General features: G+C 51.3%; 7 protein-coding genes and 2 long non-coding RNA genes across 12 annotated transcripts in view; 4 read left to right on the forward strand and 5 right to left on the reverse strand.

Annotated features, from left to right (window-relative positions):
- Nucleotides 1–1,539: 1,539 nt before the first annotated feature.
- Nucleotides 1,540–7,641, reverse strand: RPS10 (ribosomal protein S10). The gene is made up of 6 exons (XM_061471944.1): nucleotides 7,511–7,641; nucleotides 6,547–6,696; nucleotides 5,927–6,098; nucleotides 2,602–2,679; nucleotides 2,156–2,211; nucleotides 1,540–1,628 (listed from the first exon to the last, which is right to left on the reverse strand). Exons 2-6 carry the CDS (start codon nucleotides 6,694–6,696, stop codon nucleotides 1,587–1,589), a joined length of 498 nt encoding a protein of 165 aa, XP_061327928.1. The 5' UTR covers nucleotides 7,511–7,641; the 3' UTR covers nucleotides 1,540–1,586.
- Nucleotides 7,642–8,314: 673 nt separating this feature from the next.
- On the forward strand, nucleotides 8,315–24,172 carry PACSIN1 (protein kinase C and casein kinase substrate in neurons 1). Of its 2 annotated transcripts, none has more exons than XM_061471940.1 (10): nucleotides 8,315–8,472; nucleotides 19,260–19,392; nucleotides 19,726–19,882; nucleotides 20,018–20,253; nucleotides 20,387–20,542; nucleotides 20,844–21,019; nucleotides 21,330–21,450; nucleotides 21,531–21,655; nucleotides 21,870–22,063; nucleotides 22,399–24,172. In XM_061471940.1, the coding sequence occupies exons 2-10, from the start codon at nucleotides 19,330–19,332 to the stop codon at nucleotides 22,506–22,508; spliced, it is 1,338 nt and encodes a 445-aa protein (XP_061327924.1). In that variant the 5' UTR covers nucleotides 8,315–8,472; nucleotides 19,260–19,329; the 3' UTR covers nucleotides 22,509–24,172. The 2 variants fall into 2 exon arrangements, with proteins under 2 accessions (XP_061327924.1, XP_061327925.1); XM_061471941.1 differs by lacking the exon at nucleotides 8,315–8,472 and adding an exon at nucleotides 13,389–13,499.
- Nucleotides 24,173–26,313: 2,141 nt separating this feature from the next.
- On the reverse strand, nucleotides 26,314–32,984 carry SPDEF (SAM pointed domain containing ETS transcription factor). Its single transcript, XM_061472010.1, has 6 exons — nucleotides 32,538–32,984; nucleotides 28,247–28,723; nucleotides 27,564–27,761; nucleotides 27,441–27,486; nucleotides 26,875–27,020; nucleotides 26,314–26,776 (listed from the first exon to the last, which is right to left on the reverse strand). Exons 2-6 carry the CDS (start codon nucleotides 28,692–28,694, stop codon nucleotides 26,598–26,600), a joined length of 1,017 nt encoding a protein of 338 aa, XP_061327994.1. The 5' UTR covers nucleotides 28,695–28,723; nucleotides 32,538–32,984; the 3' UTR covers nucleotides 26,314–26,597.
- Nucleotides 32,985–48,533: 15,549 nt separating this feature from the next.
- On the reverse strand, nucleotides 48,534–79,117 carry ILRUN (inflammation and lipid regulator with UBA-like and NBR1-like domains). The gene is made up of 5 exons (XM_061471927.1): nucleotides 78,836–79,117; nucleotides 64,648–64,802; nucleotides 61,015–61,212; nucleotides 57,400–57,728; nucleotides 48,534–48,964 (listed from the first exon to the last, which is right to left on the reverse strand). Exons 1-5 carry the CDS (start codon nucleotides 78,991–78,993, stop codon nucleotides 48,929–48,931), a joined length of 876 nt encoding a protein of 291 aa, XP_061327911.1. The 5' UTR covers nucleotides 78,994–79,117; the 3' UTR covers nucleotides 48,534–48,928.
- Nucleotides 51,991–55,833, reverse strand: LOC133278790 (uncharacterized). Its single transcript, XR_009746690.1, has 2 exons — nucleotides 54,851–55,833; nucleotides 51,991–54,804 (listed from the first exon to the last, which is right to left on the reverse strand). It is a non-coding gene; the product is annotated as an uncharacterized LOC133278790 (long non-coding RNA).
- Nucleotides 66,495–69,298, forward strand: LOC133278791 (uncharacterized). The gene is made up of 2 exons (XR_009746691.1): nucleotides 66,495–67,706; nucleotides 68,171–69,298. It is a non-coding gene; the product is annotated as an uncharacterized LOC133278791 (long non-coding RNA).
- A 666-nt stretch (nucleotides 79,118–79,783) lies between the features above and the next one.
- On the forward strand, nucleotides 79,784–84,177 carry SNRPC (small nuclear ribonucleoprotein polypeptide C). Its single transcript, XM_061471995.1, has 6 exons — nucleotides 79,784–79,791; nucleotides 80,092–80,134; nucleotides 80,550–80,658; nucleotides 81,996–82,085; nucleotides 82,651–82,755; nucleotides 83,800–84,177. The coding sequence occupies exons 1-6, from the start codon at nucleotides 79,784–79,786 to the stop codon at nucleotides 83,922–83,924; spliced, it is 480 nt and encodes a 159-aa protein (XP_061327979.1). The 3' UTR covers nucleotides 83,925–84,177.
- Nucleotides 84,178–85,739: 1,562 nt separating this feature from the next.
- BLTP3A (bridge-like lipid transfer protein family member 3A) lies at nucleotides 85,740–109,158 on the forward strand. 2 transcript variants are annotated; one of them, XM_061471938.1, is made up of 21 exons: nucleotides 85,740–85,875; nucleotides 91,866–92,028; nucleotides 93,862–93,999; nucleotides 94,449–94,540; nucleotides 94,745–94,934; nucleotides 95,370–95,510; nucleotides 95,792–95,962; nucleotides 96,766–96,943; nucleotides 97,978–98,064; nucleotides 98,885–99,049; nucleotides 99,518–99,660; nucleotides 100,010–100,151; nucleotides 100,685–100,878; nucleotides 101,569–103,109; nucleotides 103,347–103,543; nucleotides 104,068–104,219; nucleotides 104,328–104,475; nucleotides 104,982–105,253; nucleotides 106,074–106,182; nucleotides 106,711–106,826; nucleotides 108,200–109,158. In XM_061471938.1, exons 1-21 carry the CDS (start codon nucleotides 85,832–85,834, stop codon nucleotides 108,323–108,325), a joined length of 4,509 nt encoding a protein of 1,502 aa, XP_061327922.1. In that variant the 5' UTR covers nucleotides 85,740–85,831; the 3' UTR covers nucleotides 108,326–109,158. The 2 variants fall into 2 exon arrangements, with proteins under 2 accessions (XP_061327922.1, XP_061327923.1); XM_061471939.1 differs by having other exon boundaries at nucleotides 93,961–93,999.
- A 15,111-nt stretch (nucleotides 109,159–124,269) lies between these two features.
- The window catches only part of INKA2 (inka box actin regulator 2), an 11,130-nt gene continuing 1,692 nt past the window's right edge, over nucleotides 124,270–133,707 (reverse strand). Inside the window, exons 1-2 of one of the 2 annotated variants that reach the window (XM_061471928.1) lie at nucleotides 133,345–133,364; nucleotides 124,270–126,385 (exon numbers count right to left, since the gene is read on the reverse strand). In XM_061471928.1, coding sequence (XP_061327912.1) covers nucleotides 125,396–126,385; nucleotides 133,345–133,347 — 993 coding nt within the window. In that variant the 5' untranslated portion in view covers nucleotides 133,348–133,364 and the 3' untranslated portion in view covers nucleotides 124,270–125,395. Of the gene's footprint in view, nucleotides 126,386–133,344; nucleotides 133,365–133,707 lie in introns of those variants that run through there. The other variant, XM_061471931.1, reaches the window with a different exon arrangement.

The following is a 133,707-nucleotide window of genomic DNA, read 5'->3' on the forward strand; positions in this document are numbered from 1 at the left end:
GGAAGGGACGGGACACGGCGGGGCAGCCCCCGGGCTCCGCACCCCGCAGCCGCTCCTCTGCACCGAGCCTCATGGGGAGGGAGCTCACTCGCATGCCCCCCCAGCACCGCAGGCACTCCCAGGTCCCACGGCCGAGCAGCCAGAATCAGCATCGCCCCGCTGCAGACACCGCTCTCAGGGCTCAGCACCAGGCCGAGGGGTGCCACAGCCGCAGCTCCGTGTGCTCCCCCAGCAGGAAAACCCTGGCCAAGGAGAGCGTGTCCCTGAAGAGCATTTGCCCAGCGCTGATTTGGCTTCAGCATCCTCCACTGCACAACAGAGACAGACACGGAGGGTAGGGCTTGGAGCCTTTGTAATCTTCTGACTCGGTACAGGGTGGAACACAAAGGTCTGGATCCCACTGGAGGCTCCATCTGGAAAGGAGGTGCCATGGACCAGCCGTGCCCCTCGGCCCCATCAGCTCAGGCGGCTGAACACTTCACAAGCTTTGCGAGGATGAGGACAGGCTCCGCTCCCTACCCCACACCAGCAGGTTCAGAGACTGGTAGATTAAAGCTGTGGAGGTAATACTTTCCTTGTGGAATTCTATTTAGACTGGGGTTCTTCACCACAAAACAAAAGCCATTTTTACCTGCTTGTTTGGATCTTCCTTTTAATAAGTCAAATATTCTGTTAGAAAGTAGGTGGCATTTCATACCGACCACCACACACTGGAATACTCCAAGTAATGTGAAATAGTTGCCTACTTTTCCATGAGGCTAAACGTTTTGCTTAACACATCACTGCTTCCCAAACAGAATCACAACTCTAAATGAATACTAGCAAGTGTAAACGTTACTGCTATACAGGAGGATGAACTAGTAAGAAACAAACTCCCCCAGAAAGAAATAAATCCCATGCCCACCACTTCCCTCATCCCAAACCAGGGCTGGAACAAACTCTCTTCCCCCTGGGTTCACATCTGGGATATTATACCATTTACCAGGCTACAGAGACCCATTCCTAACTAGCATCAGCCCATCATTAGCCAGCGAGTGACACCTGCTGGTGGGCAGCGCACTGCAGGGCGCCTGCCCTGCGCCTCGCTGTCACCAACACCCACCTCTCTGGAGCCACAATGAATTAACGCAGCGATTCAGAAGTGGGATAAAGGCCGTGCTCGCCCGCCTGCGCTGCTTGCGTCCGATTCACAGGGGCTGACACAGCTGAACTTGATGAATTTTCTCTCTGAAAAACAGCGTTGTCTCAGCCCTGCTTTCCTGCATCACTGGAATTACTAGAAATGAGCATCCCCTCCAGGGCAGAGAACTGCCTGCAGTGCTGCCATGAACTAAGGCTCCTCACTCCCCCCCCCGTTACTAACACCTCCACACACCAGGAAAACCCTAAGGACCAAACCTACAAAGTTCCTTCTCTATAACCTGTTTTCTAATCACAAGTTATTTCACTGCTGTTGTTTCACATGCCAGAGGTTTGAGTCACTTCTCTGCTACACAAGCTCTAGATTTATGTGCTTAAGACACAGTGATGCAACCCAGGTGGCATTTTCACCTATTTTATTATACACAAAACATGAGCAGGAAGTTCTACTGAGGAGGCTGACCACGTCCACGACCAAATCCACCTCTCTGCAACAGAAAAAGAAGAGCATTAGAAGTCACTGTATTAAGCAAGTGACAGTGGCAAACACCCAGCAGCCAGAAGCACCAGTATCACAAACGAGCCGTCTTTCCTCCACTCTGCATTACTTTCTTAAGTACCCCCTGCTCCAAGCATAGCCTAACTCTGACCTGTTTGAAACTAGCTTCCTGACACAAGTTAACCAACCCATCCTAAACAGCTCGGCAGATCATGTCTAGAACTCTTCTATTTCTGAAGTCTGAATTCATGCATTTCCTCCAGAGAGCTCAGCCTGCTTCTTAAACGTGTCACTGGCTTCTTGTCACAGCAGTGTGACAGCCATCACATAGTTTCCCCAACAGGAATGTGATATGGGAGCTGGGCATAAAGGGTAGCACAGCTGCCAGCCTCCCTTAAACAATCAGAGCCAAACACCTGAGAAGCATCACACTGAATAACATGCAGGTATCACCTAGCCAGTTTCTCCTAATCAAAGCTTCAATAAAGGAAACAAACACTGACTGCAAATACTCACAAACTGGAATTCAGTTGCTGCTCCAGCACCGGCTTCAGCCTTCTTGTCTGCACCAGCTGAAGAGAAAGAAGAATGAGTTACTAACCAAAGAATCCCCTCCCCAAGTACAGTGTTCCTGCTTGCAATTTAACCTTTACCAAAAATGACTAAAACTAAGGCTAAACACAGCCAAGTAAAACTGCTGTTACTGAGACTGTTACGAGAGTTACTGAACCCACCGCAGAGAAAAGCCCATGGTGCAGGCTGACAAAATACAAGATCAGACTCCTATCTATGCGCAGATGCAGGTGAACTCTGTTGTGCAAGTGCCCCTGCTACACTAAGAGTCAGATTTTCCCATTTTTCTTGAACAGGGGCCAATACTGAAGGCAATTCTCCCAAAGAGATAAGTTGCACAAACAGCAGGGTCAGCCCCATGTTAACCCAGCAAGAGGATGGACACTCACGTGGAACAGCGCTGCGCCTGTACGTGTCCCTATCAGCCTCTCCCCGAGTCAGGCGTGCAGGACGTTCACCTTCCAGACCTGAAAGTTAAACCAGCGACATCAAATGTAGTTCTCATCTAGAACACAAACTCATTCCCTGGTGACCCTGCATCCCAAGGTGGGGAAAAAAGCCCTCCAGTTTTAACAGTTAATCATTAGATCTACCAGCAGAGCTGCAGCTGGGACAGCTCAGTGTATATAAACCTCAACAAGAAAAGTGATGTTGTAAGGAAAACTTCACTTTAAGGAGGAAATCTGCCAAAGTGCACCAGCTTGTGCTTGGGTTAAAGTCAAATAATGTGAAAAATGGATTTAGGGCATTATTTCAACAGTCTTCAAACAAGGGCCAAAAATTAATGATAAAATAAATCAGAGATACAGGGAATCTGTCACATCCAACAAGCTTGTTCCCAGCTCAGTCAAAACACATGACATTCTGATCCCAACCCACAATACAGCTGCAGTGTCGGTATCACAAATCCTCCACAATGGAAGAGATTAACAAAACTAAGAGGAGATGATCTATGTAACTTCAGATTAGTATCACAGAGAACACTTGTGGGAAAGAAACAGCCATGGTGGAACTGCCACCCCACTCTTCCAGAGCTCACCCTCAGCATCAGAGACCAAACAGGTCCCACAGCACCAGGCTGAGGTCTTCCCCTCAAGGGTAGAACACATTTAAAGTTGCTGCCAGCAGTGTCAAGCATACAGCAAGAAACACGACCCATGCACTTCTACAGGCTTCATTTATACTATAGGCACTAGCTTTCCCCCATAAAAACACAGTACTTATAATGGATGCTTTTATTACAAAGAGAAACACCACCCACTGATATGCAAACAGATTTAACTTATCCTACAAGTGCTTTTACATCCTTCCTGTCAGGTTAAAACATAAGAGCAAACCCCAGAGACAATGGATTTGGAGGGTTTTTTAAACTTCAAACTTGCTCATTCTTTATTTCTAACAATTCAATTACATCTGTAACAGAGAAACAGACTGCAAATCTTGAACACACAGGAGTCTGAAACCTGCTTTAGACTAACTGCTTCAGCTTCTGTACCAAGCCTTACTTGAGAAAGTCAGGAGCACTGCATGGAAGTAGAGGAAAGGCCCCAAAACCTCAAGAGGTCAAGCAAGACCCAGAAGTTCTGCACCACCATCCACACACGCTCTGCAACCTTTAGTCTGCAGGCAGGTGATCCACACAGAAACACAGCCAGTATGTGCAGCCCTACCAGCTAACCCTGCCAAGGTGTGGACCAGTTGAGGTCACTGGCGCTGCCGTGAGAAGGGCTGCAGTGCTGTACAGTGAAGCTGCCCCTCTGCAAAAACCCTGAGCAAGTTTTAGCCCCTCGCTCCCGCTAGAGACATAATTTCTTCAGCTTGCTGGATAAACACAGCATCCAAAGAATAAATTTGGCAACATCCAAAGCTTCTCAGAGATCAAAGAAACCAACACCTTCCTAATTCCAATGCAATGCTTTCCTTTGAAGCACATGATGCTACAGTTTTGTTAAGCTAAAGAACAAATTGCAGGCAATGGAGGTGAAGCGCAGCATCTAGCACCTTGCTAATGGGGTATGACACAGCTCAGAAGCAGGAAGACTGGACTGCTACCAAGAGCTCTGTCATGCAGGCCTCCCCTCTCACAGAGTAGGTCTTTATGGGCAGGGTGACATCCTACATTATTCTTGGTAAACACAAGAGGCAACTCCACACAAGGCAGACAAACCTACCATCACCTGCCTTGAAGGAGAAGATGCATTTCTTGCCCCTAGAGACCTTGCAACGCTGTCCTGCCAACCACAGCTGCAGTGATTCTCTCCCTCCTTTCCCTTAAGTTTCCAGAAGTTTTTATCTCCCCCAAGACCTTCTGGGCAATTTTACTGTCCATGTTCTGCACTGGGTTTTCTTCTCTACTGCTGGACAGAAGAAACCAGGAAAACCAAGCGTAAGGGTTTTTGCAGAGCATCTCTAAGCACATACAAGCAACATAATCATCCTTCCTACTCCGAATTACTAGCTTGGAACACAGTAACTTGTTTAGAACTGAACCAAGGGGCATGGTGGCTTCAGCACATCCACCTCAAGTTTATTTACACTGCACTGTTCTATGACTTTGCTCACCAGAAAGGATACCAAAATGGTTCACAAGTCATTCACAGGCCAATACCAAGCATACACAAGGAAAAAGCGTACCCTCTGCCTTGGGTGGCCTAGAGGGGCAGGTTTGCAACTCAGAATCTCATCATTTAATATTCCTATCTGCAACCAGAACACCTTCTGGAAACAGGTTTCAGCCATCTGCAGGTGGGTCTACAAGACATTTTGCAGGGAGGCACCCATGCAGAGGCAGCTGCAGGCAAGCGAGCACTCAGTATCAGCAGCACATCTGTTTGCATGACCACCATCTCCTTCACTTTGGGGTATGAAAACCCACCACGAAAACAAAACCAGCTACACACCCAACACATCATACGTGTTTGTTGTAAACCTTTAGAAAAGTGAAGAGAGCTTTAATAATGGGACTTGCCCAGAAACACACAGGATAAAACCAGAATTATGGATGTTTAACTTGCCCACCGGTACCAAGCTCTAACTCCCATGTGAAGCACATCCACCACCCAGGGTTTGGCTTTCACTCAGTCACCAAATCCTGCACCCCAAGTTTGTTCCCCATTTCACCCACCCCAGCCAAAGCCACTCAACTTTCACACACCAGCCTTCCAGGCAGTTCTTCTAAGTATAACTCAGCCAGAGACAAGGTTCCCTGCTCCTGCTGCACTAGGTGGGCAGCACACACACCATCCTCCTTCCCAAACAACAGAGAAGAATTGCAGCAAGCCCTTCCCAAATGACAAGAACCACTTCTGAAAAGCCCCAGAAAGCCAGAGACATCCCTTGTCCTAGACCTCAGCCATGTCTGGGAACCAACTGGTGCTTCAACCCAGAGCCTGCAGTTCCAACAGGCCTGCTCTTCCAGGCACGAGTGTCACCACAAGCCCAGTCTCTCACTCAAAGCGGCTCACCCAGTCAGCCTCACAGCTTTCTTTAGCCCCCTCTCAGTAGGCCAGTGGCCATCAGATGAGTGCCAAATACTGAAGCAGTAAAACCTACACGTCTCCTTGATTTGCTCACGTTCAGAAGTCCAAAAATCACAACAACTGACACTGCTCTGCTCCGGAAGCTGATGTCCAGCTGACTGCGCACTACACCTGCACCAGCGCACTCAACCTGTCCCCTTCTTCTCCTCCTGAGCACAGCCCCCTCTCAGCTCACCTTTGGGCCGTGGTCTGCCTGTCTCTGGGCGGCTCCGGCGCAGGGTTGCAGGGACAATCTCAGGGGGCAGGTGAAGGTAATCACGCAGGTACTGGATGCCCTCGTTGGTCAGGTACCAGTAGAAATGCCTCCACGCAAACTGCTCTTTCACATAACCACGGGATTTCAGAGACTAGAGAGAGAACTCTGCATTACTTCACGTCTGAGCCTGATCCTCATTCAACACCTCTGATCAATATCCTCACCAGATGGCTTTATGAACACAAGAGCTCATCGAGGGTGTGTGGGGGGCTCACAGGCACAGGTCTAAATTACAGCATCATTTCTACGCTGTGAAAAACACAAGGCTACCACACACACACACACAGGGGTCACAGCTTCAGAAAGGGAACTACAGATGCATCCACAAAAGAATAACCTGTGGTCTGGGGGGAACAATAAATCAAAGAGGAAATGGGAAAAATCAGGAAAAATGGGAAATAGCTGTAATAGGAAAGAAACAGCCCATGCAACTTCTGACTGTGTTTATCTGCTCATGGCTGATGATGCTTGCTGACAGGTAGGCAGCACCCTGGTGTGCCCAGGCTGCGCCTGGTGGCATCTGACCCTCGCCTCCATACCTGCATGGCTTTCATGACATGGAGGTTGGGCACGTTCTTGTCCACGAGCTCAGGGTGCTTCGGCATGTGGACATCTTTCTTGGCCACCATCACTCCCTCCTTAAAAAGGAGCTCATAGATGGCAATTCGGTTCTTCTTGGGCATCAACATCTAAATGAGATTAGAGGTAGACAGTAAATGCTGCCAATTTAAAGTAAACGCATTCAGGAGTCTACCAGAAGCAACTAAACAAAACCAGTGCTAGTTTGTAAGGATTTCAACACCTGGGCTGCTGGGCATCCCTTCCCATGGTTTTGCTGTGAAGGAAAACAGCAATCTGAACTTCTGAGCATTAACATTAAACCACATCACTGTGTTAAAGACTACGAACGATCTGCTCTCAGCCGAGACAAGGGCTGACACAAGTGGGGCAGAGATATAGCTCGGGGTGAGCCTTGTTTCGGCTCCACCGCCCCAGACCCGGGCTCAGTTGTGCCGCTCTCGTCAATCCACCGAAGTCCGGAGCCGAGGAAGCCGCTCACACTGCCCTCCCGGAGGGTCCGGAAGCGCACCCGAGCCCCATACCCGTGCACCAGAGCCACACCGCTGCCGCCGCACCCCGCGGGCCAACGCTTCCCGACACGCAGGGGCCGCCAACGGGAGGCTCTGCCTCGAGCAGCGGGAACCGGTGCCGGTGCTCAGGGCTGGGGACAGCCCGGTGCCACAACGGGGCTCCCGCCGCGGCCTGCCCCGGCAGCCGCCACAGCGCCAAAGCCTGGCTGCCCGGTAGCGGGCCCTCCCCGCGGCCTAGCGCCCCGCGGCCGCTCCCGCCCCGTCAGCTTCGGAGCTGGAGCCCCCCCACCGCGGCAATGCCCCCGCGGGGGCCCGGGCCGCGCCTCCCCGGCCCTGCCCCGCAGCGGCCCCGCGGCCCCGCCGAGCGATGGCGCCGATGCGAGGCCGATGCGGGCCCCGAGCGCGGCCTCACCGTGACTGCGGCGGCGGCCCCGAGAGCGGAAAGGAGGGGGCAGGCGCCGAGCGGCCGCTTCCGGCCTCCCGAAGGTCCCCTGTAGACGAGGGTGACGGCGGCGGTGCCTGAGCAGAGCGCGCAAATGGGGCGCGGGGTTGCCCTCCGCGGTGCCTGACGGGCGCGCACCCCCCCCTCCGCCGCGATCGCGTCCCTTCCTGAGCCCGACCAGCTCGGCTGCCCCCCGGCCGTGGGGCGCTGCCCGCTGCCACCCTGCGGGTACCGGGGAGAGGAGCCCCGCTTGGGCACCCCCGCAGCCCATCCCCGTGGCAGTGCCCTTTGGAGCCGGGCTGCGGCGCTCCCCGACGTGCTCCCTGCCCCGCTCACACCCAGGCAAAGGGCTCGGGGCTCGCTGGAGCCGCGCACAGTCCGCTTTGTGCCCCATAGCCGGGGGGGGAGATGCGGTGGCCCCAGGCAGGGGGATAAAGGGACCGGAGCTGTGTTCCTGTGTGCAGTGTCCCCCCCATAGAGCGCGGCTGCTTCTGCCCTGCCCGGAGGTCTGAGCACCCCTCGAACACCCCAGACCCATGGGAGCTTCACACAGGGCACCCCCCGACCTGTCCCTGGTTGGCAGGGTGCAAAGCAGGCTCGAAGGGCAAGGGAAGAACGGGAGGGGATGGATGAACACACACAGAGGAGCACGGGGAGGCTGGGGACCCCCAGCCACCACCGCCGCCAGCCTCGGGGCTCCGGGCTTATTCCCATCCATCCCCATCTCCATCTCCACGGTCGCGTTTTCACCTTGTGCGGCCAAGGAGTCGTTACACGGGGGCGGCGATTGGTTGGCTAAAAATGCTTCCCTAATCTCCATGCTGATCTTTACCCCCCTCCTCCCCATCTGCCGTGACCTTCCTGCCGATGTGCAGAGCCAGCCCCGGCGAGACGCAGCCAGCCCCGCTCTGCCGCGTTCCCCACGTCCAAAGGTACCCCCCACCCCATGCGGCTCCCGGCAGGTTTGGGGCCAGGAGGGAGGTTGGCATCAGTGGGTTGGCCGGGGCTTGGTGCAGCTCACACGGTGATGGAGGTGGCAATGTCCCCCCGATGGCGATGGGATGCCGGGGCTCGGTGCGCTGTGACCGTGCAGTCACCCTGAGTCTCTTCCTGGTTGGTGGTGGGGGGGGGGGTGAAATGGGCTCCAACCTGTGCCGATGGTCGCTTGTTGGTTGGGAAATGAACCCCACTTTAGCAGGGCAGCTCCCTGACTCGTTTAGGCACTTCCCAGCTCCTGCTGGGTTCTGTTGAGTGGGGATCACTGTCTGCCTCCAGTGTGTGCCCCCCCACCCCACCCCGGTTTCGGGTTTACCTGTTCCTCCCGGCTTGGTGGTGTCTCTGTCGGGTGGGAAGGCAGTTGTGGGTCCCACAGGTCCTGCCCGGCTGCTGTGCCTGCCAGAGCACCTACAGTCTGGTGCACACATAGCCCTGTTCTGCACGCTGTGCCCATCACCCCATAGCCCACTCATGGCACCCAGGGCTCCCGGGGGGGGGGGGTCCGGGCTGCAGCTCTGGCCCCACATACTGACTGTGGGGCCAGGGATGCCCCAGGGCTGTGCTCACCCTGCCAGGCTGGGGCTGGCACCACTGGTGGATCAGGTGCTCTCAGCCCTGGGTGTGGGGTCCCTTCTGCTCCCCGTGGATGCATAAAGGGCTGGGACCCCAGCGGGGACAGCCTGCGGCCAGGTCTGGGAGCTGGCATCCCCCTCTCACGTCCCTGGGACGCGTTTGACGTCGTCTTACCCGGTGCGAAGCCCAGGCTCCTGCTCCAAGCCCCGCAGCCGAAGGGGTTCAGCTGCACCAGCAGCTCCCGGATGCTGTGGGGCCAAGCTGACAGCAGGGCACCCCCCAGAGCTCCCCTAATCCCCTCAGCCGCAAGGCACGGCACCGGGGCAGCTGGCAGGAGCTGAGGCTCTGCAAGGCGGCTTAGGCTGAGCCTGGGTGCTGCCGGGGGGCTCTGCCTGCCCAGGGGCCGGTGCTCATCCCCCCAGCCCACGTTTGCCCCAGGATGTTTGCTGTGGAGGCACACGGGGCATTATGGCTGTGATTTTGGGATCGCTGCAGCGAGCAGTGGGGTCCCTGCAGGGTGCATGGGGCTGGAAGAGGCTCATTACTCCCTCCCCGGGGTGGTACCTGCATGGTTTGGGCTGCCCGTGCCTCCCTGGGGCAGGAGGGATGCAGCACGTCCAAGGCACTGGAGCAGCCGGGGCCATCCTGGGGCTTTGCCCCATTTTATATCACCCTCTCTGGGAGAGCAGGGATGGAGCCTCCTGCAGAGCAGCCCCTGGGATCCTGCAGCAACCCTTGGGAGGAAGGCATCTCCCGGCTCATCCCAGGGAGCGGGATTGCTGCCCTTGTCTGCCTGTCCTGCCGCACCGCCTGCCTCTGCCTGCATCTCCTCTGGCACATGCCTCGGGAATGGCAAAGCAAGCGCTTTGCTAAACGGATTAGAGCTTCCCCGGCAGCCTCTCGGGCTGCTCCTGCTTCCGTCAGCCCCGCGCCGCCTTCCCCAGGCAAACCCATCCCTAAGGCGTGCATTGGGAGCAAGGCCGTTGGCACAGCACAGCCAGGAGACCGCATCGCTGGCACCAAGGGGGACTCAGTGCCCAACTGCGGCTCCCATCGTGCCTGACCCCAAACCCCTGGGGGTCCTCCCCACCTCCTGGGGTTTGTGTTCCCTTTGCCGCTGTCTCAGCCGCTGCTGATGGTGCTGACCCTGCCCTGGGGTTTGCACTGATCCATGACCTGCCCCCTCCTCTCCACCTCTCCCTATGTGTGTGGCCACCAAAGGGGGTGCAGCAGAATGGGCGCTGGGTTTAACTGTAAAAGGACTGAGGAAGGAAAGCCTGGGCAGCTGGCGGGCATCAACTGGTGACGTGCACAAGGGCAGGGAAAGAAAGGGAACATGAGCACCGGCAATGTGCATCCATCCACACCAGGGCCATGTCCTGCAGCGAGCCAAAGCCTGGGTTTGGCTCTGTGTGGGATCCTGCTTCCCAGAAATCCTGTGCCCTCAACCTTGGTGATCCCCCTGGCCGTGCCAGGGCCGGGATGGAGCTGGGATGGAGCCGGGCTCTGCTGGCACAGGCAGCAGGAGGAGGAGGCCTCATCGAGCAGCTCTGCCCAGGGACAGACTTTGTCCCCGCAGGGTGGCCAGACCAGCTGGTGCTTGTGCAACACCTTGAAGACAAACAAGGGACCCTCCCGGGCTTCTGCAGATGAGTCTTGGGCAGGGAGAGGGCGCATTCAACTGGCAGCTTCCCGCAGGAGCCGAGCTGCCGTCGGCATGGCAAAGCATGGGGGGGGGGGGGGGGGGGGGGGAAGGAGGCAGCGAGGTCCCAGCACCATGCAGCATCCCAGGAAAAATAGAGCCTTTATATCCCATCCCCAGCCCCTTCCCCGGAAGGGCTCCGGGGGGATGCCCCCAGGGCCAGTCATGAGCACACAAGAAGGGGATTGTTTTGGTGGGAGTTGGGTGTCTGGCAGCACCTGCCCCGCGTTGGAGCCCTCCACAATGGCTGCCTTTCTGTGTGATGGCTGCAGAGCGGCCAATTATCCTCGCTGCTAATTAGAGATGCAGAATAGCTTCACTTGCGTTCTCTCAGCAAGCCCCAGAAGGCTCCTGGGACCGGCGGCACATCCGCGGTGGGGGCACATCCTGGGCATGGGGCAAGCGCAGGGGCCCTGGCCCCGTCTGGCCCCATAAGCCCTGAGGGCAGCCAGATGCCCTAATGTTCCTGTTTGCCCCTGGTATTGAGTGGGAAGGGGCAGGGAGAAGCCATGGATGAGCTCAGGATAAGCAGGATGCTGGGCCTCTTTGCTCCCAACCCCAAGCAGCCTTCCCATGGACTGGGGGCTCTCCCATTGCTCCCAGCCCCAGCTGGCTCAGCAGAAAGCACCAGAACAGGGGGCTCTGCTATGGTTTAGGAAATGCATTTTCCTTTCCTTGCTGGGATGAAGCCACTGTGGAACACCCCCCCCCCTTATTCATGTAAAAGCTGGCATTTGTGGCTGGGTGATGGGCAGGACGGCTGATAGCTGGTGGCATTTCTCTCCTCCCCTGCCCGCACCAGCTTGCTGCGCAGGCAGGCTGCTGGCAGCCGCAAGAGCACGGTGTGGGCTGATTTGCTGCTCTCAGCTTGCCATGGTGCTCACAGAGCCGTAATTTCAGAGTGGCGAGTGGCACGATAAATCAGGGCTTATTTCCTGCCAACGCTGGCTGCTGCTTCCCACAAGGAAACTTCTTTTACAGGGGGAAAATGACTTGTCGTGAGGAGTAGTAAGCAATGGGATAGCAAGAGCCAGGGGAAAGTTTGTGGTGAAGGAACCAGATGCCATTGCAAGAGCCTCATGCTGTGGAGGCAGGTTCCACTGAGCTGCTGGGGAAGGAGACTTGGGTCAGTCCTACCTGCATGGGCCACATCTGCCACAAACTGGTGGCAGTGGGGCTGTCAGCACTGGAAAGCCCTCCCAAGTCATTGAGTCCCCCCTATCACCCTCTTGCAGAGCAACATTTGCTCCTCTGCACTGCAGCAACCCTGTGCTGAGAACCGCTAGCTCCTTGCATGCAGGATGATGCCCAGTTAATCAGCACCCTCCAGTTCCTTGCTCTGAAATGCCAACGGGCAAAGATGCCCTGGCACCAGCAGGAACCGCAGCCCATGCCTGCTCACATGTTGGGATCGGGGAGCATCACATTGCTGGGGTCCCACATGCTGCAGCTGGGAATGCAACACTTTGGGGGCAGGAAGTCCATTCGTGAGGTGGGAAAACACCCTTGGATGGCACGAAGCTGGAAGGAGCAGGATGGGGCCCCATCGAGCTTCATTAAGCTGTGGAAGGCGCTTGTCAGGGGAAAGCTGAGCCGGCGTCGGAGCCTCCTGGGACCGGGTCACATTCTCTGGGCAACCCGATCCTGGCGGCAGCGGCCCCCGGCAGCCTCATTATTGTGGCTTCGGTTACTCGGCTGGAAGCTTTCCCCTCCTGCTGGCTCTTAATTTCCCTGACATCACCCGCGAGCTGGGGCAAGCGCAGACCCGGTGCACAGGGGCAGTTGAGAGGGGCAGAGCCTGTCTGCACCCCCCATCTGCGTCCCCCTGGCTCCGCAGCATCCCCAGCCGTGGGGCAGGACGGCTCCAGCCTTCTGCTCCACTCGGGGATGTGCATCCTGTGCCAAGCCCCACTGACCCCAGGCGCGAACCTCTGTGCTCAGGAGCAGGCAGATGGCAGTGGGGAAGGAGCTGCCTGGCTCCGTGGTCTCAAAGAAGCCTTAGGGGGGGTGCAGCCCCTGTCACCCCATCACCCCATTCCCTAGCCCTGCTGAGTGGGAAGGACAGCCTCTGCTTTTCCTGCCAGCCTTTCCCCGCTGGCACATTTGGCACGGAGGCAGCACCGTCTGCTCCTCTGGAGGCGTTTTTGGGGTGTTTATTCCTGCAGAAACTGCGTCTCAGCCCCAAATCCCTCCCTGCATCCCCTTCCCGGGGCCATGGAGGCGGCAGAGCGCCCAGGGGAGCAGAGGAGGGAGCGCTTTGCTCTGCCCTGTGCGGGAGGGACAGCGGCCGAAGACGAGGGTACCCCGGGGCATCCTCTCACAGCCCCCCAAGGAGCCTCTCGGCAGTGCAGCCTAAGGGGGGAAGGACCCCGCTCGTGGCCCTAACGGAGCCCGCAGCGACAGCGATGCTCCCGCAGCACCCCATGGGTGGGCGCTGAGGGTCTCTGCACCCCCCCCCCCCCCCCCCCCCAGGGTGCCGGCCATGGTCTGCGCGCAGCCCCCCCCCCCCCGCCTCCCCCGACGGCTCTTGCAGCCTTTGCGGGCAGCGGCTCCATCCCGGTTGCCGTGGCAACGGGCGGCTGCAGGCAGGGCGCGTGCCCGCGGCCGTGCGCGCCCCCGCGGCTGGTGCGGAGCGGAGCGGAGCGGCGCGACCGGCCCGTCCCGGCGCAGCCCCGGGCCCCGGCCCAGGTAAGAACCGGCCCCCGCGGGGCTTTGCCAGGGGAAGGGGCCGCTGGTGCCATGGGGTCCGCTGTGGGGATGGGGCTGCGGGTGGGGATGGGGCTGCGGCGCACCCGGGTCCCTTGCGGGGACGTGGGGAGGGCGAGGGGGATGCTGCGCAAGGGCCGGGGAGCGCTGTGTGGGTTTGGTACCCCCCTGCAGCCCCCCGGCAGGACACGGTGTCCCCCGAGCCCTTCTGCGAGGCAGGGAGGCCGGGGGGGGACATGACCTTCACCCCTCCTGTGTGCCTGGTGGGGTGCCGGGGTAGGGGACAGCCCCTCTGCAACGCTGCTGAGCTCCTGGGTTTGTGCCTCAGTTTCCCCAGCTGCAAATGATGGGGGGGGACACTTGTGCTTTCCGTGTCCTTGTGTCCCCTGCCCAAATGAGTCCCTCATCCCACCCCTGATGGCCCTCTTGTCACCTCAGCTTCCTTCCTTCTTCCTCTCCCCCTTCCAGCCCCACTGTCCTCCCCCCTGCTTTCCCATCGCTTCTTTAAGCCCCCTCCGGCTCCGTGTCTCCTCCTCCTACCACTACAGGCAGCTGTAATCCCACTGTCCCTCCACATCGCCCTGCTCCTGGCAGCCCCATTCACCTCCTGTCACTGCCAACCCTGGGTCTGAGCTGCCAAGGTACAGGGGATGGGACAGCCCATCCCGTGCCAGTGTGTGACACTCTGGGTCCCCCCCTCCCTGCTGCGGAAGCCAGGGGACAGCACCTCCGTGCACTCCACCACCATCGTTTGCTGCCTCTTGGTTTAATTGCAAACCTCATGTTTGGATTTCTGCCTAAACCCTGCCCCTTGGGACCACAAAAATCCCTGCTCGAGAGCCTGAGCATCCTTGTTTACAGCGGCAAGCTAAGGTGGCAGGCTGAGGAGCACTGCAGAGTTGGATGCCAAGTGGAAACCCTACAAGCCCCATCTCCCTTCCCCAGGCCTGAGCTTATGCATGGGGTTGGCAATCCTGCTTCCGCACCTTGCTATGGTGCCTGTCCACATTCCTGGCACATCCTCAGCTGTACCTGAGCTGGGCTGCAGCTTCCCTGGAGAGAAGCACTGGCATTACCTGCAAATGCCATGCATATCTCCAGAAATCTTTTCACAAGGCTTATAAAATCCTTGGGAAGACTCGGATGGGCGCCCTGTGCTCTGAGCAGGGGAGCTGTGGGGAGTGCAGGAGGAAAGGGGAGGTTTCTGCAGAGCACACATGGGATGCAAAGCTGTTTTCTTGGAGGAAACGCATCTCCCCACCTACTGCAACCCCGCAGCGTGGCCCCTACCCCGGACAGAGAGGTGGTGTCCTCCCGTCTGCATGCAGGACGTGTGGGTCCCCATAGTGTCCCTGGATCACTGACCCACCTCTGCAAACACTCTGGTTTTGGGGATCCTGCAATCCCTGAGCTGGCAAATCCCCTTCCCAATCCTCAGCTCCCCTCAGTCCATGCAGGCAGCCCCAGTGGGAGCAAGGCAGCTGCCCACTGGCACATCCAGCACGGGATTCGTTGGAAAAGTGGTTCCCAGATGTTTCCCACCATTCCCTACGTGCTACCCCCAGGGACCTGCTGCCCTCACAGCCACCTCGTGCACTGCTCCGGCAACCGAGTGCACCGGGTCCAGGCCAGCCCCACGGCACTGCCCTGGCCTAAATCCCACGGAAAAGCACCCATCGTGTGGGTGCCTCCCATCCTCTCCCATCTGGCCGTGGCTCTGGCTGCAGGATTTGGCTGTTTGCCCGCACCTCCAACCCCGTTTGTGTTGCAGCTGGAGGGGTTTTGCCACGGGCTGCAGGATGAGGCCCTGATTGCAGCCTGCTCGCAGGGAGCCGGCAGCTTGGGAAGGGCTCAGGCTCACCTCCCGCCTGGCCTTGGGCTCAGTTGGATAATGAGGGGGCAGGACTTGTGTTCTTCTGCTCACGACCCTCCAGGCTGTTCAACCAGAGCCCTGGTCCCCAGCTCCTGCCTCCTCACGCTCCTGCCTCCATGCCCAGTGCCAGAGTGAATCAGCAGCGCCCGCTTAACCGTTTCCTTGCAGGGTCCATATCGGCTCTGGAGCAGGGGACAACTCAGCCATGCCAGAGCCAACCCCTCTGCATCCACCCCTGCCATCCCTATGGGCTGCTTTCCCTTGCCCCAGCCCCATGGATTCATGCACCAGCCCTGTGCTGGTGGGAAACCCTCAGCACCCGGCCAGGTCTGGTCTGAGCAGCTCCTGCTGCTGCAAAGCCTCTTGCAGAGCACTTCGGTGTCACCAGCTTTACCTGAGGCCCTGCCATCGTGCCAGGGCATCTCACCCACCCGTATTCGGGCACAGAGGGAGCAGCACGTAGGCACCGGTGCCTGCAGTGGATGCAGCACTGAGGTCGGGTACCACCAGCAGCTGATGCAGCAGCAAGGCAGCCCCAGAGCTGCTGCGATGCAATGGGAGATGCTGCTGCCAGGCTGCCCTGGGCTTCCTTGGCTGTTTCTAGTCCGTTTGTCTTTCCCATGCTGGCCATAATGTGGCCATAGCACTGATGTGTTGCAGTGGCATTTGGTGCTGCACCCCCTGAGAGACACTAGACCAGCTCTGTGCCAACATAAGGGAGAGCAAATGACCTTCCCCATGGAATCCCCGCCTGGCTCCCTTCCCCATAACCCCTGCACTTACCTTATGTAGCTTTATGCTTACAAAAGGAGCCAAAATGCAGCAACTATTTCACATTGCAGCCCCATGGATGGTTTGATTTGACAGGCCAGGTCAGTCCCAGTGTTTAATTGCAAGAAAACCAGCTCAGACCATTGGGTCCTTTCCAATTGCTGAGCTTTGCCTTTTGTACTGGGAGGGCTCAGGTAACTACAAGGCAACAGCACATAGCAAATTACCTTCCCATCCCCGGCTCATGTGCTCCAGCCAGGGCCCTTGGTTGGGTTGCAGCTCCTGAAGGGCTCTGCACCAGAGGAGCATCATGCGTTGCACTGGTTTGTGCTGGGTTTGGTGTCGGGGAGCTCCTGCTTGCTGTGATTCCCACAGAGGGAGCAAAGCTCAGCGTGGCATCCCTCTCTCCTGGGTGCTTTCACCAGTGATTTCCCCCCTGACTCCCCTTCCACAGCACCCAGCCCTCTCCCATTCACTGCAAATGAGAACCTCCTGCCTTGGGACAGGATGGGGACAGGGATAGGAGCACAGGGTGCTCCTTGCAGCACATCCACCACCATCCTGTTTTGGCAAAGGGCTCTTTGCAGCAGGAGAAACTGTACCAGGAGGCTCTGCAGCTCTGGGTCCCCACCGTTTTCAGTCAATGTGCAGGCAGGCAGGATGGGAACACATTCAGGCAGCTGCCTGTTCCCTGTATCACATACCCGTCCCTTGCTTTTTGGCTGCAGCAGGGATGCTGGGGCCAGGGCAATGAGAAAACCTGGAGGCAGAGCAAGCTGCCTCCTGGCTGCAGCATCCCTGCAGCTGGGGCTGGTGCCTGGCACCTCACTTGAGGACCCCAGAGCCCAGGATGGGGCACCCCAGTCTGACAGCACACCCCAAGGCCATGGCACTGGGGGGTGCACATGTAATGGTGGTGCTACAGCAAAGGCAAAGGCAGAGAGAGCAGGGAGAGGCAGGGGTCCTGCTGCCCCCCCCCCAAGGGAGCCAGCTTGGCCCATTCACCCTTCCCAAGCAGTGCTTTGCCCAAAGCTCTGCAGCCCCGTTGCCGGGGGCAGGGACAGCAAAGCTGGGCTCTACGGGGACAGGGCACTGCCGTGTGCCTGCAGTGTCGGCAGCGCCAGCTCTCTGCATTGCAGCACCTCCTGCCTGCACAGGGTCAGCACCGTCCCTGGTCCCCATGGAGGGCACAGACCCCCCTGCAACGCCAGCAGGAGCTGTGTGAGATGAGCTGCGCCGGTGCTCAGCACCGAGCGGGCTGATGGGGACAGAGATGCAGGGGGGCGGCTGCTGCCGGAGCAACCCAAGGGCACGCAGGAGCTGGGGCAAACTTCACCATCCCTCGATGCCAAATGCTCTGTGGCTCCTCTCCAGCAGCCTCATGCAAACATGGGGCTGGGAGGGGGCACAGCAGAGCCCCCTTGGCTGAGGGTACCCGAGCAGCAGTGTGTGGCTGGGGCTGGCAGCTCGGCTTGGCTGCCGGCACCGGGCATCACAGCAGCAGCCCTGATGCGATGCGATGGGCTGCAGCAGCGGGCATGGGGCTGCGCCGTGGGGCAGCCCGGGGCCGGGGGCAGACGCATGTGGGGGTTTGCGTGGCAGCAGAGCAGCGACAAGGCAGCGGTGTTAGATGGGAGGTGATGCAGAGCCAAAAATAACCCCCAGGCTGTGGCTCTGACCGGGTGGCACCGAGGAGAAGGAGCAGGGAGAGGCTGGGGCTGGCTCACATGCCCATGGATCCCATAGCACTACACCCAGCTATGGACGAGCTCCCTCCCCAGGGTCCCTGTCCCAGCCCTGAGCAGCACTGGGGCTGTCGCCCCAAGGATGCCCTTGCCTCGCCGATGCAGCCTCTGCAGCAAAACGAAGATCCACAGACCAGAGACACAAACCAAGCCCCAGGTGCCAAGTGCAGCACCATGCTCGGGGCTTGCAGAAGGGGCAGCCCATGGGTGCTTTGCCACTGCTCAGGTGCACTGGGGCAGCCCACGGGTGTCCATGGAGGATGGCGGGTGCCAGACTGGCTCTGGGTGCACTGTGCATCGCTGTGGTCCCCCCTCCATCAGCATCGTGGCAGCTGAGTGAGGGACAGCCACGCGTTTATTTTTAACTGGCTGGGGAGGGCGGGCTTGGTGCCTCCTTGGTTATATCACTAAATCCCTGCCAGGCCCTGTTAGTTCCAGCACAGCAAGCCCTGTGCCGCGCTCCAGTAACTGTTTCGGCCCTCCATCCTCTTGGAGCCACGTCCTGCCCTGGACCGTGGGCTCCTTGGAGCCAGCTGTGTGCACAGCTGGAGAGCTTGGACCATCTGCTCCCCACGGGTGGGCATTGGGTCACTGGGACCCTGTTCCCCCCAGTCCTGGCCTCCCACCTCATTGCCCAGGCGCATGGTAGGAGAGATGGCCAGGTTTCCCACTGCCTGCTCCACCTCCCCAGGGGAAGGGATGGTACATGGAGGCCATGACCACATCTCCCACTCCCACAGCCCTTTTGGGGACAAAGCAGGAGGAAACGGGGTCAATTCATGGCTACTTTGTCCTCATGCCAGTGGCAGATGCTATTCAGGACAGGGCCAGCGCTTTCCTGTGGGAGCGCTGTCGGAAACCCGGGCAGGATGGGGATGCCAACGGTGCTTATGGCCACTGCAGCCCCCTCTCCATCCTCACAAGCTGCCATCGTCAGGCACAGCTTTAGGCAAAGCAGCAAAGGGTTAAGCCGTGCAGCGGGGCCACGTGACGCTCCAGGGATGCCGTTTTCCTGAAGATCAGGATGGATTAGGGTGGAATATCCAGACGAGCATTCCTTGTGTGGTACATCCCCCCCCCGCAATCCCCACCATGGCCCCTCATTGGTGACCCCGGCTGGTGAGCTCCTGCCACCATCCCCACCATGTCCCCTCCCAGCACCATGGCTCTGGGGCAGGTTTGGATGGCACCAAGTGGGTCCAGGCGCTGGAGGAGCCTGCAGTGCAGGGGCTGGAATGGGCACCATCCCCATGCCCATCCCCTGCAGACGGATGCTTGACCCATGGTGCTGAGGGCAGGAGCAATGGGGGTCCCCTGCTCAACCTCCACCATGACCCCTTCTTCTTCCCGCAGTGCATGAGGCTGGTGCCTGCCCAAGAGCCACCCAGTGCCCGCACGGACGCCGCAGGCAGCACCGGGAGCCATGTCGGGTTCCTATGATGAGTCGGCAGCGGCCGCGGAGGAAACGACCGACAGCTTCTGGGAGGTGAGTCCCAGCCATGCTCTGCTCCCGTGGGGCCCCCCACTGCTGTCACTGCACCCAGGGTGGCCCCATGTGGCAGGGGACAGTGCTGCCTGCACGCATCCCTGCCATGGTGGCTTGGGCATCCAAGCCAGCTCTCACCCTTGGCACTCGCCAAGGGGTGAAGAGCAATGGAAGGGACCAAACAGAGCTGGGTTTGAGCAGCCCCAAAGCAAAAGCTCCATCCCTGTAGCCCCAAAGAGCCTGGTGCCACCCCCATCCCCACCAAAGGCCAGCTGAGGTTTAGGGCTCTCTGGACGCAGCTCCCATGCCTGTCTGCCTGCATCCCCATCCCAGGTGGGGAATTACAAGCGCACAGTGAAGCGGATCGATGACGGGCATCGTCTCTGCAATGACCTCATGAACTGCGTGCACGAGCGGGCCAAGATCGAGAAGTCCTACGCGCAGCAGCTCACCGACTGGTCCAAGCGGTGGAGGCAGCTCATTGAGAAAGGTGCCATCGAGAAACGGCTCCCCCAGGACAGCCGGGTCCCGTGGGTACCCGTGCACCAGCACAGCTTCACCTGGTGGAGGTGAAGGGGTAAGGGCGGTGCGGTGATGCTCAGCTGTGCCCTCTGCCCCCCGCCAGGTCCCCAGTACGGCAGCCTGGAGAAGGCGTGGGGTGCCATCATGACGGAGGCGGACAAGGTGAGTGAGCTGCACCAGGACGTGAAGAACAGCCTGCTGAATGATGACTTCGAGAAGGTCAAGAACTGGCAGAAGGATGCCTACCACAAGCAGATCATGGGAGGCTTCAAGGAGGCCAAGGAGGCTGAGGATGGCTTCAGGAAAGCCCAGAAGCCCTGGGCCAAGAAGCTCAAGGAGGTGAGAGGAGAAGCGCTGCATGTCCTGGGCACCCCTGCCATCTCCCGGCTCCAGGTCTGAGTGGCAGCTCCCTGCAAGCAGAGGGATGGGCAGGGAGCTGTGACTGCTCCTCTGATGTGTCTTCTCTCCCCAGCTGGAGACAGCCAAGAAAGCCTACCACCTAGCATGCAAGGAGGAGAAGCTGGCCATGACCCGGGAAGCCAACAGCAAGGCCGACCAGTCCAACACCCCCGAGCAGCAGAAGAAGCTCCAGGACAAAGTAGAGAAGTGCAAGCAGGATGTGCAAAAGGTACGAGGCATCGGGTAGGGAAAAGCAGTGGGAATGACCACCGTGGCCCTTTTCCTCCCATTCATTCCCATTTTGCCATCCATACGCTCCTATAGAAGTGTGATGACTTGCAGACAGTGCTCAGGGGAGAGATTCACCCCTTTTATGGGGGCAAAATCTCTCCGGTAACACACTTGATTTCACCCACAGAGAATCTTCTCTCAGCCTGGGCTCCCCAGCATGGCAGCCCCCAAACCAGGCCCTCTCAGCACCCACAAAGGGGCTCTGAGGTGCTCGGGGTATAACCAAGGTGCCTTTGCAGACTCAGGAGAAGTACGAGAAGGTGCTGGACGAGCTGAACAAGTGCACCCCGCAGTACATCGAGAGCATGGAGCAAGTCTTCGAGCAGTGCCAGCAGTTTGAGGAGAAGAGGCTCAACTTCCTCAAGGAAGTGCTCCTGGACATCAAGAGGCACCTGAACCTGGCCGAGAGCAGCAGGTAGGTGCCTCCTGTGCCGACTGGGCAGAAAGTGCCCATGCAAAGTCTCCTTATGGTGCCTGGAAAGCAAATAAAGCCCTGGAGGGAGCGAGTGCTTCCAGACAGCCCATTGCCACTCCACTACATCCTGGTGACCATGGTGTTGGCCAGAACCAGGCATGAGCACGGCCATGGTCACTAAGATGCACTGGAATGGCAGGAGGCCTGTGCCTTGTTGTGCGTGACCCCACCTGGGCATGTTCCCATCTAACCCCATCCCCAGTGGGGTCCACCCTCCCTGCAGCACCCTGACCCCCACCTCTCCCTGCAGCTATGCCAACGTCTACCGGGAGCTGGAGCAAACCATCCGCCTCTCGGATGCGCAGGAGGACCTCCGGTGGTTCCGCAGCACCAGCGGCCCCGGGATGCCCATGAACTGGCCGCAGTTTGAGGTGAGGCTGAGCACCACGGCTGTGCTGGCAGCCCCACAGGGCAGCCGGGCGCTCAGGGGCTGCTTGCTCTGTGCCTGCAGGAGTGGAACCCGGACCTGACGCACACGATAACGCGGAAGGAGAAGCAGAAGAAAGGCGAGGGGGTGACCCTGACCAATACTGGCAGCACGGGCGAGAGCGGGGCGCCGGCGGGCGAGCGCGGGAGGTGAGGGCCGGCAGGGTGGGAAGATGCTATGGGAACACTGCGAGTGCTATGGGGACGCAGGATTATCCTGGTCCTCATGGGCTGGGGTCGTGCTGCAGCCACTGCTCCCCTGCAGCCTCAGGGAAACTGCAGCATCCTCCCAGCGGCACCCGGTGCCTGCCCCAGTCCTCCATCCCTTGCCCACTCCTACAGCCCCTCTTCCTCTTTGCTGCAGCGTGAGCAGCCACGACCGCGGGCAGACCTACAGCGCCGAGTGGTCCGATGATGAGGGCAGCAACTCCTTCAACACCAGCGAGGCCAATGGTGGCACCAACCCCTTCGACGAGGAGTCGGTGGGGAAGGGCGTGCGGGTGCGGGCTCTGTACGACTACGACGGGCAGGAGCAGGATGAGCTCAGCTTCAAAGCAGGTAGAGTCCATTGTCAGTGCCGGGTTTGCTGGAGCTGCAGGTGCCCCATGTTTTGGTGGGAAATCCCTCAAATAACTTCCGAGTTATCCCAGCCCTTCAGGAAGCTGAACTGGCAGCAAGGGGAAGGCACAAGCTGAGCCCAAACCCAGGTGGGACTGAAGAGGTGGTGGGATGAGGCCCATGAGGTCTCATGGGTCACCCCTTGCCTTTCTACCCTACAAATCAGCATGCTCAAGATCAGTCCTAACCCCCCCCCAAGCAGCTCCATCCAGCGGAGAAATAAGGGTGGTAGAAGAAGTTCCCAACAAACCTCTCCCCTTCCACCTTCCCCCCAGGTGATGAATTAACCAAACTTGGTGAAGAAGACGAGCAAGGATGGTGCAAAGGGCGCTTGGACAACGGGCAGCTAGGTCTCTACCCCGCCAACTACGTGGAGGCAATCTAAGTCTTGTGGTGTGCTCCTCGTCGCCGTCAGCAGCTCAATCCACCCTCCATTGCCTCCATCGCTCCACCAACCAGCCGTGGTGCTGTCTGGTCCTTCACTCCTCACAGTTAGAGATTCAGACATATTTTCCGACCAAGCTTTTATTTTTTTAAGAGTTGTCTCCGAAGAGTATTTTGCATAGCCGCTTTCTTCTTCTTCTTCTTCTTAAGATAACGTGAAGCGAAAGATGACGTCGTCTGTTCGTCTGCGTTAGTTGATCTTTTCTCTGAACAAAAAAGCCGATACCTCAAGATCTTAAATCCCAACCAGTGAGAGCTCCTGACCGGTTGGCTTTTAAAGATACTGAAATCATGAGCCGCCTTCTGATTGGCTGGAACTGTTCCGAAATGCACAGCGCTGAAGCTCCTGGGACTAATCAAATTCATCCCCAAAGCCCGAGGTGGATTGGAGTCTGACTCCATGCCTCCATGTTCTTCTCCCTGCTTCATCCTCCCTTCCCAAAGGAAGGGAATGAACACCCCCTCCGGCCCCGCAGCCACCCGGCCCCATCCACAGGCAGGGCCTTGCTCGTGGGCAGGGCTGGTGGCAGATCTGGGTGCCCAGGTGAGGTGGGACCAGCCCTGCCGTGGAGCTTGGTGGCATCTCCTCAGCTTCCTCTTCCTCCTCAGGGCTGGGCTGCTGAGCCGATGCCCCGTGTGTGCTGCAGGGAGCAGCATCGCCCTTCATGAGGGCAGTTATCCAGCTCCGGGTGGGATGGCCCTAAAATCCACCTCTGTTCCGAGAAGGACCCACCTGGAGGAGGACCCACTGCAGATCAACGCTGCTGGAAGCACCTTCGCACCCAGCCCGGGCTAGCGGCGACCGGCTTGGATGCTGCTGGGGACAGTCCCCATCCACCCCCTTCCTGGAGAGAGGCAGGAGCAGAGCAGGGATGAAGGATAAGCAACGTCCAGCCTTGCACAGTGCCAGCAGGAGCTGCAGCACCCAGAGGATGAGGAGGCTTGGTGCAGGCAGCAGACCCCAGTCCGGGCAGCAGAGCAGCTGCCTGGTGAAGATGGTTGGAAACAAGACATGCCAAAAGGGGAACGGATGCAAGCTTTGCCCTTTGCTTCTCCCCAGAGGGCTCTCACCCTCTGGCACTTGGGTTCTGCAACCGGCCGTGGCATGGATAGGAGCCCCTCAGCACCCAGGGGTGCTGCCACCCAGCACGGTCACCCCAACCCCTCTGCCCCAGGCATGTTTGCTATCCCGAGCAATTCCCTACCGATCATCTCTTTGTTTCCCCTCTTCCATCCAGCATCAGCGCCCTCATCTCCCCGCTCACTCCTCCCGCTCCTCTCCTGCCCTCTCTGTTGCTTGGTGAATTTCTTGGCCCCAGGGATCAAGTGTTCTCAGGAGGCAGGAGATGCTCCATGTGCTGGGCACGGCAGGCGAGAGCCGCGCTGCCCCTCGCCCCTGCCAGGTATGCAAGAAAGCAGAAACCACGCAAAACAGTCAGACAAAACCCAACCAACCTCCTGTCTCAGCAATGCACCCCAGTTTTTTGTACAGTGATGGTGTAATTTAAGAAGTATATATATAATATATATATCTCTCGTGATTGTAGTACCGTGGATACAACAACGAAAAGCAGCAAGCGAAAATAACTGAGCTCTGTCAGCATCCTTCGGGTCCGGGTCCTCGCGTGCCTCCCTGCGCCAGTCTTGCCCCCATGGAGGAGGATGTCAGGGTTATGGACCCCCCCCCCCATACCTCGGGGAACCACAGTCACAAGGACACCCCCACACTGAAGGTTTGGGGTGCAGTGGGAAGGGGGCTCGGATGTAATGCTGGGGGGCTGAGAAAGAGAGGAGCAGCCACTGCCTTTGGGGACTGCATGGGGTAAAACGTTATGAAAGCCATGGGGTAACTTGGGATAAAGCAGTTTCGGGGGCTGGTCCCAGCACCAGCCCCCAGCCCAGCAGAACCCAGGCAGTGGGAGACAGGGGAGCCCTGGCATAGTGAGTTGGTGCTGGCAGAGGTGACAGAGCCTCTTGGGCTCCTTATGAGTCCTGAAACCTTGGGAATAATGACCAGGACAGGGCTATGGACAAGGGGGACAGGGTGGTGAGACCGGGATTATGGGGGTGCTCGCTGGGCTGTTGATGGAGGGGGGGCAGAAAAAAGGGATTCATTTCCCCTTGGTCTGGTGAGAAACCCAGTCCTGCTGCAGAGGCTCTGCTGCATCAGGTCCCCACATCCCCGTGTTCACCCTCCCCATCTGGCCCCAGCTCTCCCCCTTCCTGCTCACCTTCCTCACAGTGACAAGCAGCTAGGGGACCTGTGACAGAGACCCGAGGTTTGGGGCACCAGCACCACCAGTGCATCCTCCCGGTGCTTCCCACACCGCTGCAGGAGCATCGGTCGCACGCAGGAAATCACAAGACACATCTTCTCCCTTTCCCTTATCTCCCCCTCCATTTTTCCAGAGGCCAAGGCAGTTTTCCTCCTTCCCCTGCTCCTTCAGTGCCCTCCATCCCTCCAGCTGGGATGCTTGCAGGGCTGGAGGAAGCGTGGCTGCTTCTCTGCCATATAAGCAGTACGAAACAGGCAGGGCAAACCCCAAAGGGCAGGAGCCATCACAGGCAGCTACGTTAAATTAAAACCAAAACACCAAGAACCAGGGTTTTTTTCTGCTTTTAAAGCTCCCACAGAGCATCTCGTGGTGCCCGGGGCCCATCACCCCCCATCATCTGAACCTAAACCACAACTTGCCAGCAGCCCAAACCAGAGAGCAAATAAACAAATAGAGATGTAATATAAAAGACCAACGTCGCCAGGTAACTCAGGCTGTTGGGAAATGTGCAGTTTAAGCAACCCCCGGGTTTCTGTCCCAGCCCAGGCTTGCGGGGCTGTGTTTCTGATTTACTGTCCAGAGGGAAGTGGCAAATGTGCCACCTCCCTTTTCCAGAACTCTGGAATCAGGCAGTCCAAAAAAACCAAATCCAAATCAAGGGAAGAGCTCTGTGCCAAGGCCAAGGACCCGGGGGCTTTGGGAGGCTCTGGGTGATGCCATGCCCAAGGATGCGGTCCCAACTCAGGGGACCACCCCACTACTGCAGGGTTGCCCATGGTGGACAGCCCTGCACCCACCTTCTAGAGCTGCTCCCTTTGCAAAATGCCCCAAATCCCTGCAGAGGGGCGAAGCGGAGCCGGGAAGCAAAGGGAGGATGTGCCCATCTGAGGGGATGCCTGTGGTCCCGGCATCCCTGGGTGCAGCTGGTGCCAGGCTGCTCCCGCATGGGCACAGCCAAGGGCGGCCGCAGGTGCCCTCGTCCCTTCAGATGCCATTGTCCCAGCTCATGCCTGCGCTTTGTCCTCCCCAAACAATGGCTGGGGCGATGCCACCCGCAGCCAGCCCCCGGGAGGGAGGGGAGGAGGGAGGGAGAAGCCTGGCCACTGTGAGCACAAAATGCAGGCAGCCCCTTTCCTTACAGCTGAGGTGCAGCAAAGGGCAGAACCCCCCCCCATCCTGAACGGAGCTGAGGGCCAGGAGATGCTCTGTTAGGGTCAATCCAGAGCAGCCCCACTGCACCGCACGGGATCACTCCTAATGGGCACCGAGGGCAGCAGGTCCCACAGCTGGGCTGGGGGTGAAATGGGGACAGGCTCTCATCCCCCTGATGCTCGTGGGGATCTTGAGGTGTCCAGCTTGGCCCCTGTGTCCTGGCAATGCCCTGGGGCTGTAGGGTAAAGGGACAATGTGGCAGGGCAAGAGACCTGAGGGCAGGACTCCTGTGTCCCCCAGCTCCTCTCCCACCGTCAATCCCTGGCAAAGAGCACCAAGGTTGTGGGGAGCCCCATGACAGGCACAGATTTAATCTGCCTTTATCTCCCCCCCATCAACCCCACACTGGTGCTTATCCCTTAGCCGGGGGCTTATCCCTCCTCTCCAAGGCTGGGTGCTGACAGGAGTCCCGCGGTCCATTGGCAGTGGGATGGAGCCCCTCAGCACCCCGGTCCTTGGCGCTGGCAGATGGTTTCTGTGGCTGGGAGGCAGGGGAAGGCAGCGAGGGTGCCCTGTCCCTGCCGGGGCGCGGGTGCCTCCCCTCAGACCGGGTGCACGAACTGGTAGACCAGGCGCTGGGAGATGTTTGGCTTCCGGATGATGCCTTTCTTGTAATACTGCCGGATGGAGCGGCTCAGTTTGTCGTAGTTCATGGCCGGGCGGTTCTTGCGGATGCCCCACAGGCGCGCCACTTGTGCCGAGTCCTCGATCTTGAAGATGCCTGGGAGAGAAACAGGGCCCGGGGGGGGTTACAGCCTTGTCTGCACCCCGCCACCCCGGACCCGCCAGCACCCACCGTGGGGCCACCGGCGCACCCACCCTTCTCCTTGTTGAGCCAGCGGATGAAGCGGCCGTAGTTGTGGGGTTTCAGCAGCAGCTCTTTGAGGAACTGCCAGAGGTGGATGGGTTGGCCAGTGCAGGATGAGTCCACCTCGCTGTCTGCCTGGGCAGCATCACCTCCTACAGTGGAGAGGGATGGGTGAGATGAGGGAGGAGAGGAACCGCGCTGCTCTGCACTGTCCTGGGGACCTGCAGGAGTCCTCATCTGGAAAACCCCAGCTCAACGCTCATCCATCTCCAGAGGCTGGGTCTGGAAGCATCACTTTGTCCTCCCCATCTTGGAGCTGGGAAAACAGCTCCTTCCTGCCCTGGCACAGCCCCACAGGGACTCACAGGGTGCAGGAGTCTTGTGGTCATTTCCCCTTGGTTGCACTTTGCAAGGGCTGCTGTGGGGCAGAGGGAGTGCAGCCACATGGATGCTGCAGGTGCAGCTGCTCCCACACACCAGATAATGGCAATTAAACAGGGAGCAACCTCCCAAACACCCCAGACCTGTCCGATGCAGCAGTGAGGCCGATGGAGCTGAGTCCGCACAGAACTCATCGCAGTATCTCCCATCTTCCGGGCTGGCTTTTTCCTTCATACAGGCAGCTGGAAGGCAGGAGCAGGCATCAGAGGAGCATCTCCCATTGCCAGGATCGCCCCCCCTCGCGGTCCCCAGCACCCACCGGACTTCCAGATGTCGAGGTGTGCATGCAGGATGTCCCCACAGGCAGGGGAGCGCTGGCAGAACTGCTCCTCGGACATGTCACACAGGTCCTTTCCCGACAGCTCCTCGAAGGACTTCCCCATCTGCGGCAGCCGGTACTGGTGCTCCGTCCATAGGATCCACTTCTGCACGTTGCCGGGGCTCCAGTCCACGGGGTCTGGAGGCAGTAACACCCCAAGGAGGATCTCGGTGATGCCCAATGGCAGCAGTACCCCAGGGGACTCGGACCTGGGCTGTCCTGCTCCCTTTGCACCCAATCCTACCCCTAGCTCAGTTAATGCCAGCTGCCTCCAGGCTGTCCCCAATCCCACACACTTCTCTGCCCATTCCTAATGTCCAGGGAAAATGGGATGGCGAAAAGGACAATCCAAGTCCTCACTACACGCGCATCCCCAAGATGCAGTTATGGAGGTGCCTCTCAGCCTCACATCAATGCCCTGGGAGGGGAAGGGACCCCCAGCTCCAGAGAAGGGAAGGGCTCACGAGGAAGTTGCCGTGTCCCTGCAGCTCCCTGGCTCTATGGCATGGTTCAGTCACGCTGTTGTTACCCCACACCCAGCACCGGACTCTGCACCCTGCACTTTAGCTCCTGCCCTGGCGCATCCCTCCCTGGTTGCCCCCCATGGCTGTGGGGACACTGACCTGCAGCGATGTTGAGCAGCTTGCAGGCCGTCTCGATGTCCTTCAGCACTTCGCCCACCACCATGCTCTGTACCTGCTCCAGTGAGTGCTCCTCCAGGGGCAGGCTGGCCTGCAGGTCCCCCTCGGCCCCCAGCCCCAAGCCCTGGCTGTCAATGATGGGACATTGCTCCGGTTCCTTCTGTGCCTCCCCTTGCCCACCTTGGGCACCGCTTTGGGATGGCTCCCCCAGGTCCTTGGTGGTCCAGGCAACGTCCTCGGTGGTCCAGGCAACGTCCTCGGAGTAAACCACGTCGAAGTAGTGCAGGCACACAGCGGGCAGGGGCTGTTGAGGGGCTGAGGGGGGGCTCGGGCAGCCCCAGCTCTGGTTATGGGGGTCCCGTGGGGCAGTGTCCAGCCAGGCGAGGCGGCCGGGGGGCAGAGCGCTCAGCGTGGGGCTGGCGCTGCCCATTGCTGAGCTCAGCACCGGCTCCGACCCTGCTGGAGAGGAGGAGAGGAAAGGAGATGCTCAGCCCGGCACCGGCTCCTGCCCTCTGCCCAGCAGCCAGGCACAAAGGGAGGAACTAAGCCTGTTAGAGGGGAAAACGCATCCAAAGAGACCCACGGCTCCCTGCAAGCGCCTGGATGAATGCAGGCTTGGGATCAGCCATGGGGCTGGGGGCTGCCCTGATCTGGGGAGGGCACTGCTGCAGCAGACAGGAGGGAGAAGCAGGTCCCAATCACCACGGGCTCTTAGGGTCTCCCTCTGAATTCCACACTGGGTTGGCAGCAGTTCAGTCCCAACCCCATGCCCTGTGCCTCGCAGGGGCTCTGAGGACCTGCTTGGGCATCCTGTGCGCAACGGAGGATGCCTAAACCGTACAGGCAGATATCTGCATATGGAAAGCACGACTTGCTGCTTTAACCTAAGGATGCCCCTGCACAACAGCGCTCAAATCCAGCTCCCCGAGGCTGGGGACAGCCCCAGATGAGACCTTTCCTTTCATTCTCTTGCAAGAAAAACTACCCAAAATCAGCCTGTCCCCATCTGTCTCCAGCACACGGGAGTCCCGGAGGCCACGGAGAAGAGGATGAGCCTGCCGAATTTCCATAGCAACACCAGGGAACAGCTCCATCCATGGAGAAACTGCCCCAAGAGACACCCCGAGGCGTTGGGAAGAGAAAGCGGGTGCCAGGGGAGAGGCTGGCCATGGGCACATGGGGTTGTGCACAGCACCCAGCTGCCCCCCGCCACCCAAACAGTTTCCCTGAGAGACGGCGCTGGCTTCCAAACCTCTCCTTGATTCGCTCTGGATTAAAGGAAGAGCTTTAGGAGATCAGCGCTAAATCCAGCCCCACGCTGCTCCCGGCACAAAAGGGAAGCGGTAACAGCTTGTGCAGCTCCAGCCCGATGTACAGCACCGGGGCTCTCTGGGGAGAGGACGGGGGTCTCGTCCCCAGTGTCTGCGGGATGCTCTGGGGTCCTGGCGCATCCTTTGCCATGGAGCAGCAGGGCACAGGGCAGGATGACGGCCCCGCTCCCATCCTCTCCCCATCCCGGCTGGGACCAGCAGGACCCGATCCCTGGGGCCGAGCAGCCACCGTGCAGCCGGCGCTGTACTCCCAGGGCGGGGGCCCGTGTTTGACTTTGCCCCGCTGCGCCCGCAGGCGGCCGGGCTGGGTGGGACCTGTTTGCTCTGAGAAGCCGCTTCCCTCCCCTCTCCCCGGGGTGCTGTTCCCTGGAAAAGCAGAGGCAGGAGGGGCAGCCCCGGGCGCAGGGGGATGCTCACAGGGAGCGCGGAGCCACATGGACCCCCAGAGCCCCTGCCCGAGCTCAACAAGGCTCCTTGGTCATTGCATCAGCCACCGCAAGCGCTTTCTGGCTCTCCCATGCGGCTGGCGGTGAGCACGGGCTCCGCACCAGAGCTTTCCTGCAGCAAAGCCGAACCGACGCAGCCTTGGGCTCATCCTGCCTCCGGGCAAGAGGGGAAGTGATAACAGAATTGGTTCTTGCAACGCTTGCACCCTGCCACGGGCAGGATCTGGCTCAGGGTAGCGGAGGAGCAGATCCCAAACCAGGATGGAGCCGTTGAGTACCCAAGAGGTTTCTCCATCCCCACAACAAAGCTCTGCCAACCAAGGGCACAGCCGGGAGGCTCCTGCCATTCCTGAGCCCCAAAGGGCACCGCAAGAACTCAGCCCAAACAGCTCCAACACGTTCCTTTCAAGCCAAAAGCGTGGGGCTGGGACAGGGCTCCTGCTCTCCCCAGGGGTTCAGGTCATGGCTCAGCTCCACGGGGCTGCAGGGACTCAGCCCCACTGCAGGGAATGCTGGGGGAAGCAGCGGATGCCGCAGCTGAGGGGTCTGAGGACGAGGACAATGATCTCCTGTGTCATCCCCAGCTCTCCTGGCAAACACAACCCATTGCTCGGGGCAGTGACCCGGCACCGGTGACGGAGCAGAGCTGGGATTAGCCCTTGGGAGCAAGAGGAATTAAATAAATAAGAAATGGGCCCAACTGCCACCCTCAAACAATGATCCCGTTAATGAGAATTAAATCCGCAGTTAAACAGGTTGTGCCACAGCCGAGATCGGGCAGGGCTGGCCCCCGGCACTCAGGAAGCCTCCCAAGTCTCCAAGTGCTTCCAAAGCCCTTCCCAAGCAGCCGCCGGGTGGTGGGATCGGACCAGGCTCTGGGGTCACCTCCAGCTCCCACACTGAGGATGGGGACAGGGATGAGCTTTGCTGTCCAGAGAGGAATTGGGGACATGGGGGATGCAGAGCTGCCCCGGACTGCTTGAAGCAGTGCCATGGACAGTGGGGTTTGTCTTTAACCCATCCCTTCAGCTCTGCCTGCCCCACATCCCTCAGCACTGCACGGCAGAGGCAGACAAGGACCCCATGGACCCAGGAATCCTCTCTTTGCCCAAAGAGGGGCTGTGATCTGGGTGCTTTGCCCCTGCTCTCTGGTCTGACTCGCACCTCCCTGGGCCCCAAGGAGGGCGATGCAAGCACCAAGGGGCACGGAGAGACAACGGAGCCCATTGCCTCTGCCAGACAACTGCTGGCCAGCACAAGACACGAGCTATGTCATGAGGCCCACATAAAGCAGGTGAAGGGACCTGGGGTCTCTGCATGAGCCAGGGCTGCACCAAGCACCTTGGTGCTGAGAAGCTGCTGACAGTTTGGGGTGCTGCCAGCGCATCCCATCCACCCACCATCCTCATGGTGCTTGGCCAGGTCCAAACCACACAGCCCCCTTTATCTCTGGGTAGAAGGAGGCCAAAATCTGCGCCTCAGCCAGGGCAAGGGCTTGGATCTGTCACTGGCAATGACAGGACTGGGGCCAGGGCAAGCCCAGGCTCACCCTGGAGGTACCGCAGGAGGGATGCAGCCCATCCCATGGACCCTGCAACCCCATCTCCTCACCCAGCCATCTCCAACACCACCAATGACCCCCCAGCTCCTCCTGCCGTTACCTGCATGGACGCTGGTGCGGGGACCAAGTGTCCCCACGGGTCCCCTCACCCTGGGTCAGGCTGCCCTCGCCATCGGTGCAGGGAGGAAAGCAGGAGCAGGGGGAGGAACGGGACAGGCCTGAGCGGAGCCCCGGTGCTCTGTGTTCCCCAAAGGGAGCAGCAGAGCTTGGTGTCCCCATGCAGGGCCAGAAAGCTCCTATTTATAGCAGCACCTTCCTCCCCGCCAAGCTCCTGCCCATGAGAAAGCCCATATTGTGGGGGATTTGGCACCTGAGCGGCGTTTGTGTTTCACTAACCAAGCAGAACCACAAAAATCAAACCTAGAGCCAATGTGCCTTTAGCACGGAGAAAAAAACCACCCAGCAGAGAAGCAACGCTGAGACCGTGCAGGTCTTGCAAAGGGGTTCAAAGCATAGAGACAACCCCTGGGCTGCCCAGAACCTGCGATGCTCTGTACAGAGCACAGGGCCCCAAAGCACGTTGTCCCCTGCTCCCTGCCGGGCAGAGGGGCTTGCGGGATGCTCAGTGTCCCTGTGGGTACCGGGTGAGCTGGCCACAGGGGCTCTGGCTTCATTGCACCATTGCTGCCTGAGCAGGAGGGGGTTCCGACTGGCAAATCCCATTTCATTCCAGGTGATGCCATGCCGGGAAGCACCAGGAACCTCGCGCTGGGGGACAACCTGTCCCTGTTCAGCCCTAATGGCACCTGGAGGTGCAAGGAGCTGCGGGCGGGGATGCTCACATGGGGTGGCACCACATCCACCCTAAAAGGGTGCCTAAAGGGCTGTAGGACCCCCGGGAAGGGGGAAAGGTCTCAGTACAGCGCAGGGCTTACCTTGAGGCTCAGAAACCGCAGAGGTCCCAGCGCAGGGGGGGAAGAGCCATCCCTGTGGTGCTCCGCACGCATGGCCCAAGGCAGGGTGCCCCAGCACCGGCAGGGAGGGCGGCCAGCAGCACCCGGCCCTGCTCAGTGCCGTCCCTGTAGCCCCACTGCAGGATGGGGACAGGGCATATGGATGAGGACAGGGCACCCCAGGCGGCTCTGAGGGTGGTGGGTGGGTGAAGCCAGCCAAAGCATGCGAGGGGAAGCCGGCAATGAATACAAGGTGCTCAGCTCAGGAAATGCCTCCTTTGCCCATTATATCCAATTCCTTCCTTATTTACCTGAACAAACAAGCTGGGTGCTGGTATTTGAATAGCCTAAGCCAGGGTTAACCCTTAACGAGTGCATCAAGGCACTGGGCTCAGACCCAAATGGGCCCAAGGAGGGGAGTGGGGTAAATCTGGGCATCATTAACCCCTTCCCATCCTCATTTGGGACACCAACCCAAGAGATGGGGACAAGACCCAAAGCTCCTCCTGCAGCCAGACCCTGCAGCACAGAGACCTATTGGATGCATTAGAGCCCCTGTCTGGACCCTGCCGCATGACACCGCTCCCCCAGCACATGCTGGACTAGCTCAGGGCCAGGAGCATCCCCTATGCAAGTGCAAGGGGCTTGCAATAGGGACTGCGAGTGAGGATGCTCAGGGCTGACAGGGACAGCAGGAGCCCCTCACCCCAACCCAACCACCCTGCACAGCAGGGATGGCCCCAAGGGTATCCAAAGGGTCCACGTTGCTGCTGCCTGGGAGCAGCACAAGGCACCAGGGCATGGCCAAAAGGTGCAGCGCTCCAGGCTTGGGTTGTCCCCACCGGAATAAGCAGGAAAAAGCTGTTTTGACCGAGACAGACACCCAGCTGGTATTTATTGTCCCTCTTTAACACATGAAGAGAGCAGAGCAGCTCAGCCAGGTCCCCCGCGCACGTAGCGCTGCTGAAACCAAACCCTCCCATGCCCTAAACCCCAACGTCAGACAAAACCCCGGCCGCAAACAGCCGTGGTGCAACCCAGGGTCAGACCCACGTCACCGTGGCCCTGCAGCCGTCACAGCCGGGCTCAGCACCACGCAGCCCATCGGCACCATGCACCGGGGTGGAAACAGCCCCGTCAGGATGCGACCCCGGTGTCACGGCTGCCCCGGGCATTGGCTTCACCGCGGTATCGCCAGGACCAGGGGATTCTGTCCCTTCTGAATCGCCTCAATGTTATCTTATCGGTGGGGAAAAAGTTGCCCCCGGATTCAGGCTCCTGCACCCGGGGGGGAGCTTTCCTGCCCTGTTTCGGTAAACACAGCCAGGCCCAGAACACGTGGCGGTGGTGGTGGGGATGTGGGTTGGGAGGACATGGGGGGCAGCAGCGGTGGGGAGGGAGCCCCAGGCTCTGCCATGGGGCAGGCACAGGAGATGGGGATGTGCCACAGCCAGGAGCGGGCCCAGCCGCCCGCTGACCTCTGCGCTGCTCCTCACAGCAGCCACAGCACAGTCCCCCCACACCCCCTGAGGGGCGATGCACCCCTCTGCTTCAGACCAGGTACCACGAGCACAATGCAGCTCTGCCTGCTCCTGCAGCCATTGCAAAGCTCCTGAGAGCTGCCAGGTCCCGGCCAGAGCCACTGCAGGAAGCTGGGGACAGTGGGCACCGTGCCCAATCCTGCTCCCGTGTCCCAGCTCAGCATCCCCACGTAGGATCCAGGGGCGGAAGCATCCCAACACAGCTCCAGAGATGAGGCTGTAGCCCTTCAAGCGCGGGTACCTTTATCATAGCATAGAAACGCAGGCATCTTGGCTGTGAAAACTTAAGGTACAGAGTGAAACCGTGTATGAACTGCACACAAGCCATGGTAGGAAATCACTGCGGCCATCCCACAGCAGCAGTTTGCTGAGCAGGTTACAGTTTGCACGGGTTGTGCGAGCTGGATTTGCACCTCCTGCTGTGACATCACCTCCAGCTCTCCCTTGTGTATTAGGTTGCATTACTATGCGTTACCGGAGCAAACACCAAAACAGTCACCCAAAGGAGCCAGCAATGAAGAAGTGATTGCAATCGGGGATGCTGGATACAAGCAGGAGGTCACCGAGCAAGAGGGGATGTGCTGGAAGTACCTGGTGCTGGGTCTCTGCTTTGGAGCATCCTGGACCCCGGTCATCCTGGTCCGTCGGGAAGCCAAACTGGGTCTGGAAAACCTTTCCCTGCTCCTCTTATCAGTAGCACCAGAGATCCCGATAAGGAAAAGAGATTAAAGGCAAACAACATTTGCTTTGCTGCGCTTGGGGAGAGCAGCAAAACCAGGCCCAAAAGTGAGAGCTCTGCCTTCCTCCCCAGAGCAGGTTTGGTGGCTGCAGCCGCCTGGCGTCACCGGCCCTGCGATGCTCTCACCGCCGCCTTTCGCAATCGGTGGCTCGGCACATGCTTGCCTATGCAAACCAGGCAAAGACAGGTTGCGACACCTGAGAAACAACAAAAGAGGGGAAATAAAGTCTGGATGTTCTGCCCCGTGTGCCCAGCTTTCAACGCTTTTCCCTTGTCCTCCCTGACAACCCAATTCCGGTGCCTTTTGCCATGGCTGAAACCTCAACTTGGGAACGCAGCCCAAGGGAAGGGATGGAGAAAGGACTCGTGAATCAGCCTGGAGGAATCTCTCTGCCCGCTTGCCTGCAGCTAATCTCTGGCTCCATCACAAGAATAATAGATCAGCAGCCATGTAATAGATAATAAAACTATTGAAGGCGCTTGATGTCACTGCAGAAACCACAGAGACGATTGAGCCCCGTTTGTGTCCGACCCGAGTGGTGTTTCCTGGTGCCCTGCAGCAGCAGTGTTTCCTCTGCTTTGGTTCCCACACAGCACCTGAAGACAGCAGTGGTCTCCATGCAAAGCAAAGCCGTAAGTCTGGGTCCCTCTGAGAGGCCTCGTCCTGCATCCCGCATCTGTGCTTTTGGGTGATGCTCACAAAGGAGGTGGATCCTGCTCCCAGGCTTTCCTGCAGCCCAATGAGAATGGAAATGGGGAAATAGATTGAATGCCTTTAATGCATCCCCCAGCTCAGTCCTGCTCTGCAGCTGTGAACCCATAGGAGCCAGATCTGCAGTGCTCAGCAGCATGATGAGGATGGATGCTCCCGTGCTGCCACTGGACCAAGCATCCTTTAGGTTTCCACCTCTCCAACACCGTCACCCCTGCCCTCATACCTGCGAGGGCTCTGGGGATGCTCCCTGCACTGGGCTGACACCAAGGCAGAAACCAGCCTACAAATGACCAGCTTCCCATTACTGGGAAAGCACCAGGACGCAGGGAATCCCTGCTAAGGGTGAAGGAAAGCCTGAGATCCACCACACAGGAGGAAGGTCCCAGTGGGAAGAGGTGGCTGCTCACTCCCCTCCTGCCACCCATAATCTTGATTGCTCCTCACTTGCTGTTTGCTGACAGCACTTTGCTTCCTCCCAGCTCACACCAAGAGGGTTCATCACCCTCATGCTGGTTCAAGCTAACGCACATACAGAGGGTCAGAGCCTGGAGCAGGCAGAGGCCTGGGAGGCAGCGGGTCTCAGACACCTCTCACCCACTGCCCTCAGGCTCCTCTTTCCCCATAAAGGGCAGGAGGTGGGAACCAGCCACATTTCCTATCCCAGCTCCCAGGTGCTTTGCTCAGAGCCCACCCTCCGAGAGGTCCCCTCTCTTCTGCCCAGCTCACCGGTCGATGCATGGCTCCTGCTCTCCAGGAAGCCCTGGGGAGGCTGGGTTTTGCAGGTGAGTTTTGGAGATGCTCTGGTGAGAGGTGTCGGTGCAGAGCAGCATCCTTCGGTCACAGTCCCACAGCTGGCGTGTCTGCAGTGACACCAAACTGGAGCGAACAGCAGGAAGCACAACACTGGCATCCACATGAGCTGCTCCTGCTCCCCTCGTGTCCCCCCAAACCCCTCCATATGGGGTGTGAGCAGGCACCACCATGGGGAAAGGGAGGGAGATGCTGCTTGGGCATCCTGGGACTGGGTACTTTGAGTGGGCATCAGCCAAGGCCTCCTCTACCCTTGGAGGGAACCTGGGAGGGGAAGAGGTCCCTGCAGCCCTGAAGGTAACCAATGGGCCAGAGAGTGCAAGGGAAGGAGCTCAGAGGCATGCACAGAGCAGCCAGCACCCTTTTTGTTTGTGCAGGTCCACCAGGATCATGCTTGGAGCTCTTGCATCACTAAGACCGCTCCAAAGCGGAGACAACTGAATCTCCTTAAACTCCTCCTCACCCCAAATACACCCGTTTCCCAAGCAGCCCCGGGGCCAAGCAGGGCCGCTCCTCTTTATTACCTCCCCTGGCCACCTTTGCTTGGCTTCACATCTTCCAGATGCTGCCATAAACCCCGTTTACAGGGGATGCTTGTATGCTTGACGCAAACAGCCACGATTATTGCAGCTGGCACCCGCCTGCAGGGCCCACCCTGATAAAGAGCTGGGCTCTGATGCTGCGCGAGGTGCTCCCGGCATTCCCAGCTGTGGCAGGGAGACCTGAGCAAGAAAACCCAACCAAACAGACTAAAGGAGAGTAAATGGTCCCATACCCAAGTGGTGTCACCTACATGACAGGGCAGCCCTCGAGGGTGCTTGCAGGCAGTGTTGGAGAACCCAGCCCCATCCTGGAGCACAGGGGCCAGTGTCTGCTCTGTGCTGGTGGTGCTGGAGGTCCCAGGGCCATCCCTCGGCTGAGCATGGAGGTGTCAGCACAAAGGCTCTTCACACCCTGCAGCAGCGGGAGGCTCTGAGGTTTGCCTCCGGGTTGCCACATCCTCACCCCTTCAGCCCAGCCATGGGGCAGGATGGGCAAGGAAAGACCAGCCGGTGGGTGATGAATACATCAGGCCGATGCCAGCAGCATCCTGGACCTCCAAACCACACCGCCCTTCCTGCCCCCAGCCCTTTCCATACCCACAGCACCGGTTCTCCCATGCTTCATCCCAAACGCAAACCCCGGGTGACGCAGGTGGGGAGGGCGCAGAGCACCCGGCCGGGCTGGGAGCAATGGGATCCACTGGAGGAAGAAAAGAGCAGGGCTTTGAGCAGGGAACAGCAAACACTCCAATCTCATTAAACTCCTGCTTTTGTCTCTTGGGATTAAAAGCCTAGAAGGGGCCGCTGGTTGGAGGAGATGGCTCAGGGTGGCATGGGTGCGCCAGCTCAGTGGCACGGTGAAGCCTGGCAGGAGGAGGAAAGATCTCCCCCCCCCCCCCCAGTCACCAGTAATTCGGGGTGCAGAAAGGGGAAACCTACACATGGGGATGCTCCCGATCCAAACCCCCTCCAGGCCAGGTACCAGCATCACTTACCCACCCCACCGGCGGCAAGGGGGCCAGCATCCCCTCCCTGTGCCGCGCTCGGGGTCGCCTGCGGTGGCTGTTCCCAGGCACACAGAGGCAGCCAGGTGAGACGGCCGGGCCCGCGGCCAGCAGACGCGATGTTGTCTTTTCACACAGCCCCGCTTGCGGGGCCCGGCTGCGTTTTTCCCACAGCGGCTGCCACCGAGAAATGCAAATTCCCCATTCTTCTGCCGCTGGGGTTTCTCCCCGCAGGAAAAACGATCCCCGGGGAAACGGCCCCATAGAGCGGCCACTGGGGAGCGTGGGAGCCGCCGGGGCAGGGTGGGAGCGCGCAGGACGAGCGGCTCCAATGGGCTCAGAGGCAAGGAGGGCAGCACGCAATGCCCCAGAGAGCAGGGTAGGCTCTTGGCTGCGGTTTCGCCTTCAGTCCATTGGATCCTGCCCCTCTGCTCTGCTCCTGCGAGACCTCACCTGGAGCATTGTGTGCAGTTCGGGTGTCCTCGGCGTAAAAAGGATGTGGAACTGTTGGAACGAGGCCAGAGGAGGCCACGAGGATGAGCAGGGACTGGAGCACCTCCTGTATGGAGACAGGCTGAGGAAGTTGGGGCTGTTCAGCCTGGAGAAGAGAAGCTGTGTGGAGACCTCAGAGCAGCTTCCAGTATCTGAAGGGGGCCTATAGGGATGCTGGGGAGGGACTCTTCATTAGGGACTGCAGTGACAGGACAAGGGGTAACGGGTTCAAACTTAAACAGGGGAAGTTTAGGTTGGAGATAAGGAGGAAATTCTTTCCTGTGAGGGTGCTGAGGCACTGGAATGGGTTGCCCAGGGAGGTTGTGAATGCTCCATCCCTGGCAGTGTTCAAGGCCAGGTTGGACAGAGCCTTGGGTGCCATGGTTTAGTGTGAGGTGTCCCTGCCCATGGCAGGGGGTTGGAACTGGATGATCTTAAGCTCCTTTCCAACCCGAACTGTTCTATGATCCTATGAATCCACCCCTGGGGAGCCTGCAGGAGGCTTTGCCACAGGGCAAATAACCCTAAATCCCGTGCTCACCTCTCCCTGTTGAGAGCCGAATGGAGAGGGGAAGGCAGCAGTGACCAGAGCCACTCTCCTCCCATCTTGGCACCAGAGAGGCCCAGCCCTGGGGATCCAGGCTTGCAGGGGTGCAGAAGGGGGATGGCTCCTCTGTACCCCACACAGGCAGAGGGCAGGGACCCCACAAGGGTTAAAGCTGCTCCACATCCCTCAGCATCGCATGGAGCTGTGGCCATGGTTAAAACCCATGGGGCTGGAAGAAAGCTGGGGACAGAGATGGCAGCGGGCAGAGAGAGCAATGCTTGGGTAAGGCACCCTTGTCCTGGGGGCAGTTTATGGGCATGGAATCACGGGATGGGTTGGGTTGGAAGGGACCTTAAAGCTCCTCCAGCTCCAACCCCTGCCATGGGCAGGGACCCCTTCCACTGGAGCAGCTTGCTCCAAGCCCCTGTGTCCAACCTGGCCTTGACTCCCCAGCCCCATTATCTCCTCAACACCTTGGTTCCCAGAGCCTGCCTTGGGGGGCAATGGAACTGTGACCAGCACTGGGGGCTCTGGCCAGACCCAGGCCTGCTTTCTCCTTGAAGGGCTGCCCCAGGGCCCAGCTCTCTCCATCCCCACACTGGCTCTGGGCACCGGCAGAGCGAGGACATCGCTTCTCTCCTCAGTGGTGGATTTTGAGGGCAGCAAAATGTTTGTTCTGTCAATACCTGCCTAATCCCCAGCGAAAAGCTGATGAAAAAGCCATGGAGGGGAGGAGGGAGGATGGGAATGAGCTGCCCTTTGAAACAAAGCCCCAGTGGTGACAGCCACAGCCCGGAGCAGGGGATGGCATCTCCAGGGCTGGTAGTGCTGGTGTGGCTGGGACTCGAGGGCAATGAGGATCCCCCAGCCTGCAGCGGAGCAGGGGAACGCTCTCCATCAGAGCAGGGATGGCTCCAGGGCAGGCACACATCAATGCCCCTGGTTAAACCTGAGCAGGACCACGCAGGAGGTGCGAGCAGCACATCCCTGCTCTGAAGTGACTGCACGAAGGGGCTCACCTGGGGACAGGCGTTTGCAGACGACCCATAAAGCCCTTTTCGTGGTGGGATGAAGCACACCTGGGCACGGCGAGGCTCATTTCCATGCTGCCTGGGGGTATCTTCCTCTGCAGGGGCCCGCTCCCAGCGCCCAATGGCATCGGCGCTGCGCCCTTCACCCGCAGGAAATAACAGCGAGTACATTTAAGCAGTTTCCATTTGTTTGCTCTTTAATCGTTTCCTTATCGCTATTTATTTAGATCCCTTTAAAATTCTGACAAACCTGATTCTCAGGCACCAGCACCCATTTCCTTCCAGCTTTCCCCCTCTGCTGCCTGCAGGCAAGGCGGAGCAGGCAGGCTTATCCCAGGACGGGGTCCCCTGCTTGGGGAGGGATGTGTGGAGCATCAAGCCCCTGCTTACCCCTTCCTTTCTGAGATGGACAAACCGGGATGCTCCAAAGCTGTGTCTGGGGGAGCTCATCCTCCTCTCCCCATCCCACCACGGGCCATGGCAGCACACACAGATGCTCTGGGGCTGCTGCGAAGTGCTGCCAAGCTCAGGGGAGCAGTGATGCCAGCGAGAGGGTTGGGGAGGAAAATGATGTTCCACACGTTTCCCACCATGGAAAGGCACCGGAGGCTTTGCTGGGGACCAGAGGGAGCAGGAACGAACCTGGTGCTGGCCAAGCCCTCTCCCCCCAGCTCTGCTTGCTGTGAAGCCATGTCCACAACTGCTCAACACACCCCTGTGCAGGGTCCAGTCAAGCGCTGTTCGAGTACCAACAGCACCAGTGAGACCAGCACCCAGCGCCAATGGGGGCAAGAGCGGGATGGGTTCAAGTGTCCCATGAGCATGGACAAGGGACATCCTATGGGTCTTTGGGGACAGAGAACCATCGCTGCTGTTGGACTCGTGTGGCTCCACAGGCCTCTCCTGCTGTCACCCACTCAGGAGGCTCGGCTGGGGGCGAGGGGTCCGTGCCCCAGTGCCTGCCCCACAGCACCCCGGGGGTTTGGGTTCCAGTGGTTGACGTCAGGGCCCAGCCTGCAGCTGTCAGAGCTGATTGAGGAAACCCGGCCACGGCAAACAAGGAGGAGGGAAGGCAGGGGCAGATTAGATAACCGGGAACGCCGGGCTCTCGCTGCGGTTCCCTCTGCTTGGCAAACCCTGCCTGGCTCAGGCTGCTCCCTGCCAGCAGCGTGAGGACCCCAAGGAACACTGAATCCCCCCTCCCACTGTCCTACATGGAGGTAGGCAGGGGTGAGGTGACCACAGGGTTGCTTTACCCTGGTGGAGAGGCAGGGCAGGGTCCTGGCCAGCAGAGCTCCGGTACCCACTGCACCCCAACAGGCACAGGGTCCCAACTAAGGGGAAGCTCTCACCCTTTCTCAGCTGGATCCAAGCAACGTTTGGCTGCAGCCTGCATTGCCCCCAGCAGCACAGCGCCCTCCCAACTGGAGCACAGCGTGGACCTGCTGCTGTTCAGACACCTTCCTCATCCCCACTGACGGGACAGCTCTGCCTTCAGGCATCTCAGCTCCGGGGGGGGGTCCAATGGAGGAGCAGCCTCAGCTCCCTCTGCTGGCTCCTGCTTCAGGAAAACCTGGTTATAAAGAACATTCCCAAGCAGCTTCCCGCACCTCTCGGCCTTGTGGGACACGGTGACACCCGCCCAGCCACAGCTGGGAGGATGCTGCAACCCAGCACACAGCCTGTGCAGGACACACAGCGCATCCATGCATCCATCCATCCATCCGCCCATCCATCCATCCATCCATCCATCCATCCGCCCTCCTCAGGGCAATCAGCCCTGGTGAAGAAGCTCAGCCGGGGCAGCAGGGATGAGCCACAGCCCTGTGGAGCAAAGACAAGGCACCCACCAGCACTTCCTGGCATTAGATGGGTCCTGTGGGGCAGTCCCAGGGGGTGGCTGGGGGGACCTGGGACCTCCAGCCTCAGCTTCTCCCACTTATAAATCACAGCAAGCGCTGACCTCGGTGGGAACATACCTGGGAGCGAAGCAACGTGATCTCCTGGCCAGGCACCTTCACCTGCAAGAGATCAGTGGCTCTGGAGCTTCGCAGTGCCTTAGGAGGAGCAGCAGCATCGCCCAGCTCAGTCCTGCTCTCTCAGGACACACCTGAAGCAGCACCTGGAGCCAGCCAAGCGAAGCAGCGCAGGGCTGAGCCCTGTGGCAAGTGGGAAAGCTCCTGCGAGGAGGTTTATCCTTGGTCGTGGAGATCCTTAATGAATTCCCATGAGCAGCCAATGCAGCCCCAGGCAGCCCCAGAGATGAAGAGCTGGCACCTGACTGCTGCAAGAAAACACATCACTTGGTGAAGGTCAGTACGTACAATCCCAGGCTTGTTCAAACATCCTTAGCTTGAATGGGAATACACCTCAGCTGGGAGAACAGCTCGGGCAGCCCATGGGAGCCTCTGGGAAGCTGGTTCTACAACTGGTTTTATGCAGGTGGTGCTCAAACACAGAGCCCTGACTGGCAGGAGCCCGGGGATGCTGCCTCCGGGAAGCTTGTGAACTGTAATGAGCCAAGCAATGAGCTCTTCCTCTAGAGGACACCCTGCTCAGGTCAACCCCAGCACCCAGGTCGCAGCATCCCCTTGTCCCAACACCAGCACCATGGCAGAAGATGGAGCCACGACTCTCCAGTGTCACCAACACAACCAAGCAGCCTCACAGGACACTGCACTGGTTACTTGGTTTGTGAATAGGTGTAAAACATCCCCCCCTTATGCCCTTTAAGTTGTTGGGAAGGTACCACTTCTGCCCATGGCATTCAATGGGACAAACAAGGCTGGTCCTTACCTGCGTGTGCCATCTGCTTCCTGGCTCCGTCTCTGCTGCATGCATTTACTACTCAGCTGTTTTATGATGGTGTAGGAAGCGTTTGAGATTAGGTTTCCTTAAGCAATCCCTGTTTAACCGGGTATTTTCCAACACACAGGTACAGCAGGTGAGCAGCAGAAGAGGCCAGAGCAAGCCTACACCACAAGTTATTCCCGAGCCTGTGCAGGCACATGCAGATCCTGTACCGCTTCCCCAGGGTCTCCCTCACATCATCCCCTTCACCACCATGGCCTTTCCCTCTTGACCTGTTAATATTTCACTGTGCATCCCCAAAGTACTTGCAGAGAAGCAAGAGCAAAGGGAAGAGGTGAAGCAAGCACAGACCCCTCCTCAGCACCTCCTGTGCACCGCAGGCTTCACTGCATGTGGCTGGTGTGGAGGGGATAAAGAACTCACAGCCCCTGCCCTTCCCTTCTCTGCTGCAGTCAGAGCTGCTGCCCTCGAGCCTGCAGGTACCAGGATGCTGTGGAGGCTCTGGAGCACCCTGCACCCCGAGGCACTGCAGAGGAGCACTGGAGCAGGGGACACTGCTGCTCGGTCCTGGGCACTACCCAGCGTGCTGAGCATGCCCCCCTCAGTGTAGCTCATCACACACAGTAGAAAAGCACCCTCCTGCCTCCCGCAGCATCGCTTCAGGAGCCAAGCAAAACCTGCTTAAAACCTGTGTTATTTTATAACATCCAACAGGCAACAACCTGGACCCCCTGAAACAATCAACAGGCAGAAAAAGCAAAGCCAGGCAGCTCACAGGTGACTGCAGGAGCCCTTGGGCTGCCCTGCCACCCTGCACCACCGCCAGCCCCCATGCAGGGACCACAGGGCCAGGATGACCTCCGTTACAGCCATCCCTGAGGGCACCCTGGCTGCTCAGGGGACAGTGCAAGAAGGCGCGATGCTGTTGCCCTGTACCGTCCTGTATTGCCCTGCGCTGGCATCGCCAGGTTGCAACCCTAAAGACAAACATATTCTATCAGCAAATAACTAGGAAATGACAAGATGGGCAGAGAGGCAACCCCAACCCACCCAGATTGGTTGCAAGGGCACCCATGAGCACCGAGAGCTCAAGGGTTGCGTTCTCTTCAAGGCACAAAACAAATACCCGTAGGCACAGGTAGCAGGATGTCTGCTCCCATTAAGGCTTTCAGTGAAGCTGAAACAGCAGCTGAAAGCTCCAGGCATTTATTTAAATGGTAAAAAGCAAACCCCGTGTGCACACATTGAGGCTCCTTGCGAGGATTAGTAACAAAATCACATGTAAGCAAAGAGAAAGGCTTCAGCTAAGCTGCTCCACAATATAGTTTATATAGGCAAATGCTTGGGCTGGGTGCCTCGAGTGTCCCTTGGGAAAGAAGAGCAGCCTGCAATGACCAGGGAAGGGCAAACCGAAGCAGAGGCTTTCACACATCCCCATCCTGGTATACAGGAACGCTGCTCCCTCAGAGACAGTAAGAAAAGCAAAAAACCCAAATCCCCACCATTCAGGGTTCCTTTCCTCCCTCACCAAGACACTCGCAGAACAGGAGGTCTGATCCATTGCCATTTATGTGAAGACTCATCACATAGCCCACCAGGGCTCCCAGTAAAGCGCTGGGATGTGAACACGCCACACAAGGGGCACCGAAGGATGCAGCCGTGCCTACGGCCTCACTTTGCGATGGTGATCCCCATGCGATCACTGAAGCCAGATTCCTCCTCACATCCACCCCTGCACCCCTCAGGCCCTCCCCAGCGCGGTGCTGAGCCGCTGCTCACCTTCACCACCCGGCTGCGGCTCTGGCACATCCCCTCGCACGCACTGACCAAGGGAGGGCTCACGGGGGCAGGAGGCACGGCTCTGCTCTGAAGGGACTTGTCCTGACAGCGAGGGACCTGCACTGCCGACAGCAGCGAGCAGGTAACTGCGCACCGCAGTGGTCTGTACCGGCACCGAGACCCTGGTGCGGCTCCGGTGGGAATCCTCCTTCCGAAACAGACGCTGTGCTGAGCCCGCTCCCTTCTTCACAGGCTCTGCTCCCCATCACCCCTCACAAATAACCCACATGGGTTTCCTGGCCATCCTTGTCTGGAGCGGAAAGGTTGCTTGGTAAATTCAATACGCACCAAATGTGGTTTGCTTCTTAAAGTGATTTGGGGTAAGGACAAGGGTTTAATGACACCGTGCCTGGAAGCACCCTGGAGACAGGAAGAAGCTGTGTACATTTACACCATGAGACTCGGCTGCTTTTGCAGCTTCAATAAAACTCTCAACAGCTACACAACATTTTTTTTTCTGTGTTAATTTAATCATACAAATATTCATTTATACATCAAGGAAAAAGCTTCCTTTATTCCCCCCCCCTCAATGTGCTATCATAGGACTTCTCCCAGACTCAATGAGGCAACACACCATCCTGTTCTACACATGCACTCTGCCCAGAGAGAACAGACAGGCTGCAGAACCCCCACGCACTCACACACCAAAAGAAATCGAGACACACAACAGAAACGGAGACACGGGACAGCGTGCACCTCCCTGACCACCCAGCATCGCCCTCTAAACCCCAGAGAGCTCCAACCCAACACTCCTGAGATGCGGGCAGCACATTCCAGCTCCCTCCATCCCCTCCTCACACAGCATCACCAGTTACGGGCTGGTCCTCTAGGGATACTGTGCTCCAGTTTGCCTAGGCTGAGACACTGTGCCTGGGGTGCCATTGTAAGGTTGTTCCAGCAATATGGTTCCACAACCTAAGCAGCTCCTGCTTGACACCAGGAGCCATTTGAGGCACTATCAGAGATGTTCTGTGTTACCTTTCCCCTTTGGAAGGGCTGGGGCAGTTCAGGAACATCCCCTCCCTCTTTCCTAGGGCTTCAAGACAGCTGGGTGTTAATGAGACGAGCCAGCTGCAGCCTCTGTCACTGCATCCTCCTGTAGCAGTGGGTACCAGCCTCACTGGGGCAACAGCCTCTTCACCAGTTCACCACTCTCAACCCGGTAAGGATTCCCTGCCATTTCTAACACGCCCGAGCTCTACGTGTGTAACTCACATGGATCAGGGTTATCCAAGCCCACGCTTCAGGCTCACCAAAACATCTGTCATTCAGCCCTTTGGGAAAACCAGGCCATTTAGTTCCTGGATTTGATGTTAAGACTCCACCAGTTTGAATGCATCAGCGTACAGAAACCAACACAATCCCCGTGCTCTGAAGTCATCGGGAAGAGCTTTGCTGAATACACCTCAAACCCCACCTATTTAAAAGCTGGAAACCTGACAGCTCGAGCAATTTCAGTGCTGCCTGCACCACTCCAAAGGACCACAAGGGATAAAACCACCTTTGCCCTCAGTTTTTACTCAAGTTAAAACCCAAGGGGTAGAGCAACCACTAATTGAAGCGTTCTTCCACTGTCACAGCCACAACCTAAACCCTCAAAGCAGCCAGAGCTCAGTGTGACTGCTTGCAGAGATCATCCCTGCACACAAGAGTGGTCACACTCGGTTACCTGGGGAGGAGCAGTGATGTGAGCAGCAAAAGGTTGCAGATTTTAGCAGCAACTTGGATCTGGCCCTGCCTTTCTTTACACCTTCCAGTAAGTGACCCCGGTCCTAGGGACACCATGGACTGGAAACACTCAAGAGAGAACTGGAGTCTGTGCAGGACGAGTGTGCCTTCTGAGTGGGAAAGCACACACTACTTGTGGTACATGCAAGGATTTCTTCAAGAAGAGGAAAATGCAGCCTAAGGAGGAGCACAGGAACATGAATGTGGCAGCCATGACCTAGGGGAGAAGCATACATGACTGGGAGCAGAAAGCCAGCATGGGAGCATCAAGAGTTCAAGGGTCTCCCAAATGCCTCAGCTGACACAAGGCAAAGGTTGCAGCACCAGGTACAACAGAACTTAATCCTCACACCACCCCCCTGGCTTCCACTACACACCTGATAAAAGGAGCTAGTAAAGATAAGGAATTGCCTTGTCACTTGGACAAACAGTCCCCAGGGGTTTAGACACCTCCAGAAGGGAAGTGGCAGCACTGCAGGAGGTGCGATGGTCAAGTCACTGTTGATGCCTTCAGAGCTTGCTGCACAAGCCAGCTGCTTGGAAAGGAAGGGATCACAGAAAGAATCCATTTACCCATTCGATGCTATAGTGATGGAAATAATTCCCTAAACTGAATGCTAAGAGATAACCAAAGGCAAAATGATGTTAGAGGACAAGAACCAAACACTACAGCTGCACTAGAGCAGTGCAGCACCACCTCCCACAGGTTCACAACCACCCAGCTCTAGCAAGGTGCCAAGACAGACCCAGGGGCTCCCCAGACTGCAAGTGCCAATGGCCAGCAGTCCAAATCCTGCAGTGCCTCTCTCAGGCAGGTGATTTCTCACACTGTGCTCGTTTCTCCCTTCAAGCACATTACTGATGGGAGATTTTGGGTAACAAGTGACCTTTAACAACTGAACCTCTGAAATACAAACCAGATATCACCCAATTCTTCCTCTGTTGGATACAAGGAAGGTTCCTCTGGAATGTCCTCCACAACACTCATTTGTAGACACAAAAGTAAGAGAGTCCTTGCTAGCTGCAATGAAAATGAATGCCCCATTCAAAGACAACTAAGGAAACACAACTGGTCAAGGGCAATCAGCATAAAGACACGCACCATGCAGCAAGCCCATGTTCTACTCCAACAAGAACAAGGGTCTTCACTGGAAAGATCTGGAAGAAGGTAGTGGGAGCTTTGCATATTACCGTTACCTTTGGCAGGCGGCTGTTGCAGCCGCGTTCATGTTTCTGAGTAAGACCTCATTCCCAATCCACAACTGGAAGAGATGACATCGGAGGAACAGCAGGACAACCCGAACCATCAGAGGAGCCATTCCTTCTCTAAAACCAAGCCCTGGAGATCCCATTTTGAAGGTAAGAACCTCAATGATGCTGTAAGCCAGGATGCTAAAGGCAAATGAATACAAGGCGACAGAGTGGAATCCAGCTGATGATACATTCAAAGCCACAAACCGTTCGCCTTTAAGCTAATATTTTATCACAGGAGAAATGAATGCAAACTTATACTCTATAAAAAGAGAGATGGGACATTCAAAATTAAAAGGACATGACTTTTGTAAAGCTTTGCAACTACCACCAAGTGAATTACAGCTACAGAGAGAGACTTCCCTCTTGGCATAAGACTTGATACGCTTGCTTGATTGCTCTAGGCCCAGCTACTGCACATCAAGAGCTAACAAAAAGGTATTTTAAAATGCTAACCACATAGGACAGCCCCGGATCTTTAGTAAATCTGTTTCTTATTAATATTGGTGGTATCTGTGTGTATTTCATGTACAAGGGAAGGGAAATGAGCTCTCCATGTTCTGCTGGAAGTCCCAGAGTCTCTAACTTTGACCCCAAGAGCTGCGGTTTCCAACGACACGCAGCACAACTTAACTAACAGCAACAACCAAACCAAAAGGAAATACAAGGAATTAAAAAGAGAGCAAAAAACAACCAAAAAAAAAAAGCTTGGTAACTAAACCCAGCAGATGATATTAAAAACCCAGAGCCGGGCGCAGGCCCAACCTGTCATTAAAAAAGCATCTGACATAAGGAAATCACTGCACGAACCCCAGAAGCCGCGAAGCAAATTCCATTCAGGAGCAAGTCAAACACGACGGTCCCATGCAAACGCACGCTGTCCCTTACTTAAAGAACAAGAAACAAACAGAAATTAAACATTTGCTCAAAACTACAACCGCTCTGTAGGCAAAATATTTTAAAGATGGCTTTTCCATAGTCATTTTTTTTTAAGCTCCCTAATTACGGGTGAGAAGGATTGCTAAAAAACCCAACCGGACCATGGTGTTGGGATAGTTTCTTTCTCATAGCATTGAACAACACTCCTGAAACTCAGCATTCACACATGCATACTTAGACTTTGTATTTTCCTCTGGAAACAACTAGTCTTAAGTTACTGAGTTTTAAGTTACTTAAGTCGTCTTCGTTATCCAGAACACGCAGGAGGAGAAGGGGGGTGTCCACGTTGTGTCTGTCTGCCACGTGAATTCCCCTCCCTCCCCCCAAAAGTCAGTTCTTTGTTAAATTCGCCTCTTGTCGATACCCGTTTTGTGTTTTTGTGGTTTAAGACTGTCCGAAGGGATAAGGACCGTGGAAACCCTGAAAGAAAGTTGGAGACATAATCAATTTCAATAGGCAAGAAATAAAACACTGACCATCCCATCCCAGTTACTCCCAAACCAAATGCAACCCTTTACCCACAACACGACCTCTGGTGTCCAGCTTTATGACACACTTGAAGCTGATCTCCAGAGATGTCAGATCCTATCCACTTACCTCTTCCAGTGTTACTGGGCCACAAAGTAACTTGTATTTTCTACACCAGAGCAAAATAATCCCTTATAGATGCTACAATACCTTTGAGGCCAAGAACGGCCGTTTCCCAAGTCTCTTCTAAAGATTACAACAAACAGTGAAGTAAGAGGCTGTAACTGGTGGGAAAGCCCCACAACGGCGCTTTTGCTCTCTCAAGGTAACAAAATACTTTTTCCTCAAGTGAAAAATCAACCACGTTGAACCAAAGAAATCAAAATGCTTACTACAGAACCCATTTTTACATCCTAGAGTGAGTCACCTAAACAACAGATTTAGTAACAGGTCTCAGATGAACAGGAACTCCTTCCTGCAATTCCTGTTGTTTGAATCAGCTCTCCAGGGTTTCATCAGGAAGCAAAAGAAAGTGACCAACAGGGAGGCAAGAGATTTCCTGAGTCACAGGGATATAAAGTTTGTCATAATGATGAAGGTACAAACCATGCATATAATCCTCCTGTAAGGTCCAGACACACACTCAGCTCAGAAATGAGATGAGTATCATTGTTTTTCATTGTCAAAGGTAGAAGATCATTATCCAAATGCTTTTTTAAACACAGTGCAGCTTCCTTCCAGCACGCTGATGAGTTAAGACAACCGAGATCCTGATTAGCACAAAGCCATTACTCGTCTTGAAGTGAAGCTCTAACCTCAAGCCTTCACCATTTTGCCTTTAACGTGGCAAATCTCAAAGGAAACAGCAATTCCTGTACATTCTTCTATGACTCTATGATAACCTCACTGCATAAGCCACAGAGCCACGAAGCAATGAGTCTTTAATATGACTTGTATAAAGCATCAGCTTCATTACTTTAAGCCCAAAAAAACCCCAAGTTCAAGACCTCTGTTGTGTACCTATGTTATAAAGGAAGGAAGTGCTCTAAGAAGCCTGTAATGTTGCTGCAGGTAAGAAAAAGTTAGCTCTTTAGGATACACCAGGTGGCAAAATACAAGACAATGGTGAAATGAAGCATCTATTGGCAGGTCTCAAAATTCAACCCAGAGACAGGAGGGCATCTCACAAACTGCATGGGAAGTGGAGAAGACTGGAAACTTGGAAATCACTGTTTGCTTACAAAAATACCTGGAAAACCAAACACACTTCTACCCTAGGAATAGGCTGGGTTTGTAAAGCAAGCTTTTCAAAAGGCAACTTCTAAGATTCCAACACAATAATCCACCTTGGAAAGGAGAAACTCCTGCCAAAACAGAGAGACTGAGATACCCAATCTGGAAAATACATCACTGAAACAGTGGGAAGGGGAGAAGAGAAACATTAAAGTAATGTGAAGAGGTGCACACCCCCCCCCCCCCCCCCCCCCAAAGGGCATAGAAGGAAAACAATGTTGTAAGCAAGATCCTACACAGTCGCACTCAGAGGTTAAGCTATTGTACTTAGTGCTCAACAGCAGAAAACCAGGGTTTGTGGTCCATTACCTGTACAGACACCCTCACCAGCATTTGCTTTATGTACGAGTTACCTGCACACCAGGCTCTGTCTGCAGGTACTGACAGGCAGGCGCTGCTCCAGCTGCTCCCTGTACCTCTTGGGCACTTCAGCTTAAGAGCAAGGCACCACCTTGCTCATTTAAGCTGGGCACACCTAAGCCAAGCCATCTGCATCGCCCCGTGACATAAAAGCAGTGACACAGCTCAGCAGTACACAGTACAGTCTTCACCTTAGTCACGGTTCACAAGTCTTGCAGTATGCAGACAGAGACCCTGCCATTAACCTCGTTTTCAAGGAAAACCCTTTGGATCTTCAGATACCGTTTTCTGTAGCATCCAATTTAAACCACCACAATTATGCTACCTGTGTTAATTAAAACCAGAATTCAGCTCACCTTCAGAGTCAAATGACCAAGTACATACAGCTCTGCACCACTGGCTACAGTGCACTTAACAGGCTGACATCTCCAGGGTGAGCTTCTCATAAGCAACTCCAGAACAGTCCCACAATCTGTGACCAAGGTCAGCATTTCCTCATACAATTAGTTTCACCAAGAAGAAAGAGCCCCAAATCTTTGCTCTTGGGACTGCTACTTCACTGCATTTCACTTACCCATCAGATTTATTAGTGTATATGAGAATGTACAAAATCAAGAAACACTTGTTTAAGATCAAGCCTACACTTGGTTTAACAGCAGACCCTGAGCAAGAAACTCTTACTCTCCTTTGGGAAATGAGAATACTCCTTCTTTCTCAGGAAGATACAAGCTGCCTGCAAAGCACTTGTTTCCCATTAAATTTATTGAACATGCTGTGCAATGTTGACACCTGAAAACTTCAGTTACTGCTGTAATGCAAATACCAAACTCCATTATATGACATTTTCAAGAATAATTATCCCTTGTAGGCAGTATTTTACATCACAAACATGCAAAGATAATTCTGCATAAATTGCAGTTTTTCCAAGTTATTTTATCTGAAGAATTATTCACACTATTTTTGGTGAATTCCCTTCTAGTCTCAAAATGAGATCATTGTCTTTATGAAAAGCTCAGCTGCAGCTTCGCAAATTTCCTTTCATGGCTTCCAGTATCTTCCACAGAAGTAATTGCTAACTTGCCGTGAGAGCACACTGGCTGTTCATACAAGTAAGCGTGTGAGAACAGAGGACCACATTTTCTTTCAAGTAAAGACTCTACATGAAAATTACTGGTATAAATTATCATTTGACTTCTGCATCTAGAAAAGAACGGAGTCGTTTTGGAAAGTTAAGGGCCTTTGTAAATACTGAGCTCTTTAAGTGAAGGCAACTGTGCTAGAAACAAAATGAAGTTAAATCTTTCATAAAGCAGCACAACACAGGCTTTCAAACAGCTATCTTTATTTCACCTTTGTGACCAAGTCAAGATCAAGAAAAGGTACACTTCCAGAGAGACAGGAGGCTCTGATGCACAGCTGCGAAGCGATACAGGAGGCTCCCAGTGCACACTGACAGTAGCATCAGACAACGCTACAAGTCCCCGTTTCCTCGGCACCTCCTGGGCTTGCTCCTAGTCAAGTGCTTCTCCAAACTACACAGTTCTCTTAGCCAGCTTGTGTGAACTGAACAGACAGGAGAACAGAGTCTTGAGCACTTTTCATTGTGTTTATTCCATGCACGCTGAGCACACATGGCATGGGCCACCAGGAAGGTTAAGAACTTTCTCACAGTGCAGCCACTGATAGGGCTGGTGTAGATGCAGAGCTGATGAAGTACATGAGGGCTCAAGTACATGATTAAGTTACCATGCAACAACTTAGCTCTTGTAACTCAATGGCGTGCTTTTAGTCTGCAGAGATAAAGTAACAGGGAAACTGTTGGCCTGCAATGGAGCAAAGTTAAGCTAAAACCAGATTATCTCACATTTCCACAGCCCAGATGCACAGGGACTGCCGGTGTCCATGGATGAGCTAACATGCAACATCCAAACACATTAGTCTTTCACCAGATAAGCAAACCAGCTCATGCAACATCAGTTTAGCCTACAGATGCTATGCAGCAGCGTGGCTGTCAGGGAGTAGCTACAGTAGGTTTGAGTCCAAGGCTCTCCTACTTTGTTCTAGATTAATTTAACCATGTGGTAACGACCCACTTTGAAGCCCAGATACCAGGATGGAAGGAACTTCTGATCTACATGGATTCAAACACTTCTGGGGCATCTTCTACCCACAAATACAGTTCAGTACCCAAATAGTTCTCAGTGAAAAGAATTCTGCCTAAAGTTTAGAGGTACTAAAAATACATACCAATTGGAGTGCCCTGGTTTGGAGGAAGCATGCATCTAGAAGCAGCAGCCACTTTTAAACTCAGAGGGAGGAAGCCAGTTGAAGGCTCTAAGTATAGAGAGATGGTTTTTCCCCTTACATATAGAAAGCTGTCGAGTATGGATCAGAGTTCAGCTCCACACAGAGTGAAAGGAAATGGGGAGCATAAACACAGCAGGAAAAAAGGGTGCTGAGATTTTAATTTTGTGAACTGCAAATGTGCTTGTACTTCACTGGGCTTTTAATAGTGTGAGTAATGAAGAGATTAACACCAGACAAGCAGCAGAACGCTCTTTGCTATGGCAGTGACTATACATGTTGTTCTCTATGGGCAAATCTTTGCAGAATCAGAACTTCTATGTGCAGTTTCCTGCATTACACAGAAAGCAGCGATTCCTCAATTCACATGGGCAACTTTTATATATATATATACGTAGATATTTAATATACATGTGACGCAGTACAATCCAAATGTCAGTATATGGCTATCCACCTCAGACCTTTGTAGGTATTTAAACCTGTACGTTTCTTTCTTTAGTTAAGAAATTTAACTCTAATTCCCCAGGCACTGTAAGCCTGCATCTTGCACTTTTAATGTAAAAGACTGTCACAAGAGAGCAGCAGTGACCTCAACAGTGTTGCTATGAGACAGGAGCGAGTAAATAGAAGCTATATTCGCCTCATCTCTCTCGAGAATACAGAGAGAAACTGATTGCCAAAAAGGAGAGTAAAATACCCATGCATGGGTATATCTGGACTCTAATACAGCTCATCCCTACCCTGAGATAAGCATCCTATCCTGCACTTAAGCACATCTTTAGTTCTAGGAACATGCAAAAACTCCACTGGGACTATATATGACAACATGCTCAAAGCAGTGCTGGGAACACAGAACCTGATCTACCACCTTACAGCAGTTGACTTAAGGTTAAGTGGAGCGGGCCCAGGGAAGGTGTGCACTACAGCAGGAATAAAGCTCACGCTCAGTTTGTTTCGACCAGACCACAGCTTTCATCTTATCTGCTTACAGGGAATTCAATCCTTCATTCATTTTTGTGTGGGTTTTTTTCTCCTAGGTGAGCACACAAGCCATGTGCTCTACACGCTGCTGGCTAACAGCATTTTGAATGCTTCCACGTGTGAAATGTTGATACACTTGTCTAATCCAGCAGCAGATGGCATGTCACTGTCACTAAGATCCTGACTCTGATGGGGAATTTGAGAGGACAAGTTACACCTGCTCAATTGCACCAGAGGGAGAACTGACACAGGCAAAGTCTGGCAACTTCTGGTATGCTTTATAGCTGCAGATGCCAGAAGCTGCAGTTTTAGCTCAAAGATCTCACGCAACTGCATGATTTGGGTGCTCCATGATCTCTCAGCAGGGAGAAGCCTCCACAGTGATCTGAGAAATATTTAAGCACTTATATTACTTCTAAATATGGGACATAGTCCCTTCTGAACACCTTAGCTAGACCTTACCCTTTCCCACTACTGTATCTCACCAAATGGTGTCTCAAACATGACTAGGGACTCACTCCATTCTCCGGGTACATGAAAGCAGACAAACAGGAGGTCCTGCTGAAGATCACCAGAATCCAGGAATCCCAACATGCAACTACAGAACCAACCCACAGGACTCTGTCTGCTCCAAGAACTTGAAATAAAGCCTTTCGCATCAATATTCAATCACAGGACAACAGCTTCAAAAGTAGTTTCCTTTGCCCCTCTCAAGCAGCAGAGAACAGATAAAGTCCTCAAGGAAGAGGGGAAGATGGGTCAAATACTGCTTTTCCTAACAGGTACTGGAACACCATCTGCTCAGGAGGTTTAATACTTCCTACATCACTTCCAGTAAGTCCTTTTCCACTGAACTGGTACCCGCACAGCTGGGATACTGCTTGCACATTACAGGGGTACTGCTTGCACATTACAGGGGTACTGCTTGCACATTATCTCTTCTTTGGAAAAGAAAGAAAAAAGAAGTATGTTCTTTCCCAGCTTGCAGGAGGCAGCAGGTGATGGTGCCAGACCCCATCCAGGGAGCAACTGAAATGACACCAAGTATCTAGGGTGTCAAACCTACTCAAACATGCTCACTACAGAAGCAGGATTGTATCAAGATGAATATTAAGTCTGTGGCAGAAAGCCTCCTGCCCTGGACAGGAAGGGCAAGGCTGCAACCGGACTCTGATCTTCAGACCTACCTTAATAATGGCCTCCAAAGGAAAAGCTAACTTGTTTTATTATGTTATAAACAAAAACACTGGAGCAGAGAAAAAACCCTCAAGTATCAATGAATTTTCACATACCCCACCCCATCTTCAAAAAGGACCATGAGGTTATCTCTTGTCAAGCAAGCAAAACCCAAGATGTGTACTTTTTATCTCAGATAGTCCCCCTCAAATCCACCCGAGAATATTCTGTAAATACAAAAAGAAATAAACAAACCTCCCCAAAAACATCTGAAAATAAAAAAAGAGGTGGTGGTGTTTGAGGAATGGGGAGAAAGCCCACCTATCACCTATTCTGCATCTGAGGTTAGGTTATAATGGCTCAGATCTCAAGAGTACTGCTTGGGAGCTTTGGGTTACCGGCTAAAGCAGCTTATTTCAGTTTATGACATCCTCTCTGGTAGTGCTTCACTCTCCTTTCTGGCTTTTCCTTTCCACAGTGCAGCTGACCTCTGCACCTCCAATAACTATCAGTTTCTCGTACCTATGTTCTTAGAAAAGACAAAGCATCTACTCCTCAGCCAGGAGAGTGTGTTGGGAAGCTTTACCTCCTGGTGCCCACAGCACTCTCCTCTCACTAGGAAGGGCAAGGATATATATTACAGGGAGACCTAGAGAAAACTGAAGGCCAGGTTACTGCCAAAGCCCCACATCGGGAACTCTACACAGGAACTTACTCAGAATGTACTAGCAGTTCCACATCTCTCCACCCACAAGTGCATATCGACCGCCAAGCTCTGCACTCAGAGAACAGGCAAGGGAAAAAAAGCCACCTCCAGCCTAAAGCTGACCTCCAAAAACGGAACTGAGTTTCCCCACCTAAACTAAACCCAGGATTTCGGCTCTGAAAGGCTTCAGTAAGCCCATTATCTCACCAAAGCTGTACTTAGAAACAGATTTTTGTTTTCCATCAGCTGATACACAGAGCTGTTACCAATCTTTGCTGGGATACGTAGGACAGAGCCACAGAGCGGCATTCCCCACCTGAAGCACTGGAGAGAAAGCATATGCAGAGATGATGTATCAGCATGTAGGTGGCCTCTGCAGTCAGAGGATGCCCTGTCCCTTCAGGGAGCACTGTTATTCACCAAGCAACCACTATGAAGACTTTCAGTCCCTGCTGACTCAGGTTGGATTTGAACTGACAGGTAAAGGCTTTATTTTAAATCATTTCCTAAGCCATCCATTTCACTTCCACTGAGCAGAGCCTTGAAGCAGGAGCCAGTACAGCTTTTAGCAATTTGTGTTTGGGGTGCAAAACACAAGAAGGGCGATTGGAATCTGTCACACAGTTCATCCCACGCATGCCATCAGTAAAAAAATGCATAGCCCTGGTGCAAAGTAGGTCACTAAAATATGATCCACTGGTAGAGGACAGGCAGTTCATCCAGTTAGGAACTAAAGTGCTGTAGGTGAACTAACATTAGGGCTTTATTAATTCATTCAGCAACCAAGTGTTATTGTCCTACACAGACTGCTTAAAGTACAGTAAAGCATTTTAAAAGGATTTTAAAAATCAAACTAGTTTGACATACGACAGTACACACCTACACATACTGGCTGCATCAACAGGTGGATTCTGAATTGTAAATAATCCTGCAAGTCATTTTTCACACACAAGCAAATAAAAACAGTCAAAATATCACTCAGACTCATATAGCATCCACCAAGCAAGCTTTTGAGAGAGATTCAAAGGGAAGATAATTTAAAAGTCACCTACAATTAATAACAAGACAAGGACACAGACAGGAATAGTCCTTTGATTGACTGTTCCTGACAGGTAGCTTCTGGGCTCAAAATGCTGAGCTCTGTAGTCTCCCCACACCATCTTAAAAGAAGTTACCTGGTTAAGCTCAGGTTTGGGGAGGGTGGTTATCTTTTGTCTTTTCCAAATGATGTAAAACTCAGGAGCACATCTAGAGAGATATTTTGACTTATTTGCACACGCAACCGGAGCAGGCTCCAGCCGCTAATAGTTACAGCACCCAGACAAGATTATATAAACTTTAAGAAGGACTTGAAGCAGAAACAAAAAGGTGGATCTAGTAGAGTCTATCAGAGGCAAAAAAAGAGTTTAATATAACATGAGGACTTGGCAGAGTCAGTCAAATTCAAAACCTTCCTTAGCAGGTCTGGCAGAAGCAGAAGGGAAGGGCTTTGCAGTTTGTAACGAGGAGCTATTACATACATCAGTCTCATCACCTACCCATTCTCCTGTTCTCCCAGGGCACCTACCTTACTGTATGTCACTACCGACAAGTTGTTCGAGTGACTGCTGGGGGAGAGATTTACAGAGTTTTGTGACAGTCCATTCTGATCTTGTTCGATTTGGTCAGGAGGAGGCCCCCATGTGTTTTTGCTGATTGTACCTAGCTCGGAACCCCCAGGGTCTTTTAGGTTGTTTTCATCTGGTTGCCTGTTCTTCTGTGGAGAGGCGAATGGGTTAAAGTTTCCTTCTACCTTGCGATGCGGTTGCGTGTTGAACTCTGTTTCAAAGGATGACAGCTGCTGTGTTACACCCAGAAGTCCTCCAACTTCCACGCTGAGGATCACCCAGATGACATCTGTGAAAAAAGAAAAGACACTCCGGTTGTCACCAGGTGGAGTTAATGAAGGGGAAGGAGGAGGAAAACAGAACATGAATTCCATCCTTTACAGAGACATTTAAAGTACATTTTAATGTAACACTGGAAGCACTGATTAAACACTAACATAGTGTCCAATCTTTCAAGAAAACCAGGCAAGTTTTACTCTTTTACATGAACCAGCTAAGAACATATAAAAGCCAAAGCAACATGACAAGTTGAAGCTCCATGCTTCAGATCACCAATATGATGCACTGAAAAATGAAAACCTGAAGTGACTTTATCCAAGGCTATGCAGCAAGACTGAAATGATAGCCAGGAGATATCGCTGCCAATCTTCTACTCTGATGGTAAAGAAAAGACAGTGTTGGTTTTGTTTAGCTTTGAAAGGCTGGACTATTAATATAAAGCAACAAATGGGTGACTTAGAAGGTAATTATGACTATTTATGATAATTCACTGTAAAACATCTCCACTCCAGTTCCAAAACACTCACGGTAGGTGGGTAAGATACCAAGGCTTGGTAGACGATTACATGAGTTCACAAACTACTGGTTAGAATAAGAAACATATTTGCAGTTCTTACCTAATGCATTTCAGTCTCTTGTACATAGATAAGATTGTTATTTTACTTATCATTTCGTTTACACTTCATGCAAACATTACAGCCTATTTACATTAATACATATCTTGCTACGTATCCAAATTCGGCTTTATTATCGTGCTCCCCCCACCCCCCTTTTTTAGTACCTCTCCATTAAATGTGCTCTGGTATTGTTTTGCTGCACAGAGGAGAATTAAAAAGAACAGCAGCAATACCTTATCTCATCTCAGCAGGTCCGGTAAGAGCACTTCACGTCACATGTAATTCACAGTCATGGACCTTAAAGCTCGTCCAGTTCCAGTCCCTGCCACGGGCAGGGACACCTTCCACTAGAGCAGCTTGCTCCAAGCCCCTGTGTCCAACCTGGCCTTGAACACTGCCAGGGATGGGGCAGCCACAGCTTCTCTGGGCACCCTGTGCCAGCGCCTCAGCACCCTCACAGTAAACATTTCTTCTTAATATCAAATCTAAACCTACTCTCAGTTCACAGCTGTCACCCCATGTCTTATCCCTACACGACCTCATGAAAAGTCACTCTCCAGTTGTTCCCAGGTTTTCTGCAGCCAAGGGCAGGCTGCTGTTTGCTGAACAACACTGCCCCCGGCGGCCCGGGGAGGAGCCAGCAGGTCCGTTCGCTGTTGGGATTTACCCCCATGGCTTCTGAAGCAGCACTAACCCATAGAAGCTCCACTTTACATGCCCAGACTCATCAGTTCTCATTTACGACCCAATTACAGAGGTGAGATTTCACCTTTCGGGACCCGGCGGTCCGCGGCCCCGCGGCGCCCCCTGCCGCCCGTCGGCCGCAACAGCGGCAGCAATGCGGCGCCCCCTCCTCTAACACCGGCGGCCCCGCGGTGCCCCCCCGCTGCCAGCCGCGGTGCTGCCGGGGCCGTGCCGGTAGGAAAACCCGCCGGGCGAGGGGTCCGGGTGCCTGCCAGGCCCTCAGCAGCGCTGGGGCTCACCCCCTGGGGCTCTAAGCAGCGTAAAAGCCATTAATGGGGAGGGACTCTTCATTAGGGACTGCACTGACAGGACAAGGGGTGATGCTCAAACTGAAATGGGGGAAATTCAGGTTAGATGTAAGGAAGTTCTTTACTATGAGGGTGGTGAGGTGCTGGAATGGATTGCCCAAGGAAGTTGTGAATGCTCCATCTCTGGCAGTGTTCAAGGCCAGGCTGGATGGAGTCTTGGGTGACACGGTTCAGTGTGAGGTGTCCCTGCTCATGGCAGGGGGTTTGGAACTGGATGATCTTCTGGTGTCCTCAACATAAAAAGGACATGGAACTGTTGGAACAAGGCCAGAGAAGGGCCACGAGGATGATCAGGGACTGGAGCACCTCCCGTATGAAGATGGGCTGAGAAAGTTGGGGTTGTTCAGCCTGGAGAAGAGAAGCTGAGTGGAGACCTCAGAGCAGCTTCCAGTATCTGAAGGGGGCTTATAGGGATGCTGGGGAGGGACTCTTCATTAGGGACTGCACTGACAGGACAAGGGGTAACGGGTTCAAACTTAAACAGGGGAAGTTTAGGTTGGATACAAGGAGGAAATTCTTTCCTGTGAGGGTGCTGAGGCACTGGAATGGGTTGCCCAGGGAGGTTGTGAATGCTCCATCCCTGGCAGTGTTCAAGGCCAGGTTGGACAAGGCCTTGGGTGAGATGGTTTAGTGTGAGGTGTCCCTGCCCACGGCAGGGGGGTTGGAACTGAATGATCTTAAGGTCCTTTCCAACCCCAACTATTCTATGATTCTATAATCATATTGCAGAGAAGGGCAGCTGTGACTCCATGCTCAGCAGCTTGAGGGATTTGCATTTGTAGGTCGTTGTCTTTTAAAATGTGCAACTTGAGGAGGTTTAGGAAGATCTCAAACTGTCAGGAGCTGGGAAAACCTCAGCTTTAATTTAATAACACACCAGCTGAACAAGCTGCATGGAGGAATTCAGGCTCGCTCTTCAGGGACAAGTTCCATCCACTTTTGACACCAGAGTCATACATTTACTGACAATTCTGCCAAACCCTGAGCACAGAGTTATTTTTGACTCCAAGTGCCAACATCTCTCACTCAAACCTGTGTAATTTGGGATACTCCCAACTGCCAAAACAGACAAAGATGTTCTCAGTTTAAACTAGAGCTGGCTCAAAGAGACTGAACGACTCCACATGAATGAGGATGGTGGTGGCCTGGGCTGAGAAACCAGGAAAAATACCAGAAAGTAGTTTTAAACACAGAAAAATGGGTCACAGTAGATGCACCAAATTCCTGTACTGAAACCTGGATCCTGACTTCTCAAATGAGGCTTTCTCCACTTTATATCTGTATGTAGCCTAGTGCTCAGTGCTGGGAAACGGGGAAGAATCCTGACAAGGACCGACTAGGAAAGAAAGAGTCTCCAGAACTGTGTGAGGAAGTCCCTTCTGGTTTTCAGAGCTTGGTGTAATCTGCAATTTGTTCCAGTGGTGAGAAAACAGTCCTGTGCTGACCCAGACAACAAAGCAACTCTCTGGCTGTTTCCTCTATTCTCTTTACTATATTTAGCCTGAGAGCTGGCAGACCTCTGCTTTCACCATTTGGTTATCAGGAGAGTGCCTGCAAGGGGCCAGGAGCGTCCATGTTATCTGCGGTGGGAATGTCACAAAGGAGAGCTGGAAAAGGGATCACTCACCTCCGTAATAGAGTCCCGTGGCAGTGCACATCCGCCACTGTCCCTGATACATTCCTGCTGTGCTGGGGCTGCACATCTGAACACTGACGTCTGCAATCTCCTGGGGCTCCAGGGACCTGACCATCACCATGTTCACGTGGCCAAACTGGTCTCCCCCAACATACTTCAGGCAAACCCCTGGGGGCCATGCCTCTGTCCCTGGGATTAAACAGAAGAAAGAATTACTGACGGGGCACCCGGAAATGCTTTGTGTGTGTTAAAGACTGGATGAAACATGCTTATTACAACAGTTATGCAACTGGTGAACAGTCAGAGGAATACCAAGACACACATCGCCAGCAACGGGTACTGAAGAATACAGTTGTCAGACAAGGCTTAACGGTTCCAGTTAGAGAGCAGCAGGACAATTTATAGTTCTATTTGAATAACCTCTACATCATATTTACACAGAAAAATTCTCAAAGTCCCAGTGTAACAGCTGCAAGAAAAATCAACACAACCACCATGTATGTGTACTGTACCGACGCTAGAGACAAAGGTGGGCCCCCCCCACTTCTTTCTGCCTCCCTACACGTAGCTCCTGAGAGACATCAACGTAGATGTTATTAATACAAAGTGCTGGAAACATTCTTTCAGGGATTAATTCTTTTCTAAGCCCATTCGCAGCCTCAGGAGGAGCCAACAGTTTGAACTATAATTAAAGAACTAGTACTATTCTCTAAATGGCTTTATTTCCTTTCTTGTAACAACCCTTCTCTCAGCCTTGTGCAAAGGTGGAAAGGCCTGTGAACATGTGATTTCTTTGTTGAGATGAATGTTTGGACTGCAGACAGTGGGACCGACAATGTGACCTGGCAATGTGCAGAGGTACAGGAAGCAGTTCCACACACAGGCACAGCCAAATGTAACAAGTACTGGGGCAGACAAAAAGAAAAGTGCCTGTGAGATTCCCGAAAAATCAGTTCAGCAGAATTTTCTTATGCTGCTTCCCCAGTAATGACATGACTAAGGCAATGACTTGGAGAATACTTTATGCTCGGTTGAGGTCAATGGAAACAGCTAAGGAAAGCCTGAACCACCAGGGAGCTCTGAACCACTCTGTCTCATTTGAGATGAGAATGGTGGATGCTGACCTGACCTTATGCTACCTCAAAGAGCATCCTTTGCAACAGCTTGCCTGCTAATTTAATCCCTGTGGATACTTCAGCAAAGACATGGCGGGGACTGGTTTTCTGGTCAAGTCCTTACTTGTGCAACTCACAATCTAGCGTGGAAAGAGTGATGAGAACAAGTACAGTAGGATATCAGGAGCAGGGGATGTATCACTACAGTTGGAAACAGCACTGAGATAGCGAGCTCTGCAAAAAGAGAAGGTGACTGACGAGCTGACCCCAGACTATGGTGTGCAGGAGTATGAAGTCTCATCTGGAAAGGCTGGCAGCCCAGCAACACGGCTTAGTTTAAATAATTTATGTGACTTTTATCAGGTTTAATGGCTTTAGGCTTGCAAGGTGCCTAGAACACTTCAACTGATAAGCCCCATAAAATGGAATTATGTCATTCTATTGCAGTACACTCATCTCTCAAGAGATGATAAATTGTAGTAGATGTCCTGCAGAGCCAGCAGCTGCTGGGAGTAGAGTGGGAAAAGGAAATAAGTCTGTTAAATCCTGCTGCTCTTTCAGCAATGGTTCCACTATACAAACTGGTCCTTTGGCAGACAAACCAAGCACCGTCCTGAAAGGTATCGGAGCAGGGTATTGGTTTTTAGTAACACATCTGAGAACCTGACTGAATCTAGCTTACTGCTTGCACACTTAAAACTGACAATCTCTCATTGCTCTGATTGTCATACTCGTCATGCACCAAACACTTCGGTGACATATGCCTCAGGTATTCTGTGTTCTAAAACTGAAGTCATTTAATCAAGGGTTCCTGCAGAGCTGTTAAAAACCTTGGCTTTGCTTCAGTTATCTACCTAACAAGGAGATATCATCTGGAAACACTATAGCTCTTTGATACTATACCTTAATTAAACCAAAAACTGGTCTTAAAATGCTACAGTTCACCTTAAACTGCAGTCATAACACAGTTTGTGAAGTTGCATGTAACTAAAACATGCCTCAACAGCATGGTTTTAACAAGATCTGGCCTCCAGCACCACCGTTAAGAGTACAGATGTACATTTTAAGAAGTCAGGCTTTAACACACACAGAAGCCAAAACAAATGCTGGCCCTGCCAGGAACTCATATGTCAAGATTAACTCCCTTTCCTCCTTTCAGAAGGCCCATAGATTTCAGCAGGTCAATCCAGGAACAATGAAACATTGCCTGAACTAGGATGTTAAATTTAGGCTGAACTTGCATGCAGTAAAGAGCACATCAGAGGAAAAAGAGAGAAAGAAGTCTGAACGAAGCAAGGTATGGTTGTAGTCATAACACACGCTAATGAAGATACTAAGAGGAGAAAAAAGACCTGTCAAACTTACTACATTTGTATTTGAGACAGCTGTGAGAAACTGTCATTTTCTCAACATTACTGGAGTTAAGCAAGCTACATGTGTCACCTTCCCGTTGTGCCATGTCAAACAAATGGAGGCAGAAAAAGTCAACTGAAATCATTAAACCCTTTCTCTAGAATACAGTCTCTATAACTCAGCGTTCTTAAACACACATGGGCCCTCTTCTCACCTCTTGCTTCTTGATGAAACACTCCTAGATTTTTAGTATGATTTCAGTTATACGTTGATACTCAGCAGAAATCTGTACAGCACTTGAGTACTGCAGTTACTAACAAGCAGAAATACTAATGCAGCTGAGCTTTACTCATGATGATTCATGATATTATCCCTTGTTGTGCTATCATTCTTCACAAAAGTGCAAGCATGTCAATTAATTTCAGACACACAGCTTAAACATCCAAGCAACATCCTGTCATTGTAACACTTGAGGACAAGCTATTCTGCTTAAGTCCATGGATCCCATCTTTCTTTCTGACCACATCCCAACAGATCAAGCACTGAGAATGTATTTTGCCTCATCCCACTTCCTGGGTCACAGTCACTGTTTGACTTAGGCTGGACTGTGGTCTCTGAGAGCATGGACAAGCAATGTTGCCAAGAAAGATTTCAAAAGGAAAGGGTATCTGCCACATGACCCTTGTGTCGCTACATCTTCTCAGAGGTAGATCATTGCATCAGTGCCTCCACAGAGAACACAGTGCTATAGAGAGCAGAACAACCCAACGACAGAGATGTCAGAGAAACGGCTGAAAATGGGTGGGAGGCCAATTACAAAGTAGAGGCTGAATATGAGTGGGAGGCCAAAAAGGGTGTGGGAGGCCCGCCCAATGACTTGCACTTCCATTTGTTTTTATCTAGGAGTTCACAGCGTTTCTGCATGGTGGCCTGAGGAAGAAGACTGGTGAACTGAGCTGCACATCTCACCACAGAATGGTTGTGCCAGTGTAGGAAGGGACAGCACAGAGACTGGCAGCTACCTTCTCCTGTGACAGGGTGGCTCTGTTCCAAGTTAAGTGCACACAAACCTCCTGCCTTAAACCAGCATCTCTTCCATTAGTTCTGCCAGCCCATCACATACTACATAGGTTTTGCTACAATCTAAAAGCCTTACCTGTGTTTTGTATCCTCCATGTTTTCGTAAACTGGGTATCAGGAGGGATGGACTCTCCTTCACCTATGGTTACATCTTCAACAAAGGACATGGAGGGTACATTGATATTTGGACTCTCAAAATCATAGTAGGCTCCAATGGCGGCTTGTAGATTCCTAGAAAGCAAAAAAGCAGATTACAACCTGAAGTACAGGAGGGTCAGGTTGTCTTAACAGGTTTAGGTATGTCATCCTAAACAGCTAAGCAAAAATAACCAATCTGTATTAGCTCTGCTGGTCATGGCTTTTTAAAGCTTTTCTCTCTATCACACATGAATTCTAAAAGATAAGAGAGCTCAAAATATAGCATTTTATTTGCCAGGGACACTATTTTAGACCACTTTTCTACTCTGCTTCTTATTAGCACTGGAAATTCTGGAACTTGGCAACCTTGGAAACCTCTATTCCATTAGCTCTTTATGAAATCTGCAGACAAGTTCAAGAGACACCAAGGAAAGCGCTCTGCAGCCGCACATAAACAACAGGGCGGTTTCTTTCTATCAGCCTTGTTTCCTGTGCTAATTTCAAAAGGACTGGATTTCTTCAATTTATTTTAGCACAAAAAGCCCAAAAGGAGCACAAGATGAGCAAAACACAAAGAATGCTTTTATGATACCTCTCAGGGCCAAAGGGCATCAGTAGCTATGGGTAGTAACTCAAGCCTTGCTGCTTTTGAAACATCCTCTCATGTATGAGCCACTAGTACTCCAAGACTATTTGTTAATCATTAAGGTGCCTGCTCAGCTCTGGATAGTCACAACTGAAAGGAACTTATAAACCCTCTGAATCACAAGTTCTTACTTAACAAAGACAAATGACAGTGGAAGTCTGTGATATATTAAGGACACTCATGTGATCATTCATTTGAGAAGAGGAATAGCCCAACAGGAAGAGGATTCAGGAGTCTTAAGTGCCACTCCACGATATACTATTAAGTTATTATGTGTTTGGCAAGTCATGCAATTCCTCATGTGTGTGAGGCTGTGGTCCTCATTTACATGTTGTGACTGGGTGCTGTAAGAATGGAGATGAGTAAAATCTCACCAAATGCAATGGACAGAGACACGGCTTTTTATTCACGATTACTAAAATCTGTGTTGCTTTTTTTTGAGCAGGATAAAAAAAGCCCCCAAAACTTTCAAGAACTGGGAAGTGCCACCTAATCCAAACCATGCAGAAGATTAGTCAGAAGCTGCACTAGATAGGTACAGTGCTATATTGAGGGTTTGCATTGTGTGGCAGGGAGTCACATGTATAAATCAAAGCCAGAAAGCCAAGGTGAAAGCAAGAGAAACATTTGCAGTGTGACCCTGAGAAAGAGCAAACAAAGGGCTTTTTGGAGTGCTTGCCAGCTGGAAAGAGACTCAAAACAGTGAGCAAAGAAACTGCCTCCTATTCAATTCAATCTCTACAGTGTTCAGTGAGGGAGGGGAATAAAATCAGAACTGCATGGGCGAAGTATCACTCCTTCCTTGTCACAGGGGACCGATAGTGTAGCAGCTAATAGCACTGGAGCTTGGGGCAGAGAGGGCAATAGCCCAATTAGGCAGTTCTGCTACAGAGGCACGTGGGAGAGAACCTAAACAACACTCGTACCAGTCGGGTGATCCATCAGAGTGACACAAGATAATGATGCTCTATTAACCACAGGAGTTCCCGACATCCTGCTAAAGTCTCCCAGCGCCCAACCAAAGCATTAGGAGACACTGGAGGAATATCCTGCACAATGTGGCCACAGCAACTGATCGGCAAATTCAGCAAACTAAGCCTTACGCCGAGATCTTTCACCATTACCACGGAACACTTTGATATGACAGGGAGGCAGAAGAGCCACCATGTAAGATTTCTATGTTTAGAACAATGAATTTCAGACCAGAAACCATTATTCAGCTTGAGCCATTTTTCTACTTAGGAGCATCAGGGCTATATTTAACCCAGCCAGCTCGGGCAAATGCTGCAGGAAGGGTGCATGTCACATTAGCTAGGAAATAGAGACAAATGCTCAGTTCTATGTCACCAACCGCTTGTTGCTTATACACTGCACAAGATTTACATAACTCCCAACAGGGCTGTGCCAAAAGACTCCTGTTCGCTCAACCAGCAAACACTACAATCTAGAGTTTAGGTTTCACTGGGGTGTCATCCTCTATTACAGCAAGACAAGGCAAAAGGCATTCTAAGAGCTACCAAAGACAGCAATACAGCTCTTTCTCTTCCTAATCCACTACTACATAAAGGTATTTTCAGACACACCACGACGTCTCGTGAGCTATGATTCTGAAATCAGTAGCAATGACATTTTATTGACATGACAGGGAAAAAAAAATTGAAGGTTCCAAGGGGAAGATTTCCACTGTAAGTCTTTGTAAGGCAGCCTGCACTGTTTGCTCGGCTGCAAGTACACTTCAAAAGGTAGTGGGCTATTTGTGCACACAGGCCCCGTGCCAACCCTCTTCCCCTCCCTGTGTCATATTTCATTGCTTGCTTCGCCATTGGGAAACAGCTCCAGTCCTCTGCAGCATCTAGTTAAAAACTAACTAAAGAGGAACACATGCTGAAAACCAGATTTGCTACCCTTTTGTGATCAGATATTCACAAACCCACCTTCCTGTTCCCACCACTTTGGACCAACATGAGGTGGGTTTTCTTTGGGGAGAGCCTTTTTTATGTTCGGATGTATCTTGGCCTTCCCACTAAAGAATTAAAAAGAAGCTTCCAGAAACTAAAGAGAAATTGAAAGCAGCAAGTCAGGATGACAAAGCAAATATGACTTAAGTTCATGTTTTTTGACACAGCCAACCCTAAGAGACAGCCACTGAGAGGCTGTACAGCACCACACTGCCACAATTAGCAAAGCCAGCAACAGATCACTGCGAGCTTTGTTTCCTCTCTTTGCAAGAGACAGTGCTCCCACCCCTCCCCTTATCCCAACATCCCCAAGTATCAGCCTGATAGTACTTTGCTTGAGAAAAATGAGTGCCATTTGCAAAGGCAAACTATTTGCAACCTGTTTATTTGCAGGTAAGTAGTACTCCCTGCCACTGCCTTCCTGCTAAAGGCACCACATTAGCAGAGTTTACAAGCAAAGGCAAGCATTCAGAGATGCTTCAAGGTCAAACAAACTCAGTACCCTGAAATTTGGCCCCCTTTAAAAAATATATATTTGTTTATATATATATATGATTTATTTCTTAGGCCTTTACCCTGCTGCCCCAGCTGTAATTGCATAGCACCAACTGCAGGCAGCGCAGGGACAGGAACAAAGTGCTAGATCTCTGAGAGGAGGGGATTATAATCGAAAGGCTTCTGCTTACACATTCATGCCCACTTTCTTTTACTCCTCGGTGTGACTTGCACCACACTACCCTTCTGCTCTCTGCCACATGAGATGAATTACTATTGTAAACCAAGTAACTTTGAAACTCGCAATGAGCACGCCAAATCCAGCCAGTGTAATTTACATGACTGATCTCTCCTAATTACAGGGATGGCGGTACATCTCTTGCTAACACAGCCCTTCAGGTGTCAGCCCTCCTTACCTTTCCTAAATTAAGCCATTTTTCCACTTTCAGAGCCGTCCTGGACTGCAGCACTCTGCAGCTCTGCCATACAGACAGAGCAGGTCTGACAGGATTTAAGCTCAAACTCCTGAGAAATGCCTGCAATCAGAAATCACTGAGCCTACTCAAAACCAACACAGTGCTCAACTCCAGTCCCAAGAGCAAGAGTCTGGAAAGAGAGAGGGGAGAAGGCAGCAAATAAAGGTTATAGCTCCATTTTATCAACCAGGTCCAGTCTAACTGTGGGTATCCCACTCCTCGCTCTCCAAGGGCATCCCATGATGCATCCGTGTCAAGTGCTTTTCCAAAAAGACTACCCCAAAGACAGAGAAAATGTTCTCTTTCAGTTCCTTTTCAGATCAATTCCTTCGCTCTGCTGCTTTGTTTCAAGCCTCAGGAGCTAAATTCAAAATAGTGAAGTTAAAACCTCTGCTAATAGCTCTGGAGACGTCCCTTAACAACTCTTAAGCGTTTGCAAAGAGCCATTCTTTCCCTTCCCAGCGTTTTTCCAAGCAGCCTTTTCTTATGTTAAACCAATATATTTAGATAGTAATTACTCGGGATTAACTGGGTCACCACGAAGTATTAAAATATAGAAGAAAATCTTCCAAACCAGTTGACAAACCAGAGCCTCTTTATACAACCCAACTGTTGTGCAAACAAAAAGCAATATACAAGTAATTGGAAATATTTTTTTATCCATGGAATCAGATTCCTTTTTAGAAGGAACCCAAGCACTGAGACTTACTCACCCCGGCCTGATGCAAAGCTAGGCAGATGCACAATCCCTAATCCTTCTGTTACCAATAAAACATGTGATTCTTTCAACATACAGAAGTTTAACATCTTGGATGGAAAGCAATACATACATATGAGACAAGGGACATCAGAGTCCTGCCAAACAGATACTCTCAAAATACGTAGAGGGAAAGGGAGCTGGAAGGGCTGTAACCTCCCCACTGGCTGCTCCACTGCCCCTCTGGTGTTCCTTACACAAGGAACCGTATTTGGGGTTTGTTTTCAATACAGCAGCTCAAAGGTCTGAACTCCAGAGACAAAAACCCCTTACGATGTGCAGATTGTCCAATGTATGTGATGACACAGAGGAATTCCACTCCAAAATAACGTTTGCAGTAGAAAGCAACAAAGAAAATTTGAACTAAGCTATAGGAATCTGTGAGTTTTCATTCACTGTCAAATTCTTTGATGAAAGAGCCAAAGATTTTTGTGAGTCAAAATTCCAATCACATCACAGGTTAAGCATGCAGATTTTGCCCTTACTAAGTCCTGCCCATTCCTACAGCACCTATCACCAGCTAACATTGCCCTGACCTGTCAGAAAAATCAAAGGCTGGACTCATCAGCGCAATACCGAGTTAGGCTTTGATTTAGCGTTTCACACAGGATGTAGCCCTTAGATCACATACAGACGGGAAGTAAAGGACATTTATTAGGTCAAGTAGAAAGCAGTTTGACAAATGGAGTCAGTCACTTTGCTGTGCAGAGCAACTGTAAAGATGTGAATGCCAAGTTACACTTCTCTCTCCCTGTGGAGGTCGGGGGGGGGGGGGGGGGGGAGAAGCCAGGCAGAGCCTCAGCTGCAATGTATGTCCTCAGCACTCACACGTGGTGCAATATTTTACCTGAGAAAAGCACCCCAGGTGTTAAGCCTGCTAGAAAAACGCAATGCAAAGCCTGAGCAGCAATAGAAAAGTACAATCAAATCTCAAGAACATAATATGTTTGGTAGAACACAGTGTACTCTTTCCATAACTGAATTCTCAACCTTTACAACCTTTCTCTTGTTCTCCGAATGCAGTATGTAACCACGGTAATACTCATAAGGTGTCTATTGTTAAAACCAGACAGAAATGTACAAAAGAAATAGTGCAGCAGATGGATAATTTCTCACTCCTAAATAATGGAATCTCTCTACATGATAGAGGTGGAAGAGACTAGAAACGCACATGGAGAACATCCAAATGAGACAATCCTAAATCCACTCTTTTTGCTTCTTAGTCTCTAGTATCCAATTTGGATTTTATTCACCTCAGCTACTAGGGAACTGCACTGATAACACTATGGGCTGGGACCCCTCAACCTGCTACCCCATTGCTCCTGAAACAGGAGACGCCTCCTTCAAAGGCTTAGAGAAAGCTGAAAGAGGTGGAAGAGATGTACTCGGTTACACCACAGGGAAGCACTTTTACCTGGAGTGTTCAATTCAAACGTTTTTCAACAGAGGTGACACATGGCAATTAAGTGGAAAGTCTCAAGATATTTTGAAGGATGGGAATTTTAATCAGTGAACAGCTTTCAACAGACATCATTTTAAAACGCAAAATGTGCGTATCAGTTATCTTCATTCTTGACCTCTCTTACGGTAAACCATGAGGTTAGGAAACTACCTTAGATGATCCGAAAGGGATTGTCTTTATGCTAAACTTACACAGCTAAAGGTTGGGGGGAAAGCTGGTTGATTCAAAGCTTATGTATTTTCTCACATGAAGCTGCAGAAAAACACTTCATTGTCTTAGCTGAAAACAGTCAGTTCCAAACACAAGTGGGATGCTCCAGGAAGACAACAGAAACCTGCTGTGACCAGAAGCAATACTGTGTTCTCTGCAGGGGCTGCACAAGCAAAGAAACGGAGAGGCCACAGAAGACAGACACCATTTTCAGCACACCCCAAAACCACCAAAGGAAATAAACTTTCCTTGAGCAGGCTTTTCTACACATGCAGACACACACCCCAGCAGTCGACTGTTATCACGGTGCCTGCACTTGGCTAAACAACAGCAAGCAGTCTCAGGACAGAATCACCAGGACACCGCCATAAGCACAAGTCCCCGCAGCCATCCCCAGCAGCTGAACCCTCCTCAAGCAGGTGGTCAGGAGCTTTAAATGTGGGGTGAAATATGTTGAGAATGTCACAGCAGGAGATGCTCTCTGCTTGCTGCCATCGAACACAGGCAACAGCTCTTCCCATGGAAAGTAACCAAGAGCTGCCAGGACTCGAGATTCTGCAACTGCTAATTCCTCAGTACAAACTATGTCACCAATCTATAATTGTATGCATTAAAATAAAGGGGGATTAAGCTACAGAAACTGTCTGAGAACAAGTTGAAGCATGTAAGGCAGTCTAGCTGGACTAAAATAATACTGTACCCAATTCCTTCTGTTCCAGTTGTCTGCTGACATTCCCATTTCACATGCATCACTTTATTAAGCGTTTTGTAACTTGGAGCGTAGCGCAATTACAGTGTGTTCCATGGTTAAAAGATGATGTATTTCAAGTCTAAATTCCAGTCAAAATAATCAAGTCAAATCACTGGGTTGTTAAGGGGGTTTTACTGCATTAGGCAAAAGCTGCCCCAAAATCGTTTTCCAATTGTTTAATTCTATAATTTTGTTATTTTTAGTAGCATCAGGAGACAGTTGTGGACACCAGAGATGCAAGAGTCTACATTAGTTATATATATTATATACCTTTACTTACAGGTGATATGATTATATAATGTAGTAAGAGACATCCACTATGCTTTCAGTTAACCACAACAGATTTAACAGTTTTTCTGCTCCCCACCATAGGCTGCAGATACCCCACATACACAGTGCTTTGCAGCAGCCATAGCTCAGGCACTGCTGGCCTGTTCTAACATTCTGGAAACAGCACCTCAAGAACTACTAAACCTGTTTCTACAGTGTCTTTTCTACCTGTAAGGACATCAGTGCATCAATTGCTTTGGAGTAAGAATGTCATTAAGTTTAAATCCTCTTCTTCCTTCTTTCCTTCTACCTAATTCAAAACCCAAATGATGTTTTAAACCAAGTGCTTTCCCCTTCTCACCAGATTCAATTCAATTGGTCACCACCTAGAAATATTAATCTCATCATATTAAGATCTACGTTTCTTAAAAAAATTAAAAAAAATCAACTTTCCTGTATACGGAGACACATAAAGCCATAGAGAACATAAAAGACCCTCTTGTTTTGTCACCTAATTCAGGAAGAAGAGAAGCAAAATAACATGACATCCCAGCCACTGTTGTCACTTCCCTAACAGATGCCTAGATGAGCACTGAGCTGAGCCAAAGAAGTTTCCAGGAAAGGAGGAGGACTGACTTGGAAGATCAGGTCTCAGGTTTCCTGTGTCCTCCATGACACAAGGATTCCCCCCACTACTCTTTCAAAAGGAAAGGTGTGTTAAAACTAAGCTGGAGACTACACCGAAGAGTGGGAAAGTTCTCCTCCGAAGTCACAGAGTCCCACAGACTGAGACAAAGAGTAAACAAGAGGTGGCCAGCAGAAACTGCTGGACCTCTAAGGTAAAGACACACACCACAGCTCCTTGCTCACAATGACATAATCACTTCTGTGGCAGATCGAACAATGCCAGTATCAACATGAAAGAAGAGTTTACATTCCACAGTCCAGGGAATCAATTTCATCTACAGAATTATATAAAAGCTGTTTTCATCTAAGATACCAACTAAATTATTTGGGGGTTGCTAGTGTTTAAGTAAGGGTTGCAATAAAAACGCAGCCATTTTAATGGCAGCAGTTCCTTATCGTGAACCCCCTCTACCAGAGCAACCACACTGTAGAGCCACACTGTCATCAGTCAAACTGGCTTTTGATACAACCCCACAATCAAAGGTTTCATGGTGCAGATAAGGCCCCACATGCCACTTCAATATTCATACCCTGACAGGTTATGCTTAAACCTTTACAGCTGCACAGTCTCACTTGGCATGTCCTTGTATTTGCCTTTTATCTGTGCTTTATCCATACATCTTTGAAACATAACGCACAACTACTTGAAGACTGGAACGATACCATTCCATCGGATGCCTGGTATATTGTATCAGCAAACCCTTTCAACATAGAAAGGGCAGGAAGGCCAAGGGTGTTGAGGTGAAGAATCATCAAATCACATGCGAGGTCCAATCAGGTTGGAAGGGACCTCAAGGACCATTCCGGTCCAACCTTAATTGACAAAGAACCGCCTTCCCTCACACAGGTCCTATGTTTTGCCCATCATGTGGTAATCTGAATGTGTCTGATCTGAGACAGAGCATTTCAAACCCAAGTTCTTCCTGACACACACTTGGAGAGCTTCTTTGCAAAAGCAGTCCATAAAAGCTGTTAATGGAGGACATCTGCATGCTTTTTTCCCTTTTAAATGGCAGCTCTGCAAACACCTGCAAGGTTACAAATCAAGACCAGGAACCAGTCTTACCCACTGTGGGAAATGCATCATAGGCACGTGAATTCATTATTCCAAGACTGTTGTGTTAAATTCTGTCTTACTCAAACATACTGCAAGTAATTATATAGCACCCATACTCCAGCACTGGTATCAAGTGTAACTAGACACGCTTTCACTCACAGACCAAAGTTTTATTTAAAGCAGCATCCTATAATCCTTGCTGGAAGGCAAAACAAACACTTAAAGAAATTAAAATAAGCTAAAACATGTCTTTAGACTCTCAGGCAAGTACATCCACTTCTGGGCAATATAGGGGCTTCATCTGATATAAAGAATTTAAACAGCCCCCCCCCAGATGAAACCAGGCATTTATAAGGTAACTGAGTCTTGTTAATAATATTGTGCCTGTTCTCCAAGACGAATAAAGCACGTGCACAATGTTGGATACATTTTCCTTGCTACACTCCAAAATTGCAGATTCCTAATGTAAAAATCACTATCACCACTAGTTACTCCCTATCTCACCTTAGTTCCCCTCATTCCTACATACACAAATGCCCTACACCTTACACAATATAGAAAGAGGTCTTAACAGCAGATCTCTGTCGTATTTTCAGAGATAAACTTGTGAGTATTCAGAGTTAAACCATGATACATCTGCAGAGTCTTCTAAATGCATGAAAAAACTGAGGACCTCCAGAAGAGCTCTGACCTTACAAATAATGACCTCTCACCAGAGAGCTAGATCAAAAAAAGCAACAATAAAACATGCCCCCCTCTTCCCCCCCCGAAATCTTCATTATGTGACACATTTCTATGAAATATCACACCTAGCAGACTACTAAAACCTCAGCTTTCTAAACAAAAGAGAATGTAAAGAAATATTTACACGTAAATTACTGAAACAGATCTACAAACTAGGAATCCCTTCACAGCCAACTGTGCTGAAACCTGGATTTTAAATCCAGCACCACTAGCTACTTCAAATCAAATTAATTCAGTTTCTCACAGAAGAATCTTCAAGCCTCACGCTGCAGCCTCTCTCCCTCTAAGCTACTGTACTCCCCAGCTGAAAATAAAGAAAATAACCCCTCTTCCTTGTCAGAATACAATTTCCAGACTGGTTTTAGAGGAATCTGATGACTTTCACAAACTAAGCTTTAACTGAGCGTCAACAAAAATAAAACACACATTCTGTGCAGAGTTTCTTCTGCTCTTCCATTTATACTAGTCCATTCCAGCTCAAAACCAGTCAGGGCTGGGCCTGAGCTCCAGAAACTGTTTTGCAAGTGTTTTCAGGAAGCCCATTCTGCCCTTGCACCATCTATCCAGAGACCTACAACCAGTGTTGTGTTAGGAAGCCTGTGAGGAAGTATTTTGGCACAGGCTCATTCAGCACTGTCTGTCCTGAACAATTTGTATTTTTAAAACATTCCCACAAAGGGCTTTCAATAGGAGTTTCTTAGGTAGGTAACCTGAGTCCAGACTGAAGTTTAGACGAGTTCCGGGCCATGCTATCACGTAACACTGAGAAGCTGTGGTCAACAGGTGGAACTTTATCACAAAACACTCTTAAGAGCCCCCTCCCTCAAACCTGCCGGGCTGGATGTGCTGCAGGGTGCAGGCTCCTGCATGGCCTAACATCTGGAAGGAGGAAAGGAACAGGCAGAGTTAATTAAACATACCATTTAATGGAGGTGGAATTTTATCCCAGCAAAATGTCCTCCCAACTACGCTGCTTGGGTTTGCCTCCCAAGGAACAAATGTCTTGGTGCCAAAGCATCTTTTGGAGAAGTTCGCTTTTGGTTTTAGGCCAAAACATGAAAGCTCAACCTCACTCTCTAAAGCCTCACAACTTCTAATGAAAGATAAGTAAATAAACAGTAAACAGGGACAATGGGGGCAGCCATTAAAGCATGAACAGCCCTTGCTCTCAGAAAGGGCAAAGAAAGCTAAGAAGTTATAACAGCCTACAAAGGGAACTCACAGTGCCATTAAAAAGAAGCAGAACTCTAGGAAACGTGTTTAATAAACAACAGGGGAAAAAGACAAGTCCAAGTGTTTAACTTGCATTCCTTGAAGGTCTAGGAACAGTCTCAAACTGAGGTCCTACCTGAAGCATTTTTGCAATATTGTTAATAAAACCAGTTGGCAGTTCTTTAGTAGGGTCCTAAATCTGCCAGAACTTGGAAAGCACATTGAGCAATTGCAGGCGAACGAGGGCAATGGGCAGACTTTTCAAGGCTACTGACAAATATCTCTATTGCTCCACAATCAACCTCTATGTTCCCCCCCCCCCCCCCCCAAATTGGCTGAAGGAGCTATTTTAATTCTGCTATTCCAGCAGGAATATTAAAGTGCAAATTCACTTTAAATAAACACAATTACTAACGATACTATTGGAAATGTTATTGCAAAACACATTACAGCTCAGATTATCTACTACATCGTATGTAAAAGGCATGCAACAGGGAAGTAACTTCAGGTCTGGAGACTACACAATTCCTGCCAAAGAGCAGCTTGCCACACTCGTGAAAACCCTCTAGTGAGAATTACTTATGGCTCTGTTAATTAACCAGTACCTGGACATGGCTAAAAAGAACCCTATCTGCCAAGTAAGTGCACTTCTCTTGCCCCTGCTGTGAGCTCCCTCACCATTTCCTGCAGATGAACATTAATCCTGATGCGGAAAGAGGGTGAAGGGATCATTGCTGCAGGAAAGTGCCGTGCCTTTAACAAAAGGAAAACTGACTTCACAGAATCGCAGAATGGGTTGTGTTGGAAGGGACCTTAAAGCTCATCGAGCTCCAACCCCTGCCACGGGCAGGGACCCCTTCCACTAGAGCAGCTTGCTCCAAGCCCCTGTGTCCAACCTGGCCTTGAACACTGCCAGGGATGGGGCAGCCACAGCTTCTCTGGGCACCCTGTGCCAGCGCCTCAGCACCCTCCCAGGGAAGAGCTTCTGCCTAAGAGCTCATCTCAGTCTCCCCTCTGGCAGGTTAAAGCCATTCCCCTTGGCCTGTCCCTTGTGTAAAGTCCCTCTCCAACAACCTGACCATCTCATTGAGACAATTTTTTGGCAGGACAGAACAGTGATAGAAGATTCCAACTCTAATTCTAGGCCACAAAACCCAAGCCTAATAGGCCACTAGTTAACATCACCTGGGGCACCGTAGATCACACAGGATCCCCCAACACGGTAAAGGTGTCTCTAGAAAAGGAAAACGTGTCTGCATTGCACCTTTTTATAATGACCCAGAGCAGGGTTAGTACATTCAGGCAAACAAGAAGAGGTGGGAGGGGGAGAACTGAACAGAAACACAGCAGCAGAGCTGTACAAACCCCGGCACAACCAACCATACCACAGGTCAGGAAAGCAATGCCCTGGCAAGAACATATGAGCAAACGGAGCAGCACCTGTCAGCATACCCAGCCCTGCTCCCTGCTGCTCAAAGGTTAAACTCTCACAGGCTTTAAGCCCCTCTAAGGGTAATCAGGCTCAAGCCGACACTAATTTTCATCTACTCTTGTCTACATCACACCAATTTAACAGACATCCTTTTTACACACCCCCATTCATCTAGAAGGCTTATCAACTTACACTAAAACACCTGAAAACGTGTGATTTTAGAACCAAACTACCCAGTGAAGTTGGGAAATTAAAGCCAGTTTGATCACTTCAGGTTTTCCTCAACTGTAACTAAAAAGCCATTGGTTGTAAGACTGTATGCTGCCACTTCGAAATGAAAGTGAATACTCCTGAAAGAGCTTCTTCAGCACAAACCAGGAATAATACAGTTATACACATTATGTTCACAAGTAATTTTCAGGTTCAGCTCTGCTTTTTGCTGTCCCCCAGAACATTACAAAAGAAAACCCAGTATTACACTGCAGTGCTGGGAATTTGAGTCATCTCATCCACACATGCATGAAGCATCCTCTACTGTGAGCTACTTCTCCAAAGCAAACTCCTGAACTCCTCGAAGGAGACCTTCTTTTGCACTGTATCACAACGCACACAGTATTATCTACTAGTCCCTTACCTCCTCTGCAGATGCAGATTACCAATATAATTCAATAGAGAGCTGCAGAAGGAGGAAAAGATGAAAGGAAAAATGTAAAGAGTCTTCTTACTGTTTATTAGTTCAACAACTCCACACAAGTTCTTTCCCCCAACTGTTGATATCAAGACCTTCGCTTGCAATTCAAGTTGCAAACCTGAGGTTTCTGGGGTTTTGATGTGATACCACTAAGAAAAACCAGTAAGTACAACTTAGCTAAGCAATCTCTGTTAACAACACCCGAACCTACACGACATCAATGCTATTAGAAATGGTTTAAAAGATACAAGTGCAATAACAAGTCAGACCCCACAATTCACACAGTGGCAATTTCACAACATTGTGTCACTGGGCTCACCACACCACTCACACTCGGGGCTTCCGTTCTTCACCATTATATACTGCCTATTTCCAACGTTTTTCCTGGTGCTGCAGCTTCCCTCATAACTTGTACCTGGTTTTTCTACTCCCTAGGGTAGTCACAGAGCTTTTACAGAGCCACAACATGCAACAAAAGCCAGAGCATTAACAGAACCTTTTTGCCAACAGATGCTAACGTTTAACCAAACACCTAGCTAACTCTCCTCACTGAGAAGTTCTTGACCGTGGAAGCTTTAAGACTTCCATAGGGCCTTTAAACCACGGTCTTCCCTCCTTCCAAAGCCTGCTTCAGTGTCCAGGGCACCATAAACCACCCCTAGAGGATCCAGCTCATCCTCCCGCTCAGCAAGTAAAGCGCCCTTTAAGAGTATCTGGGTTCACTGGATCACATGCCCCCTCTTCCTATCAATTAGTCACTCTTTAACAGCTTCACAGCCCTTTGACCGACGAGCTCCTGGAGCTGGCAAAATCACAACCCCGAGCTGCTGGGGAGGCGAACCCAGGCTCCTCCTCACTCCTGTCCGGCTCCTCTCCACCTCTTCCTCCGCGCTGCCATGATAGCTCCCTCCTCACCACACACACACACCCCCCCGGCCGTTTGCACCGCCACCGCCGACCCCGGGGAAGGGAAGGGGAGGGGAGGGGAGGAGAACAGGGGCCCCGCACTAAACACCGCCTTCCCCCCTTCACCGCGGCTCCCCGTCGTCCCCCCGTCCCCAGTCCCCGCAGCGGAGCGCCGCGGGCGCCGGGACGGCCCTGCCACCCCTCAGAGGCGGCCGGCGGCCTCCCAAGGCTCCCCTCACAGCCCCCGCGGGGCGAGCGGCCCTCCCGCCCTTCCCCTCCGCCGCCTCAGGGCCGGCGGCCTCTCTCCGCTCGCCTCAGAGGCCCCGCCGCCCCTCAGGTCCCCCCCCCGGCCCCGCTCGCGGCCCGCCGCACCAGTTGGTCATGTCGAGGAAGAAGGCGCAGCCGGCGGGGCTGAGCTGGAAGCCGAGCAGTCGCTGGAACTCGCCGATCAGCACGTCCTTGTCGGTGGTGCCCAGGCAGCTGAACTTCTGCATCAGCTCCGCGTCCAGATCCACGTCCATGCCCTCCATGGCGCTCGGCGGGCCCCGCCGCCCCGGGGCCGCCCCGCTGCCGCCGCCGCCGCCGCCGCCGCCTCAGCGCCGCATGGGGCCGGAGGGGAGCGCGGGCACGCCGGGGGGGTTGGGGGGGGGGGGAAGAAGGAGGAGGGGGCGCGGGCGACGCCAGCCGCTGCCCGGCACTACGCAGGCGCCGCTCCGCCTCGCGCTCGGGGCACGCGGTCTGTGACGCAAGCACGCTGGCGCCCTCAGCGGAAGGAGAGCCGCAAGGGCAGGGGCGGGGGCGCTGCGTCACGGGAGCGCGCGGGACGCTCGCGCCCATATATGGAGTGTTTATGTATGCAAATGAGCCCGCGGGAGGGCGGGCTCTGTGACGTCACGTGGCGCCAGCAGAACTCGACGCAGCTGGGGGGGGGGGGGGAGCCCCCAACCCAATGACGCTTTTCCCGCCATTTCCATCGCCGCGGGGCGCGCGCTCGGTGGCTCCGTGACCGGTGAGCTCTGGGTGTCTCAGAGACACCAAAGGCGCCGGTTCTCGCCCCGCCAGCACCGGGGGGGGAGCACCGCCTGCTGCGCACAACCGATGCAAACAACCCCCGGGGGGCTCCTACCGAGCCCGCTGCGCCACCAGGAGGCTCCGCCCGAGCACGGCCCCGCTCTGACGTAGCGTTACAGGCGGCTTGGGCTCGGCCCCGCCCTGCGCAGCCGCCGTGGTGCTACGGGAGCCGTCGGAGGTCAAGCGGCGGAAGGTGTCGCTGTGTGATCGCGTCACTTCCTGGCGGTGCCGGTGGCGGCGGGGAGCGTCATGCCGAAGTGAGCGCGGAGGGGCCTGAGGGGACGGGGCAGGGCGGACCGGGCGGGGAGGGGGGCGAGCCCCGCCGCTCTGGTTCGGCTCTGGTTCGGCTCTGGTTCGGCTCTGGTTCGGCTCTGGTTCGGCTCTGGTTCGGCTCTGGTTCGGCTCTGGTTCGGCTCTGGTTCGGCTCTGGTTCGGCTCTGGTTCAGGGCTGGGAAGGGCGGAGGATGGAGCGCGGTGCCGGGTGCGGGCTGGGCCGTGGTGGCGGGGGATGTTGGGGTTTAATCCTCACAGCGAAACAGCGAGTTTTCCCTTTTCAGGTTTTATTGTGATTACTGCGATACATACCTCACCCATGACTCGGTAAGTCCTGTGTTAACTGCTCTGTTGTATCAAGAGCCTTTAAAGACACCTTATATAAGGTTACCTGAAGTAACCTGGTGTCCTGCCTTGTTATATCTTATGTTCCTTCTAAAAAGAACCAGACTGGTGTCACCAGCTTTCAACATTTGTGGGCAGCCAGTGGTCATGGCTGCCTGTGAGTCCTGCAGTGAGTGACTAGGATGAAGCTGGCTGTTAGAGCATCCTCTTTCACTTAAATTGGAGTTTCAACGCTTAAGAGTTTATACGTAGAGTTTTTGCACGTTGCCCATCCTCTGGCTGGGCGCAAAATCCAACCTGGTTCATGCTGATGAATTGTGTATGTTTAAAGTTATGCATTTCCCAGTAAACTTTGGTTTTCTGTGATATTGTGTAAGCTTTACATGATCTTTCTTAGCCCTCCGTGAGAAAAACCCACTGCAGTGGCCGAAAACACAAAGAGAATGTGAAAGACTACTATCAAAAATGGATGGAGGAGCAAGCTCAGAGCCTGATTGACAAAACAAGTAAGGCCAATCTTTCTGGAACCCTGGATTGCATCCCCTTTACCTCCTCTGTTGTACCTCTAGCTGCTTTTCTTCTGTGCTGATTCTTGTGGTGAGTCTTTGCTCTGTGAATCGTGCGCAAAAAAACTTCCCTTAGAACCTGAATTTTGAACTTATTGGAGTGTGGCTTCCACCAAAGACGCCAGGGGCTCAGCCCAAGGGGTCATTGGGAGCAGGCACCGCCTTAGTGTGGTTGAGAGGGCGGCAGACACTACCTACTGCTGCTAATAGTGTCCTAAAGGGTCACATAACATGGTTTTGCTCTTTGGTAATAGCATGTTTATAGAAAGAGCCCAAATCAGAAATCTAAAAAATAGGAAAACGGACATTAAAATGTGTGGACTCTTGCCCTTTTTTATTTTAAAACATAGTTTCTTGCCCTCAGTTCCCTGAGATATTGATTCCCTTCCCCTGCTGTTGAAAGCAAGAATATAAATAAAGTGTGAAGTGTTTCTTCTGTCAGTTTATAGAATTCTTTTCTTCTTGCTTGTTCTCTGAATAATGGTCCTTTTCTTCATGAAAAGGAATACAAGTGCCAGGTTAACCTTATGGCAACTTTATTTAGATTGTAGAATCAGAGACCCAGTTGGAGGCGCCCATAAGGATCTTTGAGCCCAACCTCCTGCTTCTCACAAGAATACCTAAAACTAAACTATATGACTAAAGAGTGTCCTTCAGATGCTCCTTGTACTCTGGCAGGCTTGGTGCCATGGCCACTTCCCTGGAGAGCCCATTCCAGGGACTGACCACCCTCAGCAAAAGCCTTTTCCTGACGCACAGTCTGCGCTTCCCTGGCGCAGCCTCATTCATTGTGCCCATTCTCAATTTCACATCTTTTGCCTTCCTTCTAGTCAATTCCAGTCTCTTGAATTTCTTCTTTTCCCTTTCACGAATGACGTTTTTCATGCTTTTTGTCACCTACTTAAGTCACTGCTAATTAGGATTTTCATGTCTTTACTGATTCCAGTTGAAAGCTGCAGCTGAAAATCACGAGATGTATTTTTTTTGTAGCACCCGCCTTCCTGTTAGGTGTGTGAAACCCATCAAGGAGCTGTCTAGTCTCAGCTGGAGTAATTACTGTAATAATTGTCTTCAAGAATATCAGGTGTTTCCGCAGCATAAACCAGGGATTTGTTCCAGAGTTAGAACAACTGAGCACGCAGCATGACGTGAAGTATGCTCTGACCGCGTGGCATGCGAAGGACGATTGGCGCAGGAGCTTCCTCAGCCTAGTAACTGGCTTTTCTCCTGGGATTCTTTCTTTCCCCCTTTTTCTTTTCTTTTCCCCCCCAATGTAGCGGCTGCCTTCCAGCAAGGAAAAATCCCACCTACCCCGTTCTCGGCACCACCTCCCGCAGGAGCCATGATACCACCTCCTCCCAGCATCCGTAAGTCTGCACTGCACAGGTTTTGACAGGGCTGGCAGCAGTGTTGCCTGTTTCCTGGACTTGTAGAGAAGAGTCCTTTTAGCTTGGAATCAAGCTAAGATGTTTTGAGCTTGTGAATACCAAAATGTAAGTGAATGTTTTGTCAGAGTCTCTCAGCAACCATCTTAAGCTTTATTTTGTCTTATTTTAGTACTTTAGTTAGGCACATTAATAGAAATATTGTGCCTCCTTGTTTTGTTTTTTAAATAGAATAGGATTGATAATGTTCTTTTGTGCTTCAGCTGACACATGGCTGAGCTCTTTCTTCAAAGTCCTGCTGTTGGCAGCAGTAGCCACCTGCATTAGGTATGCAAAGGTGGCAGTAACAGCTTGCATACGCTTCCTCCAGTTCACTTTTTGGCACCTGAAGTCAGAGTTGAATCTGAAAATGATGGCAGGCAGTTGTAAAAGAACCTGAGACGCTTCAGTTACTAAAATGTCCCGTGAAGTTAAACTACTTCGCGTTGCATGTTGTCGATGAAAGTGAAAGCAGCCAGATGTGTAACTGATCTGTGTATCTGTTCAGCTGGCCCCCCGAGACCCGGCATGATGCCGGCCCCTCATATGGGTGGGCCACCAATGATGCCAATGATGGGCCCACCCCCACCAGGAATGATGCCAGTTGGACCTGGTAAGTCTGGGTACAGGTAAATCCCCAGCTATGGTACTGTGCGCTCTGGTTTTGCAGGGTGTTTGGGTTGTGGGTTTTGTCCAGCTGGGCAATAGAGAGATGTCAGAAGACCTCAGCTGCGGTGTTTGGGTGCTAGCTGTAGTGACACACTGGTTTATAGCTTGTGTCACTTCAGAGATCGTATTCGACACAGCATAGATGGACAGCCCTGAGTGTCAGGCTGTAGAAGTAGTTCAGTTTCCATGTACTATACACACACATTGGATCCATTATCCTCTGTGTGTTAAGGCATAAAGTAGTCTTACAACTGTTAATTTATGTTGCTTTATGACTTGTTGAAAGTGACTGTTTCCCTGTACAGCTGAAACTGTGTAGCTTTTCTACCTCAAGTTTTAGCAGTACAGCCTGTAATTGCTCAGGAATTCAGTTTGTCATGCACAAGGGCTGCACTTCACTAAATGAATTTTAATCTTTACAATGTCTCAAGATAATGTGTTTTAGAGAAATAATATTTTCCTCCTGAACAGTAACTGCAAACAAAAATGTCTTTGGTCCATTCTCCTTTTGAGCTTCCCTGCATTGGAAGAGGACATCTTACTGAAGCAGTTAACTGGAATAAATCTAAAAGAACACACAACGCTCTAAAAGCAGCAAAGTGTCTCCCGTGGTTGCCTTGCTGGTGGAAACTGTTCTTTAAGTGCTTTTTTAAAGGCACAGAAAATGTGCATAATGTGCTATCATTAAGCAGCATAGTGGCTTCCAAATGCGCTTTCCAATTCAGTGATTAATCCAACATCTTTTTGAGTGGCTGAAAATAACTTATCAGTGGGTATTGTCAGAAGTGGCCATATAACCCGGGACCTGGTTCTTCCACTTGCTAATACCCCTCAGGGAAACATAATCCAGCTTCCAGATCTAAGCTTACACACCTGTAAAGGGGAAGTTCCCTGGAGGGTTGGGGGCGAACCTGCACGTGTATTGACATGACTGGGTAGTTGCTACTCCTAAGAGCTCTTCTGTGACATCTTCTCTTTCCCCTTGTAGCTCCGGGGATGAGGCCACCAATGGGTGGACACATGCCAATGATGCCAGGGCCCCCAATGATGAGACCACCCTCCAGACCCATGATGGTGCCAACCAGGCCAGGAATGACCCGTCCAGACAGATAAAGGTGGAAATGGAGTTGCCTTTTCATTTTCATATTGTGATCTTCTGTATGATAAAATACCACAGACCTCTGTTTCTAAGGTTTTGTAATAAAATAGCATGTATAAGAGATGTGCTGTTGCTGCAGCTTGCAGGTGGTTTGGCCTACATCCTGCTGCACACTGGACGGATGCTTTTTGGTTCTCTTCCCCCCCCTTTTGAATCTTAAAACACAACAATAAAGTATTGATGCTGGTTTACATGTAGAGAATGTGAGCCTTGCTCTGTGTGGTGTTTCTGCCTGGCAGAAAGAGATGTTGGTTTTCTTTGTTCCCTACCTGTCTTGTGTAGAATTTTCCCTGTTTTTACCTCCTCAGTTCTTAGGTGGTCTCTTTTCCATGTCACACCCCTCCACAGATGTGTTGCCATCAGCATTTTGAACTCTTGTTTCAAAACAAATGCCCATGTTTTTAAATAAAACCCAAAGTGACCCAAGGCTGGTATCTCTGCCTGGTGAGACTGCAAGGTTAAGTGACTTCCCTAGACAGAATAGGGGGAATTTAGTAAAATGTTGATTCTCCACTGAGGGAAGCAAAGAGCTGCAGTTAAAATGCTGCTTCTTACAGTAATTGTTCTGATACTGCCAAACGTATTTCTGCTTTTCTGTTGTTACTGGGACATATGTGTGGACACATAGAATTATGTTACTGGAGCTGTTCAGTCAGTAGTTATTGACACTCTGCTCCCTCCTTAGCATGAGGGGACATGATCTGGAAGACACAGGCCAAACCCTTTATCTTATTAAAAGGGTTTTGATGAGCTGTACATGATGCAGGTGCACAAATCCAAATGAGCTGTGCTTTTTATAAAGGCAAGCAGTGATCGGAGAGACAAGGAGAATGGCTTTAAACTGACAGAGGGGAAATTTACATTTGATACCAGGAAGAAGTTATTACTGTGTTAGTAGAAGCTGTTCTTGCCTGTGGCAGGGGTTGGAGCTGGATGAGCTCCTTTCCAACCCGAACCACTCTGGGATTCTATGGTAGGATTCTGTGAATCAAGATAATTTATTCTGTGGGTATAACTGGCTGTTCTGTGCATGTTGTTATCTGCATCAGCCTGCAGAAGTGTCTAATTCATTCTTGACTTATTTGCATCTAATACGGAAGTGTGAGGAGGATTTGCCTCTGCCAACGCAAAAATAGGCAGGAATTAGTGGTTTGGAAGCTGTTAGAAGTTCAAGGTTTGTGTGCCACTCGAGTTCCCACCTACCCTAGGATTAAAACAGAACACACACAGTGGAGTACAGAGCATGTGGGTTTCGTGTCACAGCACTGAAGGTGCGAGTGTCTGGGGCAGGGCTCCGGCGTCCTGCCAGGCAGCAGACCCGTGCCTCCCCGTGGTCTGCCTTTGCTGAGCGCCGCCTTGGAAGGGAAATGCTCCAGTGTGATCCATGCTGGAATCTCGTGCCACTGAAGTGACCGGCTCTGGAGTCATCACTACAATGCACAGCTACAACTAGCGCAGGAGCTGCTTGAAGTTAGGATGGTGTGTGCTCATCCAGGCACCTCGCTGGCTTGTATTTCACCTTCGATTGTCGTAGTGTGAGCACCTTAATACAAACCTTCATTTTGGCCGACCAAGGGCTATAAGAGGTGATGCTAAGCGGGTTTTCACCGGCAGCCCCGCTAATCACCGCGTTAACAGGGTGAAGCTCTTAATGATGCTCACTCTAATGATGCCCGCTCTAATGATGCTCACTCTAATGATGCTCACTAATGATGCCGAGCACCGGTACCGGGGCGGGCGTCGGTCCCTCGGTTGCGGCGTGCGGTGGGGCCGCCAGGGGGCGCGGCGGGGCGGCGCGCGGGGGCCGGCGGGAGGTGGCGGCGCGATGGGGTCCCGCGGCGGGCGGGCCTGACCCCGCGGCATGGCCGCCATCATCAAGAAGCAGATCCTGAAGCACCTCTCCCGGTGAGGCACCCGCGTCCGGCCCCGGCAGGGCTGCGGGGAGGTGTGGGTGAGGGCCCGGCTCCGAGGGGCTGCTGTGGGATGTGGGGACCGCAGGGCCCGGCTGCCGGGCCCCGGGGGTGGTGAACCGAGGTCACGGTGGGCTGCGAGGGTCCGGAGGGGTGACTGAGGACCGGGGGCTGTGGAGCTGCCGCGCCCCGGGTGGCGACGGAGGTCCCGGGGCGCTGACTGAGGGCCTGGGGCTGTGGAGCCCCGCCGGCTCTCAGGGCTGCGTCCTGCGGGGAGCAGGGCCCTCAGGCCCCCGTTGTACGGGAGGTGCCCGGCCCGGTCCGGCCCGGTCCCCGGTGCTCAGTGCTCTGCCTCGGTGCCGACTGAGGGCTGCATTGGCTGTGACCCTTCGGGATAGCTGTGGGCCTGGGCGGCGTGGATACAAGTGGAAGAGAGGAAAGGAACGCAGTGCACAGTGAAAGGTACGGAGGGCAAGAAGGAACGCTGCGATTCCTGACAGGCCTGGCGTGCGTTTGGTTGGCATTTTCATTGGTGTTTTGTCATTTCCAGTGTAGTTCATTAAAGGCAGTAAAAGGTGCGTTGAGGAAGACCATCAGCTGGTGCTTCACGTGTGAGTCAGGAAATGCAGCTTCAGCTGTGGCTCTGCCACTGACCTAGAGTGAATGGCTGTGCCTCAGTTTCCCTGCCATTGAATGGAAAAGAGCTGCGTGAGATCTAACGGCTCTTGTGTTATCTCATGGCCACGGGCACGTCCTCCCCCTGCATTGCTGCAAGATCAGAATAACATGAAAGAGAGAGGTGGTGTATCTCTGAGCATAGCGAAGGGACAGCATTGCACAGTGCTTTTCTTCTCCATGCACTGGGAGCTGCAGGTGATCGAGTCCTTTCCAGTTTTACTGGTGAAGAAGCTCAGATACCAAAGTGAAGGGCTTGAAGTGACTTGTGCAGGCTTGCGTGGTGTCAGTGCTGGAGCAGGGAGGTAAGAGCTGTGAATCCTGGCTCTCTGGTAGATCCTGAAGGTTTCTGGAACCTCAGAAGAATCCCCACAAACTCCAAGCAAGCAGTCTCCTCAATGAAGTGTCTCTGTGGCAAGTCTAAATCACTGGTTGTTCAGTACTCCAGCTTGTTAGGCACTGTACCAGAGTGGAGGGCCATAGAGCTGCTGCCTGACCTGCTCATAGTGCTAATTTAAATGTATTTCTAATATCACAGATCTCCAGGCTGTCTCATTCCACCTCAGATCAGCATGTTTTGCTGGTTCTGAACTCAAGTCATCTTGTCAGGAGGCAAGCAGAGGTAGATGAGAGCGGTTAGAAATGGAGGCTGAAATAGAGCGGGGTTTTATTCCTCTGTACCACTCCTCCTAGAGTATGGATCATTTTCTTTCTTTAGTGAATACACTTTTCTTACTGGTGCTGTTACTTCATTTTGCTTTTTGGCCTCTGTTACCTTGCACTGTTGCAATGCGTTCCTGATCAAAACCTCCCTCTTCATCCCTCCAATTGGGCCCGTGGTTGGCATTTCCCTGTGTCTCCTTTGTGGGGTTCCAGGGGGACAGGATGTCCTGACAGATTCTGCAGCTCTACCTGTTTTCCTGCTGGTTGGACTTACTGTGGTGTTTGGGGTGGTTGGTCTGATCCTGCCCCTTTCATAAGTGGTGTGGATGTGCTGCAGAAATGCATCTTGAACGCAGTTTAAGGTTGTATAAAACAGATGATGCTCTTCCATCCCGGCTTTGTTGCCTCAAAATACCTCAGCTTCACACTCCCTTTGGGTTGCTCTTTCAGTTCTGCTTATTTGCCTGGAAGAATTTTGCTGCTGAATCATTAAACAGCCTTTATTTTCTGCTGTTCAGTCTTCACGTGAAACAGTTCCTTGTTCCTCTTGTTGTGGCTTCATTTGAAGTCATTTCTGCATGGGGTGTGCTTTTGTTCCCTTTCTGTCTGGAGATTTACAGGGAGCAGGATCAGGGAAATAGGAAAGCTGTTTCACACCAAGTGCTAAGATTAAATGAATCCCATGTCTAATCGAATGACAGTGGTCACTTGTGGTGATCTTAAAGCTGGGTTTTACTGTTGGTGACACAGCCGAGTTATGAATGTGTTTTAGAGGCTTAGCCTGTGTTCTGTAGCCTGTATTGTGCTTTAGCAGCTTAAATTCCTAGAGCAGAAGAGCCTAAAAACTTGCAGTGCTTTCACCATCTGTGCTCTTCACTCTTTTGTCCTATATTTAGCTTAGAAAAGAAAACAGATGAAGTAGCTTCACTTTTTGGTGCTCCTGCACTGGCACATGGCTGCAATACTGGGGTGGCAGATTCTGCAGGAAGAGGATTGAGCTGTTCCAGCTGGGACAAAGGGCTCTCCCTGTGAGCTGTCTGGAGCAGCAGCTGCTTGCGCTGTGTTTGAACTTGGATGTGGTTTGAACTCCTCCGATGCTGTCCAAGAGCAGTACATCAGGTGTGTTTAGCAGCCTGTAAGATTCATGGAAGTCCCTCTATTGCTTTAAAATAAAACCAGTGATGTGCCTTTATGTCTTTTGTTTGAAAGTGGCCTCTTTTATTGGCTTTTTTAACAGTGCTCAGCTGTAGCAGATACTTGATCTCACCTTATAAAGGTGGTATTTATCCCCATTTGACTAAACAGGGAAACTGTGGCAAGCCAAACTGCCCAAGCCTATTAAATATAATGCTTTGGGGTTTGGGTTCTCAGCACTGCAGTGCAAATCCTTACCAAAATGATTTTTATTGAATTTCAGTAGGAAGCTCTTATCCCCTGGTGGGTCTGTTCCACCACTCCCCACCAGCATCCTGTTTCACAGCTTTAGTGCTCTTTCACTATGTTACTGTTCTTTTTGATACACTAAACAGAAGTACTGCTCTGGTTTAGATGTGTCCTTAGGTTTTTCTTCTCCATTACTAGCTGAAAGCAGCTTCCCCATCTAAGCACGCTTAGCTTGGGATGAGCATCTGAGACACCAGCGTTTTGATCCTTCTTTACAAGTGTGAGAAAGCTGCTCTGAGTCTTAGCCTCTTCCCCAGCTGTAATCTGATCGCTGCCCACAGCAGCCTTTGAGCTTAATGGGGCCAAGTGCTTTTTATTACCTACCTGTTCAGGTTGTGTTTGTTTTATTATGAGTATCCAATCCCAAAGTGGACATGACTACTTGATTCCAGTACCTAAAGGGGGCCTACAAGATGCCTGGAGAGGGGCTTTGGACAAGGGCCTGTAGGGACAGGCCAAGGGGAATGGCTTTAACCTACCCGAGGGGAGACTGAGATGAGCTCTTAGGCAGAAGCTCTTCCCTGTGAGGGTGCCCAGAGAAGCTGTGGCTGCCCCATCCCTGGCAGTGTTCAAGGGCAGGTTGGACACAGGGGCTTGGAGCAAGCTGCTCTAGTGGAAGGTGTCCCTGCCCATGGCAGGGGTTGGAACTGGGTGAGCTTTAAGGTCCTTCCTAACCCTATGCCATGATTCTATGATGATTTTATGATTACCACAGCTTTCAGCAGACCTGGTTCTCTAACGCAAGATCAAGGATGCTCATGTGTTTGCCTCTGGAGGTATTTGGTCTAAATTTCAGCAGTACCTGAGATTTGTGGGTGCTCCCAACAGTACTGTATTGCAGACACTCTGCATACACCTGCATCTCCCCACCAGCAGAGCAGCTACTGTAGCACGCTTGGAAGGTGTTATTTCATTGTGTGGATGCTCAGAAGCTGTGTTGGACTTGGCCACCTTCCTGGGTGTGTTTAAACAAGAGGGCCTCTGGTTAAAGGGAGTAACAAGTTTAAAGTGAATGTGTCAGCCTGAGATGCTGACAGGTGCGTTATAAATTTGGCCTTTAATCAGTTGTCAGTGTGTACTTTTGGCTCAGGGGAGGGAGGTGACAGCATTACACAAGCAATGTCTGACACAGGCTTCTGTGGCAGTAGAAGACTCTGTAGCAGCACGGATCAAGGTAAAAAACTCACAGCTGTTTGTGCCACCCTCCTCTCCCATGAGCTGGTGCATCAGTGGCATAGAGTTGACATCATTGGCTCTTCATAGAATCATAGAATAGTTAGGGTTGTCATCATCCACCAGACCTTCTCCTGACAAAGCATTTGCTCTGAAAAGGCACTTTTTTGCCCCAGGAAACCCTGGGTTGACTGACCAGCAGCTGCTCTGGCCCCTCAGCCAGTTCTGCACTGCACCTCGTGTTCTTGTGGTGACCACGTCAGCTGCCATCCCCGCAGTGCTGCTCTGGTTCCTCCTCCCCTCTTTTAGCAGTGACTTTTTTCAAGATGCCCTTTGTTCCTTTCACAGAGAAGTCCCCACACTGCTGGTGCAGGGGAAAGAGAGTGGCAGCATGTGACTGTGATCCTAATCCTGCTTACGTTGACAAAAGGGTCTTTCTCTTGCCCTTCTTGCTTTCTCTTCCCCTTTTTGGACCATGGTACAGCATTAGAATTAGCATTAGCATGGAGGAATGTGTGGAATAAGTCCTAGCTGCAGTAGTGGGTAAGTACTTTGGCAGGAAGTCTTTGAATCCTGTGACTGCAGACTGCAAGCTACCTTGGTGACAGCCCCTTCTGCACAGAAGGGTTGTTTGATAGAGACAGCAGTCCTGGAGAAGTATTGCTGAGACACAGACAGCCTCTGAGGCCTGCTGCCCTCTAAACTGGCTCTTATGGCCCTTAAGGGCCATGGTGGTTTAAATCAAATGTCATGGTTTAAGCCCAGCCAGTAACTCAGCACCAGCAGCCGCCTGCACACCCCAAAGCCTTCCCCCTCCCCGGACTGGGTGGGAGGGGAATCAGGAGAGTGTAAAACCTGTGGGTAGAGATGAGAACAGTTTAATAACTAAAGTGCAATAGAATACTACTGGTATTAATAACGAAAAGGGAAATAAGGAGAGAGAATATAAAACTAAAAGGGAAAAGGAGGGGAAAAAACTTAACAAAACACTAACCAGCAGTGATGCAGAATGCAGTTGCTCAGCACCCACTGACCAGTACCCAGCCTGACCTGAGAAGCGATCGCTTTCTTCTCTCCAGATCCCCCCAGTTTCTATCCCGAGCATGACATGCTGTGGTATGGAATATCTGTTTGGCTAGTTCAGGTCAGGTGTCCTGTCTCTGCTCCCTCCTCACTGGCAGAGCATGGGAGACTGAAACGTCCTTGATCAGGGTAAGCAACAACTAAACCATCAGTGTGTTATCAGCATTGTTCTCAAACTAAAGCCAAAACACAGCACTGCACTGGCTACTAGGGGAAAAAAACCAGCTGAAACCAGGACAGCAGGTCAGGGGTGTTCAGTTCTACACCTGAATACGCTGCTCTTGAGCAGTACAGCTGAAATAGTTTCACTCACTGTATTTAAACCTCAGGCACCTAGGGTTTCTGAAGATACCAAACTGCATTGCGTACAAGGGAGGTGGAAACAACAGAAGCCCTTGGGAGGAGGAATTGAAACCAGAGAGAGCCACGGGTGCTGGTTGCCAAAAGGAGAGGAGTTAGTCTGTGTGCATGGACCAGCTGACCAAAGAGCAGGCTGGATGTGAGGCTGGTGTTTAAAGAGACAGCCATAGAAGTTAATTTATTAATGAATTTGTACTTTCCTGTGTCGAAGACTTCAAAAAGAATCCAGATAATGGAACTCTGGGGGAAGTAAAATTGCTGAGCTGCTGCAGTTCCTCTTGGTTTTGTCCTATGGCAGTTTTGCTGGCTTCTAGGTTCCCAGTGCTTTAGAATGAATTTTCACGTTTCTCAAACTTGAATTTGATCTAAAACAAGTGAACAAAGAAGTTCTTCAAATGCCAAAGTGTGAAGATCTTTTGTTGGTTTTTTTTTTTTCCTGGAGGAGCCAACGTGCTCTGGGTTTAGAAGTGTCAGGAATGGTTTAACAAAACAGCAAGCAGCTTCTTACACTTAAAATGGCTCCCTTAAAATCTAATCTTAGCAGCTTTGCTGGGGTTATTTTAGAGTCGCTTCTTTCTTCTCTTGTAGGTTTACTAAGAATCTCTCTCCAGACAAAATCAACCTGAGCACACTGAAAGGGCAAGGGCAGCTGACCAACCTGGAGCTGGATGAAGAGGTGCTGCAGAATGTGCTGGAGCTGCCCACCTGGCTTGCCATCACTCGGGTGTACTGCAACAAGGCATCTATCAGGGTGAGCAGGGGGGGCTGCGCTTGCATCCCCAACCGCAGCTGAGGCTTTCTATAGGCAACTTCTGTTTGTCACTTGGGAATTTCTGATGGAGAATCATGATGTGATTTGATCCACACAGATCAAACCCTGTGCTTTAGGGGTGAGATTTGCTGATTCAATACTAACAACGAGGGTTTCACCAAAGGCCACTCCTGATGGTGGCTGGCAGCAGATGGTGGAGGATGCTGAAAGAAGCACAGGGAGAATGTGCTGTGGTCCTTCCTCATCTTCAGGTGACTTGTTAACCCAGCAGTGAAGTGTCTCTATTTAATAGCCACTGATGAATTTCCAGGAATGAGCCCAGATGCTTTCTGGACCCACGTATTTAGTATCCAGAGTGTGCTATGGCAAAGAATTTCACAGCTCAATTACATTGGGTTTTGCTTGTACCAAACCTTCATGTGCTAGCTTTAGTTGATAACCTCATGGTACTGTTACTGGAAGAAGCAGTGAACAGTCATTCCCTGTTCATCACCTCTGTGTCACTTTAGGTTTCACAGACCTCTCTGGTAATTCACTCCCATTTCCCTGCTGTTTTGATAGCAAAGGAGTTTTCTGTGTCTTCCCTTAATCCCACTGACTTGGTTTCCTTTTAATGCTAAGGAGGTAACACAGACCTTCAACGGGAATACGAAGCAGGGAGGAATGGAGTGCAGTTCTCTGAAAGCCTAATTATGCTATAAAAATAAATGTAACTTCAGGCTAAATTGTTGAAAATGCAGTTAGTGAGAAATGCCTGAATAGTGCATGTGAAAAGCTGCACTTTGCAGTCAGTCATCCTTTATGCCCACTGGCACCCGTTTCCATGCATCATCACTAACTGTGCATGCACTTGCACTTTTGCACACAGAACTAACTCTTCTATAGGTCCTTCTTCCCTTTTTGATATGAAATGCCAGATTGTTTAATCTCAGGTGGTGCTAATTGTAGTTGCATTACGTGAATACAGAAGTTTTTAATATATTGAGGAGACTTTCTATAAAAGAAATATGATTCTACTTTGCCAAGTGACAGTAAAATGAGCCTGTCTCACTCATCTGATCTGCTCTGTTTTTAGAGTCAGATATGCTTAATTTAGTAACGAGCATTTGTTCTCCCTCCTACAACAACTGCAAAGTATGTGTTGCTGTGAGAAAATAAAATGGATCTTTTTGGTTTGTGCAGTCTTCAAAAGAGTTACCTGACTGCCAGGAACAGCAGGAATTAATTGTGAACTTTAAGGACAAGAACATTCTCCAGAAAGGAACATGATAAAATCAGAATTTGATCTGCAGAATGCCTGTTACCCGTGATGATTTGCCTGGAGAAGTAAATTGTGTGGAGACCTCGTAGTAGCCTTCCAGTATCTGAAGGAGTCCTTCAAAGATGCTGGAGAGGGACTCCTTAGGGACTGTAGTGATAGGACAAGGGGTGATGGGTTTAAACTTAAACAGGGGTGATTCAGGCTAGATATAAGGAAGAAGTTCTTTACTGTGAGGGTGGTGAGGCACTGGAATGGGTTGCCCAGAGAAGTGGTAAATGCTCTGTCCCTGGCAGCTTTGAAGGCTGGCTGATCAGAGCCTTGGGCAACATGGCTTAGTGGAAGGTATCCCTGCCCATGACAGGGGTTTGGAACTGATGATCTTGAGGTCCTTTCCAGCCCAAACTGTTCTATGATTCTGTGGTACGTGAGATTCAAAAGCTAAGTTGGATTCATAAGTCTGGTGGTTGAAATGTCTTTTCGCTTGTCTGTGGGAGCCTGTTTGGCCTGGATACAGTGAGACGTGATGGATTGTTGCTGTGGTCATTTCTCAGAAAAGTGGGGCTCAGACTTTGGACTCGGATGGTTTCCTGCAGTATCCCAAACTTTCCAGTGCAGAGAGAACTTCTGTAACCTCATCTTTATTGTTTCAGATCCAGTGGACAAAGCTGAAGACACACCCGATCTGCCTGGTAATGTTTCCTCTCTTGTTCATCCCTTTTTTCCTCACTCCTTTTGATCTCTCCAAAGTAAGAAAAATTCTACAAAGGGAAACTGTGAAGTGCACGCTCAAATCTTCATTTTACCTAAATCCTCAAGGCCCTTAGCACACAGGAGAATAGTCCTGTTTTGCCACAAGAGACCTCCCACAAGACCCACATTTCACTGCAGGATGGAGCTGGACTGAGCTCTCAGTGAAGTCCAGGGGAACTGTGTGCCTGCTTTCTGTTGTTCCCCCCCCCCCCTTATGGGGATTCCAATTGCCCAAAGTTAATGGGAGCTTTAACATGTAAGACTCTTGGGAGAATCAAGAGACTGCAGAGATGGGGTTATTCCTGCCACAGAGCCTCAGATCTAAGGCTGGTAGGCTGAGCTTGAGTCCTGGTCTTGTATTTATTGCTCCCCTGCTCTGTATTTGCAGTACCTGGATAAAGTGGAGGTAGAGATGCGAACATGCGAAGAGCCTCGGCCACCCAATGGACAGTCTCCCATTGCTCTTGCTGCAGGTCAAAGGTCAGATCTTGAGCCCCATGTTTTCATTGTAATGTGTTGCTGGGGTATGGGTGTTGTTGATGGTTAATGACTGGCCCCTCTGCATTCACATTTAAGTGGCTCTAATATTGCTTAGAAACCTCAGAGCCTCTCTGTATGTAGCCTTACACCTACTGGGCCTTTTGTTGTAAGAGGTGATGACTTTGAGGGGTCTTCTCTTTGCAGTGAATATGGCTTTGCTGAAAAGGTTGTGGAGGGGATGTTTATTGTTGTCAATTCCATCACCATCAAGATTCATTCCAAGGCCTTTCATGCATCTTTTGAGCTATGGCAGCTCCAAGGCTACAGTGTCAACCCAAACTGGCAACAGAGTGACTTGCGACTCACCCGCATTACTGATCCACAGAGGGGAGAGGTAAAGTGTTACCTGATGTTGCCTGTGCTAATGGGCACAGAAGGGTGGCACTCATGTCCCAGACCTCTGGGGTAATTGGGCTGGTGTCTGAGTTCTTATATAGTGATGGTAAGGAGCTTTTGGTGAGCCTGCTGTTTGCTGGGAGAGGGTGGCTGAGAATTGACTTGTGTTCAGAGCTTTCTCTGAGCTACTCTAAACTGAGTAAAACTGGAGTTTTGAGTGCCTTTGTAGTTAGTCTGGTTGTAAACTCGGTGTGAGAGAGGGAGTTAGATGTTACCTGGGATGTAATTCTGCTTTTGTACTGGAGTCGCAGAAGAAAAGTGTCTTGAGTGATTTTCTGTGGCCTTGTTCCATTCCAGGTCTTTTAAGCATTTATTTTAATCTTTGAAATTGTTGAAAATTTCAGCAGTTTCCTATTTTTCTCCTTCTGGGTAGGTTTTGACATTCAAAGAGCTCACCTGGCAGACACTTCGCATAGAAGCAGATGCCACTGATAATGGTGATCAAGATCCTGTTACTACTCCTCTGAGACTCATTACCAACCAGGGGAGGATCCAGATCTCCCTCAAGAGGAGGGTAGGAGTTTCTTCCATACTTCCCAGGATACAGTCTCACTGCCTGGTGTGGTGATGATGCATATTTCCTCACACATTCCTCAGCGGCCATTCTTTTCCTTCACAAGTGTTGAGCTCAAGCTGCTGTATTGCTCTCTGTTTTCTGTTGGAGACAGCTGTGTTCTTGCCAAATGTCAAAGCAGAGTATTTCCTAGGGGATTTTCCTACAGCTTCTGTGAGTATGGAGGGTGTGTGTATATGGGTGCAGTTCTTAAAGTCCCTGACTCATCTTTGCTTTTTCAGACCAAAGACTGCAATGTGATGGCATCTAAGCTTATGTTTCTCCTCGATGACCTGCTCTGGGTGCTAACAGACTCTCAGTTGAAAGCAATGATGAAATATGCCGAGTCTCTGAGTGAAGCCATGGAGAAGTCTGCCCAGCAGAGGAAAAGCTTGGCACCAGAGTCTGTACAGGTGAGGGAGTCATGTTTTTGATGTTGGCCTGCCAGGAAAAAGGCAAGAGAGAGTTTCTGTTTGTGTGATACCTGGTCCTTGCTTAGGGAACTGGTAGGCTTACCTGGTATCAGATCAGCATCACATAAGGCTGTTGTTGGGTAATAAAGCGACTAAAGGAGTTGGTTAGAATCAGCCAGGTTGGAAAATACCTTTAAGATCATCAAGTCCAACCATTCCCCAGCACTGCCAGGGCCACCACTAACCCATGTCACTGAGGGGGTCACCTACATGGTGTGTGAACGCTTCCAGGGATGCGGACTCCACCACTGACCACTCTCTTGGGGAAGAAAACCTGTCAAATAACTTATCCTTTTGGTGCCATCAATCCAGAATGTTCTCCTTTGGTCCTTCGAACACAACCAAGATCTGATTTGTGCCCATGAATTCCTTATTGTTTCAAGACTTTCACTTAGTCCCAGGCCCAGGATGCAGTAACTACGTTAACTATGGCCACCAAGTGCAGGTACACGATATAGCAAGCAACATCCTGTCAGGATTCCTAGCAGGAATACTTAGCCCTTTTTTGTCCATGAGTCTTAAAGTGTATTTCAAGGTAAGTGCTTGATGTAGGGGAAGCGTGATCACAGGCAAAGGTTTTTGCTCAGGAGAACATAGGAAAGGATCCAGATTTCTCTGCTTTCTAGGAATAGATGCCTTGCAGTCTGGAAGGTTGCATGAGTTGCTTTTAATTGCATTGTAACCTCTCCCCTTTATTGTTTTCTTCTTTATTAGCTCTTACCAAGCTTGTCTGTCCCTCCTAGATCACACCACCTGCACCGAGTACCCAGCAGTCCTGGTCTCAGTCGTTCGGAGTCAGCCCGAATGCAAGTAGCATTGGCCAATATTTTGATAAGCATGACATGAAAGAGTCATCATATCACCTGCTCATCTCACACTTGGATCTGCACATCTGTGATGACAGCCACACTCGAGAGCCAGGTAACTGAGGGACGCATCAGGAGGACGCTGCAGGAGGCAAACACTAATCTAGTCATCAATTTTGTGTCTCGAATGAGGATTTTCCTCTGAAAACCAAGCATCTTCCATGTTACTGTTTCCCAATAAGGCAATAGCCAGTTGTTCAGGCTGATGGGGGGCTGATGATCAGTCCTGTATGTCTGAACTGGGTATTAGAAAATCTTTGTCCAATCTTCATTGGACAAACATAGGGAAATCCATCCGTTTGACGTGGTTAAAATGTTAGCTCTGCTGTAGGAGCAGTCTGGTTTGAGCAGTGGGAATAAAGGCTGATCGTTCCACTTGGTGAGAAAACGTTTGTTTTGACAACATTCAGGACATTCACAGTAGGATAGCTGCAAGGATTCTTTGCCACCTTTGACAGACTTGCCAACCATGTTCTTTTCAAACAAGCCTTTGCTAACTAGTGCTTGTTTTGCTCCCAGTTCTCCCCTACAATTCTAAGTACTCTTTTCTCTTTTGAGGCAAATGTGCCCCCCTTTTTCTGCACAGCCATCTCTGTTCCAAGTTGTACTCTTTGCTTTTATGCATATTCCTTTAAAAAGGTAAAAAAAATATTCTCCTACCCATGTCCACCACTATTCCAGATATTTTTGAATTGGTCTGTGTACCACTGTCTCCTGAGCTGCTGTTGTCAACATCTTAGATCACTTTTTCTATCTTTATTTCACTGGCCCTACCACCACGTGTAAACACAAGTGCTGGTTGTTGTAGTGGGAAGTATAATTGATAGGGGCTGGGAAACAATGGGATCTTGCATTTTGGTATTTGAGATTCTAGGTCTGGTTCTTACCATACAAACTCTTTGGCCTGTCACATTCAGTTGTCCTTTTCCTTGCCTAGGCCAAGATTTGGGTGCAGCTTTTGGTACACATAACACTGGCCACGGTGACAGTCACTCAGTGGTAGTGATCAAAGTGATGTTTTGCATTCTCCTGGATCAGGACTTGGATTGCAGAGCTGATCATGGTTTTCTTTGCTCTGTGTTTCTGCAGGTGCTCTGAAGCATGGGATGCTGGGGGGTGCCATACAGCTGACCTTCAGGAGGATGGCTTTTGATTATTACCCTTTCCACAGGGCAGGTAGGGGAGTGTGTGGCCTCCCAGCTTGAGGAGGGGGATAAAAAAAGAATTTGAGGAGCAGTGATGCTGCATGGCTTCAGGCTTGCTTATTTTCCATGCTGTCTTGGGTTTTTTTAACATTGATGTAAAGAAACATCCAAAATTCAATACAAGCATGAAAGCTAGAAAACTACTTAAAAAGCAAAAAGGTGAGAGGAAAAGATAAGAGCCTTTCAGAATCACTTGGAGACAGAAGCTTAGGCTTGAAGAAAAGCAACAACCTCAGAAAGAGTTGAAGAAGAGTGATGCTGTATGGCTTCAGGCAGGACTGGAAGAAAGGCTGCACAAAGGACTTAAATCCTCATGGGCAAGGTTAACCTCATTTACCTGTTGGTGGATGACTGACAAGTTGCTGGCAGAGCAGAGTACAAAGAAAGGAATAAGTTGCTGTGTGTTATGAAGACATACATTTGAAACTTTGGCTTCTTTTTCAGTTGCTTAAGCTCTGTATCTGGTTCGTAGGTGTACCTGATGAATTTGGAAGGGTTATGGGATGTATCCCAGGTGAAAATCTGTTTGTGGTTAACTGAAGAATCAAGGAAAAGCGACCTTGACATTTTTCCTAACTTTCAATTTGGAACATTTGCTGGTAGGACCAGCTCTGTTGTGTGAAAGCCTGTGCTTGTTTCACAAGCACTTAGAATGCTGTATATTGTGTATTCCAGGTCTGATATCAATAAAGAGGAATGCTGTACAGATTTGCAAGTATTTGAGGGGCCCAGGAGGGTTGTGTGTGTACAGGAACCTCAATTTTAAAGGCAGAATGTTTGCTTTCATGCAGGAGATGCCTGCAAGCACTGGGTGAGGTACAGTGAAGCAATGGAAACACGGGGGCAGTGGGCACAGAAGTTGGTCAGTGAATTTCAAAGCAAGGTTGAGAAGCTTTATGAAGAAATGGACCCTGCATTTGCCAGGACTCCGCTTTCCCCCTTCAAAAAGAAACCAGGTAATGGTAAACTCATAGTAAAGCAGGAGATGGTAACAATTTTGCTCCATCCAGCAATATCTCTAGATGCCTGTCCTCAGTTTAGCAGGCTGGTTTGGTGCAGAGATCCAAACCATGCTAAAAAACTTAAATATAATGGCAAGAGGCAGTGGCTATCATACTGGAATAACACTGCAGCAGGTTCCTTTTTCTAGCTGTAGTTTTTTATTGAGTTTCTCCATAAATAAATATGTGAGGAATAAATTAAAGCCTGTCTGAAGAATGTATTTTCTTGCTATAAAGCAGACTTGTCTTTCACAATGTTCTTCCTTCAGAGGTCCTGAGTGTGTTTTCCTGTGTAGCTATGTCTGTTTGGTTTTGGGGCTGTTAAATCTGCTCTGTAAACACATACTTGTTGGTATTGATGGTGAAGTTTGCTGTGAAGAAGATGACTAAAACCCTGCTGGTTCTGCTTCTTCATCCCAACAGATCCTTCATTGAGTCCTCATAAAAGCCCCTTAGAGAAAGGCCGTGTACCTCCCACAAGCTTGCCACGACTCCGGCACCCTCCCTGGAACCGTCTTCGGTCCAGCTGTGTGGTAGTTCGAGTGGATGACCTGGATGTTCACCAGGTAGGGATCTGAGCAGTGGCTGGAGATGTTAATGTCACTTGTAAAAGAGAAATCTAACCTGATATGATTCAAGCCATGCAAATCCTTTGTCATCCAAGACAATCAAAACTCTGCGTAGAGAACCCAAATGCCATTATTATGTTGCACATAAAACCTTTAAACCAAATATGAACTACTGATAATTTTCATGCTCAGAGGAAATTGATAACCAGAGTCTGCACTCATGCAAAAAGTATGTTTGATGTATAAATGAGATGGATTCAATACAGGAGACTGCAGGGCAACGGGGACATTTTGTTTTGCCAAACTGGAATTCTGCTCAAGTGCATCCCGTTGTGTGTGTTTTCAGGTTTCTACAGCAGGTCAACAAAGTAAGAAACCCTCCACCTTGCTTTCGTGTAGTAGAAAATTCTTCAAGCTTCCTGATCAGGTCTCTGCAATCCACATTGAATTCACAGAGTATTACTTCCCAGACAATCAGGACTTTCCAGGTAATACACCAAGGTTAGCACCTTCTTTCATAAGTTTCTTAAAGAATTAAGAATTGGCTGAATCTGCAGGTGTGTTAACCCTGTTACGTATTCTCTGGGTGTTCATTTTTGGTTACTTTTCTGCTGTTTGCCTTTCTCCTCTTCTGGGTTTTTTGTCTGTGTGAAAGTGGAATGGAGTTTGCCTGGTGCGAAATGGGGAGTGCTTGTAAAATAACCTGTTCAGGAGCATAGTGAAGGAGCTGCTGTCTGCCCAGCACTCAGGGTTCAGCCTTATTGATTAGCAGTGGAGCCAGGAGTGTAAGGTGCTTTGGGTACTGCACCTTTGGTACTCTGCAGCTGGCTTGATGCGAGACTGAAACACCTCATTTCTGTGGTGCACCACAGCTTCTCCCTTTTGTCAGGAGATCTGTCTTCCAGTGGATGTTGAAGCCCTTTGCATTGGTGTTGTCAGTGCAGGTTATACACTGAGCTGCAGACCACCTGAAGTGCCTTTCCTGCTACTATTAAAGTGTGTTGGTTCTGTTTCATTGTAGTTCCATGCCCAAACCTGTATGTACAGCTGAATGGCCTGATGCTTACTCTGGATACAGCAAGCGTGCTCTGGATAAACCTCTTCTGTCTGGATCTTTATCGCAGCTTGGAGCAGTTCAAGGCCATCTATAAGCTGGAGAACTCAGGCAAGCGTGATGAGCATGTTGACGTTCGACTGGATGGCTTCCACCTGAAGGTACCAGTCATTTCCTTCCTTTCTCAGTCTTCAGCGTTCTTTCTCTCCCTGTTGTGGAAGGAACATGAGACCAGGACATATTTGGAGTCCAGAATGAGAAAACAAGACCTCTGCCTTTCTCTAACTTTCTCCTGTTTACCACTTGTGCTGGTTTTGCTTTGATCTATGGATTGTAAAACGGGCACTTGAGTTCTTGTCCAGAATAAGCAAGCAAGTCAGTATTTATGAAAACAGTTTCAAGGAGAAATTAATGGTTCATGTAGTCAGAAGTTGTTTTCTGGCCTTTGGAAACCACTTTGACCCTTGTAGCATTCCCATGTCCTGTGTTGGTTGTCATTGACCGCCCTCGTTAGCAGTTTGGTGAGGAGGCTAAAGGCATAAAAGGTATAGTAAGTCCTTGCAGAGAAGGAACAAAGCGAATGTTGTAAGTTGAGCTGCTGCATAAGCAGTGCATGTTAAAAGAACCTAAAACAAAAACCAGTTTAAAATCCCTTGTGTCTGATTCATTTCTCTTCCCTGATTTGTAAATGTTATTTAACTTTCAGATAGAGATAAATTGAGACTCTAGTCCAGCACTTGGGATTGTTTTAGACTGAGACTTCTCGATTGTTCGTGTATTCCACAGCTGACCTTCTGTGTCAATGCCAGGATCAGCCTTTGATAAGTCCCCTTCTCTTTGCTTTACCGCAGCTTAACATCCCTGTGGAGAGGAAAGTTGCTGACCATCGGGATCGTCCTCAGGCACTCTGCATTTGCACGTCGGAGGTGACGGTCACCAACACCCGCCACGCTCCCCTCTGCAGCTGCCAGGACCTCCAGAGCCTCTTCCGTAAATTTGCCAGTTCAGAGTTCTTCCACTCCAGCTACACCAAGTTCCCAAGGTGTCAGGACAGCTTCAGCCTCCTCCACACCCTTTTCTTGCGCCATGCCTATGAGGTGGATGAGAGGCCTCGCAAGCATCCTGGCTTTCCCCACCTGCCACGCAAGCCCTCAGCCTCTGAAGATCTGTGGTCTATGAATTTCACTGAGCTTTCCCTGGACTTCGAGGGGGCTGAAAGCTCCAAGGGCAGAGCCCTTAGCTTTGTTGACCCTTTTCCCCTTTCCATTTGGGCCTGCCTTCCCAAGAGATGGGGACAAGCTCAGATATCTAAACGACAGGAATTGGCAGCCTCTGAGCTGAAAATCAAGCCTTCTGCCAGCTTTAGCAATCACTCAAAGGATGAGCACCTTTCCAGAGAACACGGGGTTTGTCAAAGATCAAAGACTGACCAGGATCTGAAGAACATCTACAAGGTCCCAGAGACAATGGATGCCCTGGGAGAAGCTAACTTTGAAGTTGATGATGGAGTAGATAATAAAGAGCTGGAAGCCTCTGCCGATATCCATGTGCTTGTATCCTCATCTGTCCATGTCAAAGTTCGTCTCAACCACTACCAATACTTGGTGCTACTCAGGATGAAGGAAGTTCTGCAAGAGCTACAGGAGCAGTTGGCCCGAGATACCCAGGAAGTGACTGGGTCTCCTTTAGATCCCGTTTCTGCTTGTGTAGGAGTTATATTCCACACGGCTGAAGTGGCCCTAGTCATGAACCCCGCACCAGGATCTGTCTTGGAACCCAGATCCCTTGACTCGGACACAACAAGCCTGATCGAATCTGAGCTTTCTCCTTCAGACAGTAAGGAGGGCCTTGCAGCTGAAGAGAAGGAGCTGAAATCAGAGACCACACCGGAGAAGGGAGTGTGCAGTACTGCAGAGGTCCCAGAAGACAGTGGGAGTGAAAATACAGGTACCAGTGTATCACTGGAGAGACTCCCAAGATCTGCAAGTGATGAAGCTCTGAGTACGGCTCCAAACAGTAAGAACATAGAGGAGAAAGGTTTTGTAGAGGAAGCACATGAAGCTGTGGAAGCCTTGGTTGCAGAAAGACCAGCAGAGACCAGCAGCCATCCTCAGAGCCCTCCTGCTCTCCCTTCCAGCCCAACCTCAGACACACAGTCGTCGGGGAGAGGAAATATCACTCTCAGTGGCCAGGCAGAACTCATCCCTTTGAAGAACTTGGAGGTGGAGTTGTCTAGTGCACTGCATATCACAAAGGATGCCACAAAGGAAGCTCTGCACGTGACTATGGACTTCACCAAAGAAGCCATGTCTATAACAAAAGATGCTCTGAGCCTGAGCCGGGAGAAGATGACCTCCACCATGCAGAAAATGCTCTCTCTCCCCCCAGCCAAGTGAGTGCCATCCTCCTGTGCTGTCCAACAGCAGCAGTATGGCTGCAGGGAAGGGCAAAATGTAGGCTGACTGCTCCCTTTCTTTCCATATTGTTTGGATTAGAAATAGGTTAGATCTTCATCTCTTGGAGTTGGTTTAAGTACACTATAGTCTGTCTTGCAGGTGTTCAGAGCCCAGCCCAGTATCTGTGTAATCTGAAGACTGTTTGCCTTTATCATTTCTTTTCCCCCTGGTAGGGATCCTGTGCCCAAAGCTGAAGAGGGAGTAGTGACCCCAGGCGGGGCTGGCAGCACCCGAACACGTTTCTTCTCCATGAAGAGGACAGCATCCCAGCATTCCTTTGACACCACATCTGTGGATGGGAGCGGCCCTGAGGATGGGCTGTCCATGGACAGTGATGGCAGTGATGGCTTTGTGATGCTCACAGACTCTGGTAACAAGCACTTGGTGTTATCCTCTCCCCCACTCCCCCATCAGTGAACAGCTTTCTGCCATGGGCAATCGAATGGTGCTGTGTTCATGTGGAATTCATTTGCACCACTCCTCCTTTTGAAGATCAAGAATAGTTCACCCATAATGGTTCTTTTTGCTTTTAGATGTACCTTTTCTCTGAGATGAGGAGTATAACTGAGTGGGGAGGGTGCCCCCTGCACATAACAATGTTTTTAAGGCCTTTGGCCATCCTAGAGGAAGGGCTGTAAATGTGTGCAGGTGGGTGGATGGTACCTAGCATTTAGGAAGGGTTTAATAAGTGCTGGTTGGAAATAAGGTGCACTGAGCATTTCAGTGAACATCTTTCTCCAGCTGCTCAGATGAATTTAAGCAATACAGAGCTGAAGTGAGGGTTCCAGGGAGGAAGGTATAGGCTTTCAGGCCATGAGATTCAGGTAAGTGCTGAGATCAGGACTTAAAATGTGAAAAAAAGGCAGAATCGAGTTGTTGTTACTTCCATTTCAGAACCCAGCCTGGACCCTCTTTCCTCAGGGCATCTTCCTCAGGTCCACAATGACACATGCAGTAGAACAAGCCTGATGACAGAGGACAAGGGTGGAGTGTCTCCTGAAGTAAACAGCTCAACTTCACAGAGTGGAGACCCCAGCCTTCAGCTGGTCAGAATTCTGTTCCTTTTCACTGTAATACTGTCTCTAAGCAAATCTGGAAGTGAACTCTGCAGTGGTGTTTGCTCTAGTAAGCGAGCTTGTCACTTGCTGTTTCAGGTGTCAGTCCTTGTGCTGAAGATGAATGAGGTGAACTGTGGAATAGAAGCACGAGGTGATGATTTGTCAGTTGCTTTACAAGTAATGAACGTGGTTCCAGAGCAACTGAACAATGTTGGAATGTGGCAGTATCTGCGTGGCTATCTGGGTAAGACACTTGCTCTTGGATTCTGCTGCTTGATAGCTGCACTTTTATAACTGGCATTTATACTGGCCACCCTTGGGGAATATTCCATTTTGTCTGGTACTTCAGTGTTAATGTTTAATGCATTTAGCATTGAGTAAGACTTGTGTGTGAGGGAATGTGAATGATAAGAATCTTTTCTATCAGTGGTTCAAATCTGGCATTTGAAAGATGTTTTCAGAGTGCCTCCGTGGTCAAACTCTGTGGTGCTTAGTAATCATTGAGGGGGATATGATGTATGAAATGAATTAGAAGAGTGAGTAAATCTATCTGTGGGAACCCTGAAGTTATTCCTGCCCTGAGAATAATGCTTCTGGGCTGGGGTACTTCTTCCTGGGAAGAAAATTAACTCTCTCCCAGCCAAAACCAGGACAGTGAACTTGACTCCATTCTGCACCTGGATAGTAAAGGGCTTTTCAAGATACCTGTTTTGGGTTAATATCTTCTGCAATGAGATCTTTCTGCTGTAGCTCTAGGAGATCCGGGTATAGAGAAGCCTATGGGAGGTGAAGCTGGTAAGACCCAGCCAGAAGTGTGCTTACGTTTTGAAGTAGGACCTGATGCTGCTGTGCGTTCACCTCTTGCTGTTCAGAACGGCTTCCTTCACATGCTGGTCCACAGTTACACAGCAGAGCTCTTCATGTCCTTCCTGACCAACCTTGGCCCCTTTCTTGAGGATGAAATAATCCCAGAGGTGATCCCCATGGAGATAGAAGTTGTGGATGCCAAAATCACACTGAAGGTGAGTGTGCGATCTCCCCCAAGGGGGTAGCCTGGGCAGAGCTCGCTTGCAAGATTCTGCTTGGGAAATGATGCTGTGGGGCCTACATAGAGTTTATGTGTCCCTCATACTGTTTCATTTTGCTTCTATAAACTGCCTTAGGGATGAACGAGTGACACAGTAGAACTGTTGTGATCAGGTTGTGGAGAAACTGGGAGCCTGACGTTCACATTCTGTCCCCAGCTTTATTGATGACCTGGTTTGCAGACTCAGAGAATTAACTGCCTCTTCCCCCAAGTGCTTGACTGAAATGGGAAATATTTTACCTTTTCTGTAAAGATTTAGAGAATAACAGGGGAAAAGTGTTATGTAAAAGGTAGTTGATATTTAGGAGGGAGGCACTGACAAAAGCTCTTGATGAAACCTTTTTGCAGTCAATGCTTTGGCTCCACTGTCAAGCAGGACCCTGTGTTGCTGCTGCACAGCAGCAGGAAGATCCCCAGACTTAAGGATATTAGCTTCTTTTTGGCCAAGGAATGTTGGCTTATGTGTTTGAATTGGGAATTTGTAGGATGGCAACTGTGAGGACAGCCTTCAAGGGTGATAGCCATAGGCCCCAACCTTTGTTACAGATATGACACAACGTGGTTCTGATGTGTGGGACTGCTTTCTACACAGATTAAGGCTCACACATGGCCTTGTATATAGAGCCAAGCTTCTCCATGTGGTGGGTGAGCTCTGGCAGTGCTACTCCTGTGAAAGCTGGGGGCAAGGGGAATCCTTTGCAGAGTTGCCAGAGCTGTCACAGCAGTTAATCTCTTCTCTGCTTTGTTCTTTCCAGGATGACAACCCCCAGGTATATCCTACCTCCCCTGGCCCTATCCCTATCACCTTGGCAGTGGATCACATTGTTGTGAAGCGCAGAGATGATGGGGTGTTCTATGTAACAGGTCAGCAACATTGGGAAACTTGGGTTGTTCACCCCTATATTCTTCCCATTCTCTTCACACTGGGCTGTGCTGGAGGTAAAGTGCTCTGCTGTGCCTGGTGCTGGAGGAGACTGGAACTGAACTGGAACAGAATGGGCAAATAATCTTCCATGTTCAGTGCAAACAGCCAGGTCCTTTGGCCTCTCTGTTGTGTAAATCTCTGGATTGATGCATGTCTTGCTGCTTTTGTGGTTTTGTTTGCACAGTGAGTTTGATACCACAGGCAGAACAGGTTAAGACCCAAACCAGGGTACTGGCAGCCTGAATTCATGCCTGATGTTTCCTTGAGCTAACACAGGACAGACTACTGCTTCTTCCCTTGCTTTAGTTTCTCCATTTTCAAATGAGAATGAGATTCTAACGTACCACACAACTCCCCTGGCTCCCATTTAAAAAGAGGGGGGAAAAAGCCAGTTCCAGTTTCTCTTTTGCCCTGAGAACCCAGCTTATAAATGTCCACATGTGACTGTTTTCTCTGCTTCTTTCCAGCTCTGCAAGGGGAGGACTCACCAGAACAGGAAAAACCTGTGTCAGTTCTTCAGGAACAGAAGGCCCTGGCAGAGTGCGTTGAGGCAGCCCCAGCCCCAGCAGCACATGGACTGCAGGTGAGTCACTGCTGCCTGTTGCTGTCTGGACAGCCAGGAGGCTGGAAAATGAAGGTGTTTGTCTTCATATGTTTGCAGTTACTCCTGGGTGTGGTGGTGCACATGGGGAGTGCACACAAAAGCAGGCCTGTACCTCCTTTTACAGGCACTCTGAGAAGTAAGAGTACCTTGCCCAGCACAGCCTCTTGTTCCCTTCCAGAAATCTGATGGTTTGTTGTGTTTTGGGGATATTTTTTTTTCCTGATTGACTCCATCTCTTCCCACTGTGTCCACTTCCTTGTTAGAATAACAGCAACTGGGAGGTTCCCATAAGAAGGATGTGTTTTGTCAGAGCAGAGTAAGTCTTGCAACCAGGGAGTTCCCAATTGCCTAAAGATTCTGCTGTTTGGTTTGAACCTTCTTTCCATTTTCATGCCTGTATCTGGAATTCAGGTGATTGACTCATTTTTAAGCATGTAGCGTTCATCTAAACTCCCTGTTTGATGCCAGGTTTACTTGAGAAATTGATCACTTGCTATGGAAAATACATATTAAGGGAGCAGTGTGGCTGATGCAGGACTGGGCTGGGACTTTGGATTCTGCTCAGTAGTTGGTGACACATCACCTCATTTCTCATCTTTCTCTTTTCGCTTTAGTGCAGAGGCTTTCTGTTCTTCCTGTTTATAACATCTTGTGAAGCAGGGCCCTGACCAGAGCTGGAGCACATAAGCATCACCATAGCTTAGCTTCAGTTTATTTTCTTATGCTATTGAATCCAATAGGAACAAATGCAAAGGCTAAATTCTTGGGTAAAAGTATTTCTGAGAGCCCAGGCTAAAAACTGGCCTGTGCCTTGAAACTGTAGTGGGATCTCACTGGCAGTGTTCAAGGGCAGAATTAATGTTGTTCATGGAGACAAGAAATGGGAATGCCAAGAGGCATCTGCTTGCTCCAGCTATCATCTTCATTTTAACAGTTCTTTAGAGGTGTATTAGGACCCCTTAGAAAAGAAGAATTTGGGTCAGAGCCTTTACTCCCCAAGCCCTGCTTTCTTTGTATAGTTATCTTCAGGCAGAATCAGCCCTCTGCAAGTCTTGTTCCTACACCTAGAAATGTGAAGTCTTGGGAGAACACAGTCATTAGACAGCCATCACTGGCAGCCTGAGCTGGCTCTAACAACAGGCATGGAAGTCAGTAGGCACCAGTATTGGCAAGTACTTCTGCAGCTCCAACTGGGTCGTGTTGTCAGCGAGATGTGTATGGCTGTGTCAGTGTCATCCTGCTCAAAAGCTCCTGCTTTGGTTTTCTCTTTGAGCAGGTGGGTGCAGGCGGATCTGCCCTGTGGATTACCTCTGGTGACTCCTGGTTTGCTTTTAATCTCTTGTTTCTTGTAGTTAAAGGAAGTGCCAGAGTTGCAAAGGGAGCTTCAGACCATGAAAATAGCCCTTGCAGAAGCCAACATGGACAAGGCTCGCCTTCTGCAGGAGATTAGGAAATACAATCCCCTCTTCCAGCTTTGACAGAGGAGGCGCAGGCTGCAGCCGCTTAGGAGGAGCGGAGACACCACCAGCACTGAGGCACTGGTTTGATGATGTTGCTGCTGAACGGGTCAGCTTCCTGGAGACTGAGCACCCCAACAAATGGAAAGCAGCTGGGATTGCAAAATGAACTCGAAAGAGGGAGAAAGGAAGGAAAGTCTGGCTGAGCAACAGGGAAGGAACAAGGAGGAGTTGCCTGTTTGCAGCCACTTTCCTCTCTCCTGACAGCGTGGTGCCACCTGACCAAGCAGGGCAATGGTCAGCCCCCAAACAAAAGGTCAGGCCTACAAACTTGGGGCAGTTGTGGGGGGACCCCATGCCTCTTCATCCATAGGTGATAGTGGCAGTGTGCTTTCAGTCTTCAGCTTTCACTGTAACATCTAGAGATGGTCCTTGCTGGGGGTTCTGCTTCTTTCAGTTTTCCTTGTGTTCTTCCCCGATCGTGCAAACCAAAGAACACAAAAAAAAAGGAGAAAGAACAAAGAAAAAGTTACTTCACCACATCAGGAGTGACAGAGAATAGCAGAAAACGTTCCTAGGAGCTCTTACGTTCTGTCACATGAAAAGTAGAGGTCAGTGGGAGATGCAGAAGGGATTTCCCCCTGTGGAGGAAGGGAGCTATAGGTCACTGTTCCCTCAAGAGCAGGGTCAGGTTAGAACAGAACTTCCTTGGGACTTCTTCCACCAGGAATTCGTTGTGTCAAGACAGAATCAGCAGGATATTAGAGCTGGTGTAGTTCATTCTCACTTAATCCTGTGATGTTTGGCTTTTATTTATGCAGAAACACAAAGGAATTAATTTATTTCATTACAAAGCCCTGTTTAAACTTTCTTTAATTGTACAGTCAAAAAAAAAACCAGGGGTGGAGGCAGTTGGTTGGAGTCACAAAATGACCTATACATTTCCTATACACTGTCCTCAAACCATTCTATGCCAAAATTGAGCCAGTGGAGAGCAGTACTGTCAGCACAAGCACTTCTTCCTGCAAGACAGTGATGTCTGTGGTCAGTGAGTGACCTGATTTATGAGGAAATACCCTCTACAAGCATGGAAGGGGGAAATAATGTATATTTTTTTTACATCTAAAATGGTAAAATACAAAAGTAGACACTTTTAAACAGGAAAAAAGGAAATGTCGTTTGAAACTAAGGATCAAATCCACTCTTGAAGACAAACTGGAATGTGGCTTCTTTGCTTTGCTAGTTCAGGCAATACATGGTTGATGTGCTGAAGGATGAAACAGCGTAAGGGGCAGCTGTGGAGGGAGAGGCTGTTCCAAAGAAGGGTGCAACTTTCTGCTCGCTCTGTGTTAGGGGTGAGCCCCCGTTCCCTGCCCTGTCACACGCAGCATCTTTCCTGTGTGCAGAGTTTGGATTTTATCTTATTTCAGACTTTGATTTGGGTTTTTCCCCATGCCTTTTGTGTTTGAGGAGAGGTACCCTTTCTGGTGCATTGGCTTTCCAGTGTGAGCAGAGCAGGTAGCGATGGCCACGTGCTGAGTGCTAGGAAAGGTGACAGGTTATGTGCCATTCTCCTTTATTAATCAGATGGAAAGTGCACTATAAAGGTTAGGTAACCCTTGGGGTTTTTATTAGCTGAACAAACTCCCCAAAACTTAATCCAATGGATTTCTGTGTTTTCCTCATTGCTCCACTAGAATCAGTTTAGCTAAAGTGATACAACTCACTATGCAAGGAGAAGCCTCTATTTCCATGCCAGAATGAGCTGAGACCTGGAAAGTGTTCAAAAGCAAGCAAATAACTTGGGAGTCAACTTTGGTTTTCCTACTGTGCTCTTATATACTTGTTTCTTTGCCCAGCTTGAATTGTTGGTCACTTCCCCTTATCAGGCACTCCTGAGATCATTTTAGTTCTTCTTTAGCTCTTAGAGGTTAGGGATGTGTTTGCAGCACTGGGCTGGATGTGGAGGTGCTGCTGGCTGTGCTTCGCAGAGAGCCAAGAGTGAACTCCTTGTGGTTGTTAGCTTTCACTTTGAAGAGGGTATATTAGAGAGGGCTGGTGATTAAAGGAATTGTTGCTCTTGAGATCATCCTCTTAATTCCATGTGTGACTCCATTAGGCTGAAGGTAGCTTTGAATGACAGTGTTGGAGTTCCTCCTTGTACGCTAGGTTTCAGTAGAGAGCCCTGGCAGGCCTGTGACTGCCCAGACCTGACTGACCAGTGCCTACAAGCAGATGTGACAGCAAGACCCTGACCTTCCTTCTGGAACCTCTGCGAGCAGGCAGCCACAGAGGAATGGAGAGCAGCACTTGCCTTTGGCAGAGGCACAGGAGCAGAGCTGCAGGAAGCTGCATGGGCATCACCCATCCGGCTGATGTTTGGATGCTGTGCCTTCTGCCAGCTGCTTTGCTTCTCCTCCACAGAGAGGATGACTCCTTGTTCCTGTTACACAACCTGGCTGCTTTCTCTGTGACCCAGCCCCTGCTCAGCGGGGGAGAGTTGGGCTGCCTGTGATTGAAGAGGCACCCGAGCAGCCTGTCAGACCTGTTCCCAAGGGGAAAAGGCACTTTAACTTTATAAGCATCAGTGGGCATTTCCTTCACCAATACTGCCTCGTCAGATGTAAAAACGGGTCTGAAATGTACCTTACCTTCTGTAGTGAGTAAGACTGTTGCTATGAGCAGTTCTCATGGCAGGATGGAAGGGAGATAACAAAGCATCTGTGTATCTAGACTTGAAACAAACCAACCTATATGCAAACAGCTCGCTGTAAGTACCATTACGAACTGCACAAAGCTCAGCTGGGCAAAAGCTGAGCTTCCTTTAGTCAAACCTTTGTGCTTGCTCCCTCTTCCTGTGTGAAGCAAGAAATACAAGAATGCTTTAGGTGGAATGCGATGGTGTTCTTATGATTTAATCAGTAACTGCTTGAAAATGGGAGGTTTCTTTCCTTCTCTTTCACGTTTTCCTGCCTTTCTGTTTGAGGAGGTGCCTGGCCTCACCCCCTGCCAGCTTGGCAACAACAGCCCTTGCAAAGGGTTTACTCAAAGGTGGTGCCTACAAGCAGTGCCACAGCGCTCCCGCCCTGCTCCCTTCCACCTGTGCAGGGTGAGCAGAGCTGGGGCCAAGTTACATACAGCAGATTTCTTGCTCCAGTGACTTCAGGCAGCTGGGTTTGTTTGGGGCTGAAGCACTCCCATTGCTTTGGCTTGAAGTACCAACAAAAAGCACTGTAAAAGAAAACCCACATCCTCTCCACAGGGCAGACACATGGGAGGACAAAAGCTCCTCTATCTCCACTGGTGGTGATTAGCAAAGTTTACTTTGTAGAGCCTTTTCTTTAAGGGCTCTTTGTCTGTTACTCTGAGAGCTAACTTAATCCTTTGTGTAACTACCCCACAGTTACCCTAAGAAGAGCACGTGGCCTTAGCATCTCTCACAGTGTAGTTAGAAGCAGTGTGCTCTCAGGGGACTGCTGGGTGTAGAGCTGGGTAATGTGCAAGTCTGAACTTGAATTTGAGGTTTAGGCAGTATTGGAACTCTGTTGCAGTGTATTTCCACTCATGTGTTTATTGGTTCTATGAACCATGAAAGGAAATTAAAGTTGTTAATCTGCTTTGAGGCTCGTGCTTTTTCCTTTCAATCCCTTTCATAGCCCTTCACCTTCCTTGTCCTGTTTCCTAGCTCCATCACAGCAGCTCTGGGAAGAGCAGCTCAGTAAGGGCTGCCCAAGCATCACCTCTCAGCATGGTTTCTTGCTTGTGTCAGTGGAACAGAACCTGCCCAAGGCAAGGTGAAGCCTCTTGAACATGCCAGGGTTGGTCAGGACAGATCACAGCGTTGCACTCCTCCTGTTTCAGGTCACACAAACACCATTGTGCAATCAGCACTTCCCAGCAAGACAATGACAGGAACAAGTTGAACAGACAAAGCCACACACCTCTGGATGGAGGCAGCAGAAACCATCATCCTGGTGGGTCAATGCACTGAGGGCCTTGAGTGTTCCTGCCTCTGCTCCCCAAGGCTCCAGGTCAGGAGTCCCTGGAGTCTCCACAGTGCCCCTGCAGAAGCTGCAGTCTCAGAGCTCTGCTGTAACTCATTTCTGGCTTCTCTTACGGCTCTTGGGATGCTTCAGTGGGAGATGCTCCTGCCTTTGGAAGTGGGGCTCTGTCCTCATGGCTCCAGCTTCCTGACCACCTCCTGCAGTGTTTGGGCTGCAGAGGGGGCAGCTCCCCTCCTTCTCGCACACGCCTGGTGCTAAACATCAAAAAGGAACGAGTTCACAGGAGCAGGATGGTGAGGCTTGGGCTGACTCCTGCTGTCTGTGCTTTGATTGTAAAGGCATCAGGTAACGTTTGTGTTTAGGACGTGCATTTTGCTAACACACACGAATGAAACTGCTTTGTGTGCTTCCCCTTTAAGGGAACTAAATCAGTGCTGAAGGAAGCCTCAACCCCCCAAAAACATCCAAACTTCAGGAACAGTGATGGGAATGGAAGGAGAGTCAGGGACAGGTACCTAGGGAAAGCTCGATGCAGCGGCAGCATTTTAAGAGCAGTGTGGTTCATGACAGGAGATGAAACCAAAACCACGCAGAGACAAAAGCACAAACCACAAAAGAACGTTTAAAAAGTGACAACGTTGTGGAAAGAAAGGGAAATGCTAAAAACTGGAGACAGCAAACAGACACAGATCCATATAAAGGGAGCAGAAACGCTGCCGGGGGACACCACGGACGAGAAGGAAGAACACGCTCCAGCCCACCGTGGATACCACGCAAAGCAGCGACAAGCACGGCGGCGTTATCCCGCGGGATAACGGAGCTCCGCGGCGCCGGTACCGGCCGGAGGCAGCTGCGGCTCCTCCCGCTGCAGTACCGCGATTTGACCACGAGGTGGCAGCACTGAGAAGCGGCGGCCGAGGGGACCAGCGCCGCCGTGCGAGCCGCGCTCCGGGACCATCGGGAGCGCGCACAGGGGGGCAGAACGCGGATGGAGGTGTCGGTGGCAAAGCGATGCCGTGTGTGGGTGATGTGAACGTTACGTCTGCAGCATCTCCAGGTCTGGCTGCTCCCACCGTGTAACCGGTTGGGCTGGGGAAAGCGGAGTCCACGTCCAGTTTGGGTGCCCGAGGTGCTCCCTGATGCGTGCTCCAACATCTCCCCTCCTGCAAAACTGGAGCTTGAGGGGGGGTTGTAGGCGGTGTTGGCGCCCCAGGAGAGGCAGGAACGGCTGCCTGAGCCTGCGGTGCTCTCCAGGATGCAGAAGGAGTAAATCCGGTGTAAGAGATGCAGGAAGAGGTCAAAAGCGAGGGGGAGACACTCCCCAAGGCTGCTGGTTTGCCACTAGATGGTGGTGTCGGACAGCATCAACCGGAGGCTCTGGGGTTCGTGGGGTGCAGCCCCGTCTCTGCTGGTGCCAGCCAGGTGAGGAGGACACCTCTCATCACACTTCCCTTTGTACCCTGCTCAATGAACCCCTCCTCTCCCTGGCTAAGATTCTCTTTAATGGATTTTAGCACAATAGCCCAAATTCTGCCCTTGGATACACTTGAGCAGATGCTGCAGTTTTATGTCCAAGCGGATGTGTCCCGGAGCACTCAGTGCTTAATGTTTTAGTGGGATAAAAATGACTTTACTGAAGAATGGCCTAAAGAAAGGGCACAACAAAGCCCTTCCAGTAGCTGCTTGCTTTTGAGCAGCATCCAACCAAGCAAAGTAACATCTTGCTCCGAGGAGAGGAGCACATGGAAAATGTCAACGAAGCCCTGCAGTGCCCGAAGCCACCCAGCTCCTGTTTGTGTTGATGGGAGCTGGGAGTTTGAGCCAAAGCGATTCACTGCTGCCTGGACAAAGACGCTGCTCTCACACTGCTCAGCCTGCGTTTATCTATCTTTGGTGTTATCTAAAGGTTGTTTTCAATCACAGACTCCTTGGGGTTGGATTGCTCCCTGCCCGCTCCGGTGTGCCCTGCCTGACTGCGGAGCTGTGATTGCAAGTGTGGATTGTGACCCAAACAGCAGCAAAGCAGGAGCTGTGGAAGGAAACATCACATCCTCCTCAGTCAGGCCACTGGGTTTGCTGCTGCCAGCATGTTCTTGGTGTTGCAGGGTGCTGCTGATGTTGTAGTGTAGCTCAGCCTGCGGAAGAGATGGCTCCTGAAGGGGAGACCTTAGAGCAGCTCCAGTGCCTGAAGGGGCTGCAGGAAACCTGGAGAGGGGCTTGGGACAAGGGATGTAGGGACAGGCCAAGGGGAATGGCTTGAGCCTGCCAGAGGGGAGACTGAGATGAGCTCTGAGGCAGAAGCTCTTCCCTGTGAGGGTGCTGAGGGTGCTGAGCCCAGAGAAGCTGTGGCTGCCCCATCCCTGGCAGTGTTCAAGGCCAGGTTGGACACAGGGGCTTGGAGCAAGCTGCTCTAGTGGAAGGGGTCCCTGCCCGTGGCAGGGGTTGGAGCTGGAGGAGCTTTAAGCTCCCTTCCAACCCAAACCATTCCATTCTATGAAAGCCAGCAGTGTTGCAGCTCTGCTCTTTCCTAACCAGGTTGTCACAAATCACTGCACAAACTGACTTCAGCTACGTTATACCTATACTGAACCTTCCCCACGGTGAGTGTGATGTCTTGAGGGTCACAGACATCCACCATCCTACGACCATTCTTCATTTGGCTTTGGAACCAAGCAGTGCCGAGCTGCTGTGTCAGTTTGGCTTACATTCATGGGAGAACTCATTTGATTTGAAGGTGTTTCTGTTATTAAATGTGACTGCAGTGGAGCTCCTGCGGGCTAAGCCTTTCTGATGAATGATGTTTGAAAGGAGGGAGACCTGATAGTGGCTGTCTCGTGCTCCAGTGATGGGATGCAGGGAAAGGCACAGCGCAGCCACAGGGCAAAGGGCTGTGACAAACCTCAGCTAAACCCAGAGTACGACAGCACAGCCAGACTGAGCTGGAGCATCCTTCTGTCACACAGCGAAGCCAATGCTTACGTACTGGTGGGTTTCTCTTCTATAACATGCACCTTGGTCAATGGATTTTGATGTTGTCTACTGCAGAAACGGCAGACATCCGGCAAGAAACCTAAATGGCAAACAGAAGCCTCTTGTTGCCCGAAATCCTGTTAGAAACACGCATGGATTCCAATGGAAACAAGAGAAAACAGACATTTTCTGCAGGGCTCCAGCACTGGGGGATGCTCATCCTCCTGTATCTCACAGGAGCAAATGGTAACACATCTTTGGAGTGGGGTTTTCTGACCTAAATGCATTGATTTGGTCCTGACATGAAGACCCATTATCCCCATCCCATGCCGGGAGGACAACAGAGCAGAAAGCCCCTCTCGGGGCTGGTGTTTGCTGTGGTTCATTGCAAACTGCTGCAGGTTTCACACCGGTTATTCCAGGAGCAGGACCTGGAGCTCCGGGTGTTCCCTTTGACTCAATACCTGATGCAGATGTGATTAGAGGCAGCTCTTGGCCTTCTCCTTCTGACGCAGCACTGAGGAAGGATTTGGGATGAGATAAGCTTCCAGAGCGGGGCCAGGACTGAAGTAATTGACCCAGTGTGAGGCGGTGAATAAGGATGAGTCAGAGCAGCCGGAGGCGAAGCCGCTGCCCTTGGGAAGGAGGGAAAAGGCTCCTCGGTGTCTCCTCCACAGGGATGGAGCCCAAAAAGCTGCTGGAAGGAGATTATTGTAGGGGGAGAGGCTGCGGAGGGGCTGCACCGGGTGCCCGGCACCCTGAGTCCCACCACAGCCAGCTCTGGGTGCCCAGTTCCTCCTCTGATGAGCTGTGCATTCCCAATGGCCCTCGGGTGCTGCCGCTTCCCTTCCGTGGCTTTCCCGTTCCCTTTTCATTTTTCATCAGTTGCTTTGGTTGCTGCTCTTTGGGAAGCACAAGAAATGGAGCATTTATTTTTAGCAGCTGCACGAAGAGCTCAACCCAAGGCAAATTCAATTACTTCAGGTTGCACGCAGGCTGCCCGCAACCAAAGGAGAAAGCTTTCCCCAATAACAAATGCCCTCAAAGGCAGCACTGTGAAGGTGCTGTGCAATAAGAGCATCATTTGAAGAGCGTGTTCAGTTCCATGGGGCTGGCTCTGCACCCCCCCTGATGTGCCCCATCCCACTCTTTCCCATGCAATGGGGACCCGAGCGGTTGCTCCTGCTCTTGGCCAAGCCCCCCACCTCTGGGTATTTCCCAGCCTGCAGTGTCCTCCTGGATGCTATTCCTGGACCAGTTTTAAGGCACCCATTGCCCAAAGCTTCTGCTGGGTTGTTCTTGGAGACCTTGTTGGCTGGGGAAGAGGAGCAGGGGTGGGTGAGAGGCTCTTTGGTTGGAAGCTTTCACTATAATTAAGCAGAACAAGCTCAGTCTCTGTTTCTCTCGCTCTGCCTGAGCGAGCACAAAGAGGAGAAAAGGCCTCAGACAATTACAACAAGCAATAAAACGGCCCAGAGGGGTCCATGGAGTGATCCTTCCTTGACACGCTCGCCCCCAACAAGTGCCACATGTCCCGTGTATAAATAGCAGCTGCCCGGACTTGCTTAATCATCCCATTGTTGCTTCCTAATATTAATTAAACATTCCTCTGGGATTGTGTGCATCCTAATGAAGTCGGGAAGGAAGGGAACAAGTGTGCGCTGGGGGTGCCTGAACTGTGTGCAATCGCGTTTAAAATATGCATTACAACAGCAGGAGGGCTTAGGCTGGAGCTGCCTTCAATGGTCGGCGGTGATGGGGAAGGTTGGGTTAACGCAGCTCAGGGATGGCGAGCGGCTCTTTGCTCCAGGGGTGGTTTGAGGGAGCATCTCCCCCTGTCACAGACACGGGCGCAGGGTCCCTGGCAGGAACCCGTTGGTATCAAAGGGATAATTTAATCCGCAGCTGCTCTGCAAGGGGGGAGCCGGGATGCGAGGAGCAGCCTGAGGCGCATTCAGCGGCAGCTGCGGCATCACCGCGTCCACCCCATGGGCACGGGGGAGCGGGGTAGGAGCAGGGGTAGGAAAGGGGCTGCATTGTGGCAACACCCGACTGCAGCGTGCCCGGCTCTGCTGGTGCCCTGCCCTAGGACCACCGTGGTCCCATCCCCAAGCCTGCAGGGCCGAGCCTCATCCTCCTCATCCTCTCCTTTCAAGCAGCGAGGGAGACTCGAGCACATTGTTCCCAGCTCAGCCTTCGCGCCCTGCAGGGATGTGCTGTGAATTACTTCCCAAACGATGTGAGTAATTAAAATCAATGAGAGGGTATCCTGTTAAATAACGTAATTAGATGAGCGGAGTGAGCAAGATGAGTGCAAGAGCCGTTTTGTTCTCCCGCCTGGAGACAGCTTTTAACTCTTTCCCTCTTGTCTCCTCCCCTGGAAGGGCTCCTCAGTGTTGCTTTGCTCTTGCCAACACTGAGGTTTTCCAGGACCTCCAAAGCCTCTGCCTGCTTCCTCCAGTGTTTCCTCCAGTGCTTCCTCCAGGCACAGGAGTTTCTTTCCCCACAGTCTCCATCCCTGCGTTATGTGGGGGACACCGGCGATGCTGCATCTTGAAGCCCATGAACATCTAAAACTAAGAGATAGAATTGACTATCCACTTTAATATCGTATTAAAATGCGTCTCATGCAGTGCTGAGGGGTGTAAATGGAGGACCCCAAGTGCTAAGAATCATTTCTGTTCTATTCCTGCTTGTTGCAGGGCAGGAACTGAAGCCTCGAGCCATTAAGATGAACTCTTTCTGCATGGAGTGCTATCAGCTCCAAGGGGGCTCTGGGAAGGGTGAAGGCATCTGGCCAGACGGCTCTTCTTGCAGGGCTGGGATCTAAATAATGAATTTATAGCTCCGTGCTCATGACTTAGCAAAGCCTCCCAAAGGAAAGCGCTGAAAAGTCCTTAACTTGGTGCTTATTTGTTCCACGGAGACGTGGGTCTCTGCGTTCGGGGTTATTTAAAGCTTGTTTGTGGTCTTCTGAGGTAGTGAATTGCTGCAGAGACGTGTCACATCTAATCACACTTGTCACATGAAATCATATTATGGCAAAACCCCCCGAGCCCCTGCTGGGAACGTGATCCCTTGCAGTAGGGATATGGGGAGACGGACCTCTGACACGCTGCAGGAGCGACACGTTGAGATTTAAACACACAGAGAAGGGCAGGAGCACGCAGAGCCCTGCCCGGGTGGGATGCCAGCCACATCCCCAGCACACAGCACACTTGTCTGTGAGAAACCACAGGTTTTGCTGCAAGAGCATCTTATCCTGTCCATCTCTGAGTGATTCAGAGCCCCATAAAACCTCTGCAGAAGGAGGGCTTTCGCTGAGCTTTTCCTGGCAATAACATCTTATCTCTGGTGGATTTCCCAAGACTCTGTATAGCTGCAGACAGAGTGTTTGCTCCCATTCATCTTGGGAGCCACCTTAAAAAGGCAAACAGCGAGATATTCTGTGTAAAGCTCGGATGCTGCTAACAGCACTGCTCCGTGATGTGTTTGAAAACCGGGCAAACAGTAAATAGAGAGATCCCCTCCTGAGTTCTTTTCACTCCAGAGGACCCCCCTCTCCTTTTCACCGGCGGAGCTGGATTCAGGGCACAGGAAACTCGGGACAAAGCCGCCCATGAATCGCTTCCACACAACTGGCACGAGCACAGGCAGCTCGGGCAGCTGCACACACAAAGGCCTGGCTGCCTGCCTGCCTGTGGGTGCGAGCTCGCAGGGACTGGGCTGGAGCTGAATGAGCAGGCAGAGTGTGAGCAGGTAACGCGGATGCGCTCAGGGAGCTTGTTCCGTGCCATTTACACTGCTGGATGCCACAGCCTGTGCCCGTGCTGCTGCCGAGGCACCAAGAGAACTGAGAGCTCGTTGCATGGTGTCAGAGGAGGGATACCTTGCAATGTTCCTGCTCTCTGGAGACACCCAGTCAGTGCTCTGAGGGAGCTCTTAATAGCATCACAGAACCATAGAACGGGTTTGTGTTGAAGGGACCTTAAAGCTCATCCAGTTCCATGCAGGGACCCCTTCCACTAGAGCAGCTTGCTCCAAGCCCCTGTGTCCAACCTGGCCTTGAACGCTGCCAGGGATGGGGCAGCCACAGCTTCTCTGGGCAGGATTATCCAGACCAGGAGGTTGCTGTTAGCAAAAGCGCTTCAGAATAAAGCAAATGCTTCATGAAGAAACCGCTTCTCTCAGCCCCAGAGCTTCCTCCTGCTGCTTCCCCCTGCGTGCGGGCCCTTTGGAGGCGCTCCCGCAGCTCTCAGCCAGGCTCTGCCGGGGGGGCAGCGGCTGTCACAGCCCCGCGAGGGGATTCATTAGTGCTGGCAGGATGTCCCGTTCCTTATCTCCGCGCTGGAAATGCCCCACCGCTGACTGCAGCCCCACGTCGGGAGCCCGTCTGGGGAAGGGCACCTGCGCTGCCTGCGGAGGCTGCTAATGAGGGAGCTCATCGCCCTTCTCATCGACTGAGCAGGGGGACCCCCAGGCAGTGCCGGAGCCGGCACAGAAGCCACATGGTAAAGCCGGGGTAAAGCATCCCTGTGCCGTGAGCACCCGGCTCTGCTCTCTGCCAGCCCCATGGAGGAGGTGACAGCCCCCGAGCCAGGGCAGCCCGGAGCTCTCCCTGTGCTGTGGCCACATCCAGCCCTGTCCCCCTGCATCCTGGTTGACTTTAATGTAAACGATGGCATGAGTGTGAGCAGGGACCCTTCAGCTTCCCCTCCTGGGTCCTGCTGGCCCTGGTGGCATTTAAGCATGCGTTTATAATCTTTAAGGTCCCCTCCGAGCCAAACCATCCTATGAGTCTGTGATTTATAGCACGTCGGAAAGCGCTTCCCGCATTAACCTCCAGCCTGCTCAAGGTGAGCCCCGACACTGAATCAGGCGTTTCTTCTTTCTGGGATATTGATTTTCCCCTTTCCTGTTCTGCAGAGGCAGGAAACCTGAGCCAGCTCCGAGGCTCTTACTGCAGGAAACGCTCCTGGAAAACACAGATGAGAAGCTGCTGGAGGACTGATCCCCCCCCAGCTGAGCCCCCATGGGCTCCCCAGACCATGCCAGAGCCCAGCCTGGCCCAGGGACACTGAGGTTTATTTATGCTGTAACACCAGCACATGGAGTGCTGCCAGCTGGAAGGGGGGGTCCGGTCCCTTGGTTAGAAATGCCACGTGGAAACAAATGGACTTGAGCAAAAGGAAAGAGGAATAAAACACAGCGTCCTTCTGCAGAGACAGGGATGCTGAAGAGGCGCTGTCCTTGTGGTAGCAACGCTGCTTAAAGAAGTAGAAGAGATTCTGCTGCTGATTAATAATAATGGAGGTGATTGGGAATGTGCTGGAGTGAATAAAACAGTGCTGAACTTTGAATAACATGGATCTTGGTTCAGGGAGGATCACGGAATCCCAGACAGGTTTGGGTTGGGAGGGAGCTTAAAGTTCCTCCAGCTCCAGCCCCTGCCACAGGCATGGACCCCTTCCACTAGAGCAGCTTGCTCCAAGCCCCTGTGTCCAGCCTGGCCTTGAACACTGCCAGGGATGGGGCAGCCACAGCTTCTCTGGGCACCCTGTGGATGTGACCATCGGTTTCGTTCCTGCCAGACTCAGTATGAGGGGAATTGAGGGGAAACTGTTCAATTTGCTCATTCTGCAGTCAAAGCGCACGGGTGGTTAACAGGGACTGAGCTGAGCATCATTAGGGAAGACAAGCCCCGGTCCTTGGGAGGCTTCAGCGATGCTGCAGGTTTGCAGGGTGCAGGGGAGCCTTGGCTTCAGCAGTTATACAGTAAATATAACCTGTGTCAATGGGACTGGAAACACACCAGGCAACAGCCAGCCTGTGTTTTCCTTCCCTCTTGCCCAGCATTAGCCTAAGAAGCCCCATCCCATTGTCACAAGAATAAGCTGTGAAATGGTTTTGAAAATAAAGGCTTTTTAATTACAGGCACATTTGGGAGCCTTCTGGAGGCCATCTGGCTGGAAGAGCAGGATGGTAGCGGGGCAGGGGAAGCCAAGGGAGGCAGTGTGAAGAGCAGCTCCTGGAAAAGCACCCTATTAATGTTAAGAGCCAAATCCTCTCTAGGCATTAAGCTGTACGGCCAGATCCAGCACCTCTCCATCGCAGGGGTGTCCGACCTGCCCCTTCCTTCTGCCCTCCTGCGCTGGACGGGGGCTGTTTGTCAAAGGCAGAGCTGGCACCAGCACCACCCTCCTCCCCTTGGCTGCAGATCCCGAGGGCACAGGGAAGAGCAGCTCCTCTTGTGCCAGTTTATTAATCCCTGGTGTTTGACTGAATGTTACTGGCGTCAAATTCACTCCGGTGCTTTTGATCCCATCTGGGTCGAGCATCCCCCAGGAACAAGAGGTTTCTAATAAACTGGAATGCCCAAGCTTCGTTTGCCTTCCATGGGTAGGTTCATGGGGGGACGTGTGCCTCTAATTATTGTCCTGTGTTTGGTATTAACGGCTCCTATTAAAGATGCAGAACGCAGCAGGGCCTCATTAGAGGCTGTCATTGTGCTAATTAGTTGGGTTTCGTACTTAATAACAGGGAACTATTTCATGACAGTTTCATGGAAAAGAAAAGAGGAGAAAAAGCCATTATCATTTCAGGAACAGTCCCTGGAGAAGTGCAATGGTGATTCACAAGTCCTGCTGTGGTCTATGAGCAGATCCTGCCCTGGACATTAAATCAGGTTGGATGCTGGCTTGGGTGATGCTCTTTATTATTTGAATCCTTATTCTCTTAAAACATATTTATTACGTACTTTTTTCCTTCAGACCTGTGGGACCCAGCCACATTTCCCTGCAATCCTCCCGTGGCTGCTTAAAGCCCAGGTCACACTGAATTTGTCACTGCAAACCACCCTGAACAATCCTATTTTGATGTAAACCATCTGTTGAAGGCACACTTCAGAGGCAGGGAGGACGTAAACGCATTTGAAACCATGCTGGGCATTTGGTCAGCTGCCTGCCAAGCGCCCTGGTGGGATCTGATCCCTTGGGAAAAGGAGAAATCAAGCAAATGGCACCGCTGCGGGGCTGGGGTTCACCCCTTGGGGTCCCTGCAGCCGGGCGCTGGTGATGGATGTGGGCACAGGCTTGGCAAGGGGATGGTTTTGGGTGGGAAAGGGACAGGAGGGCAGCAGCTGGGGCCCAGAGCTGCCCTTTCCATGTCCAACAATGGTGTTTGCTCGGAGCAGGGCAGGCAGGGCTGGGCCAGCAGCTGATCCCTGAGCAGCGCCAGGGGCTCAGCGCGCAGGGCAGGATGAGCCGGTGCTGCCCGGGGGCCGGGGCAGCTGCTGGGAGCACACGGGGCCAGAAGGGCTCTTTCTCAAGGGAAACCTCCCGTTGGCTCCTGGTGAGAGCCCCAGCTCGGGAGCAGCCCCATGGGAGTGAGGGGAGGGATCGGGGTTTGAGGGAGCACAAGCGTGGGCACAGCGCCCATGAGTTCTGTTAGATCTGAGGCAGAAGCTCTTCCCTGTGAGGGTGCTGAGGCGCTGGCACAGGGTGCCCAGAGAAGCTGTGGCTGCCCCATCCCTGGCAGTGTTCAAGGCCAGGTTGGACACAGGGGCTTGGAGCAAGCTGCTCTATGGAAGGGGTCCCTGCCCATGGCAGGGGTTGGAGCTGGATGAGCTTTAAGGTCCCTTCCAACCCAAACCAGGCTGATTCTGTGTTGATAAAGACCTGGGTTTCATGGCCTCTGCAAGGTGCTAGGGGCTGGATGAGGCCTCATCAACAGGAAGAATCAGGGAGCAACCCCTGGGAACTGCTTTTCCCACGGAGCAGATTCCCAATGTGCGTTTTTAGGCTCCAGATCTCCATGCCCTGCATAAACACCTCCTGTTTGCTGGATAATGGGTGGCCTTGGGGGGGTAACCAGCTGCACAAACGTACCCTTCATCTCTCAGCCCAAGTGTTGCTGTAGCCATAACCATGCCCTCGCTGTGCTCAGCCTGGCCTCTTGCTTGTTCCCCTCCCATCACAGCTGAGGGCAATGCTCTGTGATAAGCTTAAAAAGCCCCTGGTGTGGGGCATAACCTCTCTCTGGTCACCGTGGTGCTCCTCTCTCTATGGGGCTCAGTCTTCAATGCCAAGCAGGTACAGGCAGGATGTGGGGCTGGGGGTGCTGGAGGGGAGGGAAACCCTGGGGTGAGGCTGTGCTCGTTGGGGACTCAGGTTGGTGGAGGGCATCTGTTGTACTTGTGCTGTGGCTCACAGAAAGCTCCTTCCCTTTGCTGACCCTATGGGAAGGTTGGTGGGAGCTGGGGGGGGGGGATGTATTTGTAACAAACAGGATGAACTATTGACAAAAGAGGAGGAAAACAAAATGCTTTAGAAACAGCCTTTTAGCATGCAAAGAAATGAAGGGGGAAACCAAGCAGACCTACAGCGTGTGAGGAGGCAAAACAAAAGCTTGTAAGTCAGGTTCCTGAAATGTGCTGAGCGAAGCTTTCAGAGGCTGACCCGCTCCTCTCCTTGTATGGGCAGAAATGGGGCTTGTCTTGTGCCTATATTTAATTTGCAAGGGGAAAAAAAATCACCTCCCTTCATGCCTGTGCTCCAGCGGCCTGTGTCTTGGGAAGTTACAACGGGAATAGGATTGCATGCTTCAGAAAGCTACTACTGCTCACACATAAGCCCCTTCCCAAGCTTGGAGTGAGGGGAACAGGTTTGTGCAACATAACACTGCTGCACCCAGAGCATCTGGTGAGCCTCATGGCTAATGGAAGGGGGGAGCTGCGATCCACAGGCTTTGTGCTCTCAGGTTTGGGGCTCATGGAGCTGGGGGGGAATTGCCTGGGTCATGTTTAGCTGCAGGGATGGCGAGGAGAGGACCACGGCAGGGCCTGCGGAGTCCCCATCCACAAGCCAGGGGCTGCACAGCCCTGAGCCCCTTCCCTCTGTTCCCCCCCCCCCAAAACATTTCTCCCTCTGCTGCTCCCCACACTGTGATATTGAAGCGTTACCATGCAATGGATATTAAAGTGCTACCCAAAGGCCCTCAGGGATGTGCATGGGCCATGGCTCCTCCAGAGCAGCGCTGGGACCCTGGCAGGGACCTCTGGCTGCAGCTCTTCTCCCTGCTATGATTTATAACCTCTCCTTGAATGGAAACTCTCCTGGCTGCTCCCCAAGCTCCCGGCTGGGAACAGGCTGACACAAACAGCGCGCTCTCTGCTCCATCCCCTGCCAGCCTGGCCCTTTGGGCTCGTGATGGTGAAACACAGAGGCTTCTGTGCTGGAGAAAAGCAGGACTGTGGTCACCCCATGCTCTGTAGCATGCTGGAGACCCAGTGTGGCTTTATTGGTAACTCTTGGAGAGCCAGACAGTGAGGAAGGAGGCTCTGTCAAGAGGAGGTTTGTACACAACAGCACTGGGAAACAACAAATACAAATATCTGCTGCAATTTCATATCTTGGTGCAATCTCAACAATACACTCTCGCAACACGGCATCTGGTGTGACCCGTGGGGAGAAGGGCAAGGGGGGAGAGGTAAAATCACAGCTTGGAGCCACCAGTTTCCATGAAAGGCTCTTCGAGTCCTATTGGTTTCACTGGCAGAGGAAGGGGATATGCTGGGAGCTCAAGGGAGATGCAGTTTAAGGGGCAAACCCCACAGCTGAAATGCACCAAAACTGGGGGTCATCCCCCCTCGCCATTAGCAATTGCTCGAGTCTTACAAATTCAAACTGATTTCTTCCCATTTAACAAGTGCTTCAGGTGCCTGGCTTCTAACCCAGCTTTAAGTGCACACAAGCAGGAATAGATCTTTTTAAAAAACTATATAATTTGCACACGTACACACACATGCACACAGTGAGTTTTGTGCTGCAGCTATCTCGGAGACGATGGAATGGGCCTGAAGTGGTGCTCATAAGCCAGGCTCCAGGAGCGGGTGGTCTGGGGCACCACTCACCCTAAAGCTGCTCAAGGTTCTGGTTCTTTTTGCAGTATCAGTCCCTCAGTCCTCTGGAAAATGCCACGTGCAGGTGACTGAAGCTTTGCAGAGGACTCATCTCAGTCTATGTTGAGAGCTCTGAGGTCTCCTGAGGAGTGGTGTACGGCCTCCAGCTCCTCTCCAGTGTGAAACAATTGCTTGGCAGAGCAGAGAACACCACCAAGCTCAGACCCAAACAGCCGTATTGATGTCAAACCCAGACTGGGTGTAGGTTATGGTATCGTGGACTTTCTTAGTGCCGATTCGGGGTTTCTCGTTATTGCTTTCTGCCTTTGGGCACCTCTCTGCTTTGCTGTGATGGTTCTGGATGTTCCCATGCAGTGGGAAGTAAAATGTCCCCTTGAGTTTATTCATCTTTTTGGGTCTCTTGGATATCTCGGGCTGTTTGTCTTCAGGTGGCAACCAGCAAGGTTTCTCCTTGAGCAGCTTGTCTCGGTCTGGCCGAACGCTCCTCAGGAACTTCTTGAAGATGTTGGCTGTGAGGGAGAACTTCCTGCAGAGCTCCTGGGATCTGCTCATGGACAGGGACACTTCGCTCTTCTCCCCCTTTTTATCCAGCTCTGGCAGATCCAACCAGTTCCCAACCAAGTCTGCAAAGATGTTATCCCCCAGGACCAATGGCTGCCGATTCCTGCTCTGGGACATGAGGGAGGATGTCCAGTCGTGGCCATCATCACACCCCAGGCACTCCTGGCATGCTGGCCACCCCCCAGCTGTGCCCTGGCGGCTGGGCTCGCATGTTCTTGGGCGGATGGGCTGTGCTCTGCTCAACACAGAGGAAGGTCCTTTTGGGTGATAAGCATCCTCAGCACAGAGGCTCCTGAAGGAGGACAGGGTGTCTCCAAGGTGGTCAACCTCTGGGAGTGCAGTGGGAGGGCACAAACCCACTGACTGTGGCACAGTGCAGGCGAGGGATGAGGGGCTGGGGTCCTCCGATTCCTCCCCATGTGGCTGCTCATCCTGCTGGGCCCTGGGCCTGTCTCTGCTCCTTCGGCAGCATTGGTGCTGCTCAGTGCCAGAGACAGGGCTTCGGCTCCCCGAGATGTCCAGCTGCTCCAGAGCTGTCTGGACCTGGAGGAGTTTCAGCTCCTGCAGTGCACCCATCATGCAGTTCATCTGCTCGTGCAGCCCGTCTCCGACCTCCTTCATGGACAGCTGGGGAGGGAAGCAGGGATAGAGTCAGTGTTGCCAGGAGAGAGCAAGAAAACCCCGACCCAAGGGCAGGAGAGCTGGGCTGAGCAGCTTGCTGAAACATCACCTCTTCCTACCCACTACGTTTTAGATGCATCCTACCTGTACTACATCCATTTCATGGAACAGCAATTGATTTTTCTTAGACTTTCCTAGGAGTTTCCCTCTAGGAAGAGGAGGAGCTGGCAGGAGTGGGTTTTTTGACCTGACAACAAAAATAGCTTGTTTCCATTAATTGCTTGGCAGAGGCCAAGGTGTAGAGCTATGAATGGTTGTGGCTGTTGCCAGTCATAGCATGTTCTCCTTTGTGCCTGTAGCCAACTGAAGTGAGGAGTCAGAACAGCGAACACAAGTGCCTTCCATGGAGAGCCTTGTTTCTTTACCTAAAGCGCTCAAGTAAATGAGAAATAACCCCAACAAGAATCGCATTGTTGCTATAGAATAATGGATTCAGAGCTCAACACCCTCATTACAGGCACCTCTCGCTGCAGGATAATCAGAGATATTTCAGTGCGCTTAATCTTGTACAAAACAACCGACAAACTCTAGAATTACTCACATTAAACTATCAATCTCTTCAATTTCCACACTAGGATCTCGAGTAGTTCTGCTTTATCCCTGAGCCTTGCTATAAAGATTTAAGTTCCTTTACTAGACTTAAAATAAGCAAGTTATTTTCCAGAGCTTCTAAACTCACTGCTCTTTCGCTCTGTTGCTTGTGTGCTCTCATGCAGGATCTGGATCATATTCCCAAAGCAGCATCATAAAACAAATGGGTTCTACTTTCCAACAGCTGCCACTTGTTTTCTAAGCAGAGAGGGGCAGTAGGGAATGGGAAGGAGGGGAAGAACAGCAGGGCTGGAGGTGAAGCCATGTTGCTCTGATATAAGGTGGTTTGCCAAAGAGATTACCAGTGTCTAGGAAAACCTTCAGCCTCTCCTGTCCATAAAGAGTTTAAAAGGCTGTCACAATTTCTGTACAACAATGGAGCTCAAGCTTTGGGTGAGAAAGCAAAAATGCATCTTATGTTCAGCTTTACATCATCACGCTTCTTCACATCTCCTTCATTTTAACTAAGTCAGCTCAATTACTTGCTCTATTTCCATTTCTGTGCATGGATCTGACCAGTGAGAAAGAGCACTCACCAAAACCCCCTCTGTAGCAACCTAGCCCTGTAAGTGGAAAGCTCCTCAGCAGTTTCTGACCACAAATCTCCTTTTCAAACCCCAGAACCTGAAACCAGCCACCACGTTGCAATTGGTTTCCAGAGCTTCACTCCCAAGAAACGCATTTATCACCCGGATGAGCGCACAAGCTATGAAGGTACAGAAAATCTCTGTTTAGCTTCCCAGTTACGCTATCAGGTATCTCCAGCTATCCAACTGTTTAACGTCAGCAAAGAAACCTCTACTTCTGCAGACATGCAAATAATGCCCCACTTACACACTAGCCCAGCTCTTGGGTTACCCCTTCAAAACCTGGGGCCATATGCTCTGCAAGCCTCAGACAAAACTATCACCTTACCTCTCCAGATTTGCTGTAATGCTTCTCGTCCTAACCTTTCTCGCCGCCTTAATGCGAGTCTGCTTTATCTGGGGCTTTGCAAAAAGCTGGATTTGGAGCCAGCTTGGCCCCTCATTGGCCACTTCCCATCAAATCCCCCAGCTGGCACTGGGCTGTAATTGTGCCGTGGTGAGTGACGAGGGTCCTGCGGTAATGATTGGGCTCATCAAGCCCTCAGCATATGCTGCCGGCTCCACTGTTCACCTCCTTGATTCAATTAACTGCCCCTGATGGGTGGTAGCATTACAGTGCATGCCTCAGCCAGCAAGGATCTACCAAGCATTAGCTTCTCATAGGCAGAATTAGTTGTCAGCGTGGTTCTTTCTCACAGGCAGAACCAGTCTCCCCCGACAAGAAAAGACTTGAGCCCCAAAAGCTCAGAATCCAGCGCTTTTCTTTCTGGACAAAGGAGCTATTTCATAGAATCCCAGACTGGGTTGGGTTGGAAGGGAGCTTAAAGCTCATCCAGTTCCAGCCCCTTGCCACGGGCAGGGACCCCTTCCACTGGAGCAGCTTGCTCCGAGCCCCTGTGTCCAACCTGGCCTTGAGCACTGCCAGGGATGGGGCAGCCACAGCTTCTCTGGGCACCCTGTGCCAGCGCCTCAGCACCCTCACAGGGAAGAGCTTCTGCCTAAGAGCTCATCTCAGTCTCCCCTCTGGCAGGTTAAAGCCATTCCCCCTTGTCTTGTCCTACAAGAAAGCTGGAGCTTGAATTTGTGATGAAGTGCAATTCCAAACAGAGCGTGAATGTGATGTAAAACCCCAGAGAGCCTTAATCTGGCACAGAGAGAGACCCTAACTGTACTTGCTGAGGTTATGCAAGTGACATTATGTAAGCTGGCCACCACGGGGCATCAGGAGATGTGCCGTCCTGTGTGTGTTTGAGCTGTAAATCCCAAACTTGCTGTTGAATGGGCCCCACATTCAGAGGAGCCGCAGAGCAGGGCACAGGGGAAACTGCGTTCGCTGCAAAACCTTTGGTCTAGCACAGATATTGCTCAGCAGCATCCTCCCTTCTTATATCTGCTGGTCTCTGTTCACAAGTATGTCAGCATTTCAAGGGACTCTGGTGTCTAATTTTGTGCTTCAAGTGGTTGGTTGGCACGTCTGCTTCCAAGAAAAGCCCTGTTAGGACTATGACAACTTGCAGATGTTCAGATTTCTATACAACACTTAAAAATCACATGCCTCAAATTGAAATCTCATTATTATTATTCCTGAAACTCTTGCAGACCCTAAAAATTGGCAGGAAAAAGTGTTAGCCTGATTCTGAACAAGCCAACACGTGCCTTTTATAGCAAGACAGGCACATACAGGACTAAGCCCAGTTGTGATGTGCGTGTTCTATGTTAGTGGCTGGGATTCAGTGTGTGATGTTAAATGTTCCTTTCTCCAGCAATAAGACATTACCTTCTGTGAAGGCACGAACAAGGCAGCTCTGGCTAAATGCCTCTTCAAAGCAAAGCTTGCTTAAATGACAGTCACCCCAGACCTTGAAAATTGAGTGTAAAATTCAAAAGCTTTTCGAGCACTTTCAAATGAGCATCAAGGAATATTCAACATGAGAGGGGAAATCAAACAGGAAGCATCCTGCAAAACTGTCAGAGTTCAGATACGGAGGCTTTTTACATTGGAAATCTACATTCTGAGTAGCACAGGCATCGCTTGCTTTGTAAGCCAAGCCTTTTCAATGACTGCCTCAACATACTTATTCCCAGACTACAACCACAATGGGTTTACACAGTTTATACAGCAGTGATCTTCCAGCACTGATTAGCACAGCAGGAGGACAACTTGCCCCAAGGAATAGCCTCTACCAGACACTGGCATTTTATCAAATTCAACCCCAAATACCTGAGATGTGCAAATAAGGGACATTTTACTTGTCACTTCCCAAGTAAAGAAGTAACTTTTCTAACCCACCTGGGGAACTAATGCTCTCCTATTAGCATCTACCTTCAGAGAGTTCTCAGGATTCAGTTCCCATCATTTCCCTTGAGCCACAGCTGTCTGCACTCCCAGCCCATTCACACATCTGGCCTGCCCAGGGCTGCAGCAGCCTGGGGATGCTGAAGGGGAAAAGGAAAAACCCAACTAACGCACCACGGCTTTCAGCTCAGCACAGAGAACTGAGAAGAAGAGTTCGGAGTGTGTTTGTCGTAATGAGGAGGAAGACAGATGTCCAGCTCTTAGGTAAAAGACAAGCAAAGAGAGGAAGTTATTACTAAGAGGACAGGAAAGAACAAATGGCAAATAGCAGTACTTAATAATAGTGCTGATAGGCAACAGGCCCAGCAACAAACAATTGGTATTTAAAGAGGATGACATAAGAGAGACCAAAATTATTTCAGAACTGCTGAGCTGATGGTATTGTTTCCGTGTTTCCCTTTGGGTCACTCACTAGATTAATCTTCAACAAGCCTGCAATTGTGGCTGGGCATAACTCTGCAGAGCATGCTGCAGGGCTCAGAGAGCTGCTTTCCTGCTTCATGTTGCCCCTTTCTCTTTCCCCCGATGGATGCCAAGGGCCTGCAATCTTCTCTTTGTCTTTGTATTTTATCACAAGAATGTCGAGTCTCATTTTCACTTCTTGTCCTCCCGGAGTATTTTAGGTGTAAATGAGGCTGTTAAATGTGAGCTCATAATTTAGCTGAAAGAAGAAGGATGATGACACTTTACCGAGGATTCTTCTTTTCTCTCAATAGTTTAAATAGATCTTAAACAGATGTTTACCATGAAAGCCATGGTTCGTGTTGCTCAATTAACCATCCTCCTTACTCAATTGCCTTCCTTTCCATTACAACGATACTGTTCTGTGCTTCCCAAACACACTTGCTATGTTTAAAGGCAAATTAGAAAATCAGTTCTCTACAACCAGGACATAAATGGATCAAAAAGAAGTCCAGCCTTCAGACTTTCACTCACAACCCAAGGATAAGAGAGACTAACAAGCCTTGATGCACAGACTGACCATTGAAGATGATGGTTAAACGTGTTGGCTTTCAGCCCAGCAGTCTGCTTCCTTGGGGATCTGTTTTTTAACATTCCTGAATATGTGCAACTGGGAGGCTAAAAAAGTTCATCATCTTCTTTAGGAGTCTTCTCTGGAAATAAACAAGCAGACAAAGACCACAACTGCTTTTTCTCTCCCCAGGTTATATGTGACAGGACATCTGCTGTCAAGTTACTCCTTTGCACCTTCCCTGAAGGCACAAGCAAGGAATGAGATGCTGAGATAACCACCCAAGTTTCTAAGCAGCGATGGGTGAAGCCACTTTTAAAGGGACCGCTTTATCAGCAGGGACACAAATGGAGCTGAGTGTTTCCACCGGTTGGAGTTGTGAGCAGTGATGTTAGACCTGGAGGCTGTCACTCATGCACACTGCACGTTACAAGAGCTGCCCCTTTAGAAACAGCAGTGATGAAAACACAGCAGACTCCTTTTTGAGCATGACACAGTTACCAGAATAGGAGCCAGTGTGAGACAAAGAGTAAAAATAATTGCTGCATTTTTCACACAGACCAAATGTTCTATTCCTGCAAGATATTCATAGCAAGAAACATTATCTACCAGGACATAATTTAGTGTAAGAAGGGAGTCAGACTCTATCAGACTCAATAATTTGATGCATTTATGATGCATGTGCAAGGAGAACATTCAGAAGCTCAAGACAAGAGTCGTGAGATTGGTTTTAAATGCCTACTTTAATGGCTTTCCTCCTAGCAAAAGCAACAGAAAACCCAGAAATATCCTGGATTCCTCAAGAAAGACCAAAACATGCAAGCTACAGTTACAGCTAACTCGACTGTGACCCCTTGCCCACGACAGCCATACAAACCCCAACTGCAAGATAAATCTGCCCATGAACTCGCCAGTCCCTAGCTAGATACTAAATGATTTATTCCTGTTGCAGAAGAGCCTCAAAACGCCAATCCCATGCTACACGTGCTGATGTTGCTATGTATAAATGCAAACAATCCCCGAGTCAGAACATTTATGGAGGTAATGCCATCTGCAGCATGAGACATGGAAATGAAATTCCTCTCTGCTAATCCCCGAGCAAGACAATTCTTGTTAAATCTGATCTTTCAGCTGAGATAACATTCTGTAACTCAGAAAGCAGACACAATACTTCTGTGCCTCAGAAGGATGTTTCCAGACCCTGAATCCAGACAGTAAAGTCAAGAGGGCTTTTGGTATTGGAATTGATTGCATTAAGGGAAGATTCAGAAGCCCTGTGGCACATTTCACAACTGTTATGTGAAGGGCAGAGGACAGGAGTGGAGAAGCACGACAGAGCTACAAAGCAGCCCTGCATGTTCTCACAAACCACACTATGTCCATAAATCTCCAGTGGTTTCCAGAGGAGGTGAACAAGGTCTTGTCTGTTTTCTACATACAGGGAGCTGGCATGGCTTGTCCAAAACTGCTCCACAGGCTGCTGTTGGCACTGGGATGAGGACCCTGGCTTCAGCAATCGATCTGCCTGCAGAGCTGCCCCCAAGCCCACATCCCCTTGGGATGAATGGCTGTGTCAGCTGAGGCTCTCCTGGCTCTAAAGCATTTGCGTGTGGAAGCTTCTGAATGAATTCCAACCACAGGGACACCACACATGCCAGAAGCTATCAGCTTACAATGGAAAACATGCGACTGGAACAGGGGAGATCTCATTGAATAAAAAGGGTCAGATTCATCCTTGGGAGTCATGGCAAAGCTTTCCCAGAGGTAAGGCAAAGACCAGCATAAGAATGTCTGGGCATACCAGTAGCATAAGCACAGTTATGTAAATATGGGTTTAATACACAAAGCAGAAAGAAAAACCAGAGCTGGAATCCTCAAATCCCACTCTAGTGGGGGACAGAGTTCCACCTGAAGATAACCTTTCCGTGGGAACCGGGAGCTGTGCCAACACCCACTCTTCAGTGAGAAAATCCCCTCCTCAAAACCACTCGGAGCCTGGTTTACATCAAGACCATCTAAACTGCTGCTGATTGAACGGCCTCCACCTCCCACGTGTTACACTGACCAGCCTCAGCAAGGCTGGCTCCTCGAACAGGGCACTTCGGCAGAACTTCCCTGCGTGACACCCCTTGGGTGCTCAGCACTTGTACCCCCAACCAGAGCTGCTCCTTGGCCATAATGCAAACAAATCACTGTTTCTGCATTCAGTGATGCCCTGGAACTGGACTCCCATTTTGCTGCCCACAGGTGGCTCATTGTCTCAATCTGGCCAAGACTTTCTCATCATTCCTCTAGCATGAGTCTTGGTTATGGTGCATTTAATGTCTGGAGGCATGACCTGCCCAGTAATGGAGAAAGTGGTAAAGAAGCAGGGTCAGGAGGCTCACTTCCCACTCACCATTCAATGCAGATGGTCCCAGCTGTCTCCCGCACTGCTTGCTGGTCTTTAAAGGAACATTAATCTATTTTAATTCCAGGCTATCCTGACAGGATCGATTCTTAAAGCCATTATTGCTCAGGATATCCTTTATGCTTGTTTTAATTAATACAGTCCTCCTACCTTCACTAAATGCAACCTGCAGCTCACTTCGGTTCCTCCTGAAGGTTACTGATCTGCTGTAAAGCACAGGGTCTCCCCGCTGTCCCCCTCCAGGCTGTCCTGGCCATGCCTGCACTCACAGCAGCGTCCAGGCTGCACACTGATACCCTGAGAACCTGCTGTCAAAGGAAGTTTTCAAGTTGCAGCAATAAAAACTGGGAG

The sequence above is a fragment of the Pezoporus flaviventris genome, unplaced genomic scaffold (assembly GCF_033815535.1).
Source record: "Pezoporus flaviventris isolate CSIRO_AGI_PZ_B2104156 unplaced genomic scaffold, CSIRO_AGI_Pfla_v1 ptg000069l, whole genome shotgun sequence".
Lineage (NCBI taxonomy): Eukaryota > Metazoa > Chordata > Aves > Psittaciformes > Psittacidae > Pezoporus > Pezoporus flaviventris.

Excerpts from the sequence above, each read along its gene's own strand:
- BLTP3A (XM_061471938.1), top strand. The coding sequence starts at position 85,832 with ATGGCCGCCATCATCAAGAAGCAGATCCTGAAGCACCTCTCCCG. Across the intron at positions 105,254-106,073 it reads ATGCCAAAATCACACTGAAG|GATGACAACCCCCAGGTATA; the intron begins GTGAGTGTGCGA and ends TGTTCTTTCCAG. Across the intron at positions 106,183-106,710 it reads TGGGGTGTTCTATGTAACAG|CTCTGCAAGGGGAGGACTCA; the intron begins GTCAGCAACATT and ends GCTTCTTTCCAG.
- ILRUN (XM_061471927.1), bottom strand. The coding sequence starts at position 78,993 with ATGGAGGGCATGGACGTGGATCTGGACGCGGAGCTGATGCAGAAGTTC. Across the intron at positions 61,213-64,647 it reads ATGGAGGATACAAAACACAG|GGACAGAGGCATGGCCCCCA; the intron begins GTAAGGCTTTTA and ends GTTTAATCCCAG. Across the intron at positions 48,965-57,399 it reads CGGTAGTGACATACAGTAAG|GGTTTCCACGGTCCTTATCC; the intron begins GTAGGTGCCCTG and ends ACTTTCTTTCAG.
- SPDEF (XM_061472010.1), bottom strand. The coding sequence starts at position 28,694 with ATGGGCAGCGCCAGCCCCACGCTGAGCGCTCTGCCCCCCGGCCGCCTC. Across the intron at positions 27,762-28,246 it reads GCTGCTCAACATCGCTGCAG|ACCCCGTGGACTGGAGCCCC; the intron begins GTCAGTGTCCCC and ends TACTGCCTCCAG. Across the intron at positions 27,487-27,563 it reads CCTCGACATCTGGAAGTCCG|CTGCCTGTATGAAGGAAAAA; the intron begins GTGGGTGCTGGG and ends CCTGCCTTCCAG.
- RPS10 (XM_061471944.1), bottom strand. The coding sequence starts at position 6,696 with ATGTTGATGCCCAAGAAGAACCGAATTGCCATCTATGAGCTCCTTTTT. Across the intron at positions 6,099-6,546 it reads ATGTCATGAAAGCCATGCAG|TCTCTGAAATCCCGTGGTTA; the intron begins GTATGGAGGCGA and ends TTCTCTCTCTAG. Across the intron at positions 1,629-2,155 it reads CAGCAACTGAATTCCAGTTT|AGAGGTGGATTTGGTCGTGG; the intron begins GTGAGTATTTGC and ends TTTCTGTTGCAG.
- SNRPC (XM_061471995.1), top strand. Across the intron at positions 80,659-81,995 it reads GAGCCTGATTGACAAAACAA|CGGCTGCCTTCCAGCAAGGA; the intron begins GTAAGGCCAATC and ends CCCCCAATGTAG. Across the intron at positions 82,086-82,650 it reads ACCACCTCCTCCCAGCATCC|CTGGCCCCCCGAGACCCGGC; the intron begins GTAAGTCTGCAC and ends GTATCTGTTCAG.
- PACSIN1 (XM_061471940.1), top strand. The coding sequence starts at position 19,330 with ATGTCGGGTTCCTATGATGAGTCGGCAGCGGCCGCGGAGGAAACGACC. Across the intron at positions 20,543-20,843 it reads GCAAGCAGGATGTGCAAAAG|ACTCAGGAGAAGTACGAGAA; the intron begins GTACGAGGCATC and ends GTGCCTTTGCAG. Across the intron at positions 22,064-22,398 it reads TGAGCTCAGCTTCAAAGCAG|GTGATGAATTAACCAAACTT; the intron begins GTAGAGTCCATT and ends CCTTCCCCCCAG.